The following is a 121,896-nucleotide window of genomic DNA, read 5'->3' as shown; positions in this document are numbered from 1 at the left end:
AGCCTCCTGAGACCCTGGGTGCAGTTGGGGAGAGGCAGAAATGGATCAATGTTGCCATGTGCATTTTTGGCCCATTCAACAGCCTTTGGCTAAGCCTAGTATCTGAGAGAGAGCCTATCATCATGTTTGGTTATAGCCGACCCAGTGGATGCCTAGCAGGTATGATCAGGCATTAGTGTCCTGTCTCCCTGCAGGTCTACTTTTCCTGTGCTTGGATGCTCTCCACAGTTTAGCTGCCCTTCAAACTAGGGCTAGATAAGATGAAAACACACAAAATTGTCACATAATATGAAAGAACTCAGGATATGGAGATCAGAATGCATGAACAAATGGAAAAATCATTTATTAAACACTTATTCTGGATCAGACACTGTGCTAAGTAATGGGGATATGAAGATTAGAAAAAAGAGATTGTGCCTGTCTTCAAGTAGCTTACATTCTAACTGGGAAGACAAAACATATAGCAGTGTTATAATTATCTCTTCTTTAATCTGTTCTTGACAGTTCAACTGTCTTCCAGTAAAGGGCATTCATTCCCCGTTCCCCCTCCCCACCTCTGCCCCCTTTCACCAGAGACTGACTATCTGACCTTAGTCTTTATGGGACTAATTAGAAACCTGAAAATGACAATCATGTCCCTTCTAAGTCTTTATCTTTACAGTTTATCCAGCCATCAAGATACTTCACCTTCTGCCTATCTCCGCTGACCTGTTCCTTATTCCTTGGATAAGCATCCTGCACACTAGACCTGAAAACTGGTCTTCCATACCTGATATTCCTGAATCCAGGCTTACTCATCTTTGGAACTCTTGACCTAGAGCCCAAGCAAGCTAATTGGTGACTGAGTTTGTGCAAACTAGCCTACTTATCCTACTAAAAACCTACTGTCTGGCCATAAGCACCAGACCAGGTTTCAGCCTCATGTCCCATATAGCCCATCCCACCACCTGTCTGCTCTTCCCTCCTACACATCCCCCTTTCCTCTCACTCCCGAACAAAACTGTCTTCCCTGGTCATCCCTCCCTTCTATACATTGTCTTTCCCATTAAATGTAAGGTCCTTGAAGACAGATATGTTTTTTAAAAAATCTTTATATCCCATTACTTAGCACAGGACCTGGAACAGAGTAAGTACTTAACAAATGCTCATTCATTCATTCTTTCTTCTACATTAAACATCCCAAGTTCCTTCTTGTCATATATGTTACCTATGTTTCTTTCTTGTTCTTCTACTTATATTATAAGCTCCATAAAGGCAGCAGCCTTATATAATCTAATAGTTTTTCCTTAGGGTTTCATATACAGTAGATGCATAATAATTGCTTGTTAGTTTATTGTGACCAATCCTCCTGTGGTCTGTTCTGTAATTCCTTCACCATCCTACTTCACCTCCTCTGGATATGTTTGTCAAGGTCCTTCCTAAATAAGGTCCAATTTTGGAACACATTATTCTTCTACACATGCACCATTGAGTCAAATTGAATTTTTCATTATTAATTGACACACTTCTGAAATTGTCATACTTCCATGACCTCGATGATTCTGTTTCCTATGGCATAAATGTCTTGCCCAGAAACTCCTTTCCTAAAGATATTTCCTTACTGGAAGTTTCCTCTACTAATGAAATCATAACTCTTTTCTGAAAAAAATATGTTTACAATTCCACCACCCCCCTCCCCAGTTCTGACACTATATTCTAAGGTAACAGATTCCCTGTCCTTGGAGGTCTTCAAACAATAGTTTAGACCCCGCTTGTAGGGATGTTGACAAGAGAATGCCTGTGCCACATAGGTTGGACAAACTGAAAGGCGACTCTCCCTACTGAGATTCTGGCTCTCCTAGCTCTGATACTTTGTGTTCTAGAGCTCTTTCATGTATAACATCCTATATCATGAAGTTGCTTCCAGACCTGACATTCTCTGTTCTATGGTCTCTTCTAGCTCTGGCATTCTATACTAGAAAATCTCTTTCAGCACTGACATTTTATTTGCTTCTGCTCTGAGACGCTATGATCCTGAACTTAGCTACTGGAGAACTACTGATTTGGCAGGGGCTCTTCAGATGTTACTGTAATTACATTTCACTACATAATATATAACATTGTTTTCATGGGGAAAATATATTCCCAGTCCCAGCTCAGAAATATAGTAACACAGCTCCCCCAGCACTGGTACAACCAGGATAAGCAGGGTGGGCAAGATATATACCCCCGGGCACGACTGGTTTATCTAACACAGTGGCAGGTCAGAGACCTCTTGGTTCAAACCTCTAGGAGCTAGCAACCTTTGCCAGTCCCTGGTCTTAACCTTGTGGTTTACCTTGGATTCACTGCTCTTGACAGGGCTTCCAAAACTTTTTCCACTCATGACCTTTCAACACCTCTTAAACTGTGGGTGGCTGTCTTGGATTATCTGCCAAGTCAAAACAATAAGCAACTATTAAGCAGAGACTAAGTGGGAAGCACTACGCCTGCTAAAGATGTAAAGAAAGGCCTAAAATGTTCTCTCCCTCCAAGGATCTCACAATCTTATGAGGGAGACAACATGAGAACAACTACATACAAACAAGATATTTATAGGAGAGCTTAGAGTTAATTAAAGAGGAAAGGCACAGGCATTCCGGGGACTGGAGAGGCTTCTTGCAGAATGGGGGATATGAGTTGAGGTTTGAAGGAAGTAAGGGAAGCTAAGAGAAGGAAAAGAGGAAGAAAATAATTTCAGTTCTTGGGTCAGTCAGTGAAAATGAAGTGAATCAGAAGATGGAATGTCTTATTCAAGGAACAGCAATGAGGCCAGTTGCACTCAGTCACAGGGTATATGGAGGACATTAAGGTCTAACACAACTGGAAAGGTAGGAAAGAGCCAAGGACTTTCTGAAAGGCTGCATAATGTATAATGAAAGGCTTAAACAAATCCTAGAGGATTTTGTATTTGAGCATGAAGGTATCAGTGAGCCACTAGGGTTTATTGAATAAGGGGTTACATGGTCAGACTTTCACTTTAGGGAGATCATTTTATAGCTGAGTTTAGGACAGACTGGAGAAAGAGACCTGAGGCAAGGAGATCAATCAGCAGGCTGTTTCAATAGTCTAGGTATGGGGCCCTATACTAGGGTGGTAACAGTGTCAGAAGAGGGAAGGGGACAAATACAAGAGATGCTACAAAGGTAGAAGTTGTAGGATTTGTCAACAGATTAGATATGAGGGAATGGTAGAAAAAGTGAGGATTGGGGGATGACATCTAGGTTTTAATATGTGTAATATGAAGTTTGGGAGTACCCTTGACATTAATAGGCAAGTTAGGAAGAGGGGAGGACTGTAGAGGAAAGGTAATGAGTTCATTTTGGGACATATTGAGCTTAAAATATCTATGATACACCCAGTAGATGTGAGACTGGAGGTCAGGAGTTATTACGGCTAAATAATAATAATTAAATAATAATTGAATCCATGGGAAGTGAACAGATCACCAAGTAAAGCAGAGGGAAAAGAGAATAGGGACCAGGAGAGAGCCCTGGGAAACACTCATGGTTAGTGGGTGTGACCTGAATAAAGGATAGCAAAGGAGACTGAGAAGGAGTCGCCAGAGAAGTAGGAGGAGAATCAGGAGAGAACAGGATCATGAAAACATAGAGTGACATAAGTGTTAAGGAGAAGGTAATCAAAAGTATCAAAGACTGTCAAGAAGGATTTGTATTATTGTGACTAATAGTCACTCAAATGTGACTAATAAACACACTAATAACATTGTGACTAAAATGCGTTTTATATAACTGCACATATGTAACACATCAAATTGCATGCCATTTTAGGAAGAGGGGAGGGAGGGAGAAAAATTTTGAACTTAAAATCTTACAAAAATGAATGCTAAAAATTATCTTTACATATAATTGGGGGAAATGCTATTTTAAAAAAAATAAACTAAAAAAGGGGAAAATATTCCTTTGCCCTCTTAAAAAAAGCGTTAGTATTAAGAAGAAATCATTAGATTTAGCAATTAAGAGAATATTGATAAATTTAAAGTAAGGATGTGATGGAGTGTTTCAGTAAGCATTTACATCTCAGAAATCAACAAAGCAGAATTTGATTGATTGTTGTGATATTCTAAATTTAAGAAAATGATAGAGAAAATGTTAATGGTGCAGGTTAAACTTAAAAATGGATCATGCTTACTTTTCTTCTTCAGAGATCCAGATGTTAAACATTGTTAAATAAGCACACTCTTGCTTTGGAAAGAGCAGTTTCAGTAGAATGCTGAGGCCAGGAGTTAGGCTGTAGAGTGAAGAAAGTGGTGAGTCAAAAGGAACTGGAGGCATTTTAGATAGCTGTTTTGAGAAGTTTTTCCAGGAAAGAGACGAGAAATATAAGATGATTGTTGGGGTGAGGGGAAAGAAGTAGATGGGTCAAGTGAGGGTTTTTCTTTTGGTTGGTTGTTTTTTAGCTTGCAAGATATTTGGGTGTATTTGTAGGAAGTCGGGAACTAGCCAGTAGACAAAAAGAGATTCAAGATTAATAAGAGAGCAGGGATGATAAAGAAAGCAATTTGCTGCAGAAACGGGTTGGAATGAGATCATTTGTGCATATAGAGAAAGGGGTTTGCACGCAAGGAAAAGAACCACCTTCTCATGGGACACTGTGAAGGAGGAGACAGTGTCAGGTGTCATCTGAATTATGTGAGGTGAGGAGAGAAGAAGGAGCTCTCAGAAATTGACCTCATTTTTCTCAGTAAAATATAAGGCAAGGTTAGAAGGTGGGGGAGGGGGAGCCATGGTAAGTTTGTAGAGGAATGAAAAGATTTGTAAAAGTTGTTGTGGTGAGTGATGTAGTGAATTAATTACAAAGGTGTGAAAGGATTGCCTTGCCACATTGAGGTCTCAAGTGAGATTACATTATGTAGATTTATAGTCTGTACAGTAGTTAGCATTCCTTTTTTTCTCAGTGAGGGAAACTAAGCGCTACAGTGCTTTAATATCATCCTTACTTCAGAGTACTGAAAAGTATTTTTTTCACCTTTGTAATGCCAATGCAGTATTCATAGCAGCTGCTATGAATATGTGTACCTATTTCCAGAGTTGAACAGCAAAATATAATAAACTCTCTCCAATCAAGACCAAACAAAACATTTATTTGGAACATCACTATTGAGATACCAGAAGGCAAAACTTAAGAAAGTAACAAAAATGTTTGTACACATCACCCATCCAGGGAGCACCAGTCTTAAGTATTCTTTCCATTCAGCCTCCCTAGAAACAAGCCTCCCCACAAGCAAGTCCCCCTAGACAAGTTCCTCCCTCTGCCCATTCCTTTCCCTCCAAGCAATATAATATATGCTATTTTCAAACAAAGACTTGGCATCTGATTGGCTTAGTGCAGAGAAACTTGCAAATCTACTGTGCCTCAGCACTTAATTGGAAAGGAATGACCATCCCTGTGTTCAAAGCAGCAAGACATACCTGTGGACGTTTAGACGTGGGACTATGGCCCATATTCCAAGGGAAAAAGGAACACATGTGGTCACATAAGACTATTAATGGACAGGGAAGATCTTATATTCCATTAACCCTATGACCACTAATCTGGACTAAGGACAACCTATTTTAGCTCTTTTAATTTTTGCTCTAATGTAGATTAGTGAGGGATGGGGAGGAGCAAAGGACTTTCCAATGCGCTCTCTCTCTCTCTCTCTCTCTCTCTCTCTCTCTCTCTCTCTCTCTCTCTTGCATTTTCTCTCCCAGTGACTGTTTTGTTTGCCATGTTTCTGCCTCAACTGCTACTTCCACCAAATTTGTTCTGGTCACCTCTGCCTACTGCATGGGAGCCCCGAAGAAGACAATGACATCTGCCTTTCATTATCTCACAAGGTCCTGAATCAAAGGAAAGAAGGCATAAATGGAGTGCAGCTCCATCTTGGGCATAGACTTGGACGTCCTCACTGCCCCTTTATATTTACAGGGCTTTCGTGAGCTAGGGGTTCCCTACACACATGACTCTAAAAGTGACTGATTTTCCTTTAAAATTTTAGACTATAATATCCTACCTATCCTTTCTCTGAACTTTTTGAAATCCACTCTCCCAAAATAAAGGATGAACATAAGACTAACCTGCTTTATTACCCTTTTCACTCCTTCTAATATTCCTAGAATTTCTATTTCAGTAACATCTGTATTCATAAGGGACGGTCAAATAATCTCAGATAAAATTCACTCATTACTAGAAGCAAACTTGTAAGTTCCTCCACTTCAACTAGGATTGGTCCTAGTTTCTCAAACTTCATTACTTTAGCATTTTACAATTCATTTTTCTTTCAGGTATTAATATGCAATACAGATTGGAAGTTTACTGTGGTTAACATTTTTCTGGCATTCTGAGTAAATGATCACATAGTTGGCAGTTAGGTGGTGTAATAGATAGAGTAGTGGGCCTGGAGTCAAGAAGATTCATTTTCCTGAGTTCAAATCTGGCCTCAGATATTCACTATCTGTGTGACCCTGGGCTTGTCATGTAACCCTGTTTGCCATGGTTTCCTTATCTGTAAAATGAGCTGTAGAAGGAAATGGTAAATCACACTAGTATCTTTGCCAAGAAAAGCCCAAATGGAGTTGCTAAGAGTTGGACGTGACTGAACAATCATGTTTTCACTATGTGCATGTATGTGTGTGTGAAACTCCAGTGCATGATTATTCTTAATTTGTAAATAAGGATAAACAGGATGTCCTTAAATGTGCTCATTGTTAACTATTATTGCAACACGAGAAACATAATCATATCCTAGCCCTGGGTGGATGAACAGTGAAAGTTTTGTTGTTACAATACTAAATCTATTCATTAATAGATTAATACTAAAACATCTGAGTTACTATAATGGAATGCAAGCGTGAAAGATCTTACTATTTTTAATCTGATTTTTTGGTCGACTCCATATCCCAAGTAAATAAGTAAATGAGTTCTTAGGCTTGCCATCTGCTTGCTGATAGCTATATATTCATGTATAAGATTAGATTCTTGAAGTATCTCATTCTCAGGATGATATGAAGATAAAAATATATCCTCAAAAGAGAAGTTTCAAGTGAATTATGGGTTCCTAATTTGATGTTCTTCTTGTAGATCTGTTGTTAATAGGATTAGATCCATAAGTTCTGAATGAGTATTTACCATATGAACGAATTACTAAAAAACCAATCTGCTTAAATTTTGACACATTTTACTAAATTATACTGTTTTATCACTAGCAGGCTTTAGCAGCATTACCTAGAGAATCTCCACAAATAACCTAGAACCTGGAGATGATTAAGGAAATATCTCTACAATCCTGCTCTGATCCATGCACAGATGTTTGAAAGATGCATAGGAGGGATGCTGCCAAAGGACTTGGTACCTCTACAGCTGCAGCTATATTTGGTTTCTTGGTTCATCCTATTGTAATTCTGTTTGTTTTAGGGGTTCTCTGTAAGATATGGACCTGTTACCTATTCTGTGTGCCTTACCACTTCTGCTTGGGCTGATACCAATTTGGAAACTGAGACCCTTCTACTACAAGTTCTGCAGTCATGGTTTGCCTGAAGTGTTTATACAGAGGTCCATCTTGTGGTCTCTAGCTGCCTTTCTTGTGAATAATTATGTACTTTTGATCCAACAGGTCATCCATGCCTGGTTTCAATATATCACAGTTAGGAGTAAGAAATTAAATGCAAATTTGGGGGATTTTTGTAGGCAATTTTTGTGATGGAACACAAGGTTAGGAAATAGGATGGTAAATGGGATGTGATTATAACTTATCCCTGAAATGAAATGTGACTATTTTGGGGGGATGGCCTTCTAAGAACTGATCTTAGTCCAGGGCTCCTGGCATACACTAGTAGATTTTTTTTTAGGAGAGCCCCACGGAGATTTTACTTCCTATGTAACAACAATAACAACGAAAGCATTTACTGGCTCCCCTCAAACTGGACAGACGGGTGTGGGTTGGGGCAGGTGCTTTTGGCCTCCAGATCACACCTACTCTGCCTCCTAGCAGCATAGACTTTCAAAGCAATGGTGCAGAAATCCACATTTCTGCTACATTTGCCCCTTTAGTGAGTGAAACTGAACACACCTTTTCTATTCTATTGTCTATGTATGGGACCAGGCACAGTTTGGTGCTCTTGAATAATATGAACAAATTTTTGCATGTATTTGTTAAGAAACCACAGGCACAGTGAAGGGCCTTACTACTGAGGTCTATACACTGAGGCCTGTGGCCTTAAAAATAGGCAGGCTCTGGATTTCCTCTTGGCAGAGAGGAGAGGAGTATACACTTCTTATAGGTCAGGAGTCCTGCAGCACCAAGGTTCCTGACAACTTCAGTTACATTCATACCCATATTTATTTGGAAAGTTTGGAACAGGTTCCAGGAGGATGGGAAGGAATCTTGGTTCCCATGAGAATGGCTAACTTCTCTGCTCCCAAATCCCTCATGGCTGAAGAATGTTTGTGGGTCCTCTTGGGGATTGTATGTTACTTGTGTTTACGATACCTCTCTAGGTACAAAGAACTTATTCCCAAGGGACTCCCAAATTATTAGCAGCAGTGATTAAGGTGATACATTGAGGATAGATGGGTGATATAGGTCTGATTGTGGTGCTGCATCATGAGTATGGTTAGCACCGAAGGGGAGGTTCTGCAGTCATCCACTTGTCTGAGTGACCCCGTCTTTAACTTTGCTTAGACTCTGGATAGGTACACAGTTAGCCTACAGGAGATGGTGGTCTGGAAATACCTTTGTGCATGCACACTTAGACATGAGAGAGGTTGATGAGATGATGGCACATAACCTCTCATATGTGCATCAATCAACAGACTCTTGCCCTTATATGGAAATTGTTTACTCCAGTCTATAAAAGCAGTGCCCAGTAGAATGTACCCAACAGGGTGCACCCAACTGTTTGTTCCCTTTGTGTGTTAATAAAATACTTTTATCTTTCTTTTTCAAAATTTGCCTTATTGACCAGGGTGAGACCAGAAGCAAGATTTCTGTTAAGATTATATTCCTGTATTCTCTTTTCTGCAGAACATGTCCAATTCCTTCAGTAGCAATTCATATAGCATGGTCTCCATTCCTTTTAATATCCTGGATGGTCTCTGCCAGACACTTAGCCAGACCTTCCTAAAATGCATCCAGAACGCAATGGTCCAAATGTGATCTGCTCTGGAGAAAGCTAACTTACTTGTCACACTAGATCAGCTGGATAACCATGGAAATATAAGGCTTCAGACTAATGATTCCATCCTTTGACATCAATTTGACAACAACTCAAGAAACATTTATTAAATGGCTACTAATTTAGTGCTATCAATCCAGAAGTAATTACAAAATGAACCCCATTCTCAGAAATAATTGTAATAGCTCCCATTTCTATAAGGCCATACTTGTATTCCCTATCTCATTGGATTAGGTAAGTACATTTTAACCCTTCAAGTATCACAGAGACATATGATTGTGATTATCATTATGTGTATCCACATACTCTATACTTCAATTAAATTAAGCTAGTTTCTACTCCTCATGCAGGCCCCACCGCTCTCTTCTTCTGCCCTATGCCTGGGAATACCTTCTCTTTGCCTATTGAATTCCTTCTTATTGTCATTTTTCAGTCCTGCCTCACTCTTTGTACCCCATTTGGGGTCTTCTTGGCAAAGATACTGGAGTATTTTGCCACTTCCTTTTCCAGCTCATTGTATAGATGGGAAACTAAGGCAAACAGGCTGAAGTGACTTGCCCAGGGTCAGATAGCAAGTATCTATTGAATTGAATTCCTACTTATCCTCAAACTGACTTGACTCAGCAGCCTCCTCCTCCAACATGCCGTCTCTGAACTTCCTGGTTGGAAATAACCTGCTTCCTGGTACTTCACATTACATTTAGTTTTGTAATTCTCATCATATATTTTATATTATAATTACTTGTACATGTATCATATTTCCCTGCTAGACTGCAGAAGTGTGTCTTTCCCAACACTGAACAATAGGGGATCAACAGATATTTGTTGAATCAGTCAAAGGACTAACTCACTAAGTCCATAGGCATTTAAGTGCCTACTATGTGCCAGGCAATGTGCTGAGTTCTGGGGATAAATAGAAAGGCAAAAGACAGTCCCTTCCCTCAAGAAACTCACAATCTAATGGGGGGAAAACAAACACATATTTACAAGCAAAATATAGACAAGATAAATTAGAGATAATCAACAGAGGGGATGTTCTAGAATTGGGGGGGGATGAGGAAAGACTTCCTGGAGAAAATGGGATTTTATTTGCAACTTGAAGGAAGCCAGAGGAGTCAGAATGCAGAGGAAGAGAATTTCAGGTATGAGGAAGAGCCAGTGAAAATGCCCACAGATGGGAAATACCGTCTTGTTTGAGAAAGAGCAAGGAACTCAAGTACAAGCCTTTCCTTAAAGCTTTCCTCTTCTTTCTCTCTCTCTCTCTCTCTCTCTCTCTCTCTCTCTCTCTCTCTCTCTCTCTCTCTCTCTCTCTCTCTCTCTCTCTGTTTCATTGATGTGTTTTGTCTTGTTTTTACATCACAAACATTTTAATCTTTTTTTAATTTTTTATTTCTCCCAATTACATGTAAAAACAAATTTAACTTTCTTTTTAAAAATTTTGAATTCCAAATTCTCTCCCTCTCCTCCTACCTCTTCCCTGAGATGGTAAGCAATTTGATAACGGTATATGTGTTGCAAGCATGCAAAACATATTTACATATTAGTCATGTTGTAAAACATTTATGGATTATTCCTACTTAGGTAGAGGTCTCTTGTAACAAAGTAAAACACGGTTATGTAAAACTTATAATACAGTGACCTCATCCAAAGTCCATGCAACAGTTCATATGTGTTTTATTCTCTTTTCCCTTCCATGCCCCAACCTACTAAAAAAAAAGTGGTCATATGATTAGCAACTGTTTGAACTAGGACCAGTTTAACATATTAGCTGTGGCATAGTGGATAGACCTGAGTTCAAAACCCTGCCTTAGACACTTAACACATGTGACACTGTCTCAGACTTACTTTCCTCACCTCTAAAATGGGGATAACACCACCTACATCACAGGGTGATTGTGAAAATCAAATGAGAAAACTTGTAAAATACTTTGGAAACCTTAAAGCACTATACAAATCCTAGCAAAGATTACTTATTAGGTCTTATTCTATGTGTCAGGTTCTATGCTCGCTATTGGGAATCCAAAGAGAAAAACTAAATAATCTCAAATCTCAGAGGCTACATACATCTTAATGGGGTGGAGGTGGGGAGGAAATATGAAGATAGGTATATACAAGATATGTAGATATATATATATCTGCTAAGGAAATTTCAAAGTAATGGGAGGGGGCCACTCAAAAGAGGAGAGCTTAGTAAAGCTTCCTGCCAGAGGTTGCTCCTGATTTGTGTTTTTGAACCAAATCTTCTAAATTGAAGTCCAGTGCTTCAATAATAAAAAAAATCTTTCTAAAACCCCTATCACATACAAAACCTCATGTCTGGCATTGGGGATACAAAGCTGAAATGAGATTCCAACCAGGTCTTTGGGGAAATTACAATTTAGAATTAAACTGCCATTGATGGCTCCCAGAAAAATAGGAAGTGAGGTAATCTGGGAGGGGGGACAAGGGTCACCATAAACTTGGAGTTGTGGCCAAACTAGGAAAGGATTGAACCAGATGAGGTGGATATTGATGACCTGGCAGAAGAGGGAGATGTGGAAGAACTAAGATGAAGGATGGTTTGAAGAGTGTGGATGCAGGAGAGCCAAAAGGATGAGAGGTGGTTACTACAGGCAGTTCAAGATCCTGGAGATCCAGGTTATAAAGTTAATGCCAAGGTTAATTTTTCCTTAGCTTTGACCTCTATCCATTTGCACTCTTCACCGTTGTCACTCTATCCTCCATCCTTATCATGCCCTCAGAATCATCAGTATTTCCTTCCCAAGTGATTTCTGCAATCCAAATTCAATAAACATTTATTAGGCCCATATGACCTACCAGATCCCGTGCTAGGCACTGGGGACACAAAGACAGTGCTGTCCCTGCCTTCAAGAAGATTATGTTCTATTGAGGAGTGCAATATTTACTTAGAAGAACAATCTTAAAATAATTTAAGGGGGTCAGAACACCTCAAAATGCCAAGATGAGTACACCAGAAAACTTGTCTTAACAAGCGTGGGCACAGAAGCCTTCTGGGAAACTATGAATGGTAAAACGCAGAAAGGAGGATTTCAGGATGTATTTCAGGAATGTGAGTCCAGCAGTGCAAATACACTCAAGGTAAGAACCAAAATACGGATTTTAGGGAAAAGCTGGGAAAGTCAACTGGGCAGCAAATTACAGTGTACAAAGCATCCAAGATCAAACACTCAATTTGGCTTTTAAAGCCCTTAGTAATCTGCCCCCATCCCTTCTTTTTACATCTTCCCTGCGGCAAGAATTCTCAGCCTCACTCATTTTTACTTCAAATTTACCGTCTTCCTTCTCGGACCCTAAATACAGCCAGGGTTCTAGCCCTCAATTCCCTCAGGCCCGCCCCCAAGGTTGGCCACCTGACGCCAACGTGGTCAGTCCACCATGTCTTCTTCCCCTTCCCTCACTCCAATACCTGGAGTGGCAAATTTGGTTCACACCCTCCTTGTCTCTCCCTGCTGCCTCCTGAAGATGTTTGGTCCTGCCTGCTGCCAGAGAGGAGGAGACGCCATTCCCTCCCCCCTAGCCCCCAGGTTAGCTCCCTCTCTCCCTCCCATGCAAGCCGGGGAACTGCCACTCTGCCTCCCTCCCTATTCATTCTTCTCCAAGTTAGGGACTCAGTCTCTCCTCTCTTCCTAGAAGCCCCCGCCCTTGGGTTTCTATCTTCCCCAATAGTGAAATGGCTCTCTGCAAACCAATCTCTTAGTGGCCACCACCTGAAACCTTTTCCACTGGCTCCTTCTATTCACTTGTTTGTTTACTTCAGTCAAAGTGAGAACCTGAAAAACCCCTAGCCTAAAAGAGCCAGGGTCTCCCATTGCATCCTGGGCCATTTCTAGTAGTCCTGATGAATATCTGGTCAATGGACCCACATGGCTCTGGAGAAGAAAGTGAGGCTGGTGACCTTGCTCAGCCCTCCCTCAAAGTCAACAGCAAATCATGTCATCATTTCCCTGATGTCATGGTTCTCTTCAAAAAGGAAGGACAAACACAACCTGTGAATAGTCCCAGCTGCCTGAATGGGAACTCAGACAGTTGAGTATCTCAGTTCCTCCTCTCCTCTCCAAAGAAAGATAAATTTTGATGGTCAGAAGCAATCCAGTTAACTGGGGGTTTACTGGCTAGATTCCTTCCTTTCTTTCTGTTTCTTTTTCTTCCTTCTTCCTTTCTTTCTTCCTTTCTTGTGTTGGGAAGTGAGGTAGTGACGTGATACCAAAAGAACAGAAGGAAGTTCAGAAGGGGATACAGACTTGTTGGAACAACCTTGTGAAGTGTAATATATACTTTTTAAAAAGACAAATTGCTAATAATAGAAATTCATGGTGTCATATGCATTCCTCTTTTTCTTTTTTTGTATAGGAAATATTTGTATTGATGTTTGCCAATTTCATAATTTAAAAAAGTAAATTGGAAAAAAATCTAGCTCCTGGCATGTTATTACTATATAATTCTGAGTAAGTCATTTAACCTCTCTGTGCCTCAATTTGCTCATTTCTAATGTGCAGTTGGACTCAGTGGCTTCTAAGGTCCAAATCTCTGACCCTACTATCTTATGAACCAATATTTTTCAGCTATCTGCTGGACATCTCCACCTGGAAATTCTGTTGGCAGCTCAAATTCGACTTGTCCAGAAATGAATCTGGCTTCTTCTTCCCTAAACCTGCTCTATATCTCTATATCTGTTGGTGGCTCAGTATCCCCCCTATCTTTGCTTTTTCCCTACTGCCTCTAGGATAAATTACAACCTGCTCATCCAGGTATTCCAGGCCCAGCAGTATGGATGCAACTTTTTTTTTTGTAGCCCTATCTCACACTCCTCTTCCTCAAATGCCCCATGGTACACCCAAACCAGACTACTTCCTCAGTTATGGCATTGGCACCCAGTCAATATCCATGACATACCAGTGATTCAACAAATAATTATTGAGCAAAATGAAATGCCACAAGGGTACAATACCTGAACAAAAATGCACCTCAGTGACTTTACAATGTCTTGTCACACACAAGGAGTATCCTCTTAGGGTATCTGAAAACTTGAATAATGATCCCCTTTACCACATATCTTATAAATGACTATCTAGCCTCTACTTGAAGACCTAGCAGGGGCGGGGAGCCTGTGGTCTCAAGATCACATGTGACCCTCTAGGTATTAAACTTGGATTTAGTCAAAGGGCCATACTTGAGGACCTAGAGGGCCTCAAGGCTACAGGTTTGAAGGAATATTTCATATCCCCTGAATAAAGTAAGTTCACTCTGTCCTTTTGGTGACCTCTCAAGGAACATAACATGCGCGAGTTGGCCATGCCTTAATGTTTTGGGAACTAGCCACTCCCGGAACACATAGATAATACTTGGAGGATCTGGCTAGTCCTCCCAGTATATGATTAATTAGCTTATATCTTGTGGCCCCCGTATGATATGTCCTTGACAAACAAACACCTGCATTCCCATGGCCATGTGCCTGACCAGCTTGGAACAATGTGTGGAGCCGTTGGCAAAAAGCCTTCTTTGTCTAGGTCCCTATAAACTCCCCTCACTTAGTGCAAGTCCTCGGAATCTCACCAATGGAGAGGACGCTCTGCCTGGGACCTCTTTGCTCCCAATTCGGACCCTGAACGCTGTATCCCAGGATTCCCCAGCTGATGTAATTCAGGTGTTGGTGCTCCTCGAATTGGTGATGTTTTTCTATTTCCTCTTATATCTATATTAATATTGCTATAATTATATTAGTATTAGGCTATATTAATTATTTCTGCTGTAGCTCTAAACTGTTCATGCATTTGCTTTTTCTGTAAATCAATAAAATATCCAGCTTCTTCTTCTCAAATGAGTCTTATTGTGCGAATCTGAACCATAAATTTTCTTAATCATACATATTTGGACGAATGCGAACCCCTTTTGAAATCACAATACAAGGTTACATACACGCACAGAGTCAGGGGTCGGGTGGGGGGATGGAGGATTTATTGCTTAACAAGGCAGACCATTGCATTTTTGGAAGGAGCCAAGGGGTAGGAAGTTTGTCCTCACTGAAGAGCTTAAAAATCTGTCTCTTTTCAACTTCTACCCATTGTTCCTAGTTCTGCTTTCTGAATGAGCAGTTACATCTAATGACTCTTCCACATGACAGCCCTTTGAAGACTTTGAAATAGTGAACATGGTTCCTTTCATTCTCTTAAACTTCCACATATTGAAACACTATGTATCCTTCAAAGCCCAGCTTAGGTACCACCTCCTTCCAGAAGCTTTCCCTGATTATCTCCAGGAAGAAAGGGTCTCATCTTCCTGCAAAAGTCATCTCCCCCATTGTGCTCAGTATTACTCTTATTGAACATTCTACCCATTGGAATAGGTGAAGCTTTTCCAGTCTCCTTAATGAAATGGTAATCCTTTGGCTAGCTAACAAGATTTACAGGAATGAAGCCTTCTAATTTTGAGGTTCTATTTGACAAGGTATGACAGGACTAATTACAGTGTTTCTATTACCCTGACTTCTTTCACTCCACTAATGTGTATGCCCACGCCCTTCCTTCTTCCCTAATTCTTGTGGATTAATTTTCCCTTAAAGGAGACAAAAATGTCTCTGGGACCAGATTGGGTGGCTTCCATTACAGCAACTTCCTGGTCACATGAAAAGTCCCAGAAATGAACAGTCCATGTCCCTTGAATTAGGTGGATTTCAGATAAAAGTGGTGGACATCATGTCTTTCTCCATATCCTGCCCATAATCAGACACATTTCCATATGAAGATTAGAGAACAGCTAATGGAGATAGTCACTCACAAGCACTTGTGAAGAGTTCTCTCTGTTCTTTTCTCTTTAATTGTTCTTGAAATTTTTGTTGGGCGTGTGTCTAATCTGCATTTTTTTTTTAGTCAATGTCTTCTGATTTTGTGTCTTGAGCTTCCTTGTTATCATAGTAGCCTTTTTATGGTGAGGTTCTTTTTTTATTTGCTTTTTCTCCCGCATTCTAGTTATTGACTTTATGTTGGCTTTCATGTTGTAATGAGTTCTGCTCATCTCTAGGAGTAATGTCTGGCCTGAGCTTCTGTCTTCTAAATCCTTATGCTGTTTTCACAGCTTAATCTAGGGGCTTGTAAATTTTGGGTTGTTCCAAAGTGGTAGAATCCAAGGAAAGGTCTGGGTAATGGGCAGTAGATCTGCTAGGTGGTACCTGTTACTGCACCAAGTTCTAGTACAAGGGTCGTCTGGGATCTCTAGGGTCAGTTTACTTATTTCAAGGATATTGGGTTGCTTCCTCACACTGCCAACACAACTTACTACCTCTTTTGCTTGTTATGACACCACTGGGGCTGCTGCATTGTACTCCTGGCCTGCTCCCATACCAGCGTTCACAGACCTTTCTGTCTGTCTTCCTAAGCTGCCCTGATCTGGGGGAGAAAAGGGACTCATTGTGACTTTTTCTTGGCTTTCTTGATCAGAATTCAATTTGGAATTTTTTTAAGTTGTGTTTAAATTGGAGTATTTTGGGGAGATCTGAGCAAAAATGCTGACCCTCATGCCACCATCTTGACTCTTCTCAAAGGGATCTCTCTGGATGGGAATATCCAGATATACACACTACGGTCTCTGGCCCAGAGATTCCAGTTCCTGCTGAGATCCAGGTCATGAAACAAGAGAAGAGCAGACTTGGGGTAGAGATTTGGGAACTTGCACTGATAAGAAAACTCTAAGCTTATCCTATCACTTCTGAGAGGAGTATGACTCCCTGCTCTGAGGTGGCAGCCTCTAGGCAGAAGGTTAGCGATCTGGCCTGGTTGCTGAAGTTAAAAAAACAAACCTGAGGGAGGAGCCCCACCTGTGAACAATGGTTCCTGAGGACACAGTCAATGGAGCCAAAGGTGAGCATTTCCATAGCCTACTACTGACCTCCCTATGATCTCCTTTAAGATCGAACAAAAATCCCATCTTTTACTGGAAACCTTTCCCAACTCCTCTTAATTCTAGTGTCTTCGCTCTGTAATTATTTCCTGTTTATCCTGTATATAACTTGCTTTGCATATATTTGTTTGCATATTGTTTCCCTGAATTAGGTTGTGAACTCCTTGGGGGCAGGGATTATCTTTTGCCTTTTTTTTTTGTATCCTCTTTTTCTATCAGCACAGTGCCTGGCACTTAGTAGACACTTAATAAATGCTGATTGATTGATGGATAACCCAGAGGAGTGCTCTTGAAAGTTTTTTCACAGTTACAGTTTCACAGCTAATTGTATTTCCCTCTATCTTATCCCATCACTCTCCTTTCATCCTATCCCTTCTCAAAAGTGTTCAGAGAAATTCTCTGAGGATAAACTTTACAATCAGTTAAATCTGTTGGAACCTCTAGGTGATGGGAAATATTCCTTATTCCTTTTTACGTGACAGAACTGGGAAATTATCCATCCTTGTCCTATTGAATTAATTATTAATTTATGAAATGGGGGCAGGCTTGCCTCGTTCCATGAGTACTCTCCAGAAAAAACCATGACGGGAGCAGGAAACAGGGCTGTAAGCACACTTTAATAACCACAGAGGATGTAGGGACAACCAGCCCAGAAAGTACCAAGACAAGCAGTGAAAGGGGTACAGAGGCATGGGGACAGAGGATGGTGAGAGAAGGCAGGCATTGTAGGAAAGAGGATGAAGAGGGGAAAAAGCAGAGCATCATTCATGTAACCATGGATTACAGTCAGTCACACTGAGCAGCATGGATCCAATAGAAGAGTACTAGGGGGAAGGGAGTGGAACAGGAGTTTGAGCCCTAGTTTTTATAGGGTTTTTGGCGGAGGGAGCACACTAACTCTTATCTATTCCACCTTGGGGTTAATTCGTTAATATATCCAAATCATTTCTATCAGTAAAACTTTAAAATTAACTAGTCTATATCATCTCAAAATTATTAGTGTCATTTGATCATCTGCAAGTCTACTGCAGATGTCTGGAATTTGAGATTTACATATCATAGGACTGAAGACCTCAGACAGAAACCCCTGGATGGTTTCTGCTGATTTAGTACACACTACATGGTGATTAATACAAATTCAGGATATGAATTTTGGTTAATATATGATACAATATGTAAATTGCATTACTTTGATTTGTATGAGACTCCCAGTAGCCCCTTTGCTTTCTTATTTCCTACTATTGTCCCTTTACACTGCCTACTTATAAACTTACTATATTGACTAGAAGGGAATGGTGATCAGGAGACCAGAACAAGATACTATTTTAACACACCCATAAAAATGAATCATCATGTGCTCCCCATCTACCCCTTGCAGCTAGCTCTTGATAGAGATATGCAAGGGAAGGTATGTATATGTTGTGTGTGTGTGTTTGTGTGTGCGTTTGTGTGTGTGTGTGAAGTTTGTAAAGGAAATGGGTTCAAAAAATTGGGCTTATGTGGCAGCCCCCAAGGTCTGTCATGTTCTATGCCTATTCTATCTCAGGGGCAATTAGGCCATGACTTCAGGGTAGATACCACCCCAAAAGACTTCAGACTTTAGCTATGGGTCTGTCCCTCCACATACAGGTGTATGTGTACAGGTGTGGGCTGATTAATTGGTGAATTTTGAGCAAGAAGTAGGACATTTGTCACTTGGGCCAATATTGCTGTCATTAGGAGCAAACGCTCTGGAAACAGGAGGAGAAATCAGATAGCGGTGACATCCTTTTTCAGAGGGAGTTTTGGGTGTGGCTTCAGAGACATAAAGTTGATAAGAAAACTATTGATGGCCCACCCATATGCCAGTAATATATGGAGAAATACAGCACCAGGACACTAAGGCCCTTAACCCTACTCAAGCATGAGGTATCCTTTAAAGCCCTTGCCCCATTTGAGTCATTTAGGGAAGGCTACAGAAGGCAGACCATGGAGGGAAAGAGTTTTATGGGCTCAGCATCTGTGGGGGTCCTTTCAGCAACCTCTAGGCATATTACTGTGGGTAGGGCTAAAGGAAAATGTTTAGCTACGTAAAGCAAAAAGGAAACCAAGAAGGTGCCTGGCATTTACAGTAGTCTACTGACACTTGCTTCTCTATAACATAAGAAAAAATCCTAGAAATTTGATTCTTCAGGTTCTAAAAAACCCACATTCTCTACCTGAGTATCCTTATGGCCACAGGATCTCCTGTAAGTCTGCATCTTTCTAATGAGGCCCAGAACTGGAAGGAAGATATAAAAGCAGTCTATCCAGCAGCCTCTGTCCTAGGGGCTTTATGATCCTGCAAAGCCCTTGTTTTTGGAAATCTCTGTTCATAAAAGACTAAGTGGAGGTTGAGTGTAGCCTTTGGCAGACACTAAGAAGTGGTCAGAATAAACTAGGCAACCAGTACATTAAGAATGGTTGGTTGATGGATAACTGCCCTGACCTTTGAAAAGTAGGAACAAACACAGATTAGACATTAAAGAGACTGCTAGATTCATAAAAACTTAATGCCCCGGGGGAACAGCTCTCAGAAGCCTACAAGGTTTAATTCACTCATCTCTAGAACTTTCACCTAGCTGTCTTGACTGGAGAGTTACAACCTTACCAAGCCCAGCACATCCAGCTGACTCCAGACCCCAGAACATGCTTCACCTTTGCATCTCATCCAACTACCCTCCTAGGCTGTTTCTAGTTCTCTCTATGTATTTTCTGCCTGATTAGAATATAGCCTCCCAAGAGGCTAGGACTATCTTACCTTTTGTGTATAAAGCCATAGAACTTAGCACAGTGCCCAGCATGTAGTAAGTACTTAGCAAATTATTTTCTCTTTCATTCATTCATAAATTCATTCAAGTTCTTCTAACTTTCCAGGCTCTCAGAGAATCATGAAACCATACAATCTTAAAAAAGGAAGAAATCATGAGACCTTAGAAATCACAGTTTTTGTAGGTCAGACTCAACTCATGTTGGCCCAGAAGTTCAATTTTAGAAGTAGAATGAAATGAGATATTTGCAGAACATTTAGCAGTTAACAGAAGAAAGTTCACTCAACCATGGCATGGAAAGGATATTCTATGAAGATACAATATTCATTCATTTCAGTTAAGCTACCCTGCCTCCGCATTTACCATGGTGGCTTAATGATCAAGTGTGTGCCAAATCGGAAGAATCACTATTCCACCTTTGCTTGATTTTATACTTTGGCAATCTGGAAGCAACCCAATAGATCTAGCCTTAGACCTTCAGACCAATGAGAATTGAGAAAGTCTTTGTTATCTTTTAAAGAAATACTAATCTAGTTCACAAGGGAGAGATGTTTCTTCTGGGGTCAAGGTCCTAAAGTACAATGGTGTCAAACTCAATTAGAAGTGGGCTCCACTAGTCTGTATATAAGGATCCTTGAAGGCCACATATTGACTTAGTTTTAAAATTAATATTATCTATATTTTTATTTATTTATTTTTGTTTATTTTAGTAAGTAATTCCCAACTATATTTTGTATCTGGTTTGGGCTGCACTTGAGCATGTTGTGGACCACATATAAACTTCAACTTCAGGCCACATGTTTGACATTTGCCACAAAAATGATCTTGTGGCTATTACTGGACAATCGACCTCAGGGATGCGGGAAGCCTGGTGTAAGTAGCGCTAGAGGAGGTAAGAAATTAATACAGGTAAGAAAAAACAGAAAGACGCCAAAAAAAAGTAATAACAATTAATGCAATGGCTCCCTAAAGGAACGACTAGATATAGAGAAGACTGACAGCCAGAAATCTCAGGATCAGCCTCCCTGTGTCATGAAGACGAAATGCTGGGTTTTAATGATCTGTTCAATATGGTGGATATATATGTATTTACATATATCAATTCTTTCAAAAATAGATCTTTATTCATATTTTTATCTTTTATATCATCCATATTTCTCCCTACATTACCTTTATTCCCATTTTCTAGAGAGTCATTCCTTATAACAAAGAAAAAAATGAAGTGAAAATATCACTAGCAAAGCCAATCAATAAGCTGAAAATAATCTAATGTTTTATATATAATACTCCCTAACAGTAGTGGGTCTATGAATGGTAGTAGAATTGCTGGATCAAAGGGTATACCCAATTTAATTATCCATTATCACTTTGGGGCATAGTTCTAAATTCCTTTTCAGAATGATTGCATTAATGCACAGCTTGGCCAACTGTGCAATTGGCTTTATTTGTGCAAAAACTTTTCAATTTATGTAATAAAAATTGTCCTCTTTATCTCCTCTGATGTCCTCTGTCACCTTTATTTTGTCAAAAATACGTACCCTATCCATAGTTGTGAAACTTATTTTCTTTGACGAATCTCGATGAGTCTCTGAGTTGTTTACGATTTGATTTTTTATATCTAGGTTGGAAGTTCTAGACCTTTTTTGCAACATGGACTCCTTTGGCAATGTGGTGAAACCCATGAACCCTTTCTCAGAAGTTTGCTTTTAATGCATAAAAAAGCCACATGTATTGAAATAGAGTTACCAAAGTATAAAAAAGAAAAAGATCAAGCTTTTAAGGTTAAAGAACCAGGTTAAAAACTGAAGGCTAGAGATCAGGTTAAGAACCCCTGATCTAGGTCATGTATTCTCTTGTAGCTATTTGTAGACTATGGTGTGAGTTGCTGATTGAAACCTGATTTCTACCATTCTGCTTCCCATTTTTCCTAACAGTTGGAGTCCTTTAGTTTATGGAGTCTTATCATACCATGTTCAATTTCTTCTTGGTCTAGAGTACATGATTGGTTCCACTAACCACTTCCTTATTCAATCAGTAACAAATCATTTTGATGATGATACTGTTATACATAATTTGACATCTGGTAATGATAGGCACTCTCTCTTTCTATTTTCCCCCATTACTAACTTTTAGATTCTTGATCCTTTATTCTTCCAGATGAATTTTGGTTTTGTTTTGTCTAGTTCTATAAACTAGCCCTTTGGGAATTTGATTGGTGTGGCACTGAAATGTAGATTAATTTTGGTGGGATTGTCATTCTTAATGTGTTGTTATGTTTCAACCATGGAAAACTAACATCACCTTAATTATTTACCTCTGTCTATCTTGTAAAGAACTATAAATATAAAAGAGTACTATATGATCATATAATTCTTATGCGTTTTTGATAGCTTAGGCTCCCAGACATTTTAAATATTCTGTATTTATTTTGAAAGGAATTTCATTTTTTATCTCTACCTTTTATGTTTTGTTGAAAATGTACAGAAAGACATTTTTTGTAATTTTATTTTATATCCTGCTATTTTGCTGGTTATAAATTGCTTCAATTAATTTTACTCACAAGTCTAGGATTCTCTAAGTAAACTCATGTCATCTGCAAAAAGTGCATAGTGTTTCCTTTTAGCCTGTTTCTATTCCCTTGATTTCTTTTTCTTGTCTTATTACTGTAGTTAGCATTTCTAGAACTAACAGCAGCATCAGTGGACCATTGATCATATATCACAAGGCTAGATCACACCTTGTCAAAGAGACAACTTGAAAATTGGAAACCAAAGCCTCATTCCTGTGAACCTTATTATTTTGTCTAACTAACACCTCATTAAGGAGACAAGAGAAGGTCCATTATCTTTATGGGCAGAAGGTTTAATAAGACAAGTCCAGAGTTTTTGGATTTGAGAATTTATGGGTGGTAATACCAGGGAAAGAAAAGACACTCCCTGTGTGTAACAGGACCTTATAAACTAAGTTATAGGGGCACATTTTTTGTTCCAGATGTTATAGCTTCTTGGCAGCCAGTATAGTGTCATGTGGGTGGTGATTTCATTTTTCACTGGCTTATCATCTTTGTTTACTAGGTGGTGATATAACTAAGGTAAATTTTCAGCCTAGGAAAGGATCTGGGGTATGTGAAGAGGGGGAGGAAGACAGTGAGACAGAAAATGCTGCCCCAGAAATGTGTTTGCCCCTGGAGGGGGAGCCTCCAAAGCGGTGACATTAAAGATCCACTATATTGAGATATGCCATGATTCTGCACCTGACCCCTGGATGCCCTTTTCCTTCCTTCTGAGATTTTGATGGGTGATGCAAGAGCTGGATGAGTTAATCAGACTGATAAGGTGTCAAGTAGAGTATGGTGGGAACTTGAAAGTGCTTTACCCAGACATTTTCCTCTCTCAAGCCCCTATCTCTACTCTTCTAGTTGGGGTAGAGGGAGTAGTTCCTATTAACTGCTCAACTCCAAGGTTTTTTTTTCTCATTTTTTTCTTCTCCTGGGTGAAACGACTTAAAGACATGGAAGCTGATTGTGCTTTTGCAGCTGGTGGTGCAAGCCACCCCAAACTACTGTTTCATCCATTGCTTACTGTCCTTTCATTCATCTTATTCGTATATACATATGTATGTGTCATTAATTTTGGTAGGTCTCACGTTCACTTTTTCAGATCGACTGAGGCACAGGGGAGGAGGAGGAGGAAACAGTGACTCCCATTCAGAAGTCACAATCACAAAGAAGGTATATTGAGGAAAACCAAGGAAGGGGAAATTTATACTATCCCTTAAAATGAAATTCTTACCATTTAAACCAGTGAGTTTCACAGGACAATTCTTAAAACAGGGGTTCTTAAATTTAAACCCCTTTGGCATAAAATAAAATACATAGGATTACAAGTGAAACCAAATATATTGAAACAGAGTTATCAAATTTTTTATTAAGCTTACTGACCCCAGGTTAAAAACCCAACTCTCAAATGAAAATGCACTCCTCACCACCACCATCCCTCATTTGTTACACATGAAAAAAAGTTCCAATTTGTAACTACCCTGGTTAGATCTTTAAAATGTTGATATCCATACTGATGTCACTGGTGGGCATCCTGATATATATATATATATATTCATCTAGAATATGTGTAAAGGTCAACTATCACCAAGGCTCTCATTTTACAAGTGAGTTGAGGCACAGCAAAATTAATTGACTTGGTGAAGATCACACAAGTAGTATTTAAACCCAGTCTTGTGCTCGCAGATGCACTGCTTTTCCCACTTAGCACATAGTGCTCCCTGTTACTCTGTCTGTGGCCAATTTGTTGTGTTACTTTGGAGACATCATTTCCCCTCAAACTCAGTTTCCTGCTCTACCAAGCAATCTGGAAATTAACAGGAATGTGTACTCATTTCTTTTATTCCATTTACGTGAGGATGAGATGGCAGCTTGGGAGGGATCCCAGGACAAAGCAAAGATTGGCCAGCTCAGCCTGGGCAGCGCCCTATCTGGTCCCTTGGAATGAGCATCTTGCACTTAAGGTCTCCACGCTGGTCAGACAGCAGAGAGGAGCACTTGGGACAGCTCCCAGCTCAGCGACCCAGCAGAAAGATGGTTTCCTTAGCGTCTCTCTCTGCAGCTGGAGCAGTTGCTGCAGATGTTGGCTGTGATTCTATGGATCTTGGGTTTCCTAGTCTTGAGTAAGGAAGTCCTGTCTCTGCCTATGCCTCTCTCTCTCTCTGTGTGTCTCTCTTTGTCTCTCTCTGTCTCTCTCTGTCTCTCTGTCTCTCTGTCTCTGTCTCTGTCTCTGTCTGTGTGTGTGTGTGTGTGTGTGTGTGTGTGTGCATCTCTCCCCCTGATTCCTACCTTCCCAACCTTGGACAGCCCACTCCTTTCTCTTCCGGGGTCCCAAGGGAGAAGAAAGGGGATGAAGAGGTGAGGAGGAGCAAAGGAAGGATCAGTATTGGAAATCAATATGAGGGTCCTTCTTCCTAGAGCCCCTTCCCCCTACCTCCCTCCTAGTACTAGTTGGGAAAGGAAAGAGAGGAGGAAAGCCTGGGGTAAGGGATGTGTAGTCCTAGCTGTGACACTTTCTAGTTGTGTGATCTTGGACAAGGTACCTATTCCTTCCTGGCCTTAGTTTTCTCCTCAGTAAAATCAGTCAGCTGAACTAGATAATCCATAAGATACTTTCTAATCCTGAAAGTTGAGGGGATTTGGTGGAAGCCTTGAAAGTCAATTAAAAGTTGGAGGAAGGATGTGCAGCCTGATCATGAAAGAGAGGAGAGTACAGTCTGGTAGAGTGGAAATTTGGCAGATCCTCCTCTGAGTTAATTTCTTCCTCCAGGTTTCTTTGGTGATGAAGGAAAGGAGGAAAGGGAAAGAAGAGGGAGCAAGGAAAGTCCATTTACTGCAGTACTCTGGGGATGCGTCCTTGTGGGTTCAGCATTTTTATCAATGACTAGGATAGAGACAGAAACAGCATGCTCGTGCAATTCGAAAGTGGCTCAAAACTAGGAGGCAGAACTAAGAAGTTAACTGATAGGATCTTAAAAATCATGATAGACTGTAATAATGGACTGAATCCCATAAGACAAAAATCAAAGAAAGTATAAAATTCTTCATCTGATAGAAAGAATACAGGATAGGGAAAACAGAGCTAGATCGAAGCTTGAAAAAGGTCTGAGGGCTTTAGTGAGACAACAAGATCAATAGGAACGAATTATGTGACATGGCTGGAAAAACAACTAATATAAATCTTCACCTGCATTGAGGGAACCATAAGGCCTAGGGTTGGTGCTTGCCCTACTTTACCCTTCTCTGGTCAGACTACATTTGGAGTATATTAAGTTCACTTCTGGGCATCACATTTCTTTTATTTTAAGCAAAAAGCTGATTTAAACAACAAGATGTTTGACTTAAAGGGAGAACTAGTATCAATTTCTTTATAGTAATTTATCTCTACTGAGAAACAGAGATTGCCCTACATGTAACAGCTATGTACAAAAAAGAAAAACATAGAAATTATTCAATCAAACAAGGTATGCAAGAATTTTTTTTGTGAGGTTTTGTTGTTGTTTAACAGTGAGAGCAAAATAACTTGCTGGAATGTAAAGATAAAAGTTGAATGAGCATGCCACTAATGGAGAAAAGGGATACTTTCATAGAAGCAGTTTTTTTCCCCTCCTCATCTCCATTTGATGTTGATCTGATCAAAACATACAATTAGCAATTTAGTTTAAAAAAATGCATTATGCCTGTGCACGCACACCAGTTACCTTTATGTACAATAAAGGAATGGCAGAAGGGAAATAAAGAAGAGAGAAAACTATACTGCAGTAGTCAGGATGTGGATGAACCAAATCTTAGTTTTCTATTTGTGAATGTATTGTTTTCCCCGGGAGCACAGTTCTGGAGTACAGTTAGTTGTAAATTCTCTTTTTAGTAAGCTCCTCCTGTCTGTTGTTGGAATACATCAATTGTATCTTCATCCTCCAGTTCCAACTGTGCAGGTATGTCTGTTTCATTTATTTGTTGCCTATCAAATTGGAATTTGATCTGCCTCATTGACAAACCATGTCATTCACAATAGGCTTTCATGCATTTTCTAAGTGGTGTGTGCCTCTTAATCTTAAAGGGCACCACCAAACCATCTTGCTCCGCCACCTTCAAATTAATGTGGTCATTGTCTTCGGTCTTAACTCCTTCCTTCAGCTTTTTGTCGGCCATGGAGAGTCTGGGGGTCTCCTCAGCCACCACTTCACAAAAGGTTCACCAGGATGGTCTGTTCCAAGGGTACAGGGGGAGAAGCAGCAGCAGCATGAGCAGGAGGAGGAGGAGGAAGATGATGGTGGTGATGGTGAGGAAGAGGATGAGAAAAAGGAGAAGAAGGTGGAGGAGGAGAAAAAGGAGTGGGCATCACGTTTTAGGAAAGACATTGATAAGCTAGGGCATCCAAAGGAGAGTGGCCAAATTGGTAGAAATAATGACCTAAAAGGATCAGTGAAGGAATGAGATATTTATCCTGAAGAGAAGACTTAAGAGGCACATAAAAGCAATCGTGAAGTAAAATATTTGAAGAACTGGCAAAGAAAAGAAGAATTTGTTTTGTTCTGTTTGGATCTGGAGAGAAAAAAATAAGATCAGAAAGTGGGGGTGCCCAAAAGGCAGATTTAGAATTGATGCAAACAATCCCTAACAGTTGCCCCATAGTGTAACATTCAGCTCTGGGAAGGTTGTGGCTTCCCTGTCACTGGAGGTCTTCAGCTGGAGGCTGAATGACCATCTCTTGGGGAAACTCTTTTGCTATAGGTTGAATTAGCTGGATTCCTTTTTAGTGTTGAGATTCTGTATTCTCTGTGTTCCTTTGCCCAGCCCATCTCTATTTGTTGAGAGTTAGTAGGGATCCAAAGAGCTTCTAGTCCAACTCCTGCCCAAAGAGAAATTTCTTCCATAACTTCCCTGACAAGTGGCCATTCAGCCTATACATGAATACCTCTAATGAGGGGGAGCTCACTATCTTCCACATCAGCCCTTTCTATCTAGAAACAGGTCTGATTTCTCAAATTTAGTATGATAAAGTGGAGAGATGGAGATTCAAATCCTGCCTTTCGTTGTAAGACTGTAAGGAAGTTGCTTTACCTCTCTAAATCTCCATTTTTTTATCTGTACAATCAGGATGATGATCTAAATGCCTGTGGCACTTACCATACAGGGTTGTTGTGAGAATCAACTGAAAAAAAAGTGAAAAAAACTTTAAAACACTGTATAAGTGCCAGCTCTTATTTTTCTCGTGGCAATGTGCCTTAGGGGATAGAAGGTCGAACTTGGAATCAAAATGATCTGATTTTTCAGTCCTATTTCTTCCACTAGTTTTGTAACCTTTGGCAAGTAATTTTTAACCTAAGCCTCAGTTTTCTTATCTGTAACATGGGATAATAGAGCTTAGAGCTTAAGCCATAGAGCTTAACTCATAAGGTTGTCATGAGCCTCAAATGAGATAATGTGCATGAACTCAATTATTATTACTATAATATACAAACCAGCTTTTCTGTCTTAAACTGAAATCTGCCTGTCGCCAGGGACTCTGTGGCCTTTCTTCCTTTTCTTTTCTTTATTTCTTTCTTCAAGCCTTCTGCCTGCTGACATAGGAATGTAAGTTTCTTTTTATTCTTTGTTTTTTCCTTCTTTTTCTTCATTCTTTCAAGGATCATTTCATTCTCTGATAAAAAGAATATCTTTTGAGGTGTTCCTCCAGCAACTTGATCCTTCTTTTCTAAGTGGGAGACCAACATAGAATTTGGGATGCAGGGCTATTCCTATATACAGGGCACTTGGGGGAGGAGGAATAAAGAGAGAAAAAGGAGGAAATGAATGAGGGAATAGAGGAGAAAAAGAGAAGAAAAGGAGAAGGGAAAGAAAGGAAGAGGAGATAAAGGAGGATCAAAAAAAGGGATGAGGATGAAGAAAAAGGAGGAGGCAATGGAGAAGGAAGAGAAAAGGAGAGGGAAGAAGAAAAAGAGAAGAGGAGGAAATGGAGGAAGAAGAGATGGAGAAATAGGAAGAGGAAAGAAAGGAATTAGGAGAATAAAAAGGAAAGACAGGAATAAGAGAGAAAGAAGGGAAGGAAGAAATAAAGAAGAAATAGGGAAAGGAGAAGGGAGGGAGGGGAGAAGAGGAGGAAGCAGAAAAAGCAGGAAGAAAGGAGAGACCGGCATATAAAAGGGAAAATGTGCCTGACACATAGCAGACACTTAAATATTTACTGATTGACTGATGGACTCAAGTTTCCCCAGTTCAGTCTCCATCCCTCCCAAAGGCTGTTGTTGGAAAAAAAGACAAAGTGCAGGAAGAGAAAGAGGACAAGAGAGTCCCATGATGGGATTCAGCAGAGGGCAAAGAGGTGGCATCAGAGATCAGGCTGCTTGAGCGATGAGGAGGGAAGGCCTTGAAGGGATAATTAGCAAAAAGAGTACTTGTCAGTTTGGAAAGGAGTGTTGCAGAGGAGACAGAGCAGGAGTTTGTGGGATTAAAAGGAAATATTTTTCTGCTCTAAAATATTCAATGGCTATAATTGTCCACTGAGGAAAGTACAAATTCCTCTGCCTGCCAGTCAAGGCCCTCCACATTCCAATGTCACCTATCTTTCTAGTGTTGTCTTTTTTTGAGGAAATGGGAGTTAAGTGATTTGCCCAGGGTCACACAGCTAGTATGTATCAAGTGTCTGAGGCTAAATTTGAACTTAGTTCCTCCTGACTCCAGGGCCAGTGCTCTATCCACTATGCCACCTAGTTGCCCCCTCCAGTCTTGTCTTTTATACCTTTCAATTTATGTTCTGGCAAATCTGGGCAAATTCTCTGCCAGCCCTTGTATTAGCAACCACACTAGCACACAGGGTGGGCTGCTAGCACAAGTTCTTTGATCTGCTTTTCTAAAGGAAAGACAACTTCAAAGGAGTTGGCAATCTTACTTTAATTAAACGATGTAGACAGATAAGTAGAAAAAAGTGAGTATCCAAGAAAAAATTGAATAGACGGATCCAAATGTCTAAACAAAGTAGTAGAACAATTTACATCACCAGACCAGGGAGCACCAACATCTGGGTTCACAAAGCTAGGGGACTTCTTAACAACAGCTACCCAGAATCTTGTCTGGCCAAATCACAAAGAAATATTCTTCCCATGAATGAGTTCCGAAGTAAAATACCAATCTCCTAATATATATAGTTTTCAACTAATAGGTTCAGAGCCAGAAGGCATCACAACCCACGTGACTCAGTGCCTAATTGGCTCAGCACCTGCCAGGGCTCTATGTGACCCAGAATGTATCACAGCTGTGAACTGGGCCAGAGTTCAAAGCAACAAGACATAAGTGATTGAAATACCTGTGTACCTTTTGACCTTGGAATATGACTCTTGTTCCAAGGGAAAAGGAGATACATGTGGTCACATAGGCCTATTAATGGACAGGGAAGATCTTATATTCCATTAACCCTAGAGCCCTCCCCTTTGCTTCCCTTTCTTTATAATGTCCTCATCCATTCTTTATGTCTGGAATGTCCTCTTTTTCTCTCTTCCTCTCTGTCTCTGTCTCTCTCTTTATCTTTAAGAGCGCAATCCAGATTTGATCTCCTCCATGAAATATTCCATGATTTCCTTCTTTTCATCAGTAACAACCTTCCTCCTAGACCTTACATACCAAATTTTGCACCTCTCCAGCATAGCTACCTATAGATAAATATGTTTATTATACACACATATATGACTGTGTACGTGTGTGTTCATCCTTTGTTGCTGAAGAAGACCACGCCATCAGAGAAAGGATGACATGACTTGCACTTGACTTTGTTTTGAGTGAGGGAGGGCTGTGTAGGTCACCAGCCTCACTTCTCCTCCAGAGCCATCTGAATCCAGTGACCAGAGATTCATCAGGATGACTGGAGATCATCCAGGATGAGGCAATTAGGGTTAAGTGACTTGCCCAAGGTCACACAGTTAGTGCGTGTCAAGTGTCTGAGGTGAGATTTGAACTTAGGTCCTCCTGACTCCTGCACTGGTGCTCTATCCACTGCACCTCCTAGCTGCCCCATAACTGTGTATAGATATTGTAATAATAGGTATATCTAGATATATATGTTGTAAATATGTCTATAGCTATAGATACATGTATATAGGTACAATTTTGTATGTATATATACCCACATATAGATAGATCCATATAGATATAGTTATAGCTAGATAACGATCTAGCTATAACTATATCTACATTTATATATTTCATTGTTGTTGTTCAGTCTTTTCAGACTTTAGAGAGACATGTCTGACTTTTCATGACCCCTTTTTGAATTTTCTTGACAGAGATACTGGAGTGGTTTGCCATTTCTTTCTCCAACATATCTACATTGATATATGCATATGTTTTATACACATACATATAAACATGTGTATATATGTAGATATATACATATACATCTTTAGAATATAGAATGTCAGAGCTAGGGGAGACATTAGAACATGGAATATCACATTTAAGAGGGATTTTAAAACATAGAATTTCAGATCTGGTAGAAACCTTCAAACACAGAATGTCTAATCAGGAGGGAACCTTAGAACTTAGAGTATCAAAGTTGGGAAGGACTTAAAAACAGAGAATCTAAGAGCTAGAAGGGATCTTGGAGCCTAAGATGTCAGAGTTTGTGATCTTATTCTATTATGCCCTTCTATCCAATGTAGGGATCTCCTCTTTAACCTCCTTGATGGGGGTCATCCAGTCTCTTTGTAAAGCTCTCCAGTAATAGGAAGATCATTACCCGAAAAAGGTAGTCTGACCCATGGTTGCATGCATAATTGGAACTGGGCAATCAACCCTGACTCTCCATGATAACTGCATTGCATATGTTCTTTCCCCTGGCCCAGTCTGCACAGTCATCTTCATCAGCTTCTTTTTCACCCAATTTTGACTCCTCAGTATCCTCTACTCAGCCTGGAATGAGACTCCCCAAGGAAAGGTGGGAGGCAGACCAAGACCATGAAGCAATGGCATGTGTGGAACAACCTGGCAGACTACTTTCCTATCTCGATAATTGATTCAATGGAGAGTTGGCAACAGATGAGTTATTGCCATGAGAGACTCCACGGTATGGTGGAAAGAGCCCTGGAATTCAAGGCATGTGCAAAAAGAGACCTTTGAATATCAGAGTCTAGGCCAGTACAAGGATCCAACCTCTGCTTAAAGATTTCCAGGGACAAGGAACACACTATCAAAATAGTAGTTTGTCCCTAGAAAGCTCTGATAGTCCTGAATACCTAGGTTCAAGTTCCAACTGCCACACTTCCTAGGAATATGATACTGGGCCAGTCTCTTTACCACTTGGAGCTTCCTCACAGGACTGTGAGGAAAACACTTTGTAAATTCTTGAGACACCCACTAAATGAGCTAATATTATTATGAAGGAGGTGGTTGGGTGGGGAGACGTGGAACCTGGTTCTACCTCTGCCACTAATTTGCTAAGTTTCCCTGGGTCAAGTACTCCCTCCCTTGGGCCTCAGTTTTATCCCTTATAAAAAGAAGAGGTTGAACTACATGAAGTCTAAGACCCTTTCATCTGTGACCTTCTATGATGTTAAATCCTTGTTAACATAAACACAAAATTAAATCATTATTAAAAGGTCACTGGTAACTTTTTAAAAGCAGTTTCAGCTGAAAAATGAAGTTGGAAGTCAGACTATAGAGTTTAGAAGTGAATGAGAGAAGAGGGAAATGGGAGCTCCTAATGTTGACCGCTTTCTTGAAGAGTTTAGGCTGGAAAGAAAGAGAGATATAGGATAGTAGCTAGCAGGGATGTTCAGATCAAGTAAGGATTTTTCAAGGATGGGGTAGTTGTGGGCATGTTCATAGGCAACAGAGAAGGAGCCAGTAGAGAGGGAGAGATTGAATGTTTTCAAGATGGAGCAATCTGGAAAAGATGAGAGGGCAGATGGAAACATCCAGTTGTCCTCATGAAATGTACTTTCTTTAGAATCATTGCAACTGATAAAACCTTATTCATTTTTTACATTAAAATGCAAAGTGATGAAAACAGACTAGATTAGGGGTTCTTTACCCTTTTGTGTGTCTTGGATCTAGTGAAGTCTATGGATCCCTTCTCAGGATCATGTTTCTTAATGCATGAAAGAAAATACATAGGAGTACAAGGGAAACCAATCATATTGAAATACAGTTATTGAGATATTTTTTTAAAGGAAGTTCATAGCCCCCAGGTTATGTTCTCTTCAGCCTTTAAATCTAAGACTATGACTTAAATGGAACTGTTTGATTGAGATGATGTGTGTCATCATTCCAAAATGGAGGTCATAGTCTATCCATGCTTCTCTCCACTGATTCCAGTCCACTTCCATCCATAAATCCTGTACCAGGAGCCTTCTTCTACTTCTCTTAACATTGCATGGACCCACCTGGGGTCTGGGGGCTGTCTTTCTCTCATCTTTCACTGTTTCCCCATGACTGACAAGCCCACCTTCTTTCCTGGTTCTATCTGGCTCAGATAGCATTCTTTATGCTACTCACTTTGCCCAGTTCTTGTCTGGTAATGTGGCATAGCCTCCTCACTCCCAAGTATTCCTCTCCATTGGCTTCTACGTGACCCTCAACTTCAGTGCTTTGGAGACAGAGGCAATCTGGGCATATCAACATAAAAACATACTGTTACTAAAAAGATGGCTCCTTATTTGGGGGAAGAGCTTAGGTTGTAAAAAGAACCAAATAATTCACAAATTAAATAAAATTCCATCCTCATATTTAATTCTCAACCCATCTTATTGTCTATCTTTAATAACATACCATGAACTCTATAGGCTGTCCATTCAAATTGCTGTGTGCCAGGCACGAGGCATACAAATATAATACTGAGACATTCCCTGACCTCAAGACATATTTCCCTAAATACAAGATGTGAATAGATCAGCAAATACAGAAGATTTTCAAAATAAATATATCCTACCACGATGGGTGGGGGTGGAGATTAATCACTGAGGGAATTAGGAAAGAATTCTTGAAGAAAGTGGCATTTGAATTGAGTCTTGGAAGGAAAAAGAAAGGTTAAGGCAGAACTGAGGTAGGAATACATTCCAGACATGGGAGAAGTCAGTGCAAATTTACCAAAGGGATTGGAGGATAAGCATTTATATAGGACCTATTATGTTCCAGGTACTATGTTAAGTATTTTTTTCAAATATGATCTCCTTTGATTCTCACAATATCTCTAGGAAATAGATGCTATTGTTATCTACATGTTACAGAAGAAGAAGCTGAAGCAAATAGAAGTTAAGTGATTTGTCCAGGATCCGCCCAGCTAATAAAGGTCTGAGGCTGGGTTTGAACCTTGGTCTGTATTCCAGGCCCAGTACTCTATCCACTGCACCATTAGCTGCTACCTCTAAAATATAAAGGCAGGAGATGGAATGTTTTGTATAGGGAAAATTGTGTAGACTTTTTTGGCTGGAGCACTGAGTAGCTACAAGGAGCGGTAATGTGTTGTCATCAGCCTGGAAAGAGGCTAGAACCTAGTGGTGAGGAGCTTTAAATGCCAAAGGATTTAGAGTTGGTTGGATGGGACTTTGGAGATCATCTAGTCTAACACCACCCCCATCCCATTTTGCGGATGTGTAAATGGGGCCCCAAGAATAAAATGACCCCCTATATTAAGCTGCATAGATGGGATTTGAAGGCAGATCCTCTGATGCTTAATTCAGTGCCCTTTCTGGACTCCTACCCTGCCTCTCTCAGAAAAGCTGATGTACCTCAGGGTTAAATTCAGCCACCTCTGTGCAAATGATGATCTGGCCTGTCTCAGTTTCCCCTAGGCCAGAGACTTTGAGGGAAACTGGTATGGTGCTAGGATATCTTTGAAGTTTGTGAGCCATGCTTAGATTCCTAGGTAGTCTAATTCCAAATCCAGCAGGGATTTTAGGTGAGGAACCAGATCTCTCCCCTCAGATCAGAACAGGAGTCATGCCTGGTGACTCTCACCTATTGAAGAATGAACAGAAATAAAGATCACACACCCACGGAGTTGATCCTGAAAGCCTTTGGGATGCAAAGTTCTGGGACATCCTCAAAGCAACCAGTGAGGGTCCTTACAAAATCATGAACTTGAACCTAATTTAGGGAGCAGTGAGGGCAGTGCTAGAGAATGGCCAGCAGAGGGCGGATGTATACTGCAGTTAACTTTGCTGGAGACTAGTCTCCGGGAGAGAATACGAGGCTTCATTTAGGTTAGGAGGACAATCTGGCAAAAGAACTGGGTCTTTTGATCTTTTTCTTCTAAACTTTGGGGAGAATAAATGAGAAGGAGATGTTAGAGGGAGTAGGTGGGGTGTGGCATTTCTCTCCTGCTTTCCATCTTGATGCCTGGGCTGATTCATCAGAACTGGGGTCTAGTCCCTGCTGTGTCCTTGATTCTGTGGGACCTTTAACCATAAAAAACCAGATATGAATGATAACTAGCTGTGACAATGGGTAGAGTGCTGGACTTAGGAAATGAAAGTTCAAATCTTGCCCCAGCTGTGTGATGCTGGGTAAGTTACTTCATCTGTGCCTCAGTCTCCTCCACTGTAAAATGGGGATAATAACACCACCTACTTCCCAGGGTTGTTGCGAGCACCAGATATTTGGAAAGCACTTTGCAAACCTTAAAACACTCCACATGCTAGCTACTGTTACTGTGGCTATGACACAGTCCTTGAATGTTCACAAAGCATTTTGTAGAGGATCATAGATTTAAAGCTGGTAAGGACTTCATACTCTTTGATTTGATTTTCACATTTATCCCATGAGTTATTCATGTTAAAAACGAGGAAACTGAGAGACTGAGAAGATGGCTTTGCCTTCTACAGAAATAGAGAAGATGGGAGGTAGGGAGGGTTCAGGAAGAAAGAGAAATGAGTCAGAGAAAGGGCACTCTGCAAACAGGGGTGGGATAGGAAAGGTCCTGAGCTTTCCTAAGGGATCTTTAGGGATATGTCTGAACTTGTTTCTTTAAAGAATATATTATTTCATTCTGTCTGTGGTTTCTAGTGAGTATAGAACAGTGTTCTGTTATTTGCATTTCCTTTCCTTTTTATTTGAAGATCTTTCCTCTGGCTTCTTGCAGAATTTATTGTTAAATATTTATTGTTAAATTTAACCACTGTGTCTATGCGAGTTTAAAACAGAAAGTCTGGGGTAGAGTTTTTTGGTTTGTTTATGCTCTGGAGGCAATCTGTATTCTTTATTCAAATGTTTTTGAGCAGTTAAGTTGCTCTCTTGGAATCCACTGAGTTCTATGTTACATTAGGCATTGTTTCTGTGTATCCAAAGACTAAGAAAAAGCCAGAGCCAGCAAAGATTGAAATATCAAAGAGTGTCCTGGCATCTGATCAAGAAGGGTTCAGAGTAAACAATGACACTGATTTTGGGTGCTCTGAGAGAGTGGGACCCAGGTAATAAGTCTAGGTCATCTAGCCTAAAAATCAGGCCAAGTGATTGCAACTTTATGAGCAAATAATGGAGCAGGTTGCCGACAGGTGGAACAATGATAGGTGTATTAAGTACATCATGGGAATGAAATAATGTGGGGATTGAATATATTGCTAGAAATACATATACAAATAAATACGAATTTAATTCTATTTATAATAACAAGGTTTTAATTCTTCTTTTAGCTGAAAAATTCACATTTTCCAAGGATGTTGTGGGTATTGATTTATTCCTTTGCATTTTGTTCATGTCTGATAATGAGTTTATGCAAGTTAAACAGGCTTTTTTGTATTTTTAATTTTATTGTACTTTTGTAGAATCTGAATGTCTGCATGGGATTGTTGTAGCATTGAAAGTCTTACATTTGGGACCCTTTTGTTGTTCAGTTACTCAGTTGTGTCCAACTGTTCATGACCTTGTGGACCATACTGTCCACGGGCTTTTCTGGGCAAACATACTGGAGTAGAGGCTGCCATTTCCTTCTCTAGTATCTCCCTTAGAGTTCCATAATCCAGACAGAAGACAGCCCTGGGGGATCACACAGGCAGAAGGATTCCCCATTCTAATTTTCTCTCTCTGTCTGTCTCTCCCTCCCTCCATACACACCCACACTAGGCTAGTAAGAGTCATTGCTAGTTTTGCAGGGGTATGGGTGACAGGTAAGGATGGAGTGCATTAGCAGGAAGGTAGTCCCTGAAAGGGTCCCAAAAGCAAACTCATGGGCCAGTGTTTGGACCCTCTCAAAGTGTAGAGGCTGGTGGAGGAGGGGTGCTGCTGAGTGAGTAATTTAAGGATGTTATACCACAAGGCTCTTATCTTGTTGGGCCACTACATGCTGTGGATTCAGTTGTAGTTGTTCCATCTCTGCCACATAATTCTTCTTTGGGGGGGGGGGGGTTCAGTAGTTAGTGGGGCCTAGTGAAAATATCTATTCTACCATCTTGTTTGTAATGTGATCTGGCATCTCTGAGCCTGAGGACCATCTTAAGAGATGACCTTGTTACACAGGGTGACTTAGAACTATAGTCTTTAAGAATTAAAACTCTTTAATATTTTTTAGTGGGAATAACATGGTACTTAGAGACAAGGGACCTGGTTTCAAATCCTGTCTCTGCCATGTCCTAATTGTAGGATCTTGGACAAGTTACTTTCCCTCTTGGGTTAGGGTTAGAATCTGTTAAGCAGGTGAGATCCTGCACAGCTGTTCTTTCTGTGATGCTGGAAGGGAAAGATTGGGGATAGCCTGAACCCCCTCTTTTGCCCCCTAATTATGATGCCTGCAACTCTTTAGCTTCAATTCCTGGCTTTCCCAGCAGCCTTCAAGTCCCAGCTAAGCTCTCACTTTTCCTCCTTAATCTTACTGCCTTTTCTCTAAGACTTATCTCCAATTAATACTGTAATCCATTGGTCCTTCATAGATGTTGTCTCCCCATTGGACTGTGAGCTCCTTGAGAGCAGGGACTGTTATTTGCCTTTCTTTATATCCCTAGCAATTAGTACAGTACCTGGTACATAGTAGATGCGTAATAGACGCTTGTTAACTTGACTTAACATGACTTGATTCTAACACCTTTATAGTAGCCTGAAATTAGAGATCTATTCCTGTGAGCTAAAGCATTGAAAGCCCTTTTTAAAATGCGATTTGTCTGAGAAGTGATAGACAGAAGGCTTTCCTTTCCCCTGTGACAGCAAAAAACAAGGCCCTGATGATAGAATGACTTAAGGTTTGGGAGACAGAAGGAGGAAAATATCCACTTGACATGGGAACCCACAAGCTGGGTCAAGTTTGGATGAACCCAGAAAAGGTAGACTCAGGGAAGACTGACTTCTCTAGTCTCAGTTTCTGGTTTGGGGCTTTGTATGAGTCAGACTTTGGTCTCTCCTATACTCCAGGATGGTTTGGACTGGCCCTTCTAGATAGAGTGGCTAAGATTAGACCAGACTTTCTACTGAAATTCCCAAACTTTGGGTTCAATCTTTTGGTAGCTCTTTTTCTGTCTTCTGACAAAGTTCCAAAGTTGGCTTCATCTCTTGCTCTGAGCCACGCAGGTCAGACATGGATGATAAAGGTCCCCTGGAGGGCCGCAGGTGTTTTGATGTTCTGTCCCTTTCTCCTCCAGGTATGGACTGCCTGAGCTGTCTGGTTGCTCTATTGCTGGGATCTGGACACTGTGATGTCTGAGCAGTGGTCTGGCGTTGTATCTTGCTGTGCCTCCTCTAGGACTGCCGGATCCCTATACTTTCTGCTGACATACTTGCCTGGGCACTGCACTAGACTGCCTGGGCACTAAAATGCCTGAGCATTGGTCTTACCTCCTGCTCTTTTCCTCAGGCGCTGCCTCAGTATCCTTTGCTGAACCCTCATCTAGCTCACACCTTCTCACTGTAGGCATTCCCCAAGGCTCTGTCTTGGGCCCTCTCCTCTTCTCCCTCTATACCACTTCTCTGGGTGATCACATCAGCTCCCGTGTCTGTGCTGCTGGTTCTCACATCTTCCTATCCTGCCCCAGCCTCTCTTCTGACCTCCAGTCTCACATCTCTAACTGCCTTTCAGGTACCTCAAACTGGATGTCCAGTAGACAACATGTTGAAAATTGAACTCATTATCTTTCCCTCTAACCTCTCCCCTTGTCTCCTTCCTTCCCTATTACTTTAGAGGGTAACACCATACTTCCAGGACTTCAAGGCTCAAATCTAGGAGTCATCCTGGATTCCTCTCTATCTTTCACATATTGAATCTGTTGCCAAGGCCTATCAATTTCACTTTGCAATATATACCAAATACACCCCCTTCTCTCTTCTGACACTGCCACTTCTCTGGGGCAGACACTCATCACCTCATAAATGAACTATTGTAATAGCTGCTGGTAGGTCTGCCTGTCTCAAGACTCTCCCCACTCTAATCCATCCTCTATTCAGCCACCAAAGTGATTTTCCTAAAAGGAAAGTCTGACTCTCTCTCTCTCTCTCTCTCTCTCTCTCTCTCTCTCTCTCTCTCTCTCTCTCTCTCTCTCTCTTTCTCTGTCTCCCTCTCTGTCTCTGTCTCCCTCTCTGTTTCTGTCTCTCTCTGTGTCTCTGTCTCTGGCCCTCTCTGTCTCTCTCTCTCTCTCTATGTCTCTGCCTGTCTCTCTCTGTTAACTCCAATGGCTCCCTATTACTTCTGGTATCAAATATGAGATCATCTATTTAGTATCCAAAGCCCTTCATAACCCAGTCCCCTCCTACTTTTCCAGTCTTTCTACACCTTAGTCCTCACCACCCACTCTTAGATCCAATGACACTTGTGTCCTGGCTGTTTCATGCCCAAGACACTCCATCTCTTGGCTCCAGGCATCTTTTCTGGCTGTCCACCATGCCTGGAGTGCTCTCTCTCCTCACTTCTACCTTCTGGCTTCTCTGACTTCTTCTGACTACAATCCCATCTTCTACAGAAAGCCTTTCTAATCACTCTTAATTTTAGGGCCTTCCCTTGTTAATAATTTCCTATTTAGCCTGTATATAGATTTTCTGTACATATTTGTTTGAGTGTTGTCTCCACCATAAATTGTAAGCTCTTCAAGACAAGGGCTCTTTTGATAGTATTTTAAAAACTTTTTTCATTCATTTAGTAAGCATTTATTAACTGCCTATTATGTGCCAGGCACTGTGCTAAGGGCTGGGAATACAAAAAGAGACAAAAGACAGTCCTTACCCTGAAGGAGCTCACAGTCTGATTGGGGGGGGGGGGGGGGGGGGAGAGACAATATGCAAATAATCTCCAGCACTTAACACAGAGCGTGGCACGTGGTAGACACTTTACATGGCATCTGTCTCCTACTGTGCTTTAGGCAGGTCTGCCTGGGCATTGAGCTGCCTCAGTGGTCTCTTCTGACCCTTTCTGTTGCTGTGGCTCAGGAGGGACTGCCTGCATGCAAGTTGTCTGGACTCTGGTCTCACCCGGTCTTCTGCACTGAGTGCTAATCTGTCCCTCTCTTCTGGTCTCATCAACTGCTTTGGGTCTGCTCTGCTGCTTGCCTCCATCCCTGCCCATCATCCCTCTTCCCCCTGATGTCCCTTCAAAATGCTTGAAGGTAGATAGCTCCATAGGCACCTCAGGCTTCACTTCTCTACCGTACATGTTTGTATTACAATTATATATAGCTTTTTATACTTTACAGAGAACTCTCAACATTATCTTAGTTGATCTTCACAACAAGGAAGAAAGGATGTTAAACCCTCTTCGTAACTAAAAAATGAAAGCCCTTGTCTTGTCCAAGGCTTCATACATTTCAAAACAAGACAGAGCACTGAATCAAACCAGAAGAGTTGGCTTCAGGTCCCCACTTGGCCATTATTAGCTATGTGACCTTGAGTAAGTCCTCTCCCCTCTCTGAGGCTTAGCTGTGTCCTCTGTAAATGAGTGCGAGTGGATTGGGTGAACTAGCTCTGATTCTATGAAACCTTAGTCTACTGACTTCTGTCAAATGCTATCATCTCTCAAAGAAAGGGTCAGTGACATAAAAATAGCAGCTACTTTCATCATTTAAGCCAATTGGTTTCATTCCTTATCCCTAAATGTGCTCGCCTTTGTCCCTCCCGCATCTCAGGAGACAGACAAAATCAGCAGGGTTTAGCTCTCTGTCAGTGGAGGATGGCTCATTAATCTGGTCTTGTTCAGAGCTTTCCTGCACACTGGGCTGGACATTTGTCAGAGATGTTGACATTCAGCTTATTCGTGCTTCTCTCCTGCCCTCATCTGTCTCCCTCTCCCCTCAGTGCCCCCAGTGGGACTGAGGTAGAGGGATAGAGAGTCCCCTGAGCTCACAGGTGAAGCTTGAGGACAGAGCACCAGCCTGGATACCCTGCAATTCAACAACATTCAGTTCAATGAATGTTTATTAAAGACTCAACTGTGTCTAGAGCACTATGCTAGGCTAGGAGAGATAGAGTTTATCATGTTAGTTAATGGTTTGCCGATTTGGGTAATCTTTTTTAAAAAACAGATCTTACTTTGTTCATCAGATTCATCATATTTGTTTTTAATTTATCTATTTCTCTCCGAATTTTTAAGAATTCTTCTAACATGCTTGTTTTGAGGTTACTGAGTTTCTTTTCTCATTAAAAAAAAATCCGTGCTAAATTCATGGATGCATTCACCTCTTATTTCGTTAATAAGTGGTTTCACAACTACAAATTTTCATCTGAGGATTGCTTTGGTTATATCCCATTCATTTTGGTAGGTTGGAGTGATAGAGTTGAAAAAAGAAACTCACCCTCGTAGACCCCTCCCAGCCTAGTAGTGATAATGTTTAATATAAAATTTTGGAATAATCTCTTTGTTCTCTCTGAAACAAACTCAGAGAATGCCTCTTCCTATGTCAGCAAAAGCCAGCCAAAGCTGACTCTGCATTCCTTGGAGACCTTTAACCTATGACATATCTTGAATAATGGGTCTTTCCTTTGTATCTTATTATCTATAGACACATACTATGTTATGACATATCTTGAATAATGGTAAAGAAAATATAGACATCTTAGGTCATAATTTCTATTGAACATTGTTTGCCCTTTCCTGCATCAGTTATCTGTTTGGGGCAGGAAGCCTGCCACTTACTAGTGGTGGGATTTCCTTACCACCTGGGACATATGTCTACCCAGCTTGGAATCTCAAGACTTGACTGACATTGCTTTGTTAATTGTCCTGTCTTACTGAATTTATGATTTGTTCAACTAGGAGAGTTCCTTTCTCACGGCAAAATGTATATAAGCCAGAAGATTTCTGCACTGGGTAGCCAGAACATTTCTGGCTCCATAATGCATTATGTTACCGTTGTCTTTAATAGGGAATTGATTAATTAATTAATTAAATCATAAAATGTATGCATTTAGCCTGCTGCCTTTCTTTAACCAAGTTTTCAGGTCAACAGTAGCAAGGTAGATACATGCAAGCCAACGTATATGCAATGTTACATAAGAAGTGCATTAGGGAAGTTATAATAGTAACGATGAGGGCAATGATTAGCATTTTTATAACACTTTAAGATTTGCAAAGGGCTTTGCCCATGTTTTCTCATTAGATCTTCACAACTCTGAAGATAGATGCTATTATGCCTGCTTTACAGATGAGAAAACTGAGGTAAAAAGCAGTTAAGCAATAGTATAACATAGCTAATAAGTTTCTGAGGTAGAATTTGAACTCTGATTCCTTATTCCAAATCCACTCCTTTGCCTACCATGCTATGTAGTTCCCTCAGGTAAAAATCAAGTGCTCTGATGAAGTTGGGGGCAAGAGTTCTCTAAAGGGTTAGTAGGAATTTTAGGAAAATTCTCATAGAATCAAGGAACCTTGGACTCTGAATCAATTTCAGAGATATTTCGCTTATTTTCTGTTAAAGTGGGATTCCTTTCCATAACAACCCTTCTGTTCCACCCCAGAGGCTGAAAGTGGTCATCTAGCCTCCCTTGAAGATAACCAGGAATGAAAATTCACTCCCCTTGAGGCAGCCCTTTTCACATTTGAACAGCTCTAATTGTTAGGAGGTTTTCTTTATATGGATCAAAAATTGACCTCTTTCCAACTTCCACTTGTCCCTCCTAGTTCTTCCTTCTGCGTAAAAGTAAACAAATCTAATCCATCTTCACATAGTAACCCTTCTTGGGAATGGGGATAAGGGCTGCAAGAGAGAACTTGTCAGACCTGGAAGCCATTGCATTACAATAGATGATGTCATCAAAAGGAATTTAGAGAACATTGCTGGGATTGTAAACTTGTAGGCAAGAAAACTGTAGGGACATGGGAGGAATTTTCATCATTTTTTGCTGATTGAAATCAGGGACCTCGAAAAGAAAAGTTGATTTGAATAATGAACAGCTAGCTGGTTGTATCTATGAATTGTGGGAAGAACTATTAGGAGAATAAATAGTACAAAAGAGAGAGTGGGAAACTTACTCAAGAAATAGACTTCCTGAATACTGGAACAGACCAAACAAATCAATAATTTCACAAGATAGCAAGTAATATTAGTACAGACTCAAAAGATTGAAAAAATAATCTAAGATACTTGATTTCAAAAACACCTGACCTGTCAAGGTCAAGGAGAGATAATTTAAGTATCATTAGACTCCCTGAAAAATCATCATTTAAAAATCCTAGAAATATATTTCAAGAAATCATAAATGAAAACTGCCTAAATGTATTAGAATCAAAGGACAAAGGAGAGAGAGAGAGAGAAAAAACCCATCCATCTTGTTCTGAAAGGAACTTCAAAAAGAAAAGTCTTAGGACTATCTTACCCCAAATTCAAAGTTCTTTTGTCAAAGAAAAAAATGAATGACTGCAGTTACCCAGAAATAGGTGTATAAATATGAAGAAATAAGTAGTTCAGCTATAGTCAGGGTCAAACAAGACCTGGCATTTGTATTATAAACGAGAGGAGATCTTGGAATACAATATTCCAAAAAGTACAAGATTGGACTTACAGCCAGAAATAATTTACCCTGCAAAGCTGAATATAATCCTATAGGGGGAAATGGAGATTTAATGAAATATAGAACATTCAAGCATTTCTGACAAGAAAATAAAAAGGCCTCAGCTAAGTAAGAATTATTTAAATCTAAACAGAAGAGTCCAGAAAAACCCAGAAAGACTTGAAGGTTATCTTGTGAGTTCCAAAGGCCTTTCAATTGTCAGATGGCAATATATGTGGTTTCCTCATTAGAGTAGGTGAAGTAAATTTCCTCGTATAGAGTAAGTGAACACTAACAGGAAGGTGGTCTGGATTGGCAGAAATCATGGTACAGAGCTGCTTCTATAGTACAAAACTGAGGTAAATTCTGATTGCTTGTCTTTTAACATTGTTAATGTTAAATTTTAACTAAATTAAATTAAATAATGTTCTTTTAACATTCATTTTGTGTATAGGAAATAAATATCTGTCCCATAACTATAAATATATAAATCTAAGCCACTGATGTTATACTTCCATCTTATTTTGGTGTTGATAACTTCCTCTTCAGTGTTTTCCAAGTTCGGATTTTCATATGTCAGGTTTTCTGAAAGTGAGGTTCCCTAGTTGTGCTGGGGAATTCTGCAAAGTAAGGTCTATGAAGCCACCAGAGTGGGGAAGGTGCTAATTGCTCAAATGGTTGATGCCTTCTCAGCTCATCAAGACAGCAGAATTGGGCCCAACCCGGAACTGCTGGCTTGCATCCTCATGGTGTTCTGGCTGCTGGAGCCTTCACCAACTTCTGTACTGAAGGCATCGATTTTTCTTCTGTGTTTCCTGGGATCTGTTCCCATCTGATGATATTGACTCTTTGGTTATAGCTTCCTTTCTTCAGACACATTATCATGAGAGTATGTATCTTTCCCTACACCTCCCCATCTTCACCTGCCCATATAAGATTTAGGGTGGGAGAAACAGTTATTAAAAGAAAACAGCAAATAAATCTTACTTCTCTACCAAAGAGAAAGGGGTCTAAAAGGTAACAAGATGGATTGTAGTTAGAAGAGAGTCAATCATGTAAGAATTGGGAGTCATTGAATGTTGCTCCTGGAGTCAGAAACACTGAGCAGGAGATCTGACGATGGAATTAAGTGACTCAGGTCAAGTACTTTATCTGCCACTTACTATCTGTGTGACTTTAGACAAGTCACCTAACTCCTCTGACCTCAGTCTGCTCATCTACAAAATCAGTGACCTCTGAAGTCACTTCCAGCTCTAAATCTAGGAAACTGAGAGATGTCAAAGTTTGAAAAACCTCTAAATCATAGAACTTAAAAGTAGGAGCACTTTAGAGATTATCTATTATATCCTCTAAGTTTATAGATGAGGAAACTGAAACCAGTAGAGGGAATTTGATTCTGCTAATGTCGAATAGATAGAATTCAAACCCAGGTCTTCTGAATCCAAATTCAGTACTCATTTCACTATACCGAACTCTTTGAAGATGATGCAGAGAAGAGAAGACACACAATATCCACCCTTGGGAAGCTTCCACTTCCATGGAGGAGATTGATAGTGTCTTCTCTCCATCTATGTTGTGTAGCATTTAATTTCTCTCACTTCCACTCCCCCCTACCCATTCCAGCTGAACGATTTAAAAAGAAAAAGAAAACCCTCATGACAAATATGCATACATAGTCTAGCTAAATACATTCTCTCATTTGGTAATGTCTGAAAATGTATCTTGTTCTGCATTTTAAATCTCTCTGGAAAGAGGGTGGTTGTCATGTTTCATGTTCAGTCCTCCAAACATGATCATTACGTTTTTCAGAGTTCTAAAATCTTTCAAAGTTGTTTTTTTAAACATTGGCATTGTATAATATATATGTGTGTGTGTGCATATCTATATGTATGCATGTATATATGTATGTATGTATCTATCTATCTATCTTTATCTCTTCCTTCTGTCCACTTCTCTCTGCACCAGTTCCTAGAGGTCTTTCACAGTTTCCTCTGAGACTGTTCATGTAATCATTTCTTTGGACAGTAACATTCCTTTATATTCATATATCATAATTTATTTAGTCATCCCCCAATACATATGCACCCTCACAATAACCTCAGGGCTTTTTGCTACAATGAATATTTTTATACAAATATGTCCTTTTCCTCTTTCTTTGTTCTCTTTGATGTATAGACCTTTGTAGGTGTATTGCTGGGTCAAAGGATCTAAAGAACAGTTGAGTGACTTGTTGGTAATGGTATGCTCTTCTTAATTCGTCCAAATCACATTAGCTTTTCTGAGTACACTTCACACTTCTAATTCATATTGAACTTACAGTCCTTTAAGACTCCAGAATATTTTGCAGAACAACTGACTATCCATTCTTTCCCCACGTTGGGGTTGACTTTCTGTACTCCAATGCAAGACTTTACATTTATCTCCACTGAATTTCATCTTGCTTGAGTCAACCCAATACTCTAGCTTGTCAAGATCCTTTTAGATCCTGACTCTTGCCATCCACTGTATTAGCTCTCTCTGCCAACTGAGTGTTGTCTTCAGATTCAATGAGCATACCACCTATATTTTCATCCAAGCCATTGATACAAATGTTTAATGACACAGGACTAAGAACGGATTCTTACCTGGAGATGTCCCGCCATGTTGACCCTGAACCATTAACAACTACTCTTTGAATCTGTCCATCAACCCAGTTCTGAATACATCTGATTGTATCATTGATTAATTCATCGCTCTCCATCTTTTCCAGAGGAATAGTAAGAGACACTTTATCAAAAGCTTAACTAAAATCTAGATATATCATCTCCCCAGCATTCTACTTATCTGCTAGTACTCCTGTCAAAAAAGGACATGAGAATATCTTAGCATGACCTATCATTGATGAAGCCATGCCAGTTCTTTGTAATCACTGCTTCCCTTTCTAAATGTTGCCAACCATCTTTTTCATTATCCAGCTTAGAATGTTGCCAGAAGTCAAAGTTATATTCATGGCCTATACTTGGGAGATTTGGATTTCTTTTCTTTTTTTGAAATTTGTAGCATTTGTCCTTCTCTTATTTCATGCTACTTCTCCCATTTGCCATGTTTTTTTGGACATCACTAAAAGTAGCTCAGCCATTACATCTGCCTGTTCTTTTAGTACCTAAGCGTGTAGTTCATCTGAGCTTGTTGACTTGAATTCATCAAGAGGAGCAAGGTGTCCTCTTACTGTTCTCTTATGTGTCTCAGGTGTCAGCTCCTTGTTAGTCATTTTTACTATGTCACTTCCAGTATAAAGATCATCATCCAAAAACCAAATAAGAATTTAGCAGCTCCGTCTTCTCTTTATTATCAGTTATTATCATCCAACCCTTCCACAGGAGAAGGTTCTCTTCTTTCTTTTATCTTTCTTTTTTTCCCAACATCACTGGAAAATGCATTTTTTGGTTTGTTTTTCTTGGCTTTCTTTGCCCACCTCAATTCATTCAGAGCTTTAGCCTTCCTCACACTATGGTTATAGGACCTTGCTTCTCTATTACATTCATCTTCTGTTTCCTTCAATTGCTTGCTTCCATCTTCTGTATTGTTCTTTTTAAAAATCAAAGTTGGTTGTTGAATTCCCCATGCATCTTCTTTAGACAAATTTCCTTCTTCCCTTGCAATAGAAATTTTCCTTTGTGGCTTCAGAATTTAATTCTTGAGCATCAACCTTCCTTTTCCCTCCCCAAAGCACTTTATGCCATTGGAATTCCAACTATCTTTCCTCTAAACTCTGAAAACTGCTTTCTCAAATTCTAAGATGCATGTCATACCATGTAAATATTTCCTCTCCTTCAACAAATGCTAGGATGGAACTGTTATTTTGTCCCAAAGTCTCCATCATTTCCACCCCAGTAATGACTTCCTTTTTGTTAGTGAGAATCAGACCTGGAATGGGATTTTCCCTTATAAGTCCCTCCACCTTTTTAATTAAATTTTTATTCATTTTAAACTCAAATACAAAAAGACCAAAAAAAGAACATTTCCATGTACACAACATAGCACAACAAAAGAAGAGGATTTCCATTTCACACTATTTATTTTTTTCTGAAAAACTATATAATAAATTCTACATATCATTTTCAAAACTACCCTGCTTTTTTAAATTTTCTTTTCTGCTGTGTACTTTTTTCTCTGTTCCTCCCCATCCCCTGGCTGGTGAAAACTACCATTAAACACAAGCATATATGCATAAATATGTATATATATGTGTATATATGTGTGTGTGTACGTGTACATATGTATATATGTATATGTGTGTATATATATATACATATATATACATATATATATATTTATCAGTTCTTTCTCTGTAGGTGGATAGCATCTTCCTTCTTAGGTCCTTTATAGTTGATTTGAAATTACTTGATCTTTAAATGTTTTGTAGAATGCACTTGTAAATCCATCTGATTCTGTTTCTTTTTTTCTTGGGAAGCTCATTTATGTCCTATTCAAAGCTTATTTAGATATTCTGTTTCCTCTTCTGTTAGTCTAGGCAGCATATATTTTTGTAAGTATTTTTCCATTTCACTTAAATTGTTGGGTTTTTTTGTTTTTTTGTTTTTTTTTTTAACTTTTAACATTTATTTTCACACAATTTTGGGTTACAAATTTTCTCCCCTTTTATCCCCTCCCCCCCCAAACCCAAGCTTTCTAATTGCCCCTATGACCAATCTGCTCTCTCCTCTATCCTCCCTCCCTGCCCTTGTCTCCATCTTCTCTTTTGTCCTGTAGGGCCGGATAGCTTTTTTGACCCCTTAACCTGTATTTCTTGTTACCCAGTGGTAAGAACATTACATTTGGTCCTAACACTTTGAGTTCCAACTTCTTTAGCTCCCTCCCTCTCCACCCTTCCCTTTGGAAGACAAGCAATTCAATATAGGCCAAATCTGTGTAGTTTTGCAAATGATTTCCATACTAGTTGTGTTGTGTAGGACTAGCTATATTTCCCTCCATCCTATCCTGTCCCCCATTACTTCTATTCTCTTATGATCCTTACCCTCCCCATGAGTGTCGACCTCGGATTGCATTCTCCTCCCCATGCTCTCCCCTCCATCCTCCCCCCCATCCTGCTTGTGCCCCTGTCCCCCACTCTCCTGTATTGTGAGATAGGTTTTCCTATCAGAATGAGTGTGCATTATATTCTTTCCTTTAGTGGAATGTGATGAGAGTAGACTTCATGTTTTTCTCTCACCTCCCCTCTTTATCCCTCCACTAATAAGTCTTTTGCTTGCCTCTTTTATGAGAGATAATTTGCCCCATATAACTTCTCCCTTTCTCCTCCCAATATTTCTCTCTCACTGCTTGGTTTCATTTTTTTTTTTTATAAGATATGATCCCATCCTCTTCAATTCACTCTGTGCATTTCACTTAAATTGTTAAATGTATTGGCACATAATTGGATTATTCACACTTTTCATACTTGTGATTCTGTTTTCTTCTCTTTTTAAATATTTTGAATATCTAAATTTATAGAAATATAAAATTATTTATATATAAATATATTTATATATAAACACATATAAATATAAAATTTATATAAATATAAAATTAATATTTAATAAATATTTAAATGTTCTTAACCATATTAACCAATGCCTTATTTATCTTATTGGGTTTTTCATATATATATATATGTGATTTTCATATTTATTTATTTTCACATTTGTTCCTCCACCTTTTAAAAGATGAAGTAATCACTAAGAAATCACTATGAAAGATGATGAAAGAATCACTTTGAATTCACTTTTTTAGTGAAAGAATCACTAAGAAAAAAGGATGAAAGAATCACTAAGAAAACAGGAAATTATTAGTTACTTTGCTTTTGGGAGAGTGAAAGGGGGGGAGAGAGAGAGAGAGGGAGAGAGAGAGAGAGAGAGAGAGAGAGAGAGAGAGAGAGAGAGAGAGAGAGAGAGAGAGAGAGAGATCTCCAGCAGAAGACTGTGTAATTGAAGTTCCTCAGAACTTCTGCCCAGGTGGACTATAATATTTTCTAAGAACTTTCCCACTGTCCCCATGGATTTTACATGACATTAAACACACATGCTAACTAGGTGAGCCAGAGTGGAGATAGTAAGGCCCTGACTGCTTCTTCTGTTTGTGTTTCTTTCCCTAAGCCTAGATGTTTCCAGCTCTGAGACTTTAAGAGGCCAGGGGCTCCTGGATCCCACAGTTGTTGCTGGCTGCATTGCAGGAGGTACTTTTGAAACCACCACCATACTTCTAAAAGGAAATTACCACTAACAAGAGGATGAACCCAGTCATGGCCTGGCTTTCCAGAAAATATGGACCTTGATGGAGTTGTTTGGACAGTGCAAAGCTGAGGTGAATATGAAATGGCTACTCAGTAGCCCCACTATTTGCCTCATGTCTTAATATTTGAAACATCTACTTCCCAGGAGAGCATAACAGGAATTACAGGCATAATTTTAATAAAAAGATTTGTTCTTTAAAACTTGTACTCAGTCAAAAGGCCACACCCAAGGACCTAGAAGACCACATGTGGCCTCAAGGCCATAGGTTCCCAACCCCTGCTGCATCATATTTGATCCTCATAACATCCCTATCACGTTGGTCTCATAATTATCCCTATTTTACAGATGGCAGAGTCACATAGAGGTTAAGTGACTTGACCAGGATTAGCTAGCTAGTAAGTATCTGAGGCCAGATTTAAACCCAACTCTTCTTGACTTCCAGTCCTATGCCCTATCCATTGTACAGGACTGTGACACACAGGAGAGACAAACTCAGAAAATAACCCAGTCCCTCCCATCAAGAAGATTTCAATCCAATAGGATCAGATAGGACACATTATAACCAGATATAACGACAAAAAGAACAAGATACATCACCCTGCCTCCCTACCCTCAGTAGAGGCTGATGACCACTTCTCAGGGAACCCCTATAAATCTCCCCAATCCTGTCCCTTCTCTTCCCATCTCCCTTCCTTAAGATAATTCTAGGACAAAGAGGATAATAGAGGATTTGTTTTGTTTTACAAAATCTCCATGGTACCACCTAAGTGCCCCATGCTTCAGAAGGCAAATGCAGGGGACTAAAAATCAGAAGAGTTGGTCACACTAATCAATTAAGCTCATTTTGTGACAGGTTCAGTAGACCAGCCCAACTAGAGGACTGCTCTATATATAATATAGTTTTTATAGCATATATATATGTATATATATGTGTGCATGTATGTATGTATGTATACATATGGTTGGTTGGTTGTTGTCCTGCATCTTCAAAGAGGACCAAAATGACATCACCATGATAGAGTGAAATTTCAGTGTGTCTGACTGTGGCTGATCAGACTAATATGAGTTCAGAATGATCTACCACAGGTTGGGCACAGATAGTCCGTATACATACATATACATATATATATATGTGTGTGTGTATAGTGTTTGTGTGTATATACACACACAAACACATATGTGTGTATTTATCTATCCATCTACCGATCTATAATGGGCATTTGGCAATGTCTCTCATGGTATTCTTATAGAAAAGGTGATGGGCTAACTGACAGTATAGCCAGGTAAATTTGGAGCTAGTTGAACTACCAGACCAAAAGAATTGTGTCCAGTCATTCAATGTCACCTTGCGAAAAGGTCTTGAATGAAGTGCCTCAGTGATCTGTGTTTGGCCCTCTGCTATTCAGCATTTTATCAATGACATAGATGAAAACATATGTGGAATGCTTATTAAACTTCAAGATGACACAAAAGTCAGAGGGTAGGGGATATATTGAAAAATAGAGTCAGGATTCCAAAAGGTATTTGCTGAACTAAAAAATTAGTTCAAATCTAATAAAATGAACTTAATGGGAATAAATGTAAAATCTTACATTTGGCTTTACAAAATCAGGATTATAAGAAAAAAATGGAGAAAACATGGATAGACAGAAGTTCACCTGAAAGAGATCTGGGGTCCTCAGTCAATTACAAGCTCAGTAGGAGCCAACAGTGTGATATGACAGCCCAGAAGTGAAAGGCTGTGTGACATTTTGAGAGGTATAGTGTACAGGACCAGGAAGGTGATGAACCTGACAGACTCTACCATCATCCAACAACATCTGAAACACAGTGCAATACATTTGAACAGGAGACAGTGTGTTCAAAGAAAAGCAATAAGGATGGAGAAGGATCTTGAGTTCATGGCACATGCAGAATCATATTAGAAAATGGGATTTAGCCTGGAGAAGAGATAGTCATGTGGCACAATGGATGGAGCACTGGGCATAGAGTCTGGATAGAACTGAGTTCAAATTCAATTTCAGACACTTCCTAGTTGTATGACTCTGGGCAAGTTACTTGACCTCTGTTTGCCTGAGATTCCTCAGCTGTAAAATGGCAATTATAATAATAGCCCCTGCTTCCTAGAGTTGTTGTGAAGATAAAATGAGATAATATTTATGTAGCCCTTAGCATATTTACTTATAGAATTTTTAGAATTTTATAAAAATGCTTATTTTATAGAATTTATAGAAATGCATATTCCCTTTTCCTATCCTCATCCCCTAGCAGAGATGAAATAGTACACAGCATTTAAGGGTTTTCACAAAGAAGAAAGATTCTTTGGTCTTTTTGGTTGACCCTGCAGGGCAGAGCTAGGAATGCATGTTTAGAAGTCACAATGAAACATTAAACCTGAAGCTATTTGAGTTATTAGAGCCATCCCAAAGTAGAGTCATTGGCCTCAGAAGGCTGTGGGTTCCTCTTCACTGAAAGTCTTCAAGAAATGGCTCCAAAGCCATTGGTTAAGCATGTTGCTGAGAATATGGTATGGTTTAGATTAGATGGCTCCTGTTTAGGGCCCCTTCCTACTCTGAGATTGTATGATACAGTGTCAATGACAGGATTCCTAAGAGATCATGAAACCACAGCAGGATGTTCCTGAATGGTTTAAAAGACAAATAAAAACTGTGAAAGCAAGACTTATAGGGCCTGCACAGCAGAAATAGTTGACAGAGTAGGAATGCTTGGATCCATCATGGCAAGTCTCATAAACAAAAAAGAAAATAACTGAGTGGTAATGCAAACACAAATGCAAGTTAAGGACAGCATCGTTGGCAGCAAAGGTTCTATTTTGGTGGGAAGAGATCTGGCCTGTCATCAACACATCATCTCAGTCAATAAACATTTACTAAGTGGTTACTATAGGATGGGCACTGTGCTATGCACTGGTGATACATAGAAAGGCAAAAGATACTCCCTGCTCTCAAGTAGCTCATAGTCTATTGGAGGAGATAGCATGCTAACAAATACGTACAGACAAGACCTACACAGGATAAATAGGAAATAATCAATATGACAAAGGCAGTAGCACTAAGGAGGATCAGGAAAGATTTCCTGTAGAAGATGGTATTTTATCTGGGACTCAGAGTAAGCCAGGAGGCAAAGATGAAGAGAGAGCCTTCTAGACATGGGGAACAATCATGAAAAATGCCCAGAGCTCAGAGATGGAGTATCTTGTTTGAGAAATGGCAAGGAAACTAGTGTCACTGGATCCAGGAGTATGTGGGAATTGGGGGGTGGTGGGAGGTTAACAAGACTGGAAAGTAATGAAGGGCTTTGAACCCCAAAGAAATGGCATGCACAAGCTTCATTTCAGTTCAACAAGCCTTTATTAGGGCCTACCACATACACACCAGGCCCTCTGCTTGACTCTGGAGAGACAAAACCAGAAAATAACACAATCCCTGCCATCAAGATTTCAATCCAATAGGATCAGATAGAACACATTATAACCAGATATAATGGCAGAAAAATTAAGATACATCACCCTGCCTCCCTGCCCTCATTAGAAGCCGATGACCACTACCCCTTTAAATCCCCCCAATCCTGTCCCTTCTCTTCCCACCTCCCTCCCTTGAGGATGTGTTCATCCTTTGTTGCCGAAGAAGACCATGCCATCAGAGAAATAATGACAAGACTTGCACTTGACTTTGTTTTGAGTGAGAGTTTTGTGCAGGTCACCAGCCTCACTTCTCTTCCAGAGCCATCTGAATCCAGTGACCAGATATTCATCAGGATGACTGGAGATGACCCAGGATGAGGCAGTTGGGGTTAAGTGACTTGCCCAAAGTCACACAGCTAGTGAGTGTCAAGTGTCTGAGGTGAGATTTGAACTCAGGTTCTCCTGACTCCTGCACTGGTGCCCTATCCACTGCACCACCTAGCTGCCCCTCCCTTGAAGATAACTCTAGGACAAAAAGGATGATGGAGGATTTATTTTGTTTTACAAAATCTCTATCTTCCTCAAGGCTCAGCTCAAGTGCTACCTCCTTTAGGAAATCTAGTCTGATGCCCCCAGTTACTAAAATCTCCCCATCCAAAATTCTATTGTTTTAGATTTGTATAAATTTTATGTAACCACAAATTGGTTCAAACCTCCATGGGGTTAGGTATACTCTTTCCCATAAGGGGCTCCTCAGCTCTGGATTCATTCAGGTACCAGGTTCAATCCTGGGCTGGGGAGCAGGGGGAGGGTCTGCCCTGTAAAGAGAGGCTCTTGTTGGCTCTTTGTACCACCATCCTGGTGGTCTGTGAGAAAACCACCTAAAGCTTGGGTTTAGCACAAACCTAGGTCTCCCCAAAAGAAATCTGGAAGATACTCATTGTAAAATGTATATCAAGTATAGGTCAGCTACTTATTTTCTCCAGATAAAAGAAATTCTTAAAACACAAGACTTCCAAGAACATATCAAGAAAGATTTAACACATAGTATAGTAACCTGTAATTCCTGTTACACTCTCCTGGAAAGCAGATGTTTCAAATAGTAAGACAAGAGGCAAATAGTGGGGCTACTGAGTAGCCATTTCATATTCACCTCAGCTTTGCACTGTCCAAACAACTCCATCAAGGTCCATATCTTCTGGAAAGCCAGGCCATGACTTGGGTTCATCTCTTGTTAGTGGTAATTTCCTTTTAGAAGTATTGTGGTGGTTTCAAAAGTACCTCCTGCAATGCGGCCAGCAACAACTGTGGGATCCAGGAGCCCCTGGCCTCTTAAAATCTGAGAGTTGGAAACATCTATCCCAGGACTGCTATTTGGTCACGTAGGCTTAGGGGAAGAAACACAAACAGATGAGGCAGCCAGGGCCTTACTGCCTCTGCTCTGGCTCATCTAGTTAGCACATATGTTTAACGTCATGTAAAAGCCACTACCATCGCCCTCCCTTCCCCATAGGAAGTCTCAGAGAAAAAGTTTCATTCCACATGAAATGGGAAATTTCTCCTCAGGAGAGAGGAAGAAGAAAGGCCTTTCCTGGATTTGAGTCCAATCTCCTTTAATGCAGAGCCCTCCCGTGAAGTGGAGGGGGGCACATGAGGCTGCGTATGTCCTTAGCAAGGGGTCTAAACCTCTCTTGTCATCATGGAGACCAAGGGATTGCTGCGTCCTCTCAGTTAGCACTGAGAACATGTCCCCTGAAATGGCCAGAGATAGCTAAACTGAGGCCCATGAGGCTCCATGGGCTGTGTTCTACCCCTAACCCTTATAGAATATAAGCTCCTGGAGGGCAGGGACCGACTGCTTCGTTGTTGACTTGGGCAAAACATCTTGTCAGCCAGATGACTCAGTGAAAGAGTGTTGAATGTGGAGTAAGGGAGACCTGAATTCAAACCCTGCCTTCATAGACTTAGTAGATGTGTGATCCTGAGCAAGTCACTTAATGTGTCTGTGCCTCACTTTCCTTATTTGTGAAATGAAGATAATAACAGCACCTGCCTCCCAGGGCTGTTGTGTAGATCAAATGAGACAGCAGATATAAAGCACTACGTAAGTGCTAGTTAATATTATTTTTATTACTTTATTATTTTTTATTTTTATTATTACTTTCTATCCTCAGTGCATAGCACAGAAGCTAGAAGACAGTAGGCCCTTAAACAGAGTGTGTGGTTGACTGATTCCTGTTCAGGTATGGTTAGGACTGGTGGCTTCTAAATCATCTGACATGAGATTCTGTGATACTGTGGATGCCTGAGGGGACCTTGGGGGATTAAAGATTGTTCCCTGGACTGTGAGGATGGCATCAGGGACTGTGGCCTCAGCCGTCCCCCTGCCACCATTAGAGGGCATGAACTGGCACAGTGAATAAAGTGCTGAGCCTTAATGCAGGAAGATTTGAGTCCAAATTTGATCTCAGAGACTTACTAACATTATGACCTTGGGCAAGTGACTCAACCTCTCTCTGCCTTAATTTCCTTAATTGTAAAATAAAGGTAATAACAGCACCTAACCCCTAGGGTCGTAAGTGGGGATCAAATGGAATATTTGTAAAGCATTTGGCTAGGCATATAGTAGGTGTTTAATAAATGCTTGTTTCCTTCCTTCCATGACCACTGACCAAAACTTCAGACAAAAGGGACCCAGGACCCCTGTCTTACCTACACCTGAGCAACCCAGGCACAGGCATTTTCTTACCTCTTCCCAATCTCCTTTCTGTCTCTCTAGGGCAGCTCTGGTGCCCATATTCTCCTTTGGGGAGAATGAAATCTTTGACCAACTAGACAATCTCCAGGGATCCTGGCTATGCTCAATCCAGGATAGACCGCAAGAAGTCCTGGGCTTCCCTCTCCCACTCTTCCATGGCCAGGGGATCTTCCAGTACAGGTTTGACCTGCTCCCCTATCACCATCCTGTCACCACTATGGGTAAGTTCCCAGGGTGCCAAAAGAGGTGGGATTGACATAGGATGAGTTTCATTGACCTGATCTTCAAGCTCCATCCTTGCCTATATGTCCCAGCACCACCTCTGATTATACACAAACTCTTCTGATAACCACCTTCCTGGGGAACTCCCAAACCAAGAAGGATTTGCAAACAATGTAGCACCTGTTCTGGGATCAGTTTCCCAACCTCCACTCAAACGATCGGTTGGGTCCTCAGAGGGCAATTGAATATTTCTCTCCTTAAAGTTTTAAAGACAACCCTATGGAGTTGGGTGTGGATTCTAGTACTATTATTCTGAGCCCCAATCTGGTGTACTCCCCTCCCGTTGATTATCAATTAGCCAGCTGGAGTTAATTTGCTATTAGAAACTGGTATTTTTTAGGTTGATATTGTAGCAATATCTAGTACAAAAGGCTTCCCACCCCCAACCCTGTGGCACACACTCTCTCTGTGCACACTCAAGGTCTCTGGGGAGAGTGGGCTCAAAATGAGAGAATACATGTAGCCAAAAGGCAATCATGACTCCAATCTATTAGAAATTCTTTTCTTCTTTTGTGGGAGCTTCATGAAGTTCTTCTTTGGCGTATCTCTCTTTGGGGCTCTGAAGTTTGGGGCCTCGGGGCGTCCTGTGCTCATTGTGTTTGGTGTATCTCCATCATGTCTCTCAGCTGTCATCAGGAGATGCTGGGCAAAGTTTTCCTCTGATCCAGGGGAGGAGGGGGAAACAGAGATTCCCCCCTTCCCTATAATTTCAAAACAAATTAACAAATCTCAAACATACAATGAAAAGGTGACAATTAGATGTTCAATTATAAAATCCTTTGCAGCTGTATTTATCACTGTTAAAGCAATCACAGTAACAATAATATCATTAATGTGTAGATATAACGTAGAGTTGTTTTTCAGCCCAAAATCTCTTTAAAGTGGTATCATCAATGACATTGTTATACACAATTTTTTTCATTTCTTATAGAGATGTGATTTTTAATTATTGTTGTTATTTGCATTATTTTCCTCACTAAAACTGTTTGCAAAGAGAGGAGGGGGGAGGGAAAGAGAATGGGCTTTCTAAGCCAGAGAAAGAATTGCTCTTCAAAGCTATTGGAGGAAGGAGTTTGAGGACAGTCCGGTCCTGGTCCCTGAGGCCCCGGTTCCCATCTACACTTGACCCCTCATCAATGAATAGGTTTCATCAGGGGCTTAGATAAGGGAAACATTTGAAAGGCCATTGAAGGGGTCCTAGACGTAGGAAAGCAGCAGACAGCTGGGTCAGGGTGGAACAGTACATACTGGACTTGGAGTCAGGAAGACTTGGATCCAAATCCTGCTTCAGGTACTTACTAGCTGTGTGATCCTAGACAAGTCACTTCACATCTCTGGGCCTCAGTTTCTTTGTCTATAAAAGGAGACAGCCAGACTTAGTGACCTCTAAGTTCTCTTCAAGTTCTAAACCTATGATTCTATGATAAGATGGCCTCCATTTCATTACTCCTTCAAGGGGATTGCTTCATGACTGAAGCTGCTGGGTTGAATGGTGACAGAGGTGAATTCTCCTCATTGCCGTTGCCCACTCTGCTGCTAGGCATCCAGTGGCCCTAACCCTGAGAATCCGAGGACTAAGCACTCATGATACTTAGGGATGCTGTAAGTCTTGGATGTGTCCTGTTCGGCAGACAAAGAAAGTGAGACCTAGTTTATTACAATCTAGGGGTCCCATGTATTTGTTGGGTGGGAGAAGCATGGAAGCTTTCTCACCTTCTACCTCTGCTTTGTGTCTCCTAGTGGGGAAGCCAAGGTGAAACAAAATACCAACCAAACCCAAGAAGAAGTGGACCGTCTGCACCAGCGTTATATGACAGAACTGTGCAGCCTCTCTGAAGCCCACAAGACCAAATACAATGGCCCCCAGAGCAGCACCTGAAGTTCCAATGAACCCTGCCACTTCTCATGTTCTTTCCCTCTGCCCTGCTCCCGCCCTTGTCCCTGCCCTTGGGTGACATCACAAAACAAAAACTGTATGATAAAGTGGATAGGGCACTGAACTTGATGGTTAGTGCCTTATCCTAGGTTCAAATCCCACCTCAGACCCTTTCTAGTTGTGTGACTGGGAAAAATCACTTAACTCTCTGTAACCCAGTTCCTCATCTGTAAACTGAGAAGCTTAGACCTGAAGGATTCTGTTGTACCTAAGGTCTATTCTACTTCTAAATCTGTAATCCTACATTCCCATGATCATTAACTATTAATTTTTGTGCTTGAGGCAATCAGCAAAAATGGGTATGAAGTTTCAATAACTTTATACATATTAAAATCAACTTATAATTCATGATGTGAAAAGTAATAAATAAGTAATTAAGAAAAATTGTTCTTTGTGAGGAATTGAGGGGGCATGGGTTAGTTTCTAGAAAAGCTGTAAGAGGTCGTGAATTAAATTTTGGTTCCCCTTGAATTTCAATGCCCTGGGACAAAACCTCAATGGCATGCTCTGCAAAGTAAGTCACAGATCCCCAAATAATTCGTTCTTGGTTCTTCCATTGCCCAAATTACTTTACCCTTGGATCTGGCAACACAAGAATGTACTCCTTCCTTCCTCCCTGACAGAGATGGTGTAAAAGTCAACTGAGACCTCTACTGGGACTTGGGGAAGGAGGAGGAAATGTATAGAATATGACTATCGTGGGTTCCAGGTCTTAGAGAAAGTCCCCAAAGCCCATCCTTGACAGGGTTATCTAGCTTTGTTTCTTTTCGTTCTCTAGTATTAGCATGAACTTTTTCAGTCCCCCACTATCCCCATGAGAGTTCAAGAAGCCACTCTCCCATTTTCCTTACCTTCTTCGGGATCAATAAACTGCAGACTCCAAGGATTTAAGCCACTGTGAGCATGACAACTCCTTTCCTTTCTCCGAACCTGTTTCTCTATCAATAAAGTGGAAGGGTTGGATTAGAGGATTTATTTTATTTTATCTCTTTATTTATATTCATTTTTGAACTAAAAGATTTTACTTCGAAATTCTCTCTCTTGCCCCCTCCCCCACCCGCTGAGAAGTGATTATACATGTGAAATTATGCAAAACACATTTCCATATTAGCTATATCATTCTCCTAAAAACATGGAAAATAAATAAAGTGAGAAAACTATACTTCAGTTTGTCCTCAGAGTTCACCATTCCTTTCTCTGGAGATGGATAACAGTTTTCATCATAAATCCTTTGGAATTTTCTTGGATCATTGTTATTGATCAGAGTAGCTAAGTCATTCACAGTTGATCACGGCATAATATTGCCATCAATGTATAATGATCTCCTGGTTCAGCTCACTTAACTTTGGATCAATTCATGTAAGTCCTTCCAGCTTTTTTCTGAAACCATCTCCCTCATCATTTCTTATTGCACAGTAGTAATCCATCACAATCATATACCACAGCTTGTTCAGTCATTTCCCCATTGATGAACATCCCCTCAGTCTCTAATTCTTTAGCATTTCTAAATTCTTGTCTAGCTATCTAACCTATAAACCTATGCTTTATCTAAGACCCCTCTGCCTTTTCTTCCAAAGCCTTCCTTTATTCTAGCTATCTTCTTGGAATTCACCTATTCTAGGAAACCAGCTGAGTAGAATGAATTGTATTCTGTAGGCAGTGGAGAATCAATGATGTTTTTCAAAATGTTTTCCAAGATAACTTTGGAATGGATGTAGATTGAATCTAAGGAGGAGAACCATTAAGAGGTTGCTTCGATGGTCAGGATAAGGATTAATAAGGACTTGGGCTAGGATGGTAACTGTGGAGATGAAGAGAAAGGCATAGATTGAGGGGCATTTCCAGAAAGGAATTAAGAAGACCTGAAGACTTGGTTAGAAATGTAGAGGGAGAGAAGGAAGAACTAGATTTTAAGTTTCGATGCCTGAAAGGAGGGTAGTACCATCAACAGAAATAGGTAAGTTAAGGGAAGGAACAGATTTAGAAGTTGAAGAACATGGTAAATTCTGTTTTGAAAATGTTGGCTTTGAGGTGTCTATGGGACACCAAGTTGGAAATACCAAGAAGGGATATAAAAAATACACTACTCTAACTCAGGGAAAAGGTGAGGGGTGGAGGTATGGATCTGGGAGTCAAGTGGGAGTTGAAGGGCAATAGGAGTAAGTAAGATTGCTAAGGGAAAATAGACCGAGAGAAGGTTCAAGATAGGAGGATGAATGGACATAGCAAAGGAGACTTCCATTTCTATAAGACTTTAGTGTTTACCAATGCTACCTTTGGAACAATCTGATATGGTCACTAATATTTACATATTTTAATAAATGTTTGTGTATTTAATGTTTAATTATGTTTACATATTTAATGTGTTCCTTTTCATGTTAAATGTAAGAAAAATAAGGCTCAGAAAAGATAAGTGACTTCTCTATGGGCTTTTAGCTAGTAGGGATGGAAAACAAGACCCAAATAGATCCTAAGCTCTAACTAGCATTCTTTCCATAGTACCAGGCTCATTTTATTATGTGTTGTGGACCATGGTGTCTCTCCTGGTGTAGGCATCCGGAAACAATTTGGGGGATGCTTTCCAAAAAGAATCTTTGGTTTGTGCCCCACCCAGCGTTTCCTATGAAACCATCAGAATTTGTCTCATGTCTCTGTCTAAAAGGGCCCAGAGCTCCCCTGCAAGCACTCAGGCTCAGACCTCATTGAATATAGGACAGGTTTTGTGTTTAATCTGACAGAAAAAGCAGAACAAACTCATATCTGAGTCATCACAGTCAAGAAAATTCTCCATCCCTTTCCAGAGGCCAACAAATAGCCCTCCCTTCTTGTAAGTCTTTCCTTCTCTCAGACTTTCTACATGATAGCATACCAGCAAAGGAATAGGTCCAGCCTGCTCCTTGATGAACTTCTTCGCCTACTATGCTAGGTTTTGTTCCCCTTTGGAGCCACACAGACAGTGCAGCCTGTGGGTTTCTCTTATGTTCTCCCTCATTTCCCACCTTGTCTTCTTGAGGCTTTAAATCACTTTCCAACCATGTCATCCCCATAGTCAATAAACTCCAGTGGTTTACTATCACATCTTGGATCAAAAATAAAATCCTCTAAGCATTCAAAGCCTTTCATAACTAACCATTCTAATACCACCACCACCCCTGCTACTACCTTTCCAGTCTTCTTACACCTTTTACCCCCACGTACACCCGGGCATTGATCTGATGACACTGGCCTCCTTGTTATTACACAAACAAGACATTTCATCTGGTTTCTGGGCATTTCTCTGGCTGTCCCGTATGCCCCATGTTCTCCCTCCTAATCTCCACTTCCTGGCATCCCTAACTTCTTTTAACTCTCAACTAAAATCCTACCTTTTAAAGAATCCCTTTTAATTCCAGTGGCTTCCCTCTCTTCATTATTCCCTCTCTATCCTGTACGTAGCTTGTTTGTACACATTTGTTTACTTATTGTCTCTCTCATTAGATTGTGAACTCCAGAAAGCAGGGATTCTCTCTTGCTTCTTTTTGTACCCCAAGGTGGTTGATGAGCTACAAATTGGTCCCCAATTTGGAATTATCAAAAACCAGAAAAATTTGTCAGGGTAAAAGTAGATTCTATGATGCAAATAGAATTTCTGCGAGGAAGGCCCTAGGCTGTGGAGCAGATATATTTGTAAACCACATGGGAACGAGTGGATGCCATGGAATGATAGACCTGCAGGCAGCAGGAACACAAAGGTTTCCTTGTCTCATGGCTGATGGAAGGCTTTGCACTCCTGATTTGGTCTCTGGCATCCCTTCGATTTTATGAAAGGTACCCAGTGAGGGGAATCTATCACTATTGTATGGACTACACTAGCCATCACTTGAGAATTTTCTCTTTGGAGAAAAGGGGAGACAAAGAGGAACAGGCACTCAACAGAACAGAACCAGAACCAGAGGCAGACCTATCAGTAGGTATCCTTGCCCTGTGTTAGACCTCTGTATCTTTACAAGCTAAGTTGACATTCTTTGAATACCCTGACTTGTTTTGCTTGTGTCAGATCTGGCATTTACACCACTCCAATTCTTAAGGTTAGGATGACTGCCAAGAGTACCAGATAAGTTGGCATCATTGGTAAGAGAGTGAAAATGACTTCTCAATTCAAGCAAGGAGAAAGATTAGACCTGGCAAAGCCCCAGGCAAGAGAGAAACCCTCAAACTACCTTAGACAAATTAGCCAGTTTTAACATTTCTTTCCCAGATGGATAGTTTGGGCAGATAAAATCCAGATAGAATCATTTAAGAAGGAAGTGGTAGTGGTTTCAGGTACCATCAAGCCTGACTACATGGAAGACATAAAGCTGTTGTCTACAGAGCCCCAGGTAGGAGAGGTGATTGTGAAAAGAGTCAAATATTGCCTTCTCCAAGAGCCAGAAGGAGGGGTAGAATTCTCTGAACCTGGGTAACAAGAGCTTGAGGGAGATGGATTTTCCAAGGTTTAATTGTAGTAGTAGCAATAGGTTAGCTAATAAGTTTCATCGTCTCTTCAATTTGGGGTAGAATGAACTAGACAGAAGGTCTGGATCCTTCATTGCTAAAACAGTCAGGAGTATGGGTTGATTGTCCATGATCCTAATTAAGTCCTATGAAAAGTCGCTGAGTTTGGGTACTCCCTGTGATGCAAATAGAATTTCAATAAAGAAATCCCTAAACTATGGAAGAGAGAGGATTCCAAGCCACATAGGAGCTAGGGGGTGCTGCTGACCAGGATCACCGACCATGTAAGCAGCAGGAGAAAGTAAAGAAATAAAGCTTCTCCTATGTACTAGGCACTGTGCTAAGGGCTTTCTACACACGATCTCATTTGATCCTCACAACTCTGCAAGATAGCTGCTTCTCTTGTCATTTAACAGTTGAGGCAAACAGAAGTTAAGTGACTTGTCTAGGGTCACCCAGCTAGCAAATGTCTGAGGGCAGATTTGAACTCAGACCTTCCTGACTCCAGACGCAGTGCCCTATCCACTGCATTACCTAGCTACCTCCCAACGTTGTTTCTAGCTCTCACCACCCTCTTAGCAGACCTGATTGGTCACTGTTCTCTGTGTGACTCCTCTGCCACTGACACAACTTCACTTGACTCCTTCATTCCAGGGGAGCCCTTATGGGCAAGTCCAGGGAACCTCATCAGCAAATTTGTACAAACTGTGTTATAGACTGCAGCTATTAGGAGATCCTGAGTTCCTGTGTGCCTAGCCTCACACTGTTTCCTTGGAATAGTTTACCCAGCCAGGTATTCCACAGCACTCAGTTCCCTGCCTGATTCCTCAGAATCTGACATTTTACATCTGTTGTGTTGCTTAAACTCTCTTGGGCTAATTCTTGGTGCTGCTGCTCATTGCTAACTTGGCACTGACTCATCATGTGCTAATTATATAAAGAGCTTCCGACTATATTTATCAGCAGGTGGCCCCAGCCTCTCCTTGGGTCCCAAAGGGTGCCTGTACATAAGCTCTAACATCTATGATGCTGTATTTCCCAGAGGATAGAAGTCTTAGGATCCTGGGTGGAGGTAGGGAGGAGCAGGGTGACCAGACAGACAGAAATGTTGCCACATGTTCCCTTTGCCCATTCAGCGGAGGGATTGGCTTTGTGCTTGGCTCAGTCCAGTACCCTTCAGAGAACCTATGATCACGCTTGTTATTAGTGATCCAGTGGACACACGGCTGACACTGTGATCGGACACCCCCACCCTTCCCCCACCCTGCAGCTGTTTTTTGCTGTTCTTGGATGCTTTCCACAGTTCAGTTCTCTTCCAGGGATGACTTGTGTTGCTCGTGTCAAGTCCAGCAGATGGCACTAATCACCCATCTGCTTCTATCACTCAGTTGATTATTGAATTCGGCAGTTCAGTTGTGGTCATTCCCTTTCCCAGCAGACCAGCTGTCTGACCTGGCCCATATGGGACAAGCCTGCTGGTGTGTCTAATCTCACTTTTTCATGACAACAGTTTAGATCAGGAGTGGGAAACTTTCAGCCTCGAGGCTACATGTGGCCCTCTAGGTCCTCAAGTTCTGGGCCACACTTGGGGACACAGAGGTTCCCCACCTCTGGCTTAGATATATCTCTTCCTTCTTCTCCCAACTCCTATTAAATCCTTCCTTTCTATCAAAACCCAACCCAGAAACCTCCTTCTTGGAGACTTCCCTTCCTCCCTACCGGCTCTTGATGAAAGGATAGATCTCTCTTGTTTCAGCTCTTTCACAGAATCTTGCCTGAGCCTTTCTGGGGCAATCATTCTCCCATCTCATGCATTGTTGTTATTTATATATTTAACAACAGCTAGCATTGATAGAATTTATTTAAAGTTTGCAAAATCCCTTCCATAGATTACTGCAATTGTTTCTCTTAACAATCCTGTGATATAGGTGCTGTTATTATCATACCCACTTTACAGATGAGGAAACTGAGGCTGAGAGGCTAAATGACTCATCCCAGGATCACACTGCTGGTAAGTGTCCGAGGCAGGGTTAGAACTCAGGCTTTCTTGACTCCAAGTCTGGCATTCTATCAGCTATACCACCTACCTGCTAAACTTGGATTCATCAGACCATACTCTGACTGAGAGCAGGCTTTATGTCATATCTCAGTCTCCCCATTGTGGAACAAGGGTCTGATAGTGCTTTGTCAGGTACTTAATGAAAATACATTGAACTGAGATTATGCTGTGGTGTAGTGGAAAGAGTGCTTTATCTCAGGTCAGATGATGAAGGTTTGAATGCCAGCTTGGTTTTTTCTGACCAGTGGAATTGTTTCCTTTTCTGTTAAAGGAGGGAGTTCTACTAAGTGATCCTTTCTGACTATAAACTCTACAAGCCTGTGAATTACTTTCAAAGCTGGATTAAAAACTCCCGTCTTACAGGAAGCCTATCCTGATTACCACCAACACTGCAGTGTTTCTACCTGACTTGTCTTCTCAGGGTCCTCCTGGGAATTTGAGTTTCTCTTACTCTTTATTTGTACTTGTTTGTATATTTCTATATGTGGAACTTTTATCAAACTCACCTGGACTCATGGGCATAATAGACCTCCCGGGAGCTAAAACCTGGTGCTCATTCAGCAGATGTTTACTGAGCATCTACCATGGATCAGGCAATGCTTAGGGACCAGAGACCTGACCTTGCAAATGAGTCAGTAAGAAATTATGCAAAAAATACACAGATTGGCCCTAATTTCACAGAAGGGGAATGGAAGTCCTAATTACTTGACTTGGAAGCCCTGGCTCGAAGGCCCAACTCTACTGATTTAGTAGAAAAAACACTCTAAGGAAATCCAAAGAGATCTAGTTCAGGGGTCACTAAACTCTTTCTGTGAAGGGTCAGATACTAAATATTTTAGGCTTTAGGGGTCAAGAGGCAAAATCAAGCATATTACATTGACTCTCATATAATGAGAGAAAACAGATTTCCACAAAAATTTTGATATAATTAAAAATGTAATCATAATCAAGTATACAATGTTCAGTAACAATATAATCATGAAAAGAATGGAATTCTTTTTGGGGGATTACCATTTCACTTAATTAGGGTTCAAAGTCAGTGTTCCCTTTTATCAAAATCAAACGCAAATGTTCAATAGCTAACCTGTAATGAGATTTTACAGATTTTGTCTAGGAAAATGCTTTTTCACAGAAAGAGGTGTTGACAGTACTGATATCAGTCAATGAGCATATCATTTTATTTGAGCTTATGCATTGTTGGAATGCATTTAATAGAATTCCATAAGATTCTTTTCTTGGTATTTACCTTTTAGAAATGATTACATTGTATGTTACTCATTTCCAATGGAAAGTTAAGTGGAAACTCCTCATCTGCACAGTTAAATGAATTTTGAAATGCGGATATTTATTTTACAATAGCATCAAGGTCCACAAGTTAACTGTTGGAATTGTAATTTGGGCTCAGGAAATATATCTATAACAAATTTATGGACAAATGGAGAAATGACTTCTTGTTTTAACTTTTGACAGCATAAGAAGTATACAATGCAGCTGGATATTACTTATGATTCAAACATTAATTATCATCTAATTGACTTTATGACAGTATAAATTTTGGATAGAAATTCTGTTTTGCCTTGGAATTTTAGATTGAATTCATTAGAAAACATTATCAAAAGTTAATTTCCAAAATCATTCAATATTGGATCATAATAGTTGTGAGAGGTTCTTCTCATTCAAAAAAATTTCAATCTCAGGCCTGAGGTAAAAAAAACAAATTGTAAAAGCAACAACAAACCCACCTTTTTCCCCTTCTTCTTTTCTTATTTTGACACAAGTACAACCTAGTATTTTTTTTAAAGTGATAATAAAATGTCATAGTAGGATGAGATGCATGGCTATTGAAATGTTGTCATATTATAGCTGCAACACTATGATTCTTGGTATTATTTGGAACTATTGTGAAGCTATGAGAGTGTCCCCATGGTCTCTGTCACAACCACTTACCTCTGCTTTCTAACACAAAAGCAACCATAGCCAATATGTAAATGAGTAAGTATGGCTATGTTCCAATAAAATTTTATTTGTGCACATCTGAATTTGAATTTCATAAAATTTTTACATGCCATGAATTCTTCTTTTGATTTGCCCCTGATCATTAAAATATAAAATATAAAAACTATTCTTAGACAGAGATTATTTAGCCTGTTGGCCATGGTTTGCCAACTGCTGATAGAATTCAATTCTTCATTTTATAGACAAAGAGACTAAGGTTCCCAAAAGGCTAAATGACTTGCCTAAGGCCACACATCAAATTAGAGACAGCCCGGCCCTTGGACTCCAAATGCTATGTTCTTTCTACTCTATTGGGCTACCTAAAAATAACCTTAGAACATGGGGACATAGAATTCCAAAGCTGGAAGAAACCTTAGAACATTGAACACCAGAGATAGAAAGACCTTAGAACACAGACTCCAAGAGCTAGAAAAGACCTTGGGACTTAGAAAGTGAGATCTGGGAGGAACTTTAGAACACAAAATGTTAGAACTGGAAGAAACCCTAGAACATAGAACATTAAAGTGGGGAGGGGCCTAAGAACACAAAATATCAAGACTGGAAAATTAGATCACATACTGGGGGGATTTGAGTCATTAGATAGTCTTGAGTCTACCCTCCCCCCTTATACTGAGGGTGCCCTCTACAGCCTCTCCAATACATTCGTCTGACCTCTTTTTAAAGACCTCCAGTGACAAGGGAGCTCATTACCAAAAACACTGCTTGAGCACTGTTGGGCAATTCTGCCTATTTGACCATTCTTCCTTATATTGAGCTGGGCTCTTGGGCCTGCGTCTCCTGGCTGACTGCATTGTATGTCTTCTCCCAGGTCAACTATACACAGACATCTTCACTGATCTCTTCTTCTGGCTCCTCAGCATACTATACTCAGCCTGGTAGTACCTGGACAGAGACCTTCCAGGGAAAGGTAGGAGGCAGAGTCAGACTATGAAGCAATGGCACCTACTGGCAGTGATTATTTTCCTCTTTTCGTAAGTTGGCTCAATGGGAAATTAAAAGCAGATGACTTATTGCCATGAAGTCTCCAAGGTGTAGTGGAAAGAGCCTGCAAATTAGAAGCAGCACACACATAGAAGCTGGAAGAGACTTTTCAACAGGTCAAACCCGTCCTCCTATTCAATATAGGGGTCCCTCCATCTGAGATGATAGGGGTGGTGGAGGAGTCATGTGATCAGATGCTCAGACCTGAAAGGGACCTTTTATATGTGAGGAAGTAGAGGATGAAAGAAGGAAAGTGATTTGCCAAGGTGTTTCAGGTAATCAGCGGCAGAGCTAGGATTTGAACCTTGGGTTTTTGTTTGTTTTTTACTCTAAATCCAGCATTTTTTCCATTGTACCACACTGTTTAATCTAGTAGTAAGCTTCTCCATCGCTGGAAGTGCAGGGTCCTTCCATATGCAATCCAACCCATTGTTAGACGGTTCTTGCTGTCCTAGAGACCTGGATTTGATGCTCCCTTCCAGTGCTTCCTAACTGCATGATACAGGGCAAGTCACTCTGGGCCTCAGCTTCCCTCCTAACAAAAGGGAGAAAGTAATGCCTGATACAACAGCAACAACAATAATAGAAGAAGAGGAGAAGGACAGAGACGAGGAGGAGGAGAAAAGGAAGAAAAAGAAAAAGGAGGAGGAGAACAAGAAGAAGGAGAAGAAAAAGGAGGAAAAGAAGGAGAAGGAGAAGAAGAAATAGTATTTATCTAGCACTTGCAGGTTTGCAAAGCACTTTACAAATATCTCATTTGATCTTCATAAAAGACCCTGGGAGGTAGATACAATTATTATCATTACCATTTTATAGATGATGCACCTGGGGCATGCAACGGTTAAGTGACTTGCCCAGGGTCACACAGCTGTAAATACAGTCAAGTCTTTCTGACTCCAGGTCCAACCTTATTGGGATTATGGCACCATCTAGCTGCCTCACAAGATGGTAAGAACAGTGCTTTGTAAATTAAAATGTTCTGTGCATGTGAAGCTAGTATTGTATTGGGAGGGAGGGGTTGTAGGGGAGGTAGGAATAAGAGACCTGGAATGTAGTTCCAGCTTTGCTACTGACTTGCTTTGTGACTTTAGATAAGTTACAAACCTTTCCTGGAGCTCATTGCTATCTTATTTTAAAACAGAGAGTTAGGAAAAGATTCTGCACAGACAAAATAAATGCATCTAGGATAAGAAGAGAAGCAGTTGAATGGGAAAAAAACTTCATATTAAATTTCTCTGATGGTATCTAAGATATATAAATAGTTAACATGTATAATGTTATAATATGTGTAAGGTTAAAAGTCATTCTTCCATTTTAAAAATAGTCAAAGGATATGTATAAACAATTTTCAGAAGAATTGCAAAGTATTCACAACCATATAAAAATGTTCCAAATCAAATAGAGAAATGCAAACCAAAACAACTTGGGCTTTTACCTCACACCTTGCAAATTAGCCAAAATAACAAAAAACAGTAATAATCAATGTTGAAGGAGATGTGGAGCAATAGGCACACTAATACATTATTGGTGGAGCTATGAAATGGTTCAACTGTCCTGGAAAACAATTAGGAAAATAAGATGAGTAAAATGGCCATACTCCTTAATCTAGAGATTTCATTACTGGAGTCATACCTCAAGGACGATATTAATAAGAACAAAATTCCCTTATACACCAAAGTATTTATAACAACCCTTTTCTGATAGCAAAGAATTGGAAACAAAGTGAATGCCCATCCACTGGGGAATGGTTAAACAACTACTGTATATGAAGGTGGTGGAATATTACTGTATTGTAAAAATGATGTGTGAATCATGAAAAGATCTCCATGAACTGATGCAGAGTGCAGTAAGCAGAGCCAAAAATACATATACCCAGTACTAAAACAATGTAAACGGAAAGAATTATTTCACACACACACAATCAAAAGTGAATGTAGCAAAGTTGTAAGGCCAAAGTATGGCTCAAATGATGGGATAATGAGGATACCCCTGATCCACCCCTTCATGGAAGTTGGGGGCCCACAGGTGTTACACATTGTACAAGTTTTTGTACTTTTTCAGTGTATTGCTCAGTTATGCTGATCTTATCTTTTCTCTTAAAAAACCTACTTACTGGCTTTCTGGGAGGGGGAGGAATTTTCAGGAAAAATATGATAATGAAAAAACAAAAGATATCAATAAAACATATTTAAAAGTTAGAGGGTCAGATATATATTGCCTAAGCCCCCCTCCTCCTCCCTACCCACCCCTGCCCCAGTTCTAATACTTTTATGATTTGACATCCTGTGAGAAAATGCGCCCTGGGCATTAGGACCCAAGTGAGCTTCCTATTTTGTAGTATGTGTAGAGGAACTTTGCCTTCAGCAGCCAGAGCTTTCTTCTTTTATCCTTTCTAAAATTCCCTGATCCTTGAATTTCACCTTGAACTTCACCTTGACTTCACCTAAGTCCTATGGAATTTCCTTGCACCTGAGCCTTCCTGGTTCCCCTGTTCCAGATTCCTGAAGCCTCTGGTACCTAATTGTCTCCACCATTCCCTACTATTGGCACCATCTGTTGGTGCCTAGTTTTTTGTTTTGTTTTGTTTGTTTTGAGACTGGGTCTGTCTCCCCTGGGCTGGAAGTGTTTGGGTCATTCACTATGTGATTTCACTACTGATGAGGGCAGAAGGCTGATCACTCCATTTCTGACCTGGGTGGGTTTGACCCTACTTAGGCAGCCCTGACCCTACTCTCTACCCCTTTATCATTTTTGTGCTGGTCTTGCTGTGGACCCCCACTAAGGATATAGCCCTGCTGAGTATCAAAACTTCTGAGCTCAAGAGAGCCACCATCCTTAGCTTCTCTATCAGCCAGAATTTCAGGGGTGTATCACTATACCTGAGGACTGGCGGCCAATTCTAGAGTACACTGGCTTCTTTTCCTTTGAAATAGAAGTTTATTGATTTGGAGAGAGGCAGGGGGAACATTTCTGTCACTTCCAAATGGCTCTACCACCTTCCACCCCCCTCAATTGAACCTTCTCTTACTTCAAAGAATAGTTAAGCAAAAAAAAACCACAACAGAGATTTGACAACATAGACCTCATTGAGCACCTCTAGTCCACCAAACTCTGGCAAAAGGACATAGACATGCTTCACAGATAGCCTTGTGGAGTTGATTGGTCACTACACTGATTATGTCTAAGAGTCATAGATTTAGAGGCAGAAGAGACCTGAGAGGTCATTAAGTCCAACTGTCTCATTTTACAAATAAGGAAACTGAGGACCACAGAGGTTAAGTAACTTACCCCTGGTCACACAGCTACTTGGGTCTCCCTGACTCTTATGGGTAATGAGAAAACTAAAGCAGCTCATTTTGTCTACAATTCCTCCACTTGCCCCTGCCCCTGTTCCTTTTACAGCAGACCTTCCTTCCTGCTGAAACATCCAGCGCAGTTCTGTCCGTTAGAGTGGGGTTACAAGAGACAGCTAACCTGAAGAAGAGCAGTGCCGGTGCTCTCCAATCAAGGGATACCACATCCTTTATTCCTACCCTGCAAACCCCCTGTAACAAGCTCAGTCCAATCCTGAGATACCCCATACCCAATTCACCTCCTGTCTAAATTGAAACCTATGTAAATTTTGTCCTTTTGTTCTTGAGGAAGTCTCCCCTGGCATGTGAGGGGCTCCCTTGCAGGTGAACTCAATAAACCCTTTTTGGTTCCTAAATTTCTGATTTGGGTTTGGTTCTGGTTCTGGTTTGTCCCAGAACCAAACAATTGCCCCACACTCCAACTCCAGCTCTCTGTCCTCTGTACCCTCATACTTCCTCTTCCAGAATTCTTTTATATTATTGTAGCCACTGTGTTACTTGGTGGTTGTCTTCGCTTCCTGACCGCCTCCTCACCAGCTGCCTCATCTGGACCAGAAACTATGCCTCTGGAGGATGTAAGCCTTTCACCTCTGCAATACCTACCCTGAAGCCCTAGCCTGGGTGGTGGTTGCCTCACACCTTCAATACACTTGGGGCCAGTGCCAGTCATGCCTCCCATCACTGCCCTGTCATCTTGCTCCATTAAGGACAGCCTCCAGCGTATTGCTCCTTGAACCCTAACCATACCATATCAGCTCTGCTCGTGCTCCTCTGTCAACTACTCCCCTATGCCTCCATTTGCCATCCCTGTAACTTTCCAAAGTGAAATACTTCTTTCTCTTGGGCCATCTCTTCCCTACAGGCACCCTGTTACAATGTTAGCTTTTTGAGCTCAGGGACTCCACATCCATGATGACCTTCTCTCTCCTGAGCCACCCTATGATTCTTACATACTAGAGTTACTGTGAGTCTATATTGTCTAATTACTTGGGCAGATCTTTGACCTCATCAAAGAGGGCACTCCCTCCAGAGAACAACCTTTCCACACCTGAATGACTCTTGTTCCTGATTTCTCATAAATTTCAATGGAGGATCAACCCAACATACTCAAGATCTTTCTCTCATTCATTTTGTATCTTTTTTTTTTTTATGTCAGCTTTGGAGCCAGGATCCCACGATGGTTATTACTGTAAGTCTAGAAGGGAAGCCTTGAGAAGCTAGGGTCCTGAGACACAAACCCAGGAGGGGCTTTGAACTGGGAATTTGGTGAGAATGGTGTACCCGATACTCTTCCCCTCCCCAGAGACTGAGAAAGTATAGGAGAAGATTATGCTCACCAAGGATTGCAGGTGAGATGGTTGTATGTTTATTCTTACTATGCCTTTGAAGTAAATATTCTTTTGTAAAAGTAAGTCTGTTAAGTGGCATATATAACTGGGGTTCCCAAAATGGAGGGAGTATCATCAGTGGGAACCTGAGTCATGACAGTGACTACATACCCTCCAATCCCCTTAAGGGTGCTGGAAAACTCTATGTAAGAGTGAAATGCAACTCACTTTGCCTTTAAGCAGAGGCCAGGGCAATCACTGTTTATTTACATAGCATTGCACATTTGTCTGTATGTCCTAACCAGTGGTGTATTGGTAAATGTTTAACAATCAGCTTGGGGGGGGGGGGGTAAGGTTTGTATGCATAACATAATTTTAAATTTAATCTGCATTACATTTTTCTCCATGACTTTCTGAAGTATAGAATCCATACAATCAGCAAAGCAACAAATCAATCTCTAATGTGTAATGTTTGCCAATTTCTGAGAGGCAAATGCTCACATGGAGAATTTAACAATCAATTCCTCCAGCTGATTCTGACACACTTCTGGTCCTAGCCCCTTCGCTATTCTGTGAATTCTGTGAATGGTGAAACATCTCTTTCCATGATGTGTTGACTTAGAAAACCATAAATTAACATTCTCGATGTAATATTAAATTTTAATTTATTTTGTTGTGTTTCCCAATTACATTTTAATCTGGTTCCAGCTACACTCAACCTGGGTTCACCCTGGGCCTCTGGCAAGTCATTGTGGGTGTCGTGAAGTTCAGTTTCCTAATATTTGTGAAGTGGGCACAATAATACAGGTAGTACTTGTTTAAGAGGCAGCTCTCATTGCGAGGCTAAAATGATACAAAAATGATATATGAAGCTATCCTTTGTAGATTTTAAAGCATCGTGTGAAAAATTCATTATTAAATGATATGAGGTATGAATATCACTAAACATTAAGGAGTCATTAATGTTTCATATCATATAAATGTAATATCTGATAAATCATATGATATTAAAATATTAGGGGCATTTCTTAATAACTTCACCTTTTTTGCTTCCCAGAACTAAGCCCAGGGCTCCACCTAATAAGTGGTAGCCAAAGAACGGGCCCAGTGTCTCTCTCTTACCTCAGATTGGGTGGGTGGTTACCAGGACCATGACTGTGGTTCCCTCTTTAGACCACAAATACCTTATGAGCACTGGCCTTGCAGACATCACACACTTTGCAGACAAGCGTGTTGTCTTCCCCACCCCCTCATTAGTCAAGGTGCCACCCTCAAGCTAGTCAGAAGTAAAGATTAAGCATAAAACTTATTAAGAAACCAAGTATGCTAGGTATTGTTGTTGTTCAATCGTTTTACACTCTTCCTGATCCCATTTGGGGTTTTCTTGGCAAAGATACTGAAGTGGTTTGCCATTTCCTTCAGTAGCTCATTTTATAGGTGAGGAAAACCACCAACTCACCATTCATGGAACTCACAGAATAGCAAAATGGTTAGGACCAGAGGTGTGATGGAGTCAGTTGGAAGAGCTGCTGGCTGAATTCTCAATGTGAGCCTCTGCACCTCAGAAATTGGCAAACATTACACATTAGAGTTTGATTTATTGCTTTATTGATTGTCAGGATTCTATACTTAAGAAAATAATGGAGAAAAACTAACGCACATCAAATTTAAAAGTGTATCATCCATACGTTCCTTCCTGCCCCCCTCTAAAAGCTGGTTGACTTGCCCAGGGTCCCACAGCTAGTAAGGATCTGACGTCAGATTTGAACTCAGGAAGATGAGTCTTCCTGACTCCAGGGCTGGCACGCTGATCACTGTGCCACCTCGTTGCCCCATGATCGGTAGTCAGAAATAAAGATTAATCATCTTCTGAGCTGATCCTGTGCGTGACTGGAATTCAAATGGAAAGAAAGTTGTATTTTAATCAGAGGTCTTGGGTTTGACTCCTACTTCTACCACATTATAGCTGTGTAACCTTGGTTTGGTTGTTAAATCTCTCTAAACTTTCATTTCCTCACCTGAAAAATAAAGGGGTTGGACTAGGTGGAAGATCTCTTTGTGTTCTTTCAACACAAAAGCTGAAATTCTTTATCCTTTATCCCTGTGATCTTATTCAGAAAAAAAATAAGTTGATACATGAAGTTCTGGGATGGCCAGGGAACAGATGAGAAGAGACAATCCCATAGCCATTAATTAAATTACCCTGTGCCCAGTCCAGAAAGCAGGGAGGAAAGTACTAAAGACTGGCCAGTAGAGGGGTTAAATGCTACATTTAACTTTGCCCTGACCCTGACTCCTCTAGGAAAACCTTCCTGGGTTTGGTGTTATTGAATGGATGACAAAAATCTGGGTTTTCCCCTCAGGGGTCTCCAACTGAAAGGGCCTTGACCTTGGCTCTTTCCCTTGTCTGCTTCTGGTCTTTGGGGACAATAGCTAGCAAGAGGAAAAACAGAGGAAAGTGATGCTTCTTCACAGGCCCATAGATTTCAAATTTGTAAGGTTCCTCAGATGTCATCTAGTCCACTTCCCCCATTTTACAGAAAAGGAAAATTGAGGCCCCTGAAGGTTAAATGATTTGCCTAAAGTCACAGTGGTAATAAAGAGTAGAGTTGGGATTTGAACTCAGGTCCTCCGATACCAATCGATTTTGCAGTCTACTTTTAAAGGAGCATGTGATCATAGAGTTGGAATTGAAATTGACTCCAGTGACCGTCTAGTCCAACCTGTGACTTATCCAAGGTCACAGAGCTTGTATCAAAGGTAGAATTTGAAACTGACTCTTCTGACTCCATAACCAATGTTCTTCTCATTGTCCCAGAGAAAGTCTAGTAACATGGAACAGCCTATAAGAGTAACCAGATCTGGATCCTGGTCCACAGGACAGATTAAAGTTTTGTTGCTGTTCAGTTGTGTGCTACTCATCATGACCCCAATTTGGGTTTTTCTTAGCAAAGATACTGGAGTGGTTCTCCATTTCCTTCTCCAGCTCATTTTACAGATGAGGAAACTGAGGCAAACAAAGTAAAGTGACTTGTAAAGTAAAGTGACCCTGTGTGACAGGGTCACACGGTTAGTATGTGTCAGAGGCTGGCTTTGAACTCAGAAAGGTAAGTCTTCCTTGCCTCCAGGGCTGGCACTCTATCCATCATGCCACCCAGCTGCCCCGGGCTAAAGTTTACAAAGCATTTTACACACAAGATTCCACAACCACCCCAAGAGATAGGTACTGCAACTATTACTATTCTCATTTTACAGATGAGGAATCTAAGGCTCAGAGAATGGAGGTAACCCGCCCATGGTCATACTGTAAGTATCAGCCCTCCCACACTCAAAACAAAGTCAAGTGCAAGTCATGTCATTATTTCTCTGATGGCATGGTCTTCTTCCGCAACGAAGGACAAACACATACACACACACACACACACACACACACACACACTGTAAGTATCAGAGGCAGGATCAAAGATTTAGAGTTCGGAGGCCATCGGGTCCAAACCCTTTATTTTACAGATAAGAAAACAGACTCACAAAGCTTAAGTGACTTGTCTAAGGTCACACAGAGGGAATATCAGAGGTGGGATCCTTTGACTTCACAGCTAGTATTATTTATATTCTGTCATACTGCCTGCCTCCCCAAGGTTACAAGCTAGGATGCTTGTAATCACCTTGCCTCATCTGACCCAGATGATGGCTGAGGTCCCTCCTAGCTCTGACATCTTCCAATCCTACACAAACCAGGAGGGACTACAAACAAACTTTCCTACTGGACTTACCCCCTGCTACTTGGCTCCTCCTCCTCAGAATTCAACACAGAGAATTCTGTTTGCCAGTTACATTTGTCTGACATTTTACTCAGTAGACACTGACAATTTTCAGCTGTCTAGCCGTTAGAGTGCAGGACCTGGAATCAGGAAGACCTTAGTGAAAATCTGGCCTAAGACACTTACCAACTGTGTCGCTAGACAAGTGACAACCACTGACTTAGTTTCCTCAGCTATAAAATGGAACTAATAATAGCATCTAAGTCCCAGAGCGGCTGTGAAGATCAGATGAGATAAATTTGTAAGCCACTTTGCAAACCCAGAAGCTCTGTACAAATGCTGCCTTTTAGCAGGAGCTGGAGGTGGAGGGGAGGTCTAAAGGGGGAGTGCAGGCAAGGCTTGACCTCCAGGAGCTCGGAGGCTGCCTGGGGAGACAAGACTCACACATACGGAACAAATCACATGCTCTGTCAATGTTACAAACCTTTATTAAGTATGCTGAGCCCTGTGGTAAGGCCCAAGAAAAACAAAAAGTTTTGCTAAAACAAAGTTCCTGTTGTCACTGTGTAGCAGGAGGGAGTGGGAAACGTAAACTCCTACAATGCACAAAACATGTAGCTTCAACAGATAGTCAGTGAGGCATAAATAAGGTCATACGAGTCAGCACGATTAAGTGTATAGAAAAGATTTTTCTGTGGTTCTTCCAAGTGGAGCAATGTGTTATAAAGTGTTACAGTGGTCATTTCAAAATAGCTCCAAGTCTGGCCTCCGCTGAAGGTGGGTGTGTCGGGGGGTGGAGCAGGGATCAGCCTAGGTTTTGGACCAGGCTCTGAGATGGGGACAGCGAATATAGACCTCCATCTGAGGCCAGGGTTAGTCCTCAGAAGCCAAAGATAGATTTATTTTGTTTGCTCAAAGGGGACAGAAGTTGGGGGTGGCAGGGGGAGGGAGGACACATTAAGTTCAATTTCAGAGGGAAAGCTGCAAAGAAGCTGATTCTGGCCCAATGTGAGGACAAACTTCCTACGAATCAAAGTTGTCCTACCCAGAAACAATTCATCCATCTCCAGAGATAGACAGCTCCCCATTCCTGCAAACCTGCCTTCAGATATAGGCTGGATTACTGGAGATGGTCTAGGTATGAGTTGGAACTGATGACTCTCAAGGTCTCACCCAACTCTGAGACTTTATCATTTATCCTGAGATATGGGTCATCATGATATAATGAAAAGAGCACTAGCTTTTTAAATGAGAAGGACAAGATTCAAAGGTCAGCTCCAGTGATCACAAGATGGGTGATCAAAAACAAGTCATTTAAGCTTTTTTATGTCTGTTTACTCATCTGTCAAATTAAGATAACAGTACTTAGACTAATTACTTCCTAGGATTTTTGTTAGGAAAAGTGCCTTTCAAATATAGTACTTATTATACAGTACTTCTAGAAATATATCAAACCTTGGGGAGAAGAGTGAATAATCATATACCATGGTAGGACAGAGGAAAATGTCTGAGAGTAGAAGGTGATTTCCCAAATGAACTGTATGTCATATCTTATGGGTTGCCACCTATTTCACTGAAGATGAAGCCATGGAAAGCAGAGACACCTACTTGGCCCCATTTTGTGAGTTCTCTAGGGAGTCCCTCCACTTGCATTGGACTCCTGAAAATTTCACAGTCTCTTAGACAAACAAGGACTTCAAAGTTTAGAAACCTCAACCCAAAGAGGGTGGCTTACATGGAGGATGTTATCTTGGGCTACAAAAAAAAGTGCCCAAGGTAGAATGCTACTCTGGCCCCCAGGGTTTGCCTCTCCTTCTCTCTTCCCCCACCACCAGGTCACTGCTTTGACTCTGATGAGGATCCTAGGAGTGAGATAGTCTTGTGTAATGGAAAAAGCATTGGATTTGAGGTCAGAACTCTGATTCTGTCACTGGTAGGTCTCAATTTCTTCATTTGTGAAATGAGAAGGCAAACCAGGTTATTTTTTTATATAATTTTTCTTTTTCAGTTTTCAACAATCACTTCCACACATTTCAAATTTTCTCTCCCTCCCTCCCCAAGATGGTATGCAATCTTATATGGATTCTACACATTCATTTTTATTAAACACATTTTCGCATTAGTCAAATTGCATTGAAGAATTAAAACAAATGGGAGAAACCATGAGAAAAAAAACAAAACAAAATATAACAAAAGAGAAAATAGTTTGCTTCATTCTGCATTCTGATTCTGGTTCTTTCTCTGGATATGGATAGCATTTTGAAATATTTTAGGTCCTTGCATTTCTGTGAAGGGCTAAGTCTGTTAGAAACAGACTATAACTGTATATAATGTTCTTCTGGTTCCACTGATTTCACTCAGCATCAGTTCATATAAATCTTTCCAGGCCTCTCTGAAGTCCTCCTGTTCGTCATTTCTTATAGTACAATAGTATTCCATTACATTCATGTACCACAACTAAACAAGACGATTTCCAAGGCCTCCTTCTAACTCTAAAAATCCTATGATCCTACCCTTTCAGGTTCATGGATGACCTGGATCCATAAGACCATCTTCGCAAAGTAACAGTCCCCCTAAACTTCTCTCAAGTACCTTTAAGAATCTCTCTGAACATCTTCATACTCCTTGACTCAAATCCCTTTCCATGAATGGATTCCCTCTTTATGAGGACACTGAGAATTATAAAATCTTAGAGACAACTTGATAAAATAGGAAAAAATAAGGGACCCTCCACAGCTGTTGTTCAGTCATTTTTCAGTCATGTCTGAATCTTTGTGACTCTGTTTGGAGTTTTCTTGGCAAAGATACTGGAGTGGTTGGCCATTTGCTTCTCCAACTCATTTTACAGATGAGGAAACTGAAGAAAACATAGCTAATAAGCATCTGAGGCTAGATTTGAACTCACATAAGATAAGTCTTCTTGAGTTCAGGCCTGGCACTTATCCACTACACCATTTAGCTACCTCAGGAAAGCTGGGTTCAAATACTTTCTTGGATAGTTAATAGCTCTGTAATTGTAACGAAGTGTAAAAGCAAGAACCCCAACATACATAGGAGGGCCTGCTTTGCAGGTTCTTAGATCTGTTTTTCTAAAAGGAAAGGCAACTTTTGAAGGGTCAACAATCACTTTAATTAAGCACATATATACCATTCACTTATTTCAGGGGAAAAAGTCAGCACCCTGAACTTCAGAGAAAATAAAGAGAAATTAAGATCAATAGACAGGACTTTCAGCTGCTTGACCATAAGCAATACATATATCACAGATCAACAGACAGATCCAAATGTCTAACTACACTAACTACACATAGTTACCAGAGAGAGAAGCACCGGCATCTCGGTTTTCAAAGCTGGGCGGCGAGGGGGGGGGGACGTTGCTTAGAGGTTTCCCAGAATCTCATCTGGCACACAAACCTTCTTCCAAAAACTAAGCCCCAAAGCAAAACCTCACCTAGAATCTCCACACACTTTTCAGAGCCAGAGGGTATCACAACCCTAGAGAACCAGAGCTTCATTAGAAAATCAACAAAAGGTGTGGGCCTCCCCAATCAAGCTGCTCTTAATGGGCAGGCCCATTAAGGAGTGAGGAAGATCCTTAATCTCATTAGCATTACAGCAAGCTACTTCCCTCTCTGGGCCTCAGCTTCTTCATCTGTAGAATCAGTGTCAGAATACAGGACACAACAATGCAGAGGCTTCCCAGTTTGCATTTTGTGTATCAGATTTCCATTGTCACTGGTGGTTCTAGTGAGTAAATTATTAAATGTTCAGTGTGAGCATTTACAATTCTGAAATAGGCAAATACTACAAATAAGGTCTTGGTTTGTTTTTTTCTAAATTGTCTCAACCTTAGAAAGTGATGGAGAAAATGTTAATGATGTAGATTTAATTTAAAAATATGTCTTGTCCTTTTGCAGAGAGAAGAGGAGTCATTTGTTAAATGTCTGCCACCAAGCCTCTAGTTGTAACTTTAAGAAAAAGGGAAAATATATCTGCTAAGGTGATGGATGGCTTACTCTTGAAAACAATTTATAAACCTTAAAACACTGTAGAAAGACAAACATAAAAAAATTATTAAGATCTCAGAATAGGAAGGGATCTCCGGATAACTATTCCAATCTCCCATCCAATACAGGAATCCTTTCCAAGGTCCCATCTCTGCTTCCAGTTTCTTCCCTCTGAGCTCTTTGCCTACCAATACCACTTCCCTAATAATTAGACAATCTTCAAAGGGCAAGGATGGGGCCCCAATGCTCTGGGCTTCTCTTGGTGGTCAGAGATGTGCCATCCAGGAATTTCTCTAACCCAGTCCAGATTCTAGACTGTCTGGGCCTTGAATATAGTGAAGAGAGTGCCAGATTTGATGTCAAAAGATCTAAATTTAAAACCTAATTTTAGAAAGTCACCTCTGCTCTCTCATCTGTAAAATGGGGGAAGGGGAGACTTGATAGTACCTTCTAGCTCTAAAGACTATGATTCCTCTCAAGAAAAATAAGTTTCCCTTGGAGACTCATGGAATCATAGATGCCCTTCCTTTCCATCTCTCCCCAGCTGGAAGGGCTCTCTGATACCTTTCTCCCATGAAAAGATTCTCCCCAGTCATGCATCTCTAGAGGGCACTAATACTCAGGACCTGTTTGAATACTTTTAGTAATGGGGATCTCATTACCTCATTTCATTTCTTTATAGGTCACCTCAGATAATTAGGTGGTACTTCCTTTATTGAATGAAACTGCCATTTCATCAAATCTGTTGTTGTTTGTGCTTCATTCTCAAAGAGGACCACGACATCAGGAAGAGGATGCTGTGACTTGCAAGTGAATCGGATTTAAGTGAGAGAAGGTTGTGCAATGACCAGCCTTCCTTTCTCCTCCAGAGTCATCTGGGTCCAGTGACCAGATATAGATCAGGATGACTGTCCGAGATGCCCCTGCCATAAAATCTCCCCCAAGACTGGAAGTAGAGATGTCTTTTAGGGTACGGTGCATGAGCATGAGGGCAGGGTAAAATAACAGAGTGAGAAGTAAAAACCTGTGGAGACAGGGTAGAGATAGAGAAGGTGGGAGCAAGGAGTTTGTATGATAGATGAATAGTGATCCTCACATTCCATAACTTCATTGTAGAGATGAGTTCATGTAAGTGGAAATGACTTGCCCAAAGTCACACAATTAGTAAGCAGCAGAGCTGGGATTCAGGATCAGGTCTGATGACTCCAAACGTAGGGTTCTTCCCACAGTTACCAGGATTCCTCTTATGGGGTATTACGTCTGGAAAGGATCTTAGAGGATCAACTGTATCAGCAGTTTTTAACCCTTTTGTGTGTCATGGAACCCTTTGGTAGCCGCACACTGAAGTCTTCTAAGAATTGTTTTTAAATACATAAATTAAAACACACTAGACTATAAAGGAAGCCAATTATATTGAAATAAAATATAGTTTTTCCAATCCTTGTTTACAGATATCATGTTATCTATATCCATGGTCCCTTCAGGTACTTGTGGACTCCAGGTTAAGAACCCCTGATCTAGTCCAAACCCTTACATTTAAGAGATGTAAGACTGAGGATCAGAGAGAATGACTTGTTCAAGGTCACACAATGAGTAAGTAGCAGGGTTAAGACTAGAACTCAGGTTTTCTGCTCCCTACTTCTGGGGTCTTTTAACCTCATCACATTACAGAGACTCTAGGACACCAGGGAAAATCATGAGGGTACCACTTGTAGGGATAGGGGCTCTCCAAAGAGAAATGGGTATAGGCTAAAAACCACATTTATCAAAAACCTTCAGAGGCAGAGTTCTCGCTACCCCCCAAGGCAGCCTGTTCCTCTTTTGAAGAGTGGTAGTTGTCAAGAAGTTTCCTCGATATTGAGGCAAAATCAGCCTCTGTAGCTACCAACCATTCACCCTAGTGCTGTCCTCAAATGAGGAACTGAGCAAAATGAGTCCAGTGAAATGGCCTACGTATGGTCATTCAGTCATTTTTTTCAGTTGTGTCCAACTCTTCATCACCCTATTTGGGGTTTTCTTGGAAAAGATACTGGAATGGTTTGCCATTTCCTTCTCCTGCTCATTTTATAGATAAGGAAACTGAGGCAAATAGGGTTAAGTGACTTGGTCAGGGTCATATTGCTAGCTAGTGTCTGAGGTCAGATTTGAACTTGGAAGATTTGTACAGCCTTTTGTACAGCACATCACAAATCTTAAAGCACTTGCTATTATTAATTAGTACTAGTAATAATCCTACTTTCAGGGTAGCTGGGTGATATAGTGGATAGAGTGCTGAGCCTGAAGTCAAAAAGACCTAATATCAAATCCAGTCTCGGATACTAGCTGTGTGACCCTAGACATGTCACTTAACCGTGTTTGCCTCAGTTTCCTCATCTGTAAAATGAACTCAAGAAGGAAATAGCAAACCACTCCAGTATATTTGCCAAGAAACCCCCCAAAAGGGATCACGAAAAGACATGACTGAAATGACTAAACAACAAATTTCACTTCCATGTGACAGTCCTTAAAATGCCTGAAGACAGTGATGGTGCCCTTCCAAAGTCTTCTCTTCCCTTTGCTAAATGCATGCATTAGACATAACACTTCTAAATTTAGAAAGGAATTTCACAGACCTTTTCCTACTCACCTGCTCTCCTTTAAACATCTTCATCATGACCCCAGGAGCCTCATCATTCTGCAAGATCACTTGGTCCTTCAGTACCTTCTATCTGCCCCTCTGATTGGAGGGTGGAGGAGAGAGCTCCTGTCCAACCGTCCATTTCAGGAGAGCGCCCAGACCAGCTCTCTCTTCATTTCCCACCAGGCTGCACTCCTTTGGACTTGTCTGTCATCCCCCTTCATGACATGTCTTCTCACCCTCTTTGCTCTCTCTGCATCTTAGCTTCTTTTTGTATGTTGTCTTCCCCATTTAATGGTAAACCCTGCATGGCATAGATTACCTTTCATTCTTTTTCCTATTTGTATCCCCAGTGCTAGCAGAGTACCTGCATAGTGGGTGTTTAATAATGCTTATTGACATTATCTTAGTACAGTAGAAGAAGTACCACCACTAGCAACAAAGGACCTCAGGTCAAATCCCACTTTTGATGTTTACTGCTTGTGTGACCTTAGGAAATTTACATACCTTCCAGGGACTCAGTTTCCTCATCTGTAAAATAAAGAATTTGGACTAGTGGCTTCTAAGGTCCCCTCCTCATCTGGATCTATGATCTTATGCTTTAAGTTGCATGAAGTCTGTCCAGAAATGAGACATGACTTGCCCAAGGTCACCTAGCAAGTCAACTGTTGAACTGAGTCGAGAATGAACAATGGACTTGAATTAAGAAGACCTGGGTTTGAGTCCCTGCTCTCCTTATTAGTGGTGTGACTCTGGGTAAATCCCTTCCCTCATTGATTCTTGATTTCCTCCTTTGTAAAATGAGTTGTTGGACTAGATGAGCTCCAAGAGCCTTTTCAGGGCTACGTCCTTGAAACCTTAGTCTTTTGACTTTTAGTCCAGTAATTGCTCTTTGCCCTGTGTTATGTTCTCTCCAAGAGACAAGGGACAGGGACAAAAATAGCAACCACGTTAATCGTTGGAACCAATATGCTTCATTACTTAACCTCAGCTCCTCCCATCTCGAGAGATAGGTGAAATCTTCAGGGTTCAGCTCCTGGTCAGTGGAGGACAGTGCATTCATCTGGCCATGCTCCTAGCTCTCCTGCCGCACCAGGCTGGACCTTTGTCAGAGCAGAAGGTTTCTTCACTATTGACAATCTTTTAATTTAGTCATTTTTCAGTCAAGTCTGACTCTTCATGACCCCATTTGGGGTCTTCTTGGCAAAGATACCGGAGTGGTTTGCCATTCCTTCCCCAGCTTATTTTACAGGTGAAGAAACTGAGGTAAACAGGGTGAAGTGACTTGTTCAGGCTTACACAGCTATTAAGGGTCTGAGGCTGGATTTGAACTCATGAAGATGAGCCTTTCTTATTTCAAGCCACCTAGCTGCCCACTGACAGCCAAACTTGGCTTATTCGTGCATCTCTGTTTCTGCCCCTACCTATCCCTCACCTACCTCTAATAGAATTGAAGCAGAGGGGCAGTCAGTCCCCAGAGATCACAAAGTGAAACTGAAGGACAGAACACCCGCCTGGGTGCCCTTCCAGTCAATACAATGTAATCCAACCAGTGTTCATTAGATCCCTGCTTCATGGCACACACTGTACTCGTCTGAAGGGGCCAGAATTTTACCAAGTTAGCTTGTGATTTATTGTTTTTCTTTTTTAAAAGTAGTTCTTAGTTCTTTTTTATTCAGTACTTAAAACCTAATTTTTATTTATATCTTTTGTTTTTTCCATTGTCTAAATTCTACCCCTCTTTTTTCTTCCCTCTTCCTCTCACAGAGTCTTCTCTTTTATAATAAAGATTTTTTAAAGAAAAAAGAAAGAATCCATATGTACTTTTTAAAAATCCAATAACATATATAATGTTCCACACGAATGGACCCCCAACCTCTGCAAAAGAATTGGAGGAGGTATCCTCTTATATCTCTCCATAGGGGTCTTCGTTCTTTATAAAAGTCAGTTCTATAGTCTTTTTATTTTTAATTTTATCTATTTACCATCAAGTTTTCAGGACTTCTTTTATGTTTGTCTCCATACAAATAAAATTTCACCCTCAAAGATAACCACAGTAATAAAAACAGACATTTATACAGTCCTATTATGTAAGGTCCCTGCCGTATCTAACGTTCTGTAATAGCAGACACATACGTAGTGCTTTAAAGGCTATTCAGGGTGAGATCCCTTGTCTTTCCCTCTCTATATTTCACATCCCCTTGACGTCAACCCTCCTGCTCTCTTTCCTTATTCCTTCTGTTATTTAGTCTGTGATGAAGAGAACCTTCTCCCCATATACACCTTTGATCCCATCTTCTCTATCAGATAGGCCCACAACCATACCACCAGCTCTCTCCCCCATATTTTCTCCATATCTACTGAGTCCTGCCCTGATGACTATAAACATGTCCAAGTCTCCCTTATCCTTAAAAAGAAGCCTCACTAGAGACTACCATCCCTTTAAATGACCATTCTGCATTCTTCTCCATTTCTCAGCCAAACCAGAAAAAGCTGTCTATGTTCATCACCTTGACTTCCTGTTTTCTCACTCATTTCTCAACTCTTTGCACTCAGGCTTCTGACTCTGTTATTCAATATCCTTTTCTCAATCCACATCCTTCTTGACTTCTCTGCAGCGTTTGACACTGTTGGGCACCCACTCCTCCTGGATACTCTTTCTTCTCTGGATTTTCTTGAGAATCACCTCTACGGGGTTGACCACTCCTTCTCACTCTCCTTTGCTGCACACCACTATTACCCACCTTTTCTTTTTTATTAATTAATTTATTTGTTTTCAGGTTTCTACAATCATTTCCATAAATCTTAGATTTTCTCCCTCTCCTTTTCCTCTCCTTCCCTGCTCCCTCCCCCTTCCTCCCTGAGACGGGATGCAATCTTATATGGTTTCTACACATACATTCCTACTAAATACATTTTGATTTTAGTCATGTTGCATGGAAGAATTAAAATGAATGGGAGAAACCATGAGAAAAACCAAAACAAACAAAACAAAAGAGAAAGTAGTCTGTTTCGTTTTGCAATCCAGTTCCATAGTTCTTTCTCTGGATGTGGATAGCATTTTGCCTAGAGTCCACTGGGAATTTTTTAGGTCCTTGTATTGCTGTGAAGGGATAAGTCTACCAGAAAAATTCCTCACACACTGTGGTTGTTGCTATGTACAAAGTTCTCCTGGTTCTGCTCCTTTCACTCAGCATCAGTTCATATAAGTGTTTCCAGGCCTCTCTGAAGTCTTCCTCTTCATCATTTCTTATAGCACAATAGTATTCCATTACATTCACATACCACAACTTGTTCAGTCATTCCCCAATTGATTGGCATCCCCTTGATTTCCAGTTCTTGGCCACCACAAAGAAAGCTGATATAAATATTTTTGTATATGTGGGTCCCTTTCCCATTTTCATAATCTCTTTGGGATACAGTCTTAGAAGTGATATTGCCAGATCAAAGAGTACACACATTTTGGTAGCCCTTTGGGCATAGTTCCAAATTGCTCTCCAGAATGGTTGGATCAGCTCACAGTTCCACCAACAATGAATTATTGTTTCATCTTCCTGTTTTGTCATGTTAACCAATCTGACAGGTGTGATGTGATACCTCAGAGTTGTTTTGATTTGCATCTCTCTAATTAATAGTGACAGAGCATTCTTTCATATGACTATAGATAACTTTAATTTCTTGCTCTGAAAGCTGCCTGTTAATATTCTTTGACCATTTATCAATTAACTTTTAGTCTACTCTCAATTAGGTAGCTAGGTGGTTCAGTGGACAGAATTCTGGACCTGGAATCAGGAAGACTTGAGTTAAAATCTGGCCTCAGACACCTATTAGTAGTGTGTGACCTTAGGCAAGACATTTGACTTCTATTTGTCTCAGTTTCCTTCTCTGTAATATAAGGATAATTATAACACTTGTCAACTGGGCTGGAACTGACATGGATGACTGTAGCCAAACAAACAGAGCAGACTAGAAACAGAAGAGCCCAGGACACAAAACAGAAGTTTAATTAATTTCAGAGTAAGAAAAATGACGTATGTATACAGGAGCCCTCCTCCTAAGAAGGAGGGCTTACTTAACATGTTAGAGTAAAGGCAGGTCTTAAATGCATACTGGTCTGAACCATGACATAATCATTTTTAGATCTTGAGTTACTGTTCCCACGGGCCATGGTCCTATCTTCCACAGCAGATCGCCCCACAACCATGGCACCAGCATGGAAATAGAGGGAGCACCTGGTTCCGGCCCAACCAATACGCTTTGCCAGAGGGTGGTATCATCTTGAGTGCAAAGGATTATTGTTATATCAAGCTAAGGACACAGCCTGCTTGCACGGCCTTAGCTCTGGGAAAGAGGGTATCTTCAAAATATTTTGACACACCTAACTCACAGAGTTGTTTGTGAGGACCAAATAAGATAATATTTGTAAAGGCTTAGTACATTGCCTGACATATAGTAGATTCTTAATAGATGGTTATTTCTTTTCTTCCTTCCTCCTCCTTGGTAATTTCATCAACTCACATGTTGTTCATCTCAAAGCTGATGATTTCCAGATGCATAAATCTAGCCCTAGACTCCCTCCTGAGCTCCATACCTCATCACCAAATGCCTATTAGGCATTTCCAGCTGCATATACTCCAGGCATCTCAAACATCCCAAACAGAGCTCATTATTCTCTCCTCATCTCCCACCCAGCTCATTCATCTTCCAAACTTCCCTATTCTCGTCAAAGGTACTGTTATCCTTCCAGTCACCCCTTTCACAACCTCCGTTTCATCCTCAGTTCCTCACTGATTCTCACTCATACCATTTGTCTAATCAGTTGCCATGTTTTATGGTCTCTACCTCTATATCTTCCATATATATCTGTCCCCTTTTTCCACTCATACAAACATCACCCTAGATCAGGCCATTAACCTCTTTTTCCCTGGATTCTTTCAGTAGCCCCCCAGTTGGTCTCCCTCTCTCTCATTCCAATTCATCTTCCACATAACTTCTCTATTCATTATGACATGCTGCCTTCATGGAGGCCCAGCTTTCATGGGCAAGCATTCACTCCTGTGTTCTAAGTGGTGGTCCAGAAAACTCAACTCCCTTTCTGACCCCCTTGAAAGCTGTATCAATTGGGTCCTTAAACAACCAGAAACATGCTACAGAGACTGATTTGTATAGAAGTTGTAGAAACAGCAGTAGCAACAGTAACAGTGGCAGTAGCATTAGTAGTAGTAGTAGTAGCAGTAGCAATAATAGTAGTAGTAGTAGCAGCAGCAGCAGCAGCAGTAGTAGTAGTAGTAGTAGCAACAGCAGCAGCAGCAGCTAGCATTTATGTAACACTTTAAAGATTGCAAAGTGCTTTAAATGTGTAAATTCATTTGATGCTCCTATCAGACCTCTGAGAGATATACTATAGACATCTTTACCATTTTCCTGTTTTACAGGATAGGAAAACTGGGGTTCAAAGAAAAATCTCTCCCCCACAGTCACGCAGCTAGTGTCAGAGGCAAAATTTGAACTTGACTATCATCTCACTCCAAGTCTGGCATGACTACCAAGAACCAGTCTTTCTCGAGAATGTTAAAGTTGAATGGCTGAGACAGACAGGAACACAGTGAGAAGGATGCACAAGAACCAAGCCTGGGAGTTTTGTCTCTCACGAGAAGACTCACAGTACTAGAAGAACTGAATTGAGGAAATCAGGGTTTGTCTGACCCAGTCTTCCTCACCGAAGCTTGAGCTTTTCATCATATTTGTGGGTACACTCAATCCCAAACTGGTATGTTTGACTAGGAATGACCCTTCCCTTACAGTGATACTGTGGGACTGAGCACAACCCCTCATGCTAACATCAATGATTATAAGGATCAGTAGTACCCCAGGATCATGGATTTAGAACCAAGGGCACATGGCAAGTCAGTGGTAGATCAAGGTCAGAAAGAACATTAAACTTGAAGTTAGAAGACCTGGAACTTTAAAGATGGAGAGAGGAGAGAGAGAGAGAGAGAGAGAGAGAAAGGGAAGAGAAAGAGAAAGGTGAAGTGATGAGGAGGGAACCATTCTTAAACATTTATGTACCTGGCAAAGTGCTAAATACTTGAATTGTAAAAACAAGAAAACAATATGCCCCCCACTCTCAAAAAGCTGACATTCCAATTGATGTTGTTCAGTTGTTTTCAGTTATATCTGACTTCATGACCTTCTTTTGGTGATTTTCTTGGCAAAGATACTAGAATGGTCTGCCATTTCTTTCTCTAGCTCATTTTACAGATGAGGAAACTGAGGCAAACAGGATTAAGTGACTTGCTGTATCGCCAAGGCAATATTCATAGCACCAATGGTAACCATGAATATGCTGACATAGTTCTGAATTGCCAAGTGTAACAGACTCTCCGTATAGAAAGAAGAAGAAAAACATTTATTCAGACACAAGAAAGCCAAATCCCAACACTATAAAGCCAAATCCATCATAGCAACAAAGAAATTCATCATAGAAACCAAGAAATCTATACACATTATCAGGCCTTCACACAAGTGAACACCCTCAAGCAAAATACCATTCTCACTTACAGCCAGCTACCTGGTTTGTGTCTCTCTCTCCCAGATCTGACTAGTCTGACTCACTTCCTGCTCCACTCTTTCCTGCTCTACCTATTCAGCAAACTCCTCCCACCACAGGCTCCATGTGACTCAGACATCCATGTAACCCAGGCCAATCACATGGGTCTATTAGTAAATGGGCAAGATCTTCCCATTTAAATTACCATTACATTCATGCCCAAGATCTTTCATATTCATTATATAGGTCAGTGGGGCAACTAGTATCAACAGAACTGTAACAGGGATAACAGAAAATAAGCATATAAAACAACATCTCAGGCTGGGGCTTGAGCACAAGCACCCCATCATTCGTCCCTCAAATGAATGGGGCCCAAAATCCCTTGGGGTAAGCTGTGAAGATCTCTTCTTCCTTAGCTACTTCCTGCTGAAATTAGATATAGAGCTGTCCCTGCCCTAAGAGGTCATTTCCTCAACCAGCATCCAGAGCTTGGTCAACATCTGATCCAAGAGTGACACAGTACATCAGATAGGGGGTGACATCCAGCTTAAGTGATCAGGCATTTGCAGATGAAGGGTATTAAGCCTGCAGAAAATAAATCTGACAAACAAGGTGAACAGGAAAAAAGCCAAAAAGGAAACAAGGAAACAATAGCCAGAAGCAGGGTAGATATAGAGTCAGCCATGCTTCTGGAGTTCATGAACCCACTATTGTAGCCTCATTCACTGATTACTGTTTTCTGATTTGAAGTTTGGGGGTCATCATTCTGGCTAAAGGTATGCTTTTTTTAATATGAGCTGGGGCCTGACCAATTTCCTATTCTTCCTGCAGGTGTGATAAACTTTGATACAATGCTTCAGGAGGATCTGTAGGGACAGTTCTTATTTCCCTGCTCAGTCTAGTATAAAGCCCCTTTTCTTGGTACATTTTGTATAGTTCATTACTTAGAATACCACCTATTCTTCCAAAATCTACCCTTGCTCTCAAAAGAGCAGTAAACAATTCTTTTCTTGTCAATCTATTCTGACTTTGAGTCCGCTGACTATTTACCCTTCTCTCTTGAGGAAATTTATCTTTTCCCCACTCCCCTAAGTCACTTAACTGTAAAATCTTGTCCAGCACCTCCAAAAAAGGGTGCCCTGTTTCCCCAATAATTAGTCAGAACTAGGTGCTTGCAAGCAGGAGGAGCCATCTTTGCTATTATATTCCTATGGAAAACTGCAAAGGGAGTATCATAGTATGCATCTGCATTTCCAATCATTACAGCAGAAGAAAAACATTTATTCAGATACAAGAAAGCCAAAGCCTAACACCAGAAAGCCAAATCCATCATAGCAACAAAGAAATCCATCATAGTAACCAAAAAGTCTATACATATTATCAGTCCTTCCCACAAATGAACACCTTCAAGCAAAACACCCTTCTCTCACCCATAGCCAGCTGCCTGCTTTCTCTCTCTCTTCCAGATCTGACTAGTCTGACTCACTTCCTGCTCCACCCCTTCCTGCTTCACCTGTTCAGCAAACCCCTCTCACCACATGTAACTTAGGCTTCCACGTGATTTAAGCAGGTCACATGGGCCTATTAATGGGTGAGAAAGATCTTCAAATTAAGCAAAAATGCATCACACAACTAGTAAGTGTTTGAGGCCAGATTTGAACTTATGAAGATGAGTTTTTCTTACTTCAAGTCCAGCACTTTATCCACTGTGTCACCTGGCTGATAAGGGAAGACAAAACATAAAAGAGAGCTGGAGTAAAGGGAAGAAAAGGGAGAAGGGCACCCAAATGGAGTCCAGGATACTAGTACAAAGGTAGAGCAGATGATTGTGGTGATACAAAAAGGCAGATAGGATACTGGAAGAGGAGAATAAGCACCTTCATTGGGCCTTCTCTTTACATGGTAGTCCCAGGACTCACTGAGAAGGCCTCAGAGGGGAGTTCTCTCAGATAACCAGGAAGTCCCTGAAGAGGGCGACACTTATAGTAGTAGAACATGGTGGAGGGTGAACCCAAAGTGGAAAATGACCTTAGATTTCATCTGATCCTACCCTCCCATTTTACAGATGATCTAACTGAGGCTCAGAGACATTAAAGGACTTACCCAAGGTCACATAGGCAGCAAGTGGCAAAGCCTAAATTCAAACTCAAGCCCTCTAAATTCAGATCCAGTATTCTTTTTATTATACTGTGCTGACCATCAAGAATGCCCTCTATGAAGTCAGGGAGACTCCCTCGATTTTGTATTTGTCCCCTCCTCACCCACCACAATATAGAAGGCTAGCACATAGAAGATGACTAATAACTGTTTGTTAATTGATTTAATGAACAGTTCTCATCTGTTGACCTATATATACCCTGCCTTCTGCCAGGGGAGGTGAATGCCTTCTTCTCCATGAACCTTCTTTGATCTTTTTAGTCAATAATGTCCTTTCCCTGCTCGTATTTTCCTTTCTCATCTTTTGTATGTATTTATCATGTTATGTTGTATATTATGAGAGTGAAACATGTATGGTGGCCACACCCCAGTGAAACTGTCTTGGCAGACAGGCTAAACCAGGCTGAAGGTAACCAATGGGCCTCAAACCCCTCGGTGATATAGGAGAATGTCTATCCCAAGCATGTGAAGACTTTCCCTGGTGTCATAGGTGGATGAGAATAATTTGTTCCAACAGCTATGAAGGCAACTAAAGCAGGCTCTATAGAGCATTTAGAGCTTGGTCAGACACAGAAGATGCCAAGGTCATTCACTGCATCCTGAACCACCACCTGTCATCTTGACTTTTGTCCTGTCACTGGACTTTGATGATTCTGAAAGAGAAAGTGAGACTGATGACTCCGTGCAGCTCTGCCTCACTTAAATACAATTCATACTCAAGTCAAGATATCATCCCATGATGTCACTGGTCCTCTTCGAAAATAAATGACAAACAACAATATTACGTATTATAGTTTACTGTGTTGTCTTAACCCCTTACTAAACTATAAACGCAATAGGACTGTGCTTATCTAAACTTTGTATATCCTCTAGCCCAGTGCTCCGGACACTATAGACACTTTAAAAATGTGTGTTCAGTTAAGTCAAACTGAAATGAGGTGAATTGAATTGCACAGGGAGCTAAGTGGAGACAGAACTCCTGCCTCTAAGACAGTGGTGTGCTGATAAATCCTCCCCCCAAAAATATTCATTTTTGTTACCATTTTCTCCATCACTTTTACAAGTCTAGACAATCAACAAAACAACAAATCAAAGTCCTATTCATAGCATTTATTAATATCCCAGGGTGTAAATGCTACCATGGAAAATTCAGCAGTAGGCTCTGGAAAGCAGTTCAGAGCTGGCAAGCCCACTCCTGCCTTAGGAGTTTACTCTTATGATTTAAGCAATCAGATTTTATGGGATGCCTCCTACAGTTCACCTCTTAGTTATTCCTGGATTCATCATGGCCATTCTAGGATATCTGCTACCTGAACCCAGACCTAAAATATCATTCTATTGGTAGGCAATAGAATGCAAAAAAAGCAACAAAAAAGAAATATTAATAAAATTAAATTTTAAAAAGAAAATAAGTGAGTTTGACTTTCTATGCATTCACAAAGGGCTTCCATCCCTCCTATTGAAACTACTTCATCCCCCACCCATCTACCTACACCTATGTACACAGTTAAATATACACACCCACATACATATTTGAGCATACACACCCACATACACACTTGAGCACACACACACACACACACACACACACACACACACTCAAGCAGCTAACACACATACTGGTTTGTATAAATTAGCAAAGTTCTAAATGATAATCTTTTAGACTGAAGCAGCAATATACAAAGCAGAAAGCACCGTACTTGATTTGAGAATACCTGAGTTTGGATCCCAGCTGTCTCATTTACTTACCTGTGTGGCATTAAACAATGTATTTTCCTTCTCTGGGCTGCAGTCTTCTCATGTGTAAAGTCAGTGGGTTGGACTAACTGACCCCTACCAGTCCTTCCGGAACTGACATTCTATTTTCTCTCACTAGGCCATACTCTCTCAGTTAGTTAACCTAGAGAAGTTTAAACCAAGCCTTTTAAGAATCCCATCAATCAAATCCAGTCAATCTGGCTAAAAGCAGAAGCTGAGCTTATCAGACCTCTAGAGAACTGCTTTCAACACTTTCTGTGGCTCAAATCCAAAGCCTCCGGCTGGATTCTCATGTCCTTAAATATGCCTCTTAGCCCAGAGCAGTCCTGCTGTGTGCATCAGGGACTTCAGTGGCCCCCAAAGGCAGATGGAGACCATGAGGACAAAAGCAAGGACACCAGAAAATATTTAAGCCAGACTGAAAGGACTTGCAACAGGCTGCACTGGGGAATTAGACACAGACACTGACAAAATTGTTGGCCATGCTTCTCTTTACACAGCAAATGTATCCCCTTCCCAGGAAATATATGAGAAAGGAAGTTGAGGAAGCAAAACCCTTTGCTCCAAGATGGCAGACTCACAGCTAAAAGAGACCTTTGCCTGTTGAGACAGCTATGTTACTCAGTGGCTAGAGGAGTCAGGAAGACCTGAGCTCAAGTCCAACCTTAGACACTTATTAGTTGTTCAATCCTGGGCAAAGTCAAATGTGAAACTATTTGCAGAAATGACTTAGTACAGTGTCTGGCACATAGTAGGTTCTATATAAATGCTTATTTCACCCTCTCCCAAATCCTTCAGACTTCCAGTCTTCAACCCCTATTGTGGTATACCCAGATTTAGCAAGACCATTTGGGGATATATTGTCACTGACATAACAGAAGCACAAAAAATACAATATTAATAAGGCTGCATTTTAAAAAGAAAATCTATTATCTTTACTTTCTATGCATTTAATTAGGGCTTCCCTATATATACATATTCATGTATGTACACATGCACATATGTATACATATAATAACTATATTTTAATTTAATTGGTTTCTTTTGTAAGACTTTTTTTATTTTGTGCTTTTAAAAACATGATTCTGGAAAGTTTATTGAAACTAGATTCTCGGTTCTCTCCTCTTGGCATTTGCTGCTCTGCCTGATTTCAACTCTGTGGAACAAGATTCCTCTCCTTGGATAAGCTCATGACTCCTAAACTCACCACTATGCTGTTAACTCAAAGCCTTGATGTACACCATCTCCCTCAGATTCCCCTCCCCTCTGATTGGAAGGTTGGAGAACAGAGGAATAAATTCTTCCCAGTGGCTTCTAGAAGCCTATGTTGTAGCTCACTCCACTTTTCATCTACTACCCTACCTGGTTTCAAATCCACAAAACGAGTTGCCCCACGCTGGATAGCTCAGGGGTTCCCCCTCACCTCATGACTTCCCACTTCCTTTTGTGTGTTGTTTCCCCCTTTAGACTGTTAACTCCTTGAGGGCAAGGATTGTCTTTTTTTTTTTTGTAACTAATTGTATCCCCTGAAACTCTGGTGGACTAGCCACATTGTTTGAATGCCAAGTGTGCATTTGTCTAAAAGACTATTTCACACAAGGCAAGTCTTCACATGGAGATCAAAAGAGGTGAAACAAGGACATTCTCAAAGTTCTCTGAAGAACTTTGAAATCAATTGTGTGACATGGGAAACAATGGCACAAGACCACCTAGCATGACATGCTCACATCAAAGAAATCTCTGTACTCTATGAGCAAAGCAGAATTGCAGTAGAAATTCAAAAGAAACATGAGATGTGCAAATTTAGAGACCTCTCCACTCAATGTTCATGTGGACTATCTATGCCTGACCTGTGGTAGAACCTTTCAAGTTTGTATTGGTCTGATGAGCCCAGCTGAACACACTGTACTTTGACTCCAACACAGTGATATCATTTTAGTCCTCTGAGAACAGAGGACAACAACCAACTAACCAACCATCGCCACAACTTAGCACAGTATGTGGCACATAATGTGTGTTTAATTAATGTTTATTCGATTGGATTGGATTAGACTTCCAAAGATGTTCATAAAACACACACAGAAATGATTAAGAACCTCAGCCCTTGAGGATCTACCCAACATGCCAGAGTTCTTTGAATATTTCACAGAATACAGAACTCTCCCTGTCTGTCTGCCCATATCTCACTCTCCATATATGACAACTCCACCATCTTTCCTAATCACATGCATCCTTGTTAATGATTTTTATATCACTTCTCACTTTTAAGTCACTGTTGGTCCAATGCCATGGCACATGTGGACACTTCCATTCCTTTACCCTTTGGGTCACCTGCAATTGTAATGTTTCTGATGATATGGTATTTCATAATCTATAGCCACACAGCATCATCAGGAGATTCCTCAAATGGATCTGTGACCTTATCAATGTAAATGTTACCTTCCATGAGATAAATCACAATCTACCCATGCCTACCCATTCTACTCTGTTCTTGTCTATGCCTTCCCATAAATTCATCAGAGGGAGTCCATTCAACAAGCCTTCCTTACTTTCTCTTGAGTGTAAAAGGATGCCATGGAGGCATGGTCTCAGAGAAACCTGGAAACTCATGTAGAGTGAAATGAGGAGAATTAGGAAAATGATTAATGTATTAGCAACAACATTCTAAAGACAAACAACCTTGAAAGACTTAAGGACTTCGATCAGTGCAATGACCAGTTTGGATTCTAGAAGACCTTGGTGAAGCATGGTACCTGCTTCCTGACAGAAAGGTAATGGATTCAAGATGCAAGATGAAATACACATTTTTGGACCTGAATAATGTGGGTTTGCTTGACCTGGCATATTTGTCACACAATACATTTATTAAACACCTAATATGTGTCAGGCATTGTGCTAAGTACTGGAGACACAAATACAAAATTAAACAAAGGCAGTCCTCAAGGAGTTTATCATCTAATAGGGGAAGATATCACCTGAAGAGAAGCTGAAAAGGGGGAAGGGGAGTACATAGTGTGGGGCCATGACAGAGAGGTTCAAAGAAACCCAAAAGTACTGTCACTGATGGGGAATGGTGAGAAGACTATGGTGAGCCCTTTCCTTTAACAGAGGTCCTGGAGTTCATGGCCCTTCAGTCAGAGGACTTATACAAAAGTTTTATTTTTATTTTTCTTAAAATGGGGGGATGGGAGGTAAAAGTGAGAGAAAATAAATATTTATTAATTGAATTTTTTTTCATTTTTGAAAAGAGGATATCATTAGAACATACAAATGATCCAAAGGTTATCTTTCATTCTTACCACATGACCAGCCCATCTTCTTTTCAGTCATACATTTCTTGGATAATATCCTAAGAGATGAGCTGTGTCAGAGAGAAGTTTGAGATAAACAAAAGCAAAGTCGAATTGCCCATTTCCACAACAAATTTGTTTTGTCTTCATATAACCCTAGCATGATGTAAGCCGTTAACAAATGTTTGTTGAATTTGATTGAATGGCCTTCAGGAACCTGCAGATTAGCGTTATTTTGGAGTACATAGAGGCTTTTAAGGGTAGAAGAATCATTCAGATAGTCCTATCTACCTTTCTGTCATTTAGCAGCAAATGCTCTCTACATGAGAGATCTGGGGATAAGGCAGTGGCCACATGGAAGAAAGACAAACTGAAGTATCCATGGGAGGTTTATTACAACCAGTTAGGGCATTAAGGCTTAGAGATAAGAGATTTTTCTTATCTGCATCTTGATTTGTATATCTACCAGCCATCTGAGCAACCATTTCTGGGTTCAGATCAGTTCATGAAGACATCGGAATCAAAGACAGTTCCTCAGCTTTCCCTTTTTTCTCCAGGAAAGTTTCCATATCTGATTTCCAATGATGTTTTATCAGTTTCACTTGCTTTCCAGGGGTAGTAGAGCAGTGTGACTAGGTCAGCACAGTGGATAGATAGAGTCCCAGGCTTACAGTCAGGAAGAATTGAATTCAAATCTGACACAGACACTTACTAGCTGTGTGACCCTGGCCAAGTCACTTAACCCTGTTTGCCTCAATTTCCTCACCTGTAAAATGATCTGGAGAAGGAAATGGTAAACCACTCCAATATCTTTGTCAAGAAACCCCCAAAAGGGGTCTCAGAGTCAGATATGACTGAAAAATGACTAAACAACAAGGAACGATGAGAAGTAGGAAAATGAGCTATTTTCTGTTTTCTCTGCTCCTAAAGCTCTGATTTGGGATGTTTGAGTATTATAACTGGTTGGAGTGAAAGACAGGGTTGAATAAATCTGACTGGATGAATGCAAACTTAGTGAATACCACAGAAGGTGAGGGGTTTGTTTCCACAGCCTTGCTTTTCTTTGAGAAATTTTCTTGGAGTCCAGAAATTTAATCTTCTACACAAATGCCAGTTACTTCACTGGGAATTTGGATAATGGGGTTCATAATTCAGGGCATGTAAAATGAACAAAACAAAGGTGCTATTAGGTTTCTTCATAGACTTCTTTTTGGCAACTCTTAACTTTCCCAAGACATTCTACTGACTTTAAAGTATGTTATCAATATGGTATAGTGACGGGTTGACATTCACTAAGGGCTTTTGTTCAGGAGTTCTTATACTGGGTTGTGTTGCATTTGTGAGATGGATCAGCAGCCCGTAGAATATTAGGGTCTCTTCCTATCACTAGGAGACATTTTGAGTAGAACCTTTGTGACTATATAAATCTGTAGCAGGGTGTGGTGATGTCTATTTACAATCCCTGCTACTGAGAGAGGCTGCAGTTGGTGAGTCAGTTGAGTTCCAGAGTTCTAAGATGCATAAGGACTGGACCTCATGGAGTAACTGACTTAAATCAGGCAGAAATATGGTAAACCCCTGGGAGTGGAGGACCACCAGGCTGCCTAAGGAGGGATGAACTGATCCAGGTTAAAACTGAACATGTAAAAGCTTCCATGCCAATGAGTATTGAGATTGGGTTTGTGAGTTGCTAATGCATTTCTTGTCTGGGTGAGACAGGAAGACCCAGTCTCAAAAAGGGCAGACAAACAAACAAATAAAAATTAACAATGTTGTTCTTATTATTATCCATATAGAGAAAAACTTCTTCACCAATGTTTCCAAAGTTCAGAGTCTCGTAAATCAGGTTTTCTTAAAGTGGAACTCCATTCCTCTTCCATGACTCCTGTCACTTTTGGGGGATCTCTTTTGGAAGGTTTCTGAAGTCTCTGGAGTTGAGAGGGGGAGGAAGAGGAAAGTAGTGTTTAATGGCTAGTGTCTCCTTGGTTCAGCAGAAAAGCTGAACTGCATTCAACTTGAAACTATACATCTAGCCTCCATTCCCATGGCATTCTATGGGTTGGAACCTTCACCAATTTTTGTACTGAAGCCATCACCTTTCCTTTGTTTCCCAGTAACTGATGGTGACCCTGAGGGGTTTGTATTCCCTTCTTCAGCGACTTTATCCTGGGAGTAGGTACATAATTCTCACAGTCTCTCTCTCCCCATTACCAATTCTCATCCACAGTTGATTTCAGAGGTGGGGAAATGTCTGTCTCCCCAGTGACAGTTCCCTGATGTGACCGAGTAAACAGAGTTTGTACGTAGTGATTTGCACATTGTCTCCCCCGTTAGACTGTGAGCACCTTTAAAACATCAGACTATCTTTTGCCTTCCTTTTGTACCCACAGGCTTAGCACAATGCCAGGAATATAACAGGTGCTTAATAAATGCTCTTTGATTAAAAGGAAAGTAGCTATTAGTTCTTTTTTTTTCAAAAAGATCAATCAAATATTAATTGTTTCTGAGTGCCAGGCACTGTCTTACATGCTAGTGACACACAGCAAAAACAAGGTACTCCCTTCCTTCAAGAAGGTACATTTTAAAGATGGAGACAAAATGTCCATATACAAAACACAGACAAAAGATACAAGGCTCTGAGAATCATGAGAAAGAGGTTGGTAATATTAATAATTCACATTTCTATAGTTCTTTAAGGTTTATTAAACATTTTGTAGGTAGGTAATGCAAGCGTTGCCATCCCATTACTGTCTTGCTTTGCTATCTGAATGCCCATCATTTAGGACAGTACCTTGCATATTGTAAGCACCAAATTAATTAATTAATGCTCTATTCATTCATCCCAATTTCACTGTAGAAGTAACAAAGCTCAGAGAGAAGTCCTTTGTCCATGGTCAAACAGCTGGTAGTCAATTCAATAAGCATTATTTAAGCTCTTACTATGTGTCAGACACTGTGCTGAGCACTGGAGATATAGAGAAAGTAAGAACAAAACAGAACACTCTCTGCCATTAGATCTTGCAGTCTAATGTGAGAGATGACACATAAAGAACTAGGTATAGACAGGCTATATAAAAAACAGATTGGAGACAATAGCAGGAAGACCCTAACATTAAAAGGGATCCAGAAAGACTTTCTACAGAGGGTGAGATTTTAGCTGGGACTTGAATGAAGCCAGGAGGCAAAGATTTGGAAGGAGAGCATTCCAGGTATGGAGGACAGCTGGAGAACTACCTCGACAGAGCTCAAAAGTCTAGTAATTGACTGGTAACATGAGCAAACACAGAGGAGAAAAACCACACTATAGAATCTTATTTTGGTGACAAAGAAGATCAAAGCATACAACCAGAAAAAGACCACAAAGTCAAAGCTCCTTCATCAAAAGCCTCCAAGAAAAATATGAATTGGTCTCAGGACATAGAAGAACTCAAAAAGGATTTTGAAAATCAAATACGAGAAACAGAGGAAAAATTGGGAAGAGAAATGAGAGTGATACAAGAAAATCATGAAATATGTCACCTGCTTGCTAAAGGGGACCCAAAAAATGCTGAAGAAAATACCACCTTAAATAACGTATAATTCTTTTTCTGGAGATGATTGATACACAATTACATGTCATAGTCTTTTTGCACTTTGATAGCACGTCTTCTTCTTTGGACAGAAGAGAGGATGCTAACATGATCGCCCTGTTCTTTGGCCTCAAATTCCATGGAAGCAAAAGTTCTTTTACAGTCGAATATGTGAACTCAGGACTGAAGATCCTGACTTTCAGTAGACCATTTGGTGGTTAGCAGCAATCTGGTTACAAGTCTTTGAGGTTACTTTAGCAGGAAGGTAAACCTCAATTCAGTCTAAAACCGTATAGACTATAACAAGAATATATTGCTCATTTGTCCATTTGAATAACTGTATAATTTCACAGAAAATACCAAAAGGAGTCATAAAGAGTCAGACATGATTGAAAAACGACTAAATAAATAACAACAAATAATAACAAAAAGAAAAAGACCATAATGTATTCTGTTCTCTTTGCTCTAATAGCTAGCATTTAGATATGACTTTAAGGTTTACAAAGTATTGCATCTATATCTCCATATGCATATACACATATATATCTCTATACACACATACATATATATACACACATATACATATGTAACACATATGTATATGTGTAAACAATACATGTAAACAAATGTAAACAAATGTATCATGTATCTATGTAAACAAATACATCACCTTACTTTATCCTCATAATGATTCTGTAAAGTAGACATACTATTATCTACATAATCCAGATGAGGAAACAGGTGAAGAAGTGACTTCCTCAGAATCACACAGCCGCTAAACTCCTGTAGCAGAATTTGAATTGGAGTCTTCCTGATTTCAAATCGAATGTTCTGTCCACTGCACCACCTAGTTACCTCTTTGTAATGATCTAGTTTACCAATATCATACACTCGGCAAATGAGGTCAATATTGTTAGGCTATTAAAAAAATTTCAGCCAAATTTTCCTCTTTAGCAACCAATTAATTAATTATACCAATTAGCACTAACTCTTTTTGCTCAAGTGCATTGCGTGAAACTCTGAAATAAGGTAAGTTTCACTTTTAGATTAAAAAAACAAACAAGCAAACCTTATAGAAGAGCAAGTGTTTCTAGACTGATTAATAAAGCTGAAGGGAGAAGCCTTCTCCCGCCGAGCTTTGGGTGGTATTTCCAAGATGGAGCCAACATTGATTGCCAGTGAAATCAGGTAGCGGTTTATTGATTTCTTTGAGAGACACCAGCACACCTTACATGCACTCCTCCTCCACAGTGCCCCTGGATGATCCCACACTTCTCTTTGCCAATGCTGGCATGAACCAGTTCAAACCCATCTTCCTCAACACAATTGATCCTTCTCACACTATGGCCAACTTGAACAGAGCTGCCAACACCCAGAAGTATATCCGAGCTGGAGGCAAACACAATGACCTGGATGATGTGGGAAAGGATGTTTATCACCATACCTTCTTTGAGATGTTGGGCTCATGGTCTTTTGGGGATTATTTTAAGGAACTTGCCTGTAAGATGGCTCTGGAGCTCCTTGCCCAAGAATTTGGCATCCCTGTAGACAGACTGTATGTCACCTACTTTGGAGGCAATGAAGCAGCTGGTTTAGAACCAGACTTAGAATGCAAGCAGATCTGGCAAAATTTGGGGCTGGATGACAGCAAGATTATTCCTGGTAACATGAAGGATAACTTCTGGAAAATGGGTGACACAGGAGCCTGCAGACCCTGCAGTGAAATCCACTATGACCGGATTGGTGACTGAGATGCTGCCCATCTCATCAATCAGGATGACCCTAATGTGCTAGAGATTTGGAATCTGGTCTTTATCTAGTTCAACAGGGAAACTGATGGCATCCTGAAACCTCTTCCCAAGAAAAGCATTAACACAGGAATGGGCCTGGAATGCCTGGTGTCCGTGTTACAGAACAAGATGTCCAACTACAACACAGACCTGTTCATCCCCTACTTTGACGCCATTCAGAAGGGCACTGGGGCTTGGACCTACACAGGGTGCGTTGGTGCTGATGATGTGGATGGGATACACATGGTGTACCATGTGCTGGCTGATCATGCATGTACTATCACAGTGACCCTAACTGATGGGGGCAGACCTGATAATACAGGCCGAGGGTATGTGCTGAGACGGATTCTCTAACAGGCAGTTCCATACTCCCATGAGAAACTCAACACCAAAAGGGGTTTCTTTGCTACACTTGTGGATGTGGTTGTCCAGTCACTGGGTGATGCCTTTCCTGAACTAAAGAAGGACCCAGACATGGTGAAGGACATCATCAATGAAGAAGAGGGACAGTTTCTGAAGACCCTGAGCAGAGGGTGGTATATCCTAGACAGGAAGATACAGAGTCTGGGAGATTGCAAAATGATCCCAGGAGACACTGCATGGCTGCTATATGATACCTACGGTTTTCCAGTGGATCTCACTGGCCTGATAGCTGAGGAGAAGGGCCTGGTTGTAGACATGGACGGCTTTGAGGAGGAAAGGAAACCGGCCCAGCTGAAGTCCCAGGGCAAGGGTGCTGGTGGGGAAGATCACATCATGCTGGACATTTATGCAATTGAAGAGCTTCGAGTCAATGGTCTTGAGGTCACGGATGACTCGCTGAAGTATAATTACTAGTCAGACTCCAGCAGCACTTACGAGTTTGAGAATCCAGTGGCCACGGTGAAGGCACTGTGCAGGAAAAAGATGTTTGTGGATGAAGTGCCCACTGGCCAAGAGTGTGACGTGCTGCTAGACAAGACCTGTTTCTATGCTGAGCAAGGAGGGCAGATCTATGACGAAGGCTTCCTGGTGAAGGAAGATGACAGCAGCGAGGACAAAACTGAGTTCACAGTCAAACACACTCGAGTTCAAGGAGGATACGTGCTCTACGTAGGAACAGTCTATGGGAACCTGAGAGTGGGGGATCGAGTCCAGCTGTTCATTGATGAACCCCGACAAAGGCCTGTCATGAGAACCACGCAGCCACGCATGTCCTGAACTTTGCCCTGCGCTCCGTGCTAGGTGAGGCAGACCAGAGGAGCTCCCTGGTTGCACCAGACCAACTCTGCTTTGACTTTACTGCCAAGGGAGCCATATCCACCAGCAGATCAAGGAGACGGAAAAGATAGCCAATGGAATGATAGAGTTGGCCAAACCTGTGTACAACCAGGATTGCCCCCTGGCAGCAGCCAAAGCCATCCAAGGGCTGAGTGCTATCTTTGATGAGACCTATTCTGACCCTGTGCAAGTTGTCTCCATTGGCATTCCTGCGGCCAAGCTGCTGGATGAACCTGCAGGACCTGCCGGCTCCCTCACTTCAGTGGAGTTCTGTGGGGGAATGCACTTGCAGAACTCAAGTCATGCTGGAGCTTTGGTGATTGTGAGTGAGGAAGCCCTTGCTAAGGGCATCCTCAGGATCATAGCTGTCACTGACATTGAGGTTCAGAAGGCACTCAGGAAAGCAGACAGCTTGAAGACATCTTTGTCTGAGTTGGAAGCCAAAGTGAAGGCACAGACAGCTCCAACAAGGACATCCAGAGGGAAATTGCTGACTTTGGTGAGCTGCTGGCCACCACCATCATTCCCCAGTGGCAGAAGGATGAATTGAGAGAGAATCTTAAAACGATAAAGAAGGTCATGGATGACCTTGACCAGGCCAATAAAGCAGATGTTCAGAGAAGGGTACTGGAGAGAACCAGACAGCTCATCGACAGTCAGCCCAATCAACCCCTGGTCATCATGGAGATGGAGAGCAGAGCTTCAGCCAAGGCCCTGAATGAAGCTCTGAAACTTTTCAAGACACACTCCCCCGAGACCTCTGTTATGCTCTTCACTGTGGATAATGAAGCTAACAAGATCATTTGCTTATGCCAAGTCCCTCAGAATGCAGCCAACGGGGGCCATGAAAAAAAAATAAATGAAAAATAAAGCTGAAGAACTAAGTTTAAGTCATAATTGTTCTGCCTGAGAGGTGAAGAAAAGTTTACAGATCTTGGGTATAGAGTCAATCAAGATCTCTTTTTCCTAAATTGTCTAGTCATTCTTAGGATGGTCTTGGATTATACTTCTGAAAAATCCCTCTGCACAGGCTTCATGTAGTTTATAAAGCAAAGATGCCCAAGTTTGTCTAGGGGCTGAGTTTTCCACTTCATTTTTTTTCCTCCTAAAACAGCATCTGTGAATAGGTTTTCATGCATGCAATATTCTAATATTCTAATATTTTCTACATTGCAAAGTTTCATTTCAATGAGAAAGGCTCTGAAGACAGTTAATCATCTGGGACTATATTCTGCCCAATCGTAAAAATTAGCTGATCCAAGTTTTACAGTCCCAAAGACAAGGTCATTTGAAGTCATGTGGTTTGGATTACTATAGATCAGTCACCAAATTCATCATTTAAATACAATATAAATGTTTATTTTACATATTGATTACTTCCAAATATGCCCAATCTTCGCAGAATTTGACTTCTTGTCAAACCATACCTTAAAACATTTTCAGCTTCCAAAGTCTGCTATACTATTGATCAAAACCAAATTAAGTCATTGAAAAGTCAGGGTATACACATCTGGACACCTAAAATAGTCCTTAACCTGAAGACGCTGCCTTCCAGATAAAAGTCCCTACTAAATAGTTAAATTCAGATTAAAGAGAATCTATCCTTCTCATGATACAAACGTTTAACACTATGGATATCATTTCAAAACCTCAGTTTTTCTATATAATGATTTCCAAAACTACAATGCAAAAGAAAAAAACTCACAAAAAAATCTACAAACAACATTAATATATAATAATATCAAGAACTTAAAACATGACATTAATCTAATTGAATGCATCTACAAATCAGCTACAGAAAATCCCCATTCCATTCATCTACCAATTTTGGCATTCTATCATGGTTCCACGGAGAAACCACTACAGAGTAATTATCATTTTCATTCTCAAAGCTATAACACTATCTGTTACCGTTAAGAGCCCAGATCAACCATGCTGTGAATAATAATGATCCCAAATTAATTTATCAAACCCAATACAAATTTAAAAAATTTTAATTGATCAGTTTTACAGCTTAACATATGATTCCAACTACTTTTCCACATCCTCAAAAATACCAGAATTTGTGAAATTAAGCTGAGAAATTATTAAAATCTCAAAACTAAATTCACCTTCCAGAGGAAGAAATAAACAAGCATTTCTCCAAGTGGCTGTAACAGTTTTACAGATGTATCAATCTCCTTATTCTCCAGTTGGTCCAATGACCTCTAAAAAGTTCCTTAAAGTGACATTGTCACCTTCTAAAGTCCTAGGCTTTTCTTTTGGCTCAAGCTAGAGATCTTGGTGGCCGGCAAAAATGAGGACCTTGTCTTGTCCCTGTTTGAGTGAAAAATTATTAGTTCTAGCCTTGCAAATCCTTGCAAATCACCACATTGCACATCTTTTCATGTTTATTAAATACTACACTTTCTTATACTGCTGACTTCTTAACCTTCTACTTCTTTGCTTTCAAATCTTGTTTCAAATTGCTTTCATATTTATTTTTCTTTTCTTCATTAAATCTTTTGCAAATTAGTGCAAATTTCTTACGCCTCTCTAATTTATTGCAAAATTTTCCTTTTAGATTGTTAGAGCTGAATCTTCCAGGTTTGCTGATAGTTTCTCATTTTTCCATGTAAATTTTTTCCAATTCGATCTCTTACTTAAGAACTTGCAGATACATTGTCTATTCTAATTCCTTTTAGATGGACTTGCTTCTAATTTACTGGATAACTACATTCTGCCAAATCACTCAGAAACAGTGATCAGGTAAACCACTCTTAAAATCAAATATTGTCTTTTTTGCCTAAGTGACTTGCTCTTTTTTTTTTTAAAGAGTCTTTTTCTTGCCTTTTTAAAAGAAACATTTCTGTTCAAGGCCATTTTTTAAGTCTCCTTTCCAAACTGGAAAGGAGAAAATTTTGAGAACAGAACCTTCATGATATGGTTCTTAAGTACCAGATAAAGTTTAATTTACAAACTTTCAAGTGCAAAACCACATTTTCCCCCCTCTACTTTTGGAATCACTGACCAGAAAGTTTGAAACTATCTTTAGTCCTGTTAAGTAATGAATGCCTCTTTTCTGAACAGGTAACAGCATAACAGGAAACACAAACATTTCCATTGCTAGCTAAATTCATTCACACAACTAGAAACGTATTGAGTGCCCTGTTAATTTGAAGATTAATGAATCCTTTTGAAAAGCTTTAGTCAAATCATTTTGTGCAAGAATTCACACATTTTCAATGCTAGCTTTCCCAGACAGAAATATTTTACTTAACTCTGTTCCCCATTCTTCTGAGGTTCCCCCAACTCTTTTGAAATTGACCACTCAGTATTGACCTTAACTGAATGGGAAAGGATCTATCCTCAAAACTCATTGACTCACAAGGGCCTGATCTTAGCTTCACCCTAAAACAGGGAACTGAGTTTTGGGGGGTGTTCTGGGGACAGAGGCCTCTCTAGAGTCTTACTTTGTATTTTTGAACCTTCATTTATCTTGATATCATTCACTCAAGCAGGAAACCCATTGACCAGTTTTGGTCAAGCACTCCAAAATGACCAGAAGAATTTCTTGAGCAAGAGGTCAAGCATTTCTGGGAAAGGGTCCTTGTGAACTTGTAGTCTCCTGCCGCTTTACTGTGGAGAATCTACCAATTTTGAGATTAGCCACTTCTTAAGCTTTTACATCCTTAAATACAGAACAGACCAATAGACAATGAAACAAACCACCAACAGACAAAGATGGAAAACAACCATATTTGGGCAGCTGGGAATCTCTGGATGAAGACCCACAGGGTTGTAGAGTTTCCAGCAGGGCTAAGAGCAATTAAGCTCCTGCTTATGAACCATGTCACTAGTTTCAGGCTTCTGCTGTCCAGATCTACTACCCAATGCTATGAAAGGAGTAAGGAAAGTGTATGGTGTACAATATATAAAGTGGCTACATCACATACAGGGAGAGACATACACAAATTCCTCACATTGTGTGACTGAAAGACTTGCTCTTTCATGCTCTGATTCCATGAGTCTATTCACAAATCAGTAAGACTAGACAAGGCAGCTCTTCTCTGAAGAAGGAAAAAAAAACTCCCTGTAAGTGTTTAAGAGGTTCCTCACCTCTGCTTAGTTGCTGTGGTAGTCTTTTGAAGACTGAGCCCAATGCTGGTTATTAGACATGGGCATGTGAGTCACAGCACCATTTAACTATAGAGGTAAAAATATTAATACTGTACTCTGTTTTAGGTATAAGTCTGCCAGAGCTTGATAAATATTTGTTGAATTGAATTAAATTGGACTGGTACCCCTGTGAGGATGATGTCATGAAGGGTCATACTGGTTTCTCCCAAACTATCTTGCAATGATCAATGACCAGAACTTCAAGTTGGTGATGAGCTGTCTTCATATACCTGTTCTTACTACCCCAACCTGCTCAGACTAGGGGTATCTCATTTTCTTAACTCTCTCCCTTTCTCCTCAAGGTATTTCTGGTGCTGATATTCTCCTTTGGGGAGGAAGAACTCATCAAACAAATGAATGGGAAGCCTCCAAGGCTCCTGGCTATGCTGGAGAAAAAAGTCACAGTTCCCTTCTCACTCTTCCATGAATTAGGAAGGGTTAGGGCTAAGGTTAGTGTTAGTTATATAGTTATAACTTCCAGTACAACTTTGAATAGCTTCCCTATCGCTGGTCCATGACCTCTATGGACAAGTTCCAGACATTCAGGAGGAGATGAACTTGGACCCCAGGAATCCTGTTACACAAAATCAATCGCTATCATGCATCCCAGAGTGACCATTAACAATCACTAAACTCCCCTGATAGCTTGTAAGATCCTTTATCCCAGGGAACCTGGAAGAGGAGGCTTATATCCCCAATGACTAGCCAAGCGTCTTGCATATAATAGGTGCTCATTGGACTGGATTAAATTGGACTGGAATGACTCTGTCACCACAGGATCATTGGATTTATAGCTTGCATTGATCTCATTGGTCATTCATTCTAACCTCTTTGCTTTATAGATGGTAATACCAAGTTCCAGAAAAAGAAATGACTAATTGGAAGGTCTAGGATTTGAATCCAGGTCTTCTGACTCCAAATTCAGGATTCTTCCCACCACAATATACTGACTCTACTTATTTTTTTTCAAAAATAGCTTTTATTACTATACAAAAACAAGTCAGGAAAAATAGATACATTTTTCTACAAGTAACAAAATATTCAGCTCATTTTCAAGTCTCCCATGAGTATACTGAGATAGAAAGAATTCTTTCAAAATGAAAACCTTTAGTTTAAAACAATTATCATCATTTTAAAGTACAATATTCATGATAAGTAATGATTATTTATGCACTGTTCTATACTTTCTTGGGATTCCTAGTTAAACATAACCATTATTCCATGCGTTTCTATTTTAAAAGTTTACTACTAAGAAAAAAAATCACTCTCATATAACACTTTGCAATTGGCACAAAGTGTTCTTTTTTTCTTTTGGAGTTGTCGATTAGTAATCACTGTGGTTGACAAGACAATGGAAAGCATATCCTTTTCTGAGTCTTGGGAGTCAACGTCATGCCATTCCCTTGTAATTTCAAGCTCAAGAGAGGAAAAGGCCTAAACCAAATGGCATGTGTAGTTTTCTTCTTTGGACTCCAGATAACCAAAGCCACTTGTCAGCATGTCCCTTTAAAAGTGCAGTTGGTTTCTTTGTCACATAATTGCAGGGTCTGAGATCTCTCTACTAAACATCCTAGTTTAAGGAATCCACACAAATACAGAAAAGAAAGCGACATGGTGAGGGTTCAGTTTGATTTATGGAGCAGGAAGATATCATTTGATGACATTCATTCAAAAGTACATTCATTTAAATTTCTCAACAAAACCACTGTTATAAATTACTTTGGTGCTGGTTTAAATAAGTGTTAAAATAAAGTTTTCCCTCCTGGAATTGAATTATAAGGGAAGCCAAGACAGATCATTTCTGTTGACGATATAAGCTGTAATTATTTTGGGTAGATTCAATTGCGTTTTGGGAACATTCAAGGTTTCCTATTCTCCTATTCTTTTAAACTTATTACGAGATATTTAGCAGTGAGCTGAGATCCTTTAAGGCGAAATACCAGTTTTTGAAAGATAAAGCTGCAATTAGCACTCTTTGTAGTTGCCAAGAACTGGAAATCAAGGGGATGCCAATCAATTGGGGAATAGCTGAATAAATTATGGTACATGAATGTAATGGAATACTATTGTGCTATAAGAAATAATGAACAAGAAGACTTCAGAGAAACCTGGAAGGACTTATATGATCTGATGCTGAGTGAAAGGAGCAGAACCAGGAGAACTTTGTGCACAGCAATGACCACAGTATATGAGAGGTTTTTCTGGTAGCCTTGGAACTTCATTGCAATGCAAGGACTTAAAAAAAAAATTCCCGATGGTCTTCTAAGGCAAAATGCCTTCCACATCCAGAGAAAGAACTATGGAATTCATTTGCAGAATGTAGCAGATCATTTGTGTGTGTGTGTGTGTGTGTATTATGTTTTGGTTTGTTATATGATTTCTCCCATTTATTTTAGTTCTTCTACACTGCATGACTATAGTGAAAATGTATTCAATAGGAATGCATGTGTAGATCCTATATAGAATTGTGTGCTGTCTTGGGGAGGGAGGGGAGTTGTGGGGGGTAGGTAGAAGGAAAAAAATCTAAGTTTTATGGTAGTGATTATAGAACATTAAAAATAAATAAAATGAATTTAAAAAAGATAAAGCTACAATTATCATTAGTACAAAAGCCAGTTAAGAGAGGAATCTAATCCAAAACACATTTTACTATGGATTGTTTTTTTAAAGAAGCTATGTAAGAAGCAAATGGTAGTCATATAATGTCTTTTAAGATTACCCTCAAATTAGCTTACAAGAAAGGCTGAATAAAGGGTTAGGATAAATTGTGGCCCAAATAATTAGAAATGGGATAATAGAGTCTAATGGCAAGTCAAGAATTAACTTTTCTCTGACACGCATTTTCTTCATGCTCTATAAAATAAAAAGGGTAATGCCAAATGCTAAAGGCTTAGCATCTGAACCCCCCAAATCAACTGAAAAATGTTTTCACTCAACATATACTCTTTTAATGAACATTTTCATGAAACTTACTGAGAAGGTACTTTAGAACAGTGTTATCAAATTCAAATAGAAATGGATTCCTGCAATCATGTATTGACTTAGAAAACCCTAAATTTACATTACCATTTTTTTATTATATTTTATTTATCATGTTAAACATTTCCCAGTTACATATTAATCTGATTCTGGAAGCACTCTGGAGTGTTGCTGGCTTAGCATGTGGCCCTTGACTTTGACACCTCCACTTTAAATAATCCCTTTTAAAACAGGCTGCTCCCTAATCCCCTAATGTATATGTGCACTTGAAACAATGTATGCATCTATAAAAAAGTATTTATTTTTTTTTCCGAGCAATGCTGCAATCCATTTCTCTACTGCCCCTAAATTAGTGGGTTGCTCTAAATTTATTTACTGATTTCATAGGAATCTGCATGGTATGGAATCACTATTCTGACAATGCTATAAATCTACAGGGAGCCGTGTTGACAAAATAAAGGAAGAATAAGATAGCGCATTTCATTTTCACCCTAAGAAATACTTGAATGACTAGGCCGCTCGGTAGGCTGGGAGCTTATGGAGGGATGTGATAAAATATAGATGGTTTCTCATCTGTTTCAGAAATTTCTGGTTACTTATAAAGAAGTAATTTTCCTACTAAGCATAAAAAAAACCTTGTTAAGTAAGTGCATTTGAAATATCACTGCTATTACAAAACTTGGGGGAAGACAATAATGAAATCAACTAAACAAAAACTTTGAGTAGGTACAGAGCTTTCCCACTACTGCAAGTTCCAATGTAAGGGACACCATGGAATCTCCAGAGACTAAGCAATTACCTCTAGACCTAGAGCTTATTCACTTTTAAGGCCTCAGGAATAAAGCTGTAGAGGTTCATTTAAGATCTGGAGGGCACAGAAAGTAGAAAATCTAGCCACTCACTCTGGTTTGTCCTACAGGCTTCTCCTTGGCCTTCACACCCAACTTTGTCCAGATACTAAAATCCAGAAGAATAAAAACAACCAACGGTGGAACTTATATGGAACATTACATAGTACATAATTATATTACCTGGAACTATCCAGAATCAACTAGGCTCTGTCTTTGAAGGCCCATTTCAGCTGTCAGATGGAAGAGAAAGACCCGTTAAGTCATCTCCAAGTCCAACCACTCAGCTATTTGGGAATCAGTCACAGGAGAGAAATCCAAGAGGTAAATGCTCTCATTTTCCTTCTCTTTTAGGCTGATTGATTCTGGAATATCACTGAGGTTCAGTCAGGACTGAGAGGAGCTGAGGTGAGTACACAAATGTCCATAAACTTCCCTACAACATGCAACCAACTCCCAAGTTACCCCAATTTGGAGAAAATATAGGGCAAAGGGTTACTATGGAGATGCCTCAAGCATTTAGACCTGTTCTAAGTCTGGCTTAGAAGGGACACTAGCCTCAAGTAGGTATTGGGGCCAACCTGAAGGGTCTGAATTAGAAAAAGTGTAATTCCTGGGACCAACTGCAGATGCAGAGTCATTTCACAAGGACTCCAAAATTTAGATTCATATCTTTAGATCCAGATTGCATCTACACCAGGAAGTTCTATATGCAGAAGGGGAAAACTAGAAGGGCACAATGTGCCTAGTTTGTCTTGCTAACTTCTCTTTAGGCACATGCAATATTTTTTACCATGAAAGGAGAAAGGGAAGGGAACCAGCATTTATTAAGCACCTAATGTTCCAGGCACTGTGCTAAGCATTTTACACATATTATCTCATTTAGTCCTCATGAAAACCTGGTGACATAGGTACTAACCCCATTTTACAGTTGAGGAAACAGAGGCTAACAGAGTTTAAGTGCCTTGTCCAGAGTCATACAGCTAGATTTGAACTTAGGTCTTCCTGACTCCAGGCCCAGGGCTCTATTCACTAGGTTTCTATAAAGATATTGACAACATTCAATAATAACTTAAGTCTGTGTTTGAGGCCTCTGGTACAATTCTTTCAGTTTTGTCTAGCTCCAGAGCTCAGAAGGCCTGAGCAGGAGCTGAAGATGCCAAAGATCAGATTATAGTTTAAAGGCAGGGATGTTCTTAGGGAATCAAAGTAACTCACAAACATTGACTGAGTACCTGTTCTGTGCAAGGCACTTAGCTGAGCATTGGGGGAGACAAAAAGGTATGAGGTTGTCCTTACCACTGGAGAAGTTACAGTCACTCTAAGTGGGTCTTTAATTCTTGTGAAGAAAAAAGTGTACTTGCTATTAACCCACAGCATGGAGGTGAGAAGGGGAAGAACCATTTAACCTGAGAAGACTTCTTGGAGGAGGTGACTTCCTAATCAAGGAAGGGATATAGTTTGTTATAGCCCAGGCAAGGAGGATGGACAACTGAGAAGGCTGAGAGGAGAAGCCAGCTCAAGAATTTCTCCCATTCCAGTCCACTCTTCCATTGGTCCAGAATGTACTGGTCTTGGTTTTACATCCTTAATCTCCCCTGAAAGGTCAGTAGGCAATAAAGGGCAGCATGTAAGAGTGGTCAGAGCCCTGGCCTTGGAACCAGAATATCGGGGTTCCAGTATCAGCTCTATGATCTTGGGCAGGATACTTTGCTTTTTGAGGCCTTAGTTCACCATCATCCTTATTCCACAATTATCTGTTTGATCTATCTATCAACAGAGGTTTATTGAGTGCTTACTATATGCAAGGCCCTTGATAAGCAGCAGGGGACAAAGGGATTCACAAACTGTAACCTTGACCCTCAAGGAGTTTGTATTCTTATTTGCTCCTTTATACCTTTAAGAAATTCCAAAGATCCATCTTTTCATCAGTGTGGTCCCTCCTCGCATCAAAGCAGATGATGCCTTTTTTTTTTTAACTGTGAAAAATTTATTGAGAATCCACCAGCTCCAAATTGGTCTGGAAACATCAGGCAGCTTCTTCTTTTGCAACTCAGTCCTTTTTGAGTGGTCCCATGAAACCTTTTTTCTCCTCCACAGTCTGGAACCGACCATGGCCAAATTTGGATGTGGTGTCAGTAAACTTCAGACCAATCTTCTCCAGGGCGTGACATTTGGTCTGTACCAGCAGAGACTTTTGCAGGGTGAGGACACGCTTCTTGGTCCCAACGACACAGCCTTTCAGCATGACAAAGTCATTGGTCATTTCACCGTAGTCTACAGATGATGTCTTAAATGTGTCTTGGTTTCATCAGTTTCTCTAGCTGAAAAAAAAAAAACCACAACAAAACTTCATCTTTTGGTCACCAGTCCTTTAGTGATAAGAACCTTTGGAATTTCCAGACCATCTGGTCTGTGCTTGTAGGCTTTCCAGCTTGGTAGGATCTGCCAGGACTTGTACTCTGTTGGCAGCACTTTCCAGACTCCTGGTTTGGTTCCATCCCATGATGAGGCGTTGGAGGAGTCATTGGAAGTTCCCATCTGTGTAATGGGACCAATAAAACCTAAGCTCCTCGCTCAATTAGAAAGAGTAATGGAAACAATTTCAATGGAAATGTTTTGAAGGATGATTAGACTTGTTCTGCTTGGCCCCACAGGGCAGAACCAGGAGCAAGGGATGGGAACTGAAGAAAGGAAAAACTTCCTAATAATTGGAGCTGTCTCAAGGGGAGCAATGGGCTTCCCATCACTGGAGGCCTTCAAGCAAATCCATTGTTGGGAAATTGTAGAGGGGATTGATGTTCAAGGACAAGTTGGATGGGATGACCTCTCTTCTAACTGATATTTGATGAAAATTGCTAAGTTCAGGACTGAAGGCTATCTTGATCAGCCACTGTCAAAGCACACAAGGTATTTCTAAATGGATGAATTCCTAGACATCCAGTTTGTTTCTTTATTCTCTTTTTAGACAAATTTTAACCATTTGGGATGGAGATCTTCCAAAGAAAAAAGTCACAGACCATGATGGACAATGAATGTCATGAAATTGCAAAGAACAAACTCGACCTCTAAGGAAGAGATATGAGAAGACATCTCCCCCCTACTGCTTTTCAAAGGTGGAGGTCCATGGATGTGGAACATGGCTTAAGTTGTCCGATTTTTTATGTGTTGCTTGGTTTTGCTGATTTTTTGTTTTATTCTTTTTCTAAAAAAATTTCTTTGTTATATAAGATGGCTCTCTGAGAAAGAGAAGGAGAGGGATACAGGGGGAATTTTAGACCACGGGAAAATAGAAGGCATCAATAAAATTTATTTTTAAAACACGCAACACATAACCTTCTTAAAAAGAATCTACCAGACTTAACCTTTTTTTGGTCCTCAGTGCCATCCTTACACCATCTAGGTGGCACAGTGGATAGAGCGCACAGCCTAGAGTCAGGAAGACCTTAGCTCAGATTCAGCCTTAGATATTTACTTAGCTGTGTGACCCTGAGCAGGAATTAGCCTCTGTGTGTCTCAGCTACGTCGTCCGTAAATTGGGGATAATAATGGCACTTCCCTCCCAGGGTAGTTGTAAGGATCAAATGAGATAGTAATTGTAAAGCATTTGGTTTTGTACCTGGCATACAGCAAGTGCTAAATAAATATTAGTTGTTATTATCCCATGAGACCCTGTGTTGTAGAAGAGAGAGCAAAAGATTTAGAATCATGTAGTCTGGGTCAAATCCAGCCTTAGACACTCATTAACTGTCATCTTGAGAAAGTCATTTACACTCTCTCAGTCTCTGTTTCCCCTTCCATAAAACGAGGGTGATACCTTCTCTGCCTACCTCATAGTTGTTTTAAGGTTCTGCTGTTCAGCTTTCTAACTGCAACCAAGTATGCCCATTGCCCTTATCCTTAAAAACAAGTAAGTAAACAGAAAACCTCCGCTAGACCCTATCATTCCCTCAAGCTATCAACGTACATTTCTCCTTTGCTCAGTCAAACTCCTTAAAAAAGTTATCACCGCTTCCTTTCCTCTCACTTCTCCAACCCTTGCAATTCAACTTGAATCTTCATCATTCAGCTGAAGTACTCTCTTCTCAGTCTTCTGCCTTCTGGACCATTCTTCAGCGTTCAACATTGCTGGCTACTCCCTAGATACTCTGTCCTCTATGGGTTGTTTTTTGGGTTTTTTTTTTAGACTGCTATCTTTTGGTTCTCCCACCAGCTTACCCATCTCTTCTTAGTTTTCTTCAATACATCATCTTCTGTGTCCCATTCCTTATACGTGGGTATATCCAAGGACTCTCTCTATCCAGGCCTCTCCTCCTCTACATCCTCTCTCAGTGATCTCATCAGCTCCAGTAGGTTTAACCAGTATCTCTCTGCAAATGACTACCAAATCTACACGTCCAATTCTAGTCTCTTTCCTAAGTTTTAGTCCCAGTTCACCAACTTCCCACTGAACATTTCTAACTCAAGGTCCTGTAGGCAGGTGTCTTAAATTCAACACATTCAAAACATAGTACACTGGCATTTCCTTAAATCCTCCCATCTCCCTAACTTCACTATTTCTGCTGAGGGCTCCAAATATTTAGTAATTTTAGATTACAGCAAGAAGTTTGGATTAGATTAGTAGCAACTTTAGATTCATCCTCAAGTTTCTCACTCTCCATCTACAATCAGTTGCTAAGTCTTATCGATTCTGCCTCTACAACATATCTCCCATCTGTTGCCTTTTTTGTACTCATAAAGCCATTATTCTAGTTCAGGCCCTCATGCCCTCTCATCTGGGCTGTGACAATTGCCTCCTAATTGCTCTTGCTGCCTCAAGTTTCTCCCCTTTGCAATCCATTCTCCACATAGCCACCATATTTATATTCCTAACATACAAATGTAAGCATGCCACTCCATTGCCAAACTCCTTGACAAGTAGTTGCTACTTGTCGATGGCACCCAGCTACTTCTAGGATAAAATACAAATCCTTTTAGTTGGTATTTAATTTTTTTCAGAATAGAGCTCTGGACTACCTTTCCTGGATTATTACACACATTCTATATTCTAGCCAAAATAGCCTATTTGCTATGTCCTGTACATAAAATTTTACCAATTCATGCCTTTGAATAGGAGAGGAGGCTGTCTTCTGTGCCTAGAAGGCCTCCCTCATCACCTCTTATAGAATCCCCAGCTTCTCTCAAGGTTCAGCCCAAGCATCACCTCCTACAGGATACGAGGCATATCTTGATTCCTCCAATAACTAGTGCCCTCCTCCCACTTAATATTTACTCTTTCTCAATGCTCTGATCTCCTTCCTTCTTGACAGCCACCTTACTCCTCTTCTACAATCATTCTTTCCTGCCCACTTCTCTATTCCCCCTTTCCCCACACTCGCAGTAAGGGAACCATCAACCATTAGCATGGTTCCTGGATGGAGTGTGTCAATCATCAATCTACTGCCCCCAAACTCCACTCACGGTCCCCATAATTTTCCAGCCAACATAACTCTCCTTGGTGACTCTGCTTTGAAGGGTGTCTCCTCCATTGAAACATACACTCCCCAAAAGGAGGTACTCTCTTTGGTTTTTGTATTAGTATCCCCAGTGCTTAGTATATAGTAAGCACTTCATAAAGGCTTTTTAATTCATATGAATTTTATATTTATTTAGCTATATTCATATTATTCTCTGCAACCCCCCCTCCCATACAATGTAAGCTCTTTGAAGACAGAAACTTTATTTTTCTTCCTTATCTTTCTATCACCAACACCTAGGACGTTGCTTATAAATGAATGAGTCAATGAATGGAATCCAATAGGATACTGAATCCCAATAAGATCCTGTGCCTCATAAACTATGTCAATGTGAGCTGTTAGTAGTATTATCATTAACTGTATCATTATTATTATAAACATCAATTGGTACTCCAGGTGGGAAACCGGTAATATCCTAATGAAGTATGTGAGGCTGGTTGACCCTACAATGTATGTCCCAGGCTTCTGGCCTTTATGAATCCCTCTCTGTTCTTTGTAAGATTGGGTTTTTTTTTTTTAATCTCAGATTGACTTCACTTCTAGTGTGTGCTGACAGTGATGGCTTCCACTAAACCTTTTTAATTTACTTTTTCTAATCTGTTTTGAGCTGAGGAATCACATAACAATAAAGATATTAGTTGTCCTCTTTTCTTCCGCAGAAGTATATTGGAAAAAGCCTTGGACTTGAGTCAAAAGTTCTAAGTTCAAATCTACCCTTAGACTTGATTTCTAGCTGAGTGATCACAGACAAGTCACTTTACTACTCACAGGCTTAGTTTCCTCCTTTGTAAACTGGGGATAATTATACTCATACTGTGTCATGGGATTGTAGTTAGGAAAGTGCTTTTCAAGCCTTAAAGTTTCCTTCATAATCATTATCTGAGGTAGGTAGTATAGGCATTATTGTGCCCAAATGAGGGCAACTGAGGTTCAAAGAAACTATGTCATTTGCTCAGGGTCACACATTTTTTTAAGCAAGGAAAATGGGATATGAACCACAGGATTTAGAGGCAAAGCAATCTTGGTCCATTGACTATAAGGCAATGTCACATATGGAGATAGTCCTGGATTTCAGGTCAAGTGAGCATGAGTTTGAATCCTACCTTTGACACTTACTGGCCATATGACCATGGTCAAATCATTCCACCTCTCTGAACTTCAATTCCCTCATCGGTAAAATGGGAATGATTATATCTGTAGCTGTCTGCCTCACAGAGTTATCAAGAGAATCAAACGAGATGCCATCTCCTTGAAATGCTTCATAAATCTCAGTGACCTCTGAGGTGTTTTCTGTCTCTACATTTATATATACTCTGTGCTTAAAAAGCTTTACAAATGACAACTACTTGATAGAATATTAGTGATATGAGAGACCGCATAATCAGTCAATTAGTAAGTAAATATTTATTAAATTCTTACTATATACTAGGCAGGGCAAGTGGATGGTAAAGCGAATAGAGCACCAGGCCTGGGCTCAGGAAGATGCACCTTCCTGAGTTCAAAGCTGGCCTCAGATACTTACTACTTATGTGACCCTAGGCAAGTCCCTTAACCCTGTTTGCCCTAGTTTCCTCATCAGTAAAATGAGCTGCGGAAGGAAAGGCCAACCACTCCAGTGTCTTTGCCAAGAAAGCCCCAGATGGGGTCACAAAGAGTTGGACTGAACAACAACAACAAGAGCTTGACACTGTGCTAAGGTGCTAAGTACTGGGGGCATAAAAAGGGACAAATGAGAGTCTCTGCTCTCAAGGAGCTTGCAATTTAATGGGGGAGACAAATAAATATATACAAAGCAAGCTACATACAGGATCAACAGGAAATAATCAGCAGAGGGAAGACACTGGATAGGAACATAGGATTTCAGACCTATAAGGGAACTTAGAAATGGAATGTCAAGGCTGGAAGGGACTTTAGAGATCAACTACTCCAAACCCCTCATTTTACCACAGAAACCACAGCTCTCATCACCCAGTGAGTCAGTAGGAAAGCCAAGATCATTATGCAGGTGCTCTCACTTAAAACACATTATGCTTTTGTCACTACACACTGACTTTTATCAAGCTTTGTCAAAATTAAATATAAAATAAGAATGAAAAGACACTGTGGGTGGGGTGGAGATTAAGTCACTGGGGTCATGATCTTTAGTGCATGGGTTTTATGACAACTCTTTTGGCTACTTGAAGGATTCCATACCAGGTCGTTGGTTGTTTCTGTTTGCCATAAGATTGAACTCTGGCAAGGCACGTTACATAAGTGACAAAGTTGGTTGTTATTGTTGCTTTGAGATAGATATAGATAGAAAGATAGACAGACAGATAGACAGACAGACAGACAGACAGATAGATAGATAGATAGATGGATAGATAAAATGGAAATATCTCTATCTCTATCGATATATGTGAATATGGGTCCTCCCTTCTCAAATACTTATCGTAGACCTTGTAAGTCATGGTGGGATGTTTCATGAGTTGCTGTAACTTTAAAAAAATTATCATTCCATGAGGCAACCCTTTGGGGATAAGCCTCTCTACATTTCATTAAACTGATCCTTAATTCCTGAATTCTATTCACAGTCTTCTATTTTGGGTGGATCTGTCAGATGACTATGATCATCATCATGATTCATAATATACATAATGCACTTTAAGATTTTTGAAGCATTTGACAATTATTATCTCACTTAAGCCTCATAGAAACTCTGGTAGGTAGGTGCTATTATTTTTTCCCCATTTTACAGTTAAGGAAACTGAGACTGAGAAAAGTTAAGTGATTTATTCAGGGTTACACAGCTAGTAAATGTCTGAGTCTAGATTTGAACTCATGTTTCCTGATTCTACATCCAGTGCTCTATCCATTTCACTACCTGTCTCTACCATTTTTAAAATTATTATTATCATTACTATTAATTCAAGCTCCAACGCTTGATCATGATATTACCTTAAGTGAACTACTAAACCTCTCTGTCCCTCAGTTTCTTCTTTTGTGAAATGGACCTAATGATTCTTGTACTACCTTCCTCACAGAATGTTTAAAAAACCTCAAAATCTATGTATAAGTTTTTGTGATGTTATGGTACTATTTTGTTAGTATTATCATCATCACTGGAATTGTCCTCAGGAAGGGAAGAGAGCTGGGGGAATTTCTCTTCTAAGCAGAAATCCAAGACTCAAGCCTACTGATTCCAAACCCAGAGCCCCAGTTTTACAGAGGGGATTCCCCTTTCAATTACAGTCTGATCTAGCTTAGCTTGGGATCTCTCTAGCCCTTAGTTTCTCTGATCCCTGTCCTGTCTGCCTCACTAAGCTATTGGAAAGATTAAATGCCAATGAATATAAAAAGACACGAGGAAAGCAAGGAGTAGGGAGGGGAAGGATTATCACTGGGCTGAAAGTTGGCACACTCAGCGTTCCCCATGGGAATTGCCACATCTCTCCCCTCCTACCATACCAACAGGCACACTTACACATGTTTCTTTCTGGGCTGAAGGTGAAGCAGGAAGGTGTGAGGCCCCTGAAGGATGTTTCTGTCCAAGAAATAAATCAGCTTGCCCTTTGAGCCCACGAGTAATCCACTGCCATCATTCTCCTGGGCAAAGGGCCTGGGCTGAATCCACCCTTTGGAGCATTTGTCTTTCTCAGAGAAGAGGAGCCACATTGGTCTCAGTATCAACTGGGTCAAACTTGTTGAAGCTAACATAGCCTGCAGGCACTGAGCCTGAATAGGGAGTAAGAAAGATGTAGGGAGCAGAGTAAAGGGGAAATACAACTGGAGAGCAAAAGGGGGAGGTGACTGTGTGTTCTAGTATATAATTTTTCAGCACCCAAAAGGGTTCCTAAATCTTTCCTGAGCCCAAGGAGAAGTGGATTTATAATGGACCTAGAAAATATTCCCCATTTATATTAAGTAGAGAAAAGATGTTGTGACCACTATGATGTCCCATCCGTATGTATTTATCAAGAAATGGGATTTCATTTATTTAAGTTGACCAGGATTTAAAGCTAGAAAAGACTTTAAGAGATCTGGTTAAATTTTTTTCATTTCACAGATGAGGAAATTAGGGCTAAGAGGAAGGGAAATGACTTGACAAAGATCAAAATTGGATCTTCTGCTCCCAAGATGTCATATAGCCCTTTGGGCCTAGTTCCAAATTGTTCTCCAGAATGTTTGGACCAGTTCACCATTTTACCAGCAGATCATTAATGTATCCATTTTTCCCTCAACCCTCCAGCATTCGTCATTTCTGATAGCTGTGAGGGGATACCTCAGTGTGCTTTAAATTTTCCTTTCTCTAATCAATAGTGATTTAGAGCATTTTTTCATATGACTATAAGATAGCTTTGATTTCTTCTCTTGAAAACTGCCTATCTATATCCTTTGACCATTTGTAATTGGGGAGTGACTTATTTTTATAAATTTGACTAACTTCTATACTCAGTATATGTTTGAGAAATGAGGCCCTTATGAGAGAAATTTGCTATACATTTTTTTTAATACTGCTTCATTGTCTATGGGATCTTGTAGTAAAATGAAGTTTTGTTTTTAATTAGACCAATTTTTGCTTTTGCTTTGTTGAGATCATGATTGCTACTCCTGCTTTCTTTTTCTTCAGTTCAGTTGAAGCATATTAGATTCTGCTCTAGCCATTTATTTTATATTTAGTACATAAATATAATGTAAATATTTTATACTTATCTATATTATTAAATTATTTTGTATTTATTGCTTATATTATTAAAATTATTATTTATAATTATATATATTTCATATTTATTATATAAATACAATTTATTATATCTGTGTGTGTCTTTCTATTTCAAGTGTGTCTCTTGTAAATAACATATTGAAGGAGTATTCTCAGTTTGCTGGGTAGGTGATTCTTGGTTATAATCCTAGCTCCTTTGCTTTCCAGAATATCATGTTCCAAACTTTCTGTTCCATGAACATTAAAATTGCTAAATCTTCTGACTATGGTTCCACAATATTCAAATTGTTCTTTTCTGCCTGCTTGCAATATTTTCTTCTTGACTTGGGTGCTCTAGAATTTGGTTATATTCCTGGGAGTTTTCATTTGGGATCTCTTTCAGGAGGCAATTGGTAGATTTTTTTTCAATTTCTGTTTTACTCTCTATATCTAAGATATCATGGCAGTTTTCCTTGATAATTTCTTGAAATATGATGTCTAGATCATGTCTTTCAGGTAGTCCAATAATTCTTAAATTATCTCTCCTCTGTAGATTTTCCAGGCCAGTTTTTTTTTTTGATGAGATATTTCACGTTCTCCTATTTAAAAAAATATTTTGACTTTGTTTTGCTGTTTCTTGAAGTCTCATGGAGTCATAAACTTCCACTTGTCCAATTCTAATTTTTAAGGAATTATTTTCTTCACTGAAACTTTGTGCCATTTTTCCATTTGGTCA

At 40.3% G+C, this 121,896-nt stretch overlaps 2 pseudogenes; both read left to right on the top strand.

The window, feature by feature from the left end:
- The first annotated feature begins 24,488 nt into the window (after positions 1-24,488).
- LOC140507686 (2-acylglycerol O-acyltransferase 2-like) lies at positions 24,489-57,952 on the top strand (annotated as a pseudogene).
- A 43,132-nt stretch (positions 57,953-101,084) lies between these two features.
- Positions 101,085-103,848, top strand: LOC140507685 (alanine--tRNA ligase, cytoplasmic-like; annotated as a pseudogene).
- The last annotated feature ends 18,048 nt before the right edge of the window (positions 103,849-121,896 follow it).

The sequence above is a fragment of the Notamacropus eugenii genome, chromosome 5 (genome assembly GCF_028372415.1).
Source record: "Notamacropus eugenii isolate mMacEug1 chromosome 5, mMacEug1.pri_v2, whole genome shotgun sequence".
NCBI classification, from domain to species: domain Eukaryota; kingdom Metazoa; phylum Chordata; class Mammalia; order Diprotodontia; family Macropodidae; genus Notamacropus; species Notamacropus eugenii.
Note: the sequence above shows the minus strand (reverse complement) of the source record. Positions and strands in the feature narration are given on the sequence as shown.